The sequence below is a fragment of the Schistosoma mansoni genome, chromosome W (assembly GCF_000237925.1).
Source record: "Schistosoma mansoni strain Puerto Rico chromosome W, complete genome".
NCBI classification, from domain to species: domain Eukaryota; kingdom Metazoa; phylum Platyhelminthes; class Trematoda; order Strigeidida; family Schistosomatidae; genus Schistosoma; species Schistosoma mansoni.
In genome coordinates this window covers 14,052,166-14,158,435 of record NC_031502.1, presented here as the reverse complement: position 1 = coordinate 14,158,435, position 106,270 = coordinate 14,052,166, and the positions used below count along the sequence as shown (strand labels likewise).

Sequence of the window (106,270 nt, the reverse complement as noted above, 5' to 3'; positions counted from 1 at the left end):
CATATTTAAAAGCTAGAGTATAGACTGCACCATACTTTATTCATCACAAGTTTTAACTGTCCATACTCAGTGGGTTCAGAGTAGGAACCAATAATATGTCACAAATCACATACTAAGTGGTGAACAAGCAGAGCATATATTTATCTTGGCTCGCTGGCTAGTCACATTTCACTTCCCACAGCCTTATAGCAAGTTCACGTTAGACACTTCTCCTCTGGTGGGTTGTCTTAGCAGTTCTATGTTTATTGAATCCGGATCCAGCCAAATACATTTTCCCTTTCAGCCTTATCTGAGCCCTTGTTTCTTTTTGAAATGTTTAACTTGACGATTCTTGATAACCAGTCCAGATAATCCTGTTAATTATGAAATATCCTCCATTGTGCACAGATTTCGGGGGAAATAAGAAATATATACAAATGTCACACGTGGAAACGAACATTATGTTAAAATTTATAACTGTCACATCCACCCTTTGAGCCAAATGTGAGGGTTCAGACCAGTATGCTAGGCCAACAGAGGGTAGCTTCTGAACCACTCACAATCAGTTCCAGAACTTAGCAGTTAAGACGTCTACAAATCTTAGTATATTACTCTTTGAACAAATCCTGGATATTGTTTTCTAGCCAATGTAACTACTCAACAGGAGCATTTGAATTTGTATAAATACATGAAGGGCCATCAAAGGTAACCTATCCTCCATTTGTTCTGCAAGTACGGGTTCGTTGGAGAAAATTACATCTGACTTGGGGATTTAAAAGGTATTTTCAACAGATCTTTTGAGTTGACGTGTTAAAATGTTACCCGTTATGTCCTCTTTAAGATCCAATTTTGAATAGAGGATTTTTTCACTGACCATGTCAAAGTTTATTATTTTTCCTTCTGATAGAGATTTGCTGATGAAACTAACTGGATGCCAATTATTTCGCTATCTACACTATTCCCGGAACATAATAGTTAGATTATGTGGCTAAGATATTGAACCAAAATCATTTTGTACTGAAGAGGTGTAAAGCTATGAAAGCCCCCCAATGCCCTGGTACGGCCGAGAGTGGGAAGAGTCCGCTCTCCCTCTCGAAATGCTCTCACATGGCCACGCGAATATATAGCTTCTGCCAGGGAAGTCCTACTCACTACCTTCTCGTGGCGGGAGTGTTGTTTACGAAACTGAGAGGACGAAAAGCGAATGTCAGGCGCTTTAACCAGGTTGGTGGACATGAAAAGTTCACCTAGGGGAGTTGGAAAACCCTGATTCCAAACCAATGGTGCACATGGGCTCCAGGATCCTGAAGGAACGAATGGCGTATGAACCTAGTGTTGGTCACCGGCTACCATGGGACTGCATCTCCTTACGATGCTCCACTGCCTTGTGGACTAGACCTTCAGGTCAAAGGCCACGGGTGTGGCCCCCTAAGAAAACCACCTGCTTCGGTTTAGGCACCCGGGCAGTAACACAGCCCTCACACAAATCAAATGAGATTTGTGAGGCGCATATATATCTGCTGCCCCTTTGTACCAATATTTATGTGCTTAAATAAAAAATAAAATAAATAAAAAAGCTATGAAAATAGGTTTAATGACCCAAGTATTCTTCCCAAGTATATATTTTTTAACGAAACCGTCTGTCCCTGTAGGAAACAAGGCACCAAGGAAAACTAAAATTTGATAGCTGATCTAACATTATTGAAACCACCAAAGAGCTCTTATTTGTCGATGCTTTCGTCACACACGATTATTGTGTTATCTATGAATTGACAGCAATAATCCAGCTTATTCAGGATTTCTTTAAAAGGTCTATCTTCTAGTTTGGCAATGAAAGTATTACCAAGGATCCACCTCATTGATGATTCAATCGCTATACTATATATTTGTCTGTAAAACGTATTGCCAAACACTAGGTAAATATTCACAGTACATCTCAACAAAAGCTCATTCCTTTCCCTTATTAAAATCTTTATCTACATTCTCCTGTCTAGCAGTTGTTCACATACGTAATAGATGGTTTCTGACAATGAAATTTTAGTGGGCAAATTTCAAATGATTCAAATGGTTGTAGACGGAATTGAAGGACATTTCGCCTAAAGAGCTTCCGTATCTAGTAGCAGTGGATCGCCAATACCTCCAGGCAGGAACCTAGGTATATTACCAATAATAAGAAAAAAAGAAATTGGTAAATCATAAGATGTTATCCTTTGTCCTCAAGAATAGGTCAAGTTTCCTCTTAAAGGACTCCTGGGAAGTCGTTTGAACTAGCTCAGTAGGCAGAGGATTCCAGCGTTCGACAACCCTTAAGGAGTAGAAGTTGTGTCTACAGTCCGTTCTGCTAAGTTGGGTCTCCAGTTTCTGGGTGTAACCCCTTAGGTTTGTATCGGACTAAGCTTAAGTGGGTGTTGAAGAGGATGTCCAGAAGTGTTAATGATACTGTAAGTCATAAAAAGATCACCTCTGAGACGCCTATGCTCTAACGGGTAAAGGTTAAGTTATTGGAGGTGCTCTTCATAAGGTTTGAATTTGAGTCCCCGAACTGATTTCGTGACTCGCCGTTGGATACGCTCCAGAGTGTTCTTACCTTTTGGGAGTGAGGGATGAAGTACTGTGCTTCCATAACCTAAACGGGGACGAATGAAACTGTTGAAGATTATGTGGAAAGTTCTACCGTCAAACTAGTCAAAAATGCGCTTCAATGTTAGCAGTGCAAGGTTTCCTCAACAGGCATTTTTGTCACAGTTAGCGTTCGATTTCAAGTCGTAGGGTACCAGCACTCTCAGATCCTTTCCAACTTGGGATACTTCTGGAGAGGAGTTTCCTTAGTTGCAACTGCAGTCTGCATTATATCTCAGATGGACTACATTGCACTTTGAAGTGTTGAAAGTAAGTCCGTTGTCGTCTGCCCAACTTTGTAGTCGAACCAAATATATCCTCTTGGTTGCGTATTTTTCTCCAAAGTTTCACATCATCAGCAAAAAGTAAGAAGTCTGATGGTACCTGCTGTGAAAGATCGCTTAAATAAATCAAGTAAAGCAGAGGTCCTAGCATTGAGTCCTGAGGAACCCGACTAGGACATTTCATAGTCTGAGAGAAAGTGAAGTTAACCCTAACCTTAAAATGTTCATCATTTAGATATGAAGTGAGCCGATCAATTAAGAGTGATTTTATACCTAATCGTTTAAGCTTATTGATAAGACATATACAGCTGACCCTATCAAAAGTTTTTGAGGAATCAGGGTAAATGATGTCAACCTTCCCCTTGCGATCAAGGATGATTGTCCATTTGTCCACCGCAGTCAGCAGAATGATTATACAATAATGATCATTCGTGAAACCATGCTGTTGGGGTGAGAAGAACCTTAGGGATAATAGGTAGTCGTGTATGCCGTCGCATATCAGGGACCCCATAATTTTAGAAGGTACAGAGGGAAGAGCCATTGGTCGGTAGCTGGAGGGTTCACTGCGTCAACCTCCTTTGAAAATTGGTGTGGTGTGAACTAGCTTCCAAATTTCCGGTAGTCCGCCTCGACTTAGAGAGTGTGAGAACATCACGCTAAGTGGTGTTGCCAGGATTGAAGCTGCTTCCCTTCAGTATAACAGAATGAACCATATCTGGACCGGGAGAAGTGTCTTTTCTTAAGTGCTGAGGTTTCCGAAACACCGAGTCAACGCTCAGGCCCACTTCGGAAAGTCCTGTGCAGTTGCAGATGAAGCTTTCATCAATATCGTTAGTGTGAGTCCGTTGAAATGTCCGAGAGTACTGTTCAGCCAGAAGGTTAGCAGCATCCCCGTCGTTATTAGTCGGACCATTAGGACCTAACAGTTGGGAAACTCCAGTTCTGGTTAATCGAAGAGAGACTGTATGACGGAATCGGCTTTTCGAATTGGAGACAAATCGGTCGATAAGCTTGGTCTGGTACTGAAGCCTCTCTTATTGCCTTTGTGCAAATGCTCCTTATATGTTTGTGTTGCCTGTACGCACCGCTGTTACCAGTTCGTTTGTATTCAGCCAAACAGTGACTTTTGCGGCTTAGCAAAAGAAGAGTGTGGTTCTTGATGGTTGTGGGTTGCTTGTAGATTTTGGGTACCGTTTGAGGAACAGATTGCCTTGTAGAACATAAGGGCGTGTGCAGTGAGAAATCCCGATGAGCATTCAAATCAAGTTGAGGGTGAATATTCCAATCCACCTGTGGTAGATAGTCCTGTAAAGCTTACACATTTAATCGCTTGAAATTGCAGCGCCTGTTGTTGGTGGAATATCTTAGCTCAGTTTTGCTGACAAAACTGTAGGATATAATGGCGTGATCGCTTTTCCCCAGGGGAGCCCGAATTTAGAGGTTGTCGTCTAGGAATTCTTCGTCTTTAAACACTCAATCTAAGCGCGATGTACTAGGAAATTCAAGTTTCTTGTCTAATTCTACCCAGAGCATCTTGTCAGTTTTTATCCTGCAATTTGAGGGGAAGGTCAGGGTTGTTTTTAAGGTTCTTGAATATGAGTGAGTAATTACGAACCGATATGGATTTCCCAGGTTTTTCAGTGCCTGCATGTTCGGAAACTTGTCTTTTAGAGGTCGAAGCGCGTTTACGATTCCTATGCTCTTTGATAACCAGACGGACATTCTTGGGGGTAGACTGTGCGCCTAAGTCACCAGTTGATTTCTGTACAATACTTGGTACGTTCATCTTAGACGGTGACGTCTTGTCCTTTTCAACTACGGTAATGTGGGTCCAATCACCAACAGAGTTTTTGGGAACCACCGTTGCGCTCAAGGGCTATGTGCTGGGAGACCCAAGTTTGCTGTGGGAGTCTATTACCGTCGATGTTATGATGGTGCGAAGTTTCATCACCAGTGCTATTACCTGCTCCATCGATAGTAGACCTGTTGATATCCCTCTTCTTGTTTACACTGAGCGTCCTTGTTTGTCTACCCGTCGTATGATTGCCATTTACTAAGCTTCCAGACAACTTGTTCCGCAGACCTGTCTGTAGAGCAACGATGTTAATCAGCAAAACTACAGCATCCGTGTTGCGCATAACACATACCGACAAATGATTCAAGTTTCTGAGTCTGTTGTAGGCAGTTGCTATGAGATCTGTGCACGCTTCGTTGAACCAACTATTGCAGTTGTCGCACTTCATGCCAGATGTATCATCGAAACGGCATCTAGGTCGTTTGCATGAATTTTTCATGCCTATATTGATATAAACTGCCTTAAAAATACAAGCAGAAAGCCTTAACCGTTAAAAGAAACACAGTACACTAAAACGGGCAAAGTGGATAAAAACGGGTTGCGATAAGCTGAAACTAGCCTTTCAACCGCTTGAAATTGCAGCGCCTGTTGTTGGTGGAATATCTTAGCTCAGTTTTGCTGACAAAACTGTAGGATATAATGGCGTGATCGCTTTTTCCCAGGGGAGCCCGAATTTAGAGGTTGTCGACTAGGAATTCTTCGTCTTTAAACACTCAGTCTAAGCGCGATGGAGTCTGACTGTTTCTCCAACGAGTTTCTGACTTCACATTTTCGGACGAACCCAGATCCCCAATGATGTTGAAGGACCGAGGTTCAGTTGAGTTTTCACCTACAACATACATATGTTCTGCAGAATTGACTTTGAAAAGATTGAAGTCCACTAGAATTAAGATATAGTAGAGTCCCAGATGAGTAGAGCGGTTAATCCTTCCAGCATACGGTTGTCATACTCGATGTTAGCAGTGAGCTTCCTGTAGATGACCCCAACTAGTCACCTTGAGGTGGTAGACAATCTTACTGAGCACTATACGGATTCATCAAGATTGAGAAACTCTTGGTTGTGCAGTTGGTGTACCTCCAGGCAAGATCGCAAGTATAAGGCTACTCCACCCGCAATTCCTGTTTTTCTGTTATTGTAAAACAAAGAAATTCCGGGTATTGCTAGCTGCTGGTCCGCAAAATCAGGAGATATCCAAGTTCCAGATGGGCGTTATTAGCATTACTGAGTTCACGCAACTCAACTATTTTTTTTCGGCGAACTCGCAGCGTTCATGTATAAGCAGTTTATGCTTTCAATTTGGAATGCGTAAGCTGCCCTGTCCTGTTTATCTGTATGAGCTTTATGTGAACGAACAAGTAGCCCACCTATACAAGGTTTACGAGTTGGCAGTCCCTGTCCTTTACACGTATTTTTATGACCAGAACAATCCATAAATGGGATAGTCAGCTCCAACTCACCTTTTTGCTTGATCCTGGCATCATGTTGCCTATCCGGTTGCATATGGATTCCAGTTGGCAGCCGGCGTCTGTTAGTGCGAAAGGCTTCCAAAGTTGAAGCCGCCATATGAGTGGATGGGAAGGTTATTTCATAAGCCGAGGCCTAGAATCTCCGTCCTTGTTGGTTAGTTTCACAACTTGTTGAGTCAATATGCTTTTGAGTTTTAGGGACTGCTTGATGAATTTCCGTTTCCGTTCTCATAATGATGTCAAATCAAATACCTCCGATTTAATGTGTTCTCACAATGATATTAAATCAAATGACTCCGATGGAACATGTTCACAAAATGTTTCCCCATCAAATTCATCAAACAAAGTATGCTGTCGTAATATCTCAAAATCTCATGCATCTTATGCCTCTAAAATGTCGACCACATCCCATGTAAATCATCTTCGACAAAAACATGCAGGTGTATTCCAAAACAAACTGGGCTGTTGTAAGTTCACCAAAGTTTTCTTGTCGTTAAAGCAAAATGCAAAACCTGTCTTCAGACCAAAACGACCAGTACCTTATGCTGCTCTGTCAGTCGTTGACCAGGAACTTGACAGGTTGGAAGCACTGGGTGTCATTCAGCCAGTAAATTATTCACCGTGGGCTGCTCCCATAGTAGTTGTGAGAAAGGCAAATGGGACTGTTCGCATATGTGCTGATTTTTCCACTGGTCTAAATGATGCTTTAGAGGATCACACTTATCCACTTCCCATACAGGAAGATTTATTTATCAAACTAAATGGAGGGAAGTATTTTGCTAAGATTGACCTTGCTGACGCATATCTCCAAATAGCAGTTGATCCAGTCTCCCAACCACTACTGACGATTAACACTCACAGAGGTCTTTATCAATATAAACGTTTGCCTTTTGGTGTGAAACCAGCACCAGCTATTTTTCAACAAATTATGGACACTATGTTGGCAAATTTGCCAGGAGTCGCTGTCTATCTGGATGATGTTATCGTTACAGGTTCCAGTAAGTCCGATTTATTTGGTCGACTTGATGCTGTTTTGACCAAAATATCAGAGTATGGATTTTATCTAAAAGAAGAGAAGTGTAAATTTTTCATGGACTCGGTAAAATATCTTGGGTTCGTTTTCGACAAAAATGGACGACGCCCAGATCCAGAAAACGTACGAGCTATCCAAAATATGCCTCCACCATCTAACGTCGCAACTCTACGCTCGTTCCTTGGTCTTATCAGTTATCACAGTAACTTTTTACCACAATTGCATCGCCTCCGAGCACCCATGAACCATCTATTATCCAAAAATGTAAAATGGAACTGGTCCACTGAGTGTCAAAAGAGTTTTGACAAAGTAAAGTCACTATTAATATCGGACCTACTTCTTACGTATTTTGATCCCTCACTGGAAATCGTTGTTGCCGCAGATGCTTCTGATTATGGTGTCGGAGCTGTTATATCTCACAGGTTTCAAGACGGCACAGAGAAAGCTATAGCCCATGCCTCCAGAACGTTGACTTCGGCAGAACGCAAGTACAGCCAAATTGAGAAAGAAGGATTGGCACTAGTTTTTGCAGTTAAGAAGTTTCACAAAATGCTGCATGGTAGAAAATTTACCTTATTTACTGATCATAAACCCCTATTATCGATCTTTGGATCTAAGAAAGGTATACCAGTTTATACTGCGAATCGCCTCCAACGATGGGCTACAATGTTGTTGGAATATGATTTCACTATCAAATACAAATCTACCTCTGACTTTGGTCATGCTGATGCACTATCGCGCTTAATAAGAAATCATAAGCTTGAAAATGAAGATACTGTCATTGCTTCTATATCAGTGGAAGAAGATGTAAGCAGCATGTTGCTCAATTCAACGCGAATTCTTCCAGTGACAGCTGCTCGAATCGCTGATCACACTCTCCGTGATCCTATCTTAAGGCAACTAGCTACATTTATCCGGCGTGGTTGGCCCCCACGTATAACATCTCATGAACTAAAACAGTATTATCAACGACGCCAATCTTTATCCATCGTAAATGATTGTATTATGTTCGCTGATCGCGTAGTAATTCCAAGTAACCTACGCCCACTCGTTCTGAAACAACTGCACACAGCTCATCCAGGTATTGGAAGAATGAAAGCTATTGCTCGAAGTTATGTATACTGGCCTAACATTGATGAACACATCGAAGATTTAGTGCGTGCGTGCAGAAAATGTGCTGCAGCCTCGAAATGTCCACGGAAAGCTGAACTCAATTCTTGGCCATCGCCGAAAGAACCTTGGTCGCGTATACACATTGATTTCGCCGGCCCATTTCAAGGTACATATTTCCTCATTTGTGTCGACGCCTACTCAAAGTGGCCAGAGATTCTACCCATGAAGCAAATCACGTCGCAAGAGACTATTATCGAGTTACGGCAGTTATTCTCTCGTTTCGGAGTCCCAGATATTCTCGTGTCAGATAATGGCACTCAGTTTACTTCTTCCATTTTCTCCGACTTCTGCAACAGGTTTGGGGTCAAACATGTTCGTTCACCTCCATACCATCCACAATCAAATGGTCAAGCAGAAAGGTTTGTGGATACCTTCAAAAGAGCGCTACTGAAGGCAAGGGGGGAAGGGAAGATAAAGGAAATTCTTGATGATTTTCTGTTAGTCTACAGAACGACTCCAAATCCATCAGCGCCGAATAAATTGTCTCCAGCAGAAATTATGTTTGGTAGAAAAGTTAAAACTGCTCTCGATGCCATAAAACCAAAGCAAAATGGTGTAGGAAGAAGAAACCAGAAGATGGAATCTCAATTTAATCGTCACCATGGGGCGAAAAGTCGAATCTTCCGAGATAATCAAAAAGTATATGTCCGTGATTTCCGATACTCACCTCCACAATGGACCAGTGGACGCATACTTGGGAGACGAGGGAATGTAATGTATGTGGTGGAGGTTGAAGGCCAAAAGTGGATACGTCACGCTAACCACATACTGGAAAATTCTGGTACTCCTCAGAAAACCGAGAAAATGTGCTCATTGTGGGAAGTCTTCCTGGACAGTTTCGACATAGGAAGTCCAGCAACTAAGAAAACTGTACAACTGGAACAACATCCTATTAGGAGATCACAACGGAAACGCAGAAGGCCCGATATACTGCAGGTGGACCCGAAGAAAAGAGCATATACTTCTGAGGGGAGATATCAGTGATGATATCTTAGCTACTGTTTGTAATTAGTGTCTAACCGTTTTTCTTTTTTGTTTATTTCAGTTAACCCAATTGGTCACGACCACAACGCAATCCAGTTTTCCTTTATGCACTCAGTCAATGGCAGTGATGACATAACTTTTTTTTTTGTCAAGGGGGAAGATGATGTGATCCGCAAAACTAGAAGCCTGAACAAATTACGGAAGCTATTTTCGGGGACGTTAATTCATTTAATTCAAAGCTTGTAAAACTGTAACATTTACTTTTGCCACTAGCCTATTCTACAGATCATAAGCTTTCGTTTGATGTATAATTCATTGCCATAGCATTTTCTGTTCTAAAGTTATTGTCATTTAGACGTAATCTTTTGTACCCTATTTTCTACTAAAATCCCCCAGTTTTGGACACGATTGTATTTTTTTAAATTATTGTACGTTGTGGTCCGCTTAGTCATCTATTTATTCATGTAACTTTTCACCCTAATCTGAATTGGGAATTCGAGTGCTAGATCGGGTTGGAATAAAGTGATTAGTGTTCCATCTGTCTTTGTCTTCTCTCTCTCTCTCTCGTACTTGCCAGCCAATCAGGGACAGAATAGTTTTCGTCTCTCCACCCCTATTTCGAACTCACGCATATTGGCCTCAAGGTTAAGCCAGTCAGTCTATCGTGTCAAGGTCTTAATCTACATTATACTCGGCACTAAGTGGGTAGACGGATTCAAGGACGTAACACAGTTGCTATGAGATCTGTGCACGCTTCGTTGAACCAACTATTGCAGTTGTCGCACTTCATGCCAGATGTAACATCGAAACGGCATCTAGGTCGTTTGCATGAATTTTTCATGCCTATATTGATATAAACTGCCTTAAAAATACAAGCAGAAAGCCTTAACCGTTAAAAGAAACACAGTACACTAAAACGGGAAAAGTGGATAAAAACGGGTTGCGATAAGCTGAAACTAGCCTTTACGTGAAAAACTTAAAAAAACCAAATAGTAAGCTGAGGCAGAACCACAGTTAACTATTAAGTCTGGAAACCATAGCAAAACTAAAAATAAACGATCCGGAACTATGAAACTTCAAGGAAAAGTCTAGCTCTATCATCAAATTTCCCTTTCTCCGATTCGTCTACAATCTGCGATGTTTCAACGGGTAACAACCGTCCTTTCATTCCCAAAGCCTGTCGACGACGTATGTTTCAACAACTACACGGACTTTCACACCCTGACATCAAGGCTACAACCAAACTCATCACTGAACGCTTTGTCTGGCCCAAAATGAACTCGGATATAAAACGATGGACTCGAAGCTGTATACAGTGTCAACGCAACAAAGTTCAAAGACACAGTCAGCCGTATTAAAAATTCCTACTAACTGACAAACGCTTTCAATATATTCATTTAGACATAATTGTCCCCGTGCCACCATCAAACTCTTTCACGCATATTCTTACAACGGTTGACAGGTTTACTAGATGGGCGATAGCATGCCCTAAAAAAGATACATCTTCAGAAACAGTAGCAGCCGTATTTCTTGATCGATGGATATCAAACTACGGAATACTTTCAATCGTTATTAAAGACTGTGGTCCCCAGTTTCGATCCATCCTATTCCAGGAATTTACCAAACTTATGGGAGTGGACCACATCAAAACAACAGCCTACAGTCCAGTAGCTAATGGTCTGGTCGAAAGATTTCACCCCCGATCACAAAGCTTTCTGATGACACAGGCTGGTACATAGAAGAGGAGTGACGCACTACTACTCGTACTCCTAGGAATTCGTTCAACTATGAAGGAAGATATAGGTTGCAAATCAGCTGAACTAGTTTATGGTACAACCCTAACATTACCAAGTCAACTAGTCGATCAAGAATCAACAATATCTAGTGATCTAAATCGTTTTGTTAGTCATCTATTGCAAACGATTCATAACATCAAACCAGTACCTCTGCGTGGACATAACAATCGCGTACAATTCGATAAACACCTGGAAACGTGTATATTCGTTTTTATTCGAGTCGATGCCATTAAAAGGCCATTGAAACAACCGTACAAAGGACCTTACCAAGTAATTAAAGGAACAAATAAACGTTTCATCATCAACACGTGTGGAAAGAAGGAGACTATCTCTATAGATAAAATAAATCAGCCTTCTACGAAGTTCAACAAGACAAAAAGATAACACTGCAGATAAACAACCCCTGCCACTAATCACTACGAGATCAGAGGGGGATGAAAAACGGAACACTTAACCTACTTGTTTAACACATAAAACATAGAGAAGCCCCATCGTCATGTCCATTTCGCTGTTCAGCAAAATCAAAATAAACTTTCATTGGTATGTATTACACTGTTATATCCACTCAATTTCCCAATAAAAACTATTTTCCTTCATAGTGTATATAATTAATCACATTTTTCCACAATTACTCGTTTTGTAACATTTAAAAAATTTTGTTACGATAACAGACGAGTCAATTCCAGTTAATCATGTAATAACTGTTCATTAAAATAAACAATTCGATTTTTTATCAGAAGGGGGTTTTGTGGATATTTCAACTATGAAAATTCGATTTTTATTTTTGTGAGTTTATCAACATGACGAGTTAGTTGAGACACTAGAACTTTATGGATGGGTCCAACAGGTCCGACAACCGACTAGAAGGAATAATATACTTGATTTACTATTTACAATCAACATAGATTCTATCTCAGTGCATATCAGTCATGAGTTTTTTAAGAGTGATCACAGAGTAGTATTGTGTATCATTCATTCTTTCGACGCCATACAATTGAATTCTAAAGCTGGAATGATGTACAAGAGTAGACATTTTGATCAACAAACCTGGAAACGGACTGAAAGTCTTATTCGTTGTTTACCATGGGAAACTTATTTTACCACAAATAATATTGACATTGCGATCTCTGATCTATACCACAACTTCATACACTGCCTCGACTGCACTGCTCCAATTATTAGCCATGTGGCTTATAACGCCAATAGGGGCCAGAATAATTTTAAAACTTTTAAAAGAAAGCTGAGGAAATTAAAACACCGTTACCACAAGCATAATGACTTGTATGCACTACAGAGTATACTCAAGTTAATTGACAAGAGTGCTTCATCTAAACGTAAGTATTTTATGAATATAGAAAATAAAGCCCTAGGTAATAAGAACCCAGAATTATCAATACTTCGGCCTTTTAAATCGCGTGTGAAGTCAAATTCTCTTGGCGTGACCAAATTCTTCATAGTTAACGGAAGAATTATTGATGACCCCGATATTATTTGCGAACAATTCAGTCAGCATTTCTCGCAGTGCTATAACACTAGAACTGAAAGCTGTATCAGTACATTTCCAATGCTGACATGCAGACACCTGTCGAAAATTGATTTCGTACCCTCCAATATCAAGCAGGCCATAACTGCCTTGAAAAAAGTCCTATGACGGTGGACCTGACGGGATTCCCTCATCATTTGTGAAATATGGTAGTAGAGAATTCCCATTATTTTGTTTGAAACTTTTCAACCTATCTATGGAATATGGAGCCTATCCATCTGTATGGAAAACATCTCTTATCACCCCCAGATTCAAAACCGGATCACGCAGTGATATTGTTAACTACAGACCAATTAATTTGACATCCGTGGTGTCAAGAACTATGGAAAAAATAATCCACAAACAGCTATTATCATTTTTGCTTTCGGCTAATCTGATTAGCCCATCCCAATACGGGTTTATGACCAAACGCTCATGCTTCACATCGCACCTGGAATTTTTTGACCAAATTACCCAGAGAAGAGATGTTGGTCAATCAGTGATAATTCTGTACTTCGACTTTAGTAAGGCCTTCGACAGCGTCTCACACAAACTTCTTCTTATAAAACTCTCTTCATATGGAATACATAATCCCCTTTTATCTTGGCTCAAGTCATTTTTAGAAGAACGTAGCCAAATTGTCCGCTTTGGATCTTGCTACTCCAAACCTGTGAATGTAACCAGTGGGGTTATACAAGGAAGTGTAATTGGTCCATTACTATTTCTCCTTTTTATCAATGACGTTTGCTCCCTCTTTCAATATGGTAAACCTTTTCTTTTTGCCGATGATCTAAAAGTGGTTTATTCATTCTCATCTCCCACAAAAGAAAGCTATATTTCAACAGTAATCCAAGAAGAAATAAACAAGTTGTACGAATGGACTATTTCGTGGAATTTGCCACTTATTGTTGACAAAAGTGGATTTATTAACATTGGCCGTTGCCTTAACTTAAATCTGGCTATACACAAATATACACTGAAACTTCTCAACATTGTTCGTGACTTGGGTTTAAGATACAGCGACAGTTTGAACTTTTCGGAACACATTGCATCTCAAGTATCCAAAGCTAGAAAGCTCATCGGATTCATAATGATTAATTTCAATAATACCGAATCGAGATTATTATTATACAGAAAATGTATCTTACCAATTCTTGAATATGGTATTTTAGTTTACAGTAATTGCAGGCATAATGACCTGATTAAAATTGAAGGTGTTCAAAGAAGGTTCACCAAAGCTGTTTTGGGGTATTCTGACAACAAAGACTATCACCAAAGATGTCAACAACTCAAACTAGAACCTCTCTGGATCAGGCGTATCAAACTAAACCTTATCTTTCTCTACCGGCTTCTTAACGGTATTTCTTACTCTTCGCTATCTACCCCATCATACTCTATGATACCGTCCTACAATCTACGCAATAAGGAAAATATTCTAGCGATTCCAAAAACCCACACAAATTTACGCCAGAATTTTTTCGTTATTCGCTACTCAACCATCTGGAATAGACTACCAATGAACCTCCGATGCAGTGAAACTATAATCCGGTTCCGAAGTCTTCTTGATGATTTTCCTTCCGAAAGTGGATTGTGTCACCTATTGAATATTGACGTGCTTAACAACGATTTATACAAAAATGGTCCGTCATCTATCTAACTGACTGAAAAGCAAAGTGAAACCTTCGAAACTTTTCATGTCTACTCTATTTCACTTTTATTCATCTTAATATATGAAGTCTGTTTATGTTCGTATTTATAATTATTACTGTTATTAATATCATTATTGGTCTTTCGACCTATTAGATATTCATTTCATCTCTTCTTGTCCTTCTAAACATATTTTATCCAAAGTCTACAATTAAAAACAAAAAACCCTATGTTACACTTAAACAAATAATTTTTTTTAAAAAATATTCACAACATATATATAACATATAGAAATTTATGTTTAATTATTCTTTGCAATTAATTATGACTATGATAGCATCATTCTAAATTATTATTATTGCACTAATGTTTATACTAATACCCGGTTTCACTCTGTATACTGTCACATAATTCTACACGTATTTATCCGTAAGGGTTTATTATTGTTGTTATTATTATTATTTTTAAATTATTCGTTTATCTCAAAAGTCTATATCCATTACACTATTATGATCATGGTTGGACCCTTTCACTATGTGTTCATTTCTTTTCTCTCTTTTTTTTCCTTCTAAATAAATATTATTCTTAAGATTACGAAGCTTTGGATTAAGACAATAACTTGTGTTACGCTGAATTCAATTTATCAGACTCGTTTTATCTTCACTATGTATATACACCTCATACATATTGATTATCTTTTGCATTTAATTGAGACTTTCATAGCATCACCCAAAACTATGACTGTACACGCACAAACACTTATTCTAACGTCATATCTTACCGCTATAATAAGTTGTTTACTTATTAATTTATTCTATTTTATTTTATTTTTATTACTCGTTTTTGCTATACATACATAGTTGTTTATTCTTGTTCTGCGTTAAGATATTTACGTCTTCCGCGTCTCCTTTATTTCTATTTCCTTAGTTTTTTCCTTTCCTCCTTCAAAATCAATTCAAAATTCTTGCCGATTACGCAGAACCTGATTTATTATTACTATTCTATTATTAATATTTTATTTTTCCTTCCTTTCTCAAACATGGCAAATGTAATGCTAACATTATTGAAAATTGTGTATTATTGCATTTTTGAAGAAACTCGAAATGGTTTCTTCACAGCACTTATGTACCCATAAGATATTTGTGAATAATAATAATAATAATAATAATAATAATAATAATAATTTTGCACTTTATTATTATTAGCAAGAAGACTGACCGTATTTTCATTCTTTTTATTGTGCTTGAGTACATTCATGTAACTCTGTACATTAAATCATTGCGTATCACTAACATGTACTATACTCCGGCTTTTTTTGTTTGTCACAACCCAGTATTACCTCTGGATACTTTAGAAGAGCTATGTAGAGATAGGCATAAGTCATATATTTTGTAAATAGCTCTTGATATTGTTTGCATTTATTTTGTTATTTTTCACAATCTGTACATTTATCACAAAATGATCGTACATGTTGTTTAAGCGTATGACCTTGAATACACACTTTTCCGTTCTGTACAACTCATTGCATGGCACATGTTGATAATCACTATTAGATACAACACTGTACAAACGTCTCTTGTTCTCCATTGCTTGTGGTTACGATAACTGAACTCTGAGACATACATCATCTACGTTTATTGACTGCGGCGACATTTCCATTATATCCTACGTTTTCCCATATTACTGGAGGCATATCAACCTCACTAAAATTATTAATTATCTATAACTGTGGATTCTGGCGCCAAACGAAACAGGACACGCACCAACCTGCTGACTAAAGTAACGTCCCTTCACATTTATTTGAGTTTATAACTTATAATTGATATATCGTAACATTAATATTTGGACGTAATAATGTCATTGCTATTTTTTAATTAATATACTTTTTGGTCCACCATAACGACATACCGGACGAAAAACACTGACATAACAACATATATAAACGGAAAATATTGTTTTCAATTAAATGTTCTATAATGTATCCAAGCCTTGTACAACTTTCACCACACCTGTTTGTACTTTTCACATAATATGTTTATTAATGTAGTCTATTCCACTGTTATCATTGATTCATAAACTGCCTTGATTGGTTCAACAATTCCGCATGTACATATCAATATTACTGTATATTATGTTAAACCCTGATGAGAATCTAAATGAAAACATTATTGTTCGCCTATATATGTTGTCCTAATTCACAAACATTAGACGTTTGGGCTTGAGATGCGGTCTGAAATGAGGAGTTCGTTTATCATTTAGATTAAGATACACCTTAATTCTTGAGTACAGCACACTCCGTAGATACTAACTACCTGGAGCTGTACTAAAAAGTCAAAAAGCGGGAGTGAAGAAGTCAAGCCCATGAAAAAGATATTGAGTCAAGGCACTGCAATTAAATTCGATCTCCCGGCGGGCCAATTAACCCTTAACCATGACAGCAACATAGTTAGAATAATCAATAAGTGAACCACATGAGATAATGCAAATACTCATATGATTGTAAATCCCTAGTACATATGATCTATATCGAATGATTTGAGGCCTACTCGAGTTAGACGGGAATGGTGAGACGAACCCGCTAACCTAGAAGTCATATCTCGCAATCAGCACCTACGTGGATTACCACTTCGTCGTATCAAGGTACTATAGCTGCTTTGATTACTGTATAACACAAAGGATGCTATTATCGAAATATATTGGTAAGGATGGGTATATAGTGTGACCGCCGCCCCATGGGCTAGTCCATAGCGTACGATTAACTGATGTGCGCTGGTCGTCCTTGACCTTGTCGGAGATCGATGAATTGTTAGACATTCAGCGACTTGACTGCCGGATGACTTGACTAGGGAACAGTGACATTTCACTGGCTCTATGTGATAAAAACACTTGTATAAACCAAGTAAATATAACCTTTATTTTTACTTATTATCACGATCAGAATAGAAATTGAGGGTGACTTTGTGGGAAGATGCATTTGGACTGTTGGCAGAAGTATCTTACGTATAATTGCTGGTGTCGCTAATCGCCACAGTCAGTGGATTGCAAAATGACTTGGGACTTGATCATTTGAGAGTACGTGATTTGATGCTTTAAGCTCGTGGTGTATTCAGCGTTACTAACATACTCAGCATTAGCACTGAATATTTAGCTAGTCCATTTTCAGTTTACTGATGAAATAAGGTGCTTCACTCTCAAGAAGACTATGTACAAGCATACAATGTCCACTCATTCTTGTAGCAATTGTCAGTTTCATACGCTGACATTCTGTAGAAACAAAAACTCTTAAGCAAATACATCTTGCATCTGTAGCTCCTAGCAAATATAAATTATCCATCAGCCGATAGCTATATCATTTAGCTTCTTATCTGGCATCTCCCCAATGGATATAAACACATCGGTCCTATTGATAAGTGTTTTTACCTAGGGATCAAAGTGTTATTGGATGCAATTTCACTATTTACAGTTACCAGATAGCAAGCTCTGGAAATACTGTTTTAATAAAGAAGTTTTATATTAAACGATTGAGCATTACAAAGCGTTATTTAAATGTGACAAGCACAAATAGTCAGCACTAAATTATGACCATCTGGCCAATGTAACTTAGACGCGATCAAACAAGGACCAATTATCACTAGATCCAGTCATTTGAGATTTTCTTTCAAAAAGCTTATGAAATATCTTCTACCACTGAAGTTTGTGAATCACATAATAATGATGCTTAGAGTTATCATGTTCATGGATTTTCACTTGGCCCTACTAATATACAAGTGAGTTCACCGTCCATTGGACGAATGACGGAAATCGTGCTTCTGATCCAGATGTTTAGTCACTGTTAATCTAGGTACCTCTCTAGACGATAATTTTTACTTCTAATAGACTTTTGATTCGGTTCATGCTCACAAACTTTTAAAATGCTAATACTCTCATTCAAATCAGCTCTAATAAATCACAATAAACTCAATCTTCCCAAATTATCTGTAGCATTTTGAACTATGTATACTTATCTTCTAAACGAGAGAAGTTTAACCCATAAATAACAACCGAGACCGGATAACGTTTGATAATGCTTCCCCATGTACAAGTAACGCACATGAGTGCGTGCAGAAAAATGTTGCAATAAATAAACCAGATAGTGGGAGTACAAAACCTGTTAGAAACAGTTCAGACTGAAAGTGTGGATGGCGAACTTCTAATATCTGAAAGGTTATGCCAGGTTGTTACTAATATATACTGCTCCCTGTTTTTTCACTCATGCACCATTACAGCAGTAAGCCAATTCACATTAAACTTACACAATGTATACAGAAATTTCAATAATAAAGTAAATTAAAGATCATGGGATAATTGCCACTTAGCATTGTATTAATAACGCAGGGCTTCAAGTGTCATGAACAAAACTTCTGACATATTTTGGCGCCCGAATACTAACCTAACAGATCAATGCTTCGTAGATTAAGCCTAAAGTAGCAAGAACACGTCTACTGTTTCACAAAGTACAAGTGTTTGATTGAACTCGTTCCTACAACATGCTCACTTCAGACAAACTCGTCCAACCCTCCCCATCAAGCTATCTTACTTGTCTGTGTCATCCATAATCCAAACTGATAGAAAGTCCTGCTCCGGTTGCCTTAAAAGTCATAGATTCAGTTACTTTATTTCAGAGCACAAGGATGAGATAAAGATATAAGAACACACAGAAATGACGAAAAATTTGTATAAAGAAAAGCATTTTGGAATTTCAGCTTTAAAATACAAGTTATACTAAAGTAGCGGAAAATTAAACTGGGGTGTCCTTGGTCTGTCTACCAAATAGTATAGAAGTGGCGACTTATCTTGATCTAGTTTAAGACCTTTATACGACAGACTATCTATTTCACTATCGAGGCTGTACGTGCGTGAGCCAGAATTGAGACTAATGACCCTGACCAGAGAGACGAAAACTATTCTGCCAACTGATCAGTTGGCAAGCGAGAGAATGAAAGAGGTGAGCCAACTGGAAGCCTAATTTTTTTTCTGGTTACCTGTTCAAATAAGTGTAAAGAGGTATCTGAATAAATAGATGAATAACATGACCACAACGTACAAACAATTAGAAAGAAAGAGTTGTGTCCAATCTAAACATTAGGTTAGGAAAATAGAGTACTAAAGTTGCGTTTAGCTTGTAATAGCCTTGGAATAGAAAAGAGCATGGCGACGAGCCATGCATCGAAAGGAAGCCTATGGCTTGTAGGATAACCTATGGAAAAAGATCGAATAATAGTATCTTTTAGACTTTGAACTACGGGGAATAATGTCCCTCCCCAAAGGATACCGTTGACCATCATGGCTTCTTTATTTCTCTGTTCATATCAGGAAGGAATCGAGAAAATGATCCTAAAAGAATTCTCGCCTTGTAAACTCAAACGCTTTTGCCAACATTTCAGGCTAATGATTATTTCTGGCTCATTTATTTGTCGTTACTGTACTGTTCGCCCTTTCCTGATTCGTTACGCGGTTTTTGATTTTTACCCATTTGTGCAAGTCCTCCGAAACACGTAAACTGGAATTTAATCGATTATTTTGTTTGATTTTAGACCTATGATTTTTGTCAATTCACCTATTCACCTATTCTACCTTGTGTACTTTGATTGGCCCATCACGATTCGGTTACTTAACCTTAGAGATCTTAAGTCGAAGCCAAATCTATATTTATCGTGACTCTCGCTTGGTTGGGCGTCATGTGTACTATTGGAAACTGAATCCAGGCTTATCGGTAAAATAATATCTCCTATATAAAGAAGAAAATATTACAGTCACTGCACCTGCTTCGACAGGCCAGGTGATTTCAGCAATAATCTGACGTCGATCTGTTGACTCTTATTATTCTTCATTCTTTTTTCGTCTACCGTTCTATTATATAGCGTATAGACGTTTCAGGTTGGTAGATTATTTCCAGTGAAGGTTCACGTTCGTTTTACAGCCACTATACTCACTATTTAGGCCTCCAGAAATTGTGGGATTTACTCTGTTTATGCTCATTGTTCCCAGTTTGTGAACTCTGTTGCCATTTCTTTTAATTAGCTTAGAAAGGTAATTGAACAGCCATTTGTAGAAGTGCTGCGGCAACTTCCCAACAATATCGTGTGCAACTGAAACATGGATAAATAAACTAACTGTCGTCAGTTTTCAGTATTCTGGGATAACATATAAGTTGTACATAATTTTAACCGCTATACTTTCTTAGTATTATCCCGAAGAACGTCAAATGCTGAAGTGGAATATTCCCGGAATAATTAAAAAAAACTAACGTTGTGGAGTAGCAACCTTAATTTTGTCTTACAGTCGATAGCATCTGAAGTTGCAGTAGTGACGGTTTCTCGTTCCACTTTACTTAATTTCACACAGCAATTGATTTTCCCACCACGCCTTTTGTGAATATGTTTTAAGTGGTAGTGATGGAACGCTTCGATTCATATTAGGCCATATACACTGGTATCTAAGTTATTTTATCGTTGAGGCCAAATGAGCATGCAAGGTGCAGTTTATTATTTCGACGCTTATCCTTTTTAGTAGTAGCCTGAAAAGTCATGGCTGACCGTTAAATAAGTTACAAATCTGTATTAATACATATAAGGGTTGATTAGATCCCAATTTCATGTAACTATGTCGGTCATTCTTTAGTTCATTTTACTTCTCAAAAGTCTCTTGTAACGATGCGATCAGCATCAAATCTGACCCGCTGGTTTTTAAAGACCTCATATGGTTTAAACAATGTGCCCACAACTTTACTGTGACAACTTTCAATGTGATGAATTTAGGGAGTGGATTGACAACTGGACTTCTGGTATCGAATTCCTCTGTGCGTAGTCATTCCTAGACATTTCAGATTTCTCTTCTGAAAGACTTTCCATTCTAATAAACAGCCGTTTTTAATTCTAACTTCAACCTTCTTTTTATTATTTGAACCAACCCCACCTTGTTACATATTACAACTCACTGCCCCCTGGTACTGCATTCTATTATCTAAAAGCTTTAACGTATTTTCAACCTAGCGACAGGAGCTAGTATGAGTGTAATTTACTAATTTATCATACCCTTGTTTTACCTTAAATTGTTAGCATTGTTTAGCGTTTATATCAAAGAGCATTGCAGCTCTTTTGTTTTGCTTTCTTCGACATCACGCTATCAAAATACAGCTATATAGCTTCTTGAACACGAAACATACATGACATATGCGTTTTTTCAAGGTGAAACTTCATACTTAGCTTTCTTTAGGTTTACTTTATAACAACTATAAACGTAGAAAGTTGCGCTGCATAAATAGTTAGCACGACCCGAATTTCGACACAGTAATGACGGGTTTGAGCCTGGTGCGCAACGTAGACACGATGCCATTTTCAAAGGATATTATAAAAAGCGCAGTCAGTGAAATACTGAAACATAAACCTGACCATTAACTCAGTTGGACATCTAAGCGAATGTACGTTCTCATTTTCACTGATTTCATTGTTTTAAAAACTGTATTTGAGAAGCATACTGTAAGCCAACAAATGGTGCATCTTGTAGATATTGCCTGCAAAAATGATGCGTGCCTGCCGCTGCAGAAATGCATAATGATGGCAATAATAAAAATGATAATGAGAGGTTCATGGCATATATATCAGGAAAAATATGCTCAATAATGTGACAGATGTTCTGAAATTCTCTTAAAAAGAGATTCAGCTTGTCATATTTCGTTAATTAATTACACTGACGTCGTTTTAGTATACACAACAAGTGCATTGATCATAACTCCGTTTATGCCGCACGATTTGATCGAAGTAGAAAGTTTTTTCACATGTGATGTGTTTGATATATTCGTATGCTCGGTTGGACTGTGTTAGAGAATCTAAAAAGCTTATTCCCTCTCATCTCTCAAGATTAACAACCATAGCAATTTTTTATTTAAACATTTGAACGTGCGCTAAACGTCTTCTCTTGCAATCACACTGGCTACTACAAATCATCAAAATACTCAACCTTGAAAAGAATTACTAAAAAGCATTTCACTTCAAATGAATTCTCATTAAATGTAACGATGTACATGGCTTCACAAAGTTCTCAAAATGTTACGCTGCTTAAGGTCACAATCATATTTTCGAGCGACTAAAATTGAAAAACGTGTCGTGTGGTATAGTAACTAAGCATGATAAAAACTCTGCGTGTGGATGTATATTTGTTTCTGATTGGGTGTGATATGTATGGTAAAACATGTAGGCTAACATAATGTTTGTTACGCCATTAGGGTTTTAAATAATATATTTCAACCAGGACAGGTACATGCCATTTTTACAAGCATGGTCTACAGTATGGATGTCTGAATTCTGGTGTGCGTTCAGGAAGCCTCAAAGGTCGGAAATCAACTGAACACCGAATGAACAGTCCAGTATACACAGACTACATTAATCGTATCATTTTCTCGTTTTCGATGCACAATTCGGTATAGATTCACTTAATCATCAGAACGTTTAGAGATACAAGATAGAAACCATTGTCTAGGATCAATTTCTTCGTAGTGGTGACCACTGAAGGTTTTTATGTTAAAACTGACGATGCCGACTTAGGCAATAACTTGTCCTTTCAGTCAGTATCGCTCAGAAATGTCGCAAATTTATTCACTCTACTTCTAATTCAAAATTATTGGAAAAGAGTGGTTCAAAACATACATTCGGGTGACGTATGTATACTTTAATATTGTTTTAATAAGTTGGACTCATAAGGGTTCAACAAATACATTACGTAGCACCTAATCCATCGGTTTAAAGCCGGCCATACTGAGGGGGGCAACTAGGGTTAGAGTATGTCAGCTTTAAAGGACAGGTCAGACGTAATATTGAGAACAGTCATTATTCGTATGCTTAAACCTTTTACAATTATCTTTCTTTGCCGTTTAACAATTTAGACTGTAGCGTAGACTTCTAAATTTGCCCATAATGAGGTGCCCGGAAAGGAAATTTGTTAGAAGTGGGTTAATACAGTGAAATCAGCTGACATTGCAAGTTGTATACATCTAGCGATTTCGTAATTTATGTCGGCCGTTGCTTAGTGCTACTTATTCAAGTTTCCATATGGACCAGACAGGCAAGATGAACGTGCGTCCGCGTTTTTTCGAAAAACAAAATCAATGGATAGTTGGTGGTGAATACGAGTTTTGTGCATAATCTGCAACCTTCTCGTCCCACCGAACTGTTTGATTCTTCGTTACTTGATATAGAAGCAACCAAATACCAATCCAAAAGTTTCAACAAGGCATTACAAATACGAAGACCAATTATAAACCAAGCAAATAGACCGAAGCATCAATTAATATCGAAGAGCCATATTGAAAATTTCACGCACGTGTTTTTATCTCAATATATTTAATAATAATAATAATTTATTCTCAAATAACAGATTGTTACATGAGGCATGCCGGTTTACAGGCAAGATCAAATTGTTAAAGAAGTTACAATTTTCACTGTTGAAAATTACTCAGCTGGGTTGATATTTCATAAGATATGAATGTAAATGGATTTTATAAGGAACATGTCAATATCACACTTGGCGCACTTTATGGAGGTAGCGTTGCAGCATACAACTGATGGTCGAGAATAGATACATGCGAAGTTGGGGGCTTTTAGAAGTTTCGAACTTATATCCCTCCAGAATATCGGAAGCATTAATAACGGTGTAGGATGAAGTCACCCGTGCCATTTCTGTTTTCGGTGGAGTATCTGCAGGAGGCTGAAAAAGGTGTAAGAAAAAAGAAGGACGAAAAGCAGAGCACACAATATTCATGGAGGAATAGTTAAGGTATAACCATTTAGTCTATTTGCCTATTACTGAAGTATTTATTAGGTAAGAACATACTAATGTGTTAAAGAAAAATAAGTGTGGGCAAGGTATGAGTGGACAAGGAACTGTATAAATGAAGGTAGTTCAGAAGGAAGTATGGAATTGTGTAATTATAAAATGAAGTGCTGAGAACAGTATTCCGATACAAATGGCTGTCTCCCTTTTTTTCGAAGCTGTTTGAACTCTCTTTTTTTTTGTTTACAGATTTTATAGGGTATAGAGTGGGCTTCGCTTTTAGCCAATTGTCTAGTTTACTTGTATTAGGATTACTTGGTAGGAAGTGGAACCAATTCAGCTTTTTTTAACATGATTCAAAGTGGTATTTTGCATGAATAATTTCTCATCAATACCGTTGGTTCGTGACATCCCACTTGACATAAGGAGCCGTAATTTAATATTTCGGGGCCTAAAGCACACATTTTCTTGTTTTAAGAACATTGTTAGCTTAAAGTAATCTTTCTACTGCTGCGTTTATCATGATCAAACTGTTGTCGTTGGGATTCTATCCAGACTCCTGATAACCCTGAAATAATTTGCCTTTTATAGATAAAGTCAAAACACAGTCATTGGCTTGAGTACTATCCCACTCATTATGATTACAGAATGAGTTAAACAAAAATGCCTGAATTAATAAATCCATTAGGCCATAGAGGCTAAAGGATTGTTCCTCAGTGTATACGCTCAAAGCTAGTACACATCAAAGAAATACATTGCTAAAGAACAGAAATTCAGTTACTGACTAAAGGATGAATTTATTTATTTATTTATTTAACCACATACATATTGGCACAAAAGGGCACCAGATACATATGCGCCACACAAAATAATGAGAATGGGAGGAGAAAGGGGGATGATGCGTATACATAAGGAAGAAAAAAGGATGAAAAAAAAAAGAGAAGAGTAATGATGGGGGAACTGAAATGTACAACCAGAAGGACTCTCTCAGTCAAGAAAGTTATAATCACTCTTTATGAAGAAAGTAAAAGAAGGTTGCAGCAGGATCGCCACTGGCTTCTATTCTGAGCCATATCTGACAACGTCTCTAGCCACTGTGTTGCACCGTCTCTCGGGCCCCAGTCAGAGAGTCGTGAAGGACCAACAGAAGCTAGCCCTTTGCAGCTTTCTTTCATACCACGACACCATGTCATACACTGACCTCCTCTCCGCTTTTTCCAACCACTCCCAGAGTAGGCAAATAATGCACGAAGTGGAATTCTCTGGGACGACATTCGTAGAACACGTCCAGGCCACCGAAGTCGGTGTTTCAAGATGGTGACACCAATTGAATTATCGTCTCTGCGCCCGAACACATGATGCCGAACCTCTGCATTACTAACATGGTGTTGCCACTGAATGTCAGCAATCCTTCGGACACAACGATGATCGCACACAGAGAGTCGTCTAACATCCTCAACTCGGGGAGGCCAGGTTTCACAAGCATAGAGCAAAACTGCTCTCACCGACGCGTTGTAGATCCGACCTTTTACAGCCAGACTAACATCACGAGGGTGCCAAAGATGGCCCAGATTGGCATAAGCTGCTCTGGCTTTCATTATACGTGCATCCATCTCATCACTCACGCCACCACCAGCACTTATGTAGCTACCTAGATACACGAACTTCTCAACTACTTCAATCTGCTCACCATCCAGGGTGAGTACAGGATGAGAATCCTGCCAGTCTTGTAGGAGTACTGTGCACTTGGAGGGTGCAAAGCACATGCCGTACCTGCGAACACTGACTGCCAACTGATTAAGTGCAGATTGCATGGCTTGAGCATTATCGCACAGTAAGACAATATCATCCGCATACTCAAGGTCGAGAAGTCGTTCTCCAGGTAGCAGACCCACACCACCATTACTTACATCCATCAGAGCTGTTTCCAGAATGTCATCGATGGCAAAGTTGAAAAGGAATGGTGAGATTGGGCAACCCTGCCTAACCCCACTGCTCGAATGGAACAAGGGAGAAAGGTGGTTGTATGCCCTCACTCTGCCTGAGGTGTTCGTATATAGGGCCTTTAAGATGTTAATGAACTTCTCAGGCACACCCTTCTTCAATAGACAATCCCAGAGAACAGTCCTGTCCAACGAGTCGAAGGCAGCCCTGATATCAAGAAACACTACGATTGTTGGCCTGCGATAAGTATGACGGTGTTCTAACATTTGGCGGAGGGTGAAGATATGATCAACGCATCCTCGACCAGAAAGAAAACCAGCCTGCTCCTCTCGAGTCAATCGTTCTCGGGTTTTAAACAACCTACGAAGAATGATAGAAGCCAATAGTTTGGACGCAATCGGAAGTAGACTTATCCCCCGATAGTTATTACAGGAACAACGTGAACCCTTTTTAAAGATAGGTACGACTATTGACTCATTCCATGATGTTGGAACACTTTCTTGCTCCCAAACCTTTGCAAACAACATAGTCAATTCCTTAGTCAGAAAGTCACCACCATCTTTAAAAAGAGCCGGAGGTAAGTCATCTGGGCCCGGTGATTTGTAACGTTTCAAGAGTTGGAGTTCCTTGCGGACTTCCGCCTCGTTTGGTGGATCAGTCGTCACCGGCCATGGGGGGCAGGACAAACTGGTTGATGTTGCCGGAGCAGCAGGCCAGTTGAACTGCCCTTCGAAAAATTCCGCCCATCGTCCAAGACGTCGAGGGATGTTAGTGATTGGCATCCCGTCATCCTCGTAGATTGTTTCACTCACACCAGACTTCTTGCTGCCAGTGGCTCGGATGAGTTGGAAGAGCTTCCGGCAGTTACCAGATGCAGCTGCTGCTTCCATCTCATTAGCACGCTCCGACCACCAGGCTTCTCGTTCCTTACGCAAGCTTTGCCCGATTTCATTACGTAACAGCCTTCGTTTGTGGTCAAACTCACGGTCACCCGGAGTAGACCGACGGGCTTCCATCAGTTGTAAGGAGCCAGAAGAAACCCAGTGCTTATAAGCGGGACGTTTCGCGAAGCCGCAAGCGACTTTACTCGCCATTTTCATGGCGTCATGAAGATACAACCAATGCTCATCTATACTTTTCGGTGGGATGGTAGCTAGCCTAGAGGCTAGCTCCGCTCGATACTTACTTATAACAGAAGTTGCAGCCAGTTTACTAACATCAACTCGTTGTGGCGGTGAATTCTTCGGCCACTGAAAAGGAAGGTGAGATTGGCGCAGACCAAGGCATGATCAGACTCCAGATAGGTACTCCAAAAGAAGCGGCAGTCTTGTATACAACCACGCCAGCGATAGCTGATCGCGATGTGATCAATCTGATCAACAGGTTGTAGTCTGTGCACAGTTGCAGCAAACGGTCCGCGTCATCTGTCCTGTGACCAACAAGTCCCCATCGGCCACCTAAACGACTCTCTTCTGTGCCTAGACGCCCGACCTGCTCATTCAAGTCTCCGGCTAATACTACAATATCTGTCGAACGCGCTTTCTGGAGAAGAACAGTTAACTAGTGGTAGAATTCATCCTTGATTGCATCCGGGCTGCAATCTGTTGGGTCATAGGCGGAGATGACAAAAAGACACCGTTTCTCACGCCGGTTTCTTCTCATTTTGATTGAGCTTTCTAATCTAACAGCACATAACCGACTGTTGATGGGGATCCAATCGATTAGTGCTTCCTCAGCTCCAGCGCTTAGGGAGACGCAAACACCAGCAAGACCAAACGAAGATGCCACAGAGTCCCTGGATAAGCGCACGTAAAACAAGCTTTTCGAGGCGACAGATGGAGAGCGAATTTGTAGTACTTCACTAGAGTCTTGAATACGGGTCTCGGATAGACAACAAACACCAACATTAAGACTTTCTAAAGACAAAGCCAGCCCCATCTGTTGTCTGATCTGCATTAGTGTGAGAACGTTGAAGGAAGCCAGCTTGAACGGCGTACGTGGTTTCGGAAAGACTGATTCAGTATTCGTATTCGGTGCAAGCATTCACTTTCGACCAGATAGCGGCTAGAGATCGTTTAGATAGAACATGGGCGAGCTGCTGCATAAGTTGAAAAGTAAGGGTACACAAATTGAGAATAAAAGGGAGTGAATTAGCGAGATGGTAAATACTAATAATGATAATAATAATAACAATGATAAAAGTAATAATAGTGATAATAATAACAATGTTAATTGTCTTGTTTCCAGTGGGAGCGAGAGTAATATTGTCAGTCGAATGTGTCATTTCATTTATTTGTGTGTGGGCTGTGATACTGCCCGGGTGCTCGAACCGAAGCAGTGGTTTTCTTAGGGGGCCACACCCGGAGCCTTCGACCTAAAGGTCTGATCCATACGGCAGTGGAGCATCGTAAGGAGATGCAGTCCCATGGTAGCCGGTGACCAACGGCTTATTCATACGCCATTTGTTCTCTCAGGATACTGGAGCTCATGTGCACCATTGGTTTGGAATCAGGGTTTTCCAACTCCTCTAGGTGGACTTTCCGTGTCCACCAACCCGGTTAAAGTGCCCGACATTCGCTCCTCGTCCTCTCACTTTCGTAAACAACACCCCCGCCACGAGAAGGCAGTGAGTAGGACTTCCCTGGCAGAGGCTATATACGCGTGGCCATGTGAGAGCATTTTGAGAGGGAGAGCGGACTCTTCCCACTCTCGGCCGTACCAGGGCATTTGGGGGCAAAAGATGAATGGCCCTCACCAAACAAGCGATCTAACTCTGGCAGCTAGCAGTTAAGCAGCCCGACGAATAAAACACAAATTGGCATGTCATTGGCTGGCCGACCAAAACTTTGAGAGATTTAATTCGCATGATAATGGTTTTTCCATAACCAGAAGGTTATGGCAAGTGGAAGACATATCTCTAGTGATCTAGATTCTTAATAATTATACAATAGGAATATATATCGTTATAATCCATGAATTAGTTGTTCGTCTTGACACACAGTCAGCCATTTCTGTACAGTCAATACGATTAGACTGCAAAGCACTTAATTAATAAATCATTAGTAAAATGAACCACCACTCGTCAAAGGACAGAGGTATTTCTGCCCCAAAAAGAACCTCTTAGAGTCCTTTTTGCATTTCCGAAAGCATTCACCTCCAAGTAGAATAATCATACTAGAGAAACAAATGTATTAGCCACCAAGTTTAAAGATCTATTTGTTAAGGGCCTCCTAATTCTTTAAAATCAAATAAATAACTTGAGACATTTTGGAATGTGTGATGTTTGTTCTAACATATGATTTCTTTGTTCTTGGTTACCCAAAGAAAAAAATTCTAGATATAATACGTTCGTTCGTGCTTATCTTGTTCTTCCAGCACTAACTAGCACTATTTCGGAAATTCCTAGTTGGTATACTAATTCGAACACCTCTAATGTCGCCAACAGGATCAAGTCTTGGACAGTTGGATTTTAATTCGAGTGGGGATGGCTTTGAAGACTACATGGAGTGCTCCAAAATCCAGCGAATGAGCAGAAACTATATTAAAGACGACAAATTTATAGCTTATTTCCTGAAGTTCACAGGCAAAGAAGCCTAAAACCTGCTAGAGAATCGGTCTTTCCCACTGTCATATGAATCTCTCAAGGAGATATCACTAAGTCATGTGAAATGTGCAGAGAAGTATCAAAGTTTCACAAAATGATAAGACTAAGTGATCAGAATGTTAAAGACTTGATACTTGAACTACAGGGACAGGCCGCGAAGTGCAATTTTGAGAGACCGACTGGAGACTCAACTTCTTGATCGGATAATTGCCGGGATAAATATCCAACGTTTAGAAAGAACATCAATTCAGAAGCTCAAATTTCATCTCAAGTAATTAAAACAGCATGTAATAACTATAAGGCAGCAAATTAGCTCGATTTTCAGTCAGTAAAAATTTATAATACTTTGCTTTGTCATAGTGATGAACTACACTCTCACGGTTTCCCAGGTTTGCGTGTGTCAGATAGTGGTCGCTAATCTCGCGGAGATGTGAAAAGTGATTCAACAAAGAATTTCACAGCACATTACAGAGGTGAGCACAGGTTTGTTAAATGTTTATCCTTGCGGTGAATTTCACTTACGTAATTCCTGTAACTTTTGTCATGATTGATGCTTTAAGTGTAATAAAGTGGAATACATGAAATCCGTCTTTAGAGATACTGTTTGTTTCGCCACCAGTGATGATGAACCCTGTAGTTCTAATTTTATAAAGTTGCGTGTATTTAATAATCATTTATCTTGGTAGGATCAAAAGACCCACTTCGGAACTGCAGGCGAGTAAGTATCACCCCTGTCAACTCAAGCATGATGAAGACAGTGACTGGGGTTCAAATAGTTGGTCACCCGAGGGGAAGGGACTGTGCAATCTCTGAAAACTATACTTCTTCAGAATGAGGTCTTGTGCTTTACATCTGTTAGCTTTTATGGATGAGGTTACCAACAACCGTGACTATGGGCTACCAATGATTGTCATATACCCTGAACACAAGAAAGTCTTCGACAACGTATTTCTAAATTCCATTAGTTAACAAACTCCAGTCATTTTAAATCACAAACTCTCTACCGAGATATATTCAATCTTTATAGCACATATGCATCGAATAACTAAGACTAACTCTGCAAAATCACCTCAACCAATAATCAGTGTTGTGTAAGATTGTATTTTGGTTTCGCTGTTTTTCAAGATCTACACCGATTGCATATGCCAGTGCTCCAACGCAGATAAAACCTACCTTTAGGCTGATGACCTACGAGGTACCTGTAGAACTGACATTTGTAATGTACAAGGTATCACACATAGATCCAGAATGAACTTAGAGAGGTGGAAAACTGATTTAAGTATTGGAGTACATAAGTCAGCACAGGGAAATGAGGCTGACTATGTATACGAGGTCCGACAATGAAAAATATCTCTCCAAAGTTCATTTACAACTCAGTCACTCACACTGTCTAAACTTTTGAGAACTTATTTGCGCCAAAGTATCTGAATCATTCTTATGTTTTGTTCTTTCATGATGACAGTGGAATCTTCATTAACAGATAATATATAAGATCCACCAATCAATGCTGTTCATTCCTATTTTCTGATTTATTTCCACGTGACAAGTAAAAGTATAACAGTGTTTCGCTTGTTAAAGGGTCTAAAATGATCCTCCCACTAATTAACTAACGACGTAAACCCTACTGTGAAGAGAGAACTGAGTATGATTTTATTCTTTGAAGGAAGCAACTGCGCAAAGCAATTCGCTCTTCATAGGTTTAAGATGGTATGCATGAAAAACCGGACACATAATCTACCCCGAATGGAGTGAGTAGCCTCCTGCTGGTCACTTATCAGCCAGCTATTATTCCCATACATTTTGCCACCCAACTATGAACCTTATCCCGTTATTTGCCAACTCACGCTTTTCTATTTATTAGTTCTCTCCTACCTATCAGTGTTTCGTTTGAATACCCGTACTCTACCCTGTGGTAAGATACAATGCTGTGTTGATAACTTCTCCTACTTCATATCCTTTAGTCACCTAGTATGCTTGTAACACAAAGTAATGCCTTCACCGGAGTGTGGAACGTAGAGCTCGGTGTGTGAAGCAATCATGATGTGACCATCTATTCAGAGAAGCCTGCTGTCAAACAGAAGTAAGAGTGAGGCTGACGACCAGCAAGTACCTAAACAGAGAGAGATAGTTTCTTGGTCCACACACGTTTCTAGAATGTAATGCTTCGTGTCTCAAGCTTTTCATGCTTTAATCAGGACAATCATTCAGTTGTACTGAGGTTATCCATAAATGCTTTCTACTTCTCAAACTAATGCTTTCAACGTTGTTTTAGCATTGTTATTCAACCAAGACAACATATTTCATACGAACTCAGGAGCTTACTCTGGGGTAAAAGGGTTCGAATTTGACATTGTAATTATCATCCTGAAAAATGAGTATATATTTGGGACTGTACAGCTTTGAAAATGAATTTGCCGAAGAGAGAACTCTCTGGTGAACCAATCTTTCTTACTGGACATGTATCTCGTGACCTGGACCTAAGGAACCCATGCTGGGAGGTCGAGATGAGATTATTTGTAAGTAGGTGTTTGACTACCGCCGACTTAACTACGTTTTCCATCACTCTAGACACTACTGAGGTTATGTTTATGGGCTAGTGATTTTCAACACTTGCTTGGGATCCTGTCTTCATTTTGGGGATGACGTGTGTAGTTTTCCAAGCAGTAGGTAAACACGCTGTAGAGGGTGATATCGCAAATAGTTTGAGAAGTAAAACACGCAGATCATCACCTCCACTTTCTGGCATCCTAGCCAAAACTCCATCTGGACAATCAGTGTAGGAGCTTTTCGGTATAATAATCGCCTTTGGAATAGTCTGTACATTGAGGTCTACATCAGTAACATCACCGAAAAGTACTAGGATTGATTCTGATTCATTTAGTGGTTTTCCGTTGGTTAATGAGTAACAAAGGTGATCATTAAATAGTTTTGTAACATGTTTAGAATCTTCATATACTTGTTTGTCTTTAGTAAATATGTTTCCTTCTTTCGAGTTTGGACGTTTAGGTTTACTTGGAAGGAGTTTGATAGGTGTGGAGGAGTAATTATTAAGTTTGATAACACGTTTTATCTGTGCGACTGTTTTGGTGTACGTATTACCTCTGCCTCGACATACATTTCCGTCATCGTGACTAAAGAGTAAGAGTCATTAAGTTTGTGGAATCGGGTATAATATCTTTGAAGACGTCTTTGCGTAAAGACCGGTATACGCAGATCTTTAGAAAACTTTGGTCTCCAATATTCTAAAGGTCAGAATTTGTTAAAGATATTTCTGGCGTTGTGATAGAATATATTAGTGTGTTCGTATTGTCTAAAGTAAAGAAGATTCCCCAATCAGTGCTCCTTAGGTAATTTCGGAAGCTTTTCAGACCGACCTTGTGAAAGTTTCTATAAAGTGTCACAGTCTTACGTTTGCTGGTTGAGGTCTTCATATTGAAGCTGCATATGACTATGTTATGACCGCTACCTGGAAACGTTTCTCCAATATGCACAATATCAGGGGTTTAGGCCACTGGTAGAGACCAAGTCCAAGATGCTTTGATTTCCGGTAGGGCCGCTGACATACTGAGCCCACTATTCAAGCTCTGAAGATTTAACAAATGATTCATAACCTTTCTGAGCCCTAACTGGAGACCAGGAAATTTCAGACATGTTGAAGTCATCACAAATAAGCTTGTTTGTAAATGGAAAGGATGATGCTAGTGCGAATACCTCTGACAATATCGCTATTTCACCTATTGATGCGTCAGGTTGATGGTAGACACAGCAAGGAAACGGAGTTCAACGGCTTTAAAACGACGCATATCCAATCCTACAGTTTGATTAGTTCAGGCATATCACATAATGGTGAGTTTAAGCTAGAGAGAATGAAAATTGACTTGATGCGCTTTACGAACGAAAAGTTTGGTCCTAACATGATTTTCATTTCACGAACTTTTGTTGTGTCCTCAAGTAACAAAAGTGCCATTTTTGTTCCAAAGAATCTATCCTGAGCCCTGCACTCGGTAGATTACTTTTGTTTTTGAGTTTTGACCGAGTGAACAGTCAACTGTGGTTTTGTCTCAGTCTACTATTTGGTTTTTCAATCTTTCACGCCACAGCTAGTTTTAGTTTATATTAACCTTTTGTACCACCCGTTTTTATCCATTTTTGCCCGTTTTTTAGAGTGACTATGTGTCACGTGTAACATGGAGGCTGACGTTTTGCCGAGCAGTATCATTGTCCTTTTGACAGGTCTGACGGATAAGTTGTCATCAAACCTCAAAAAAGGCAGTCCTGAAATGGGTAGACAAACAAAGATGTGCGGTGAAAAAAGACGAGGGATCTAGATAACGCCGATATCGACAGATCATGTAATGACACTAGTGAGGACGTGCTAAAACGCCACACCATCATAATATCGACTGTGCTAGACTCCTTCAGCAGACTTGGGTCTCCCAGTACAGTATCCTTGAATGCAACAGTAGTCCCTAAAAGCTGTAGGTGATTAGACCACAGTTAACAAATAAAAAAAGAACCGAGCGTAACCGCCTAAAATGCTGAACTTTCCAAGTATTGTAGTGCAACCAACTGGTGATTTGCTCGTACAGTCTACTTCCAAGAATGTCCAACCGGTCAGCGAAAATCACCGGAACGTTAAACAGGCTTCAACCACCAAAAATCAAGGCCCTGGGTCCTAAAGACAGCCCTGACTTTCCCCTCAGTTTTCAGGGCAAACATGACAGAATGCTCTGGGAAGAGTTAAACAAGAAGCTCTAACTTCCCAAAATAGAACCTTCGATGGTCACATGGCTCACTCGAGGAAAAGACTCCAGGCATCAAAAGCACCCAATATTACTTCATGTGACACTCACTAACGCTACTGACGTAGAGGATATCTTACTAGCTAGTCATTAACTGGAATCCGATGAGAATGTAATAATACTGTCCGACATACCGTATTCTCACGAGGTACATCTCTAAGGAATCTCGCGAGTTTTTCCACGGAAGAAATATCATTGTGAATGGTGAGCCGGAAAACATGGACCCTGGTCAAGCAAACTCTGATATTCGGAAACGGAAATTCATCAAGCAGTCCCTAAAACTCAAAAGCATATTGACTCAACAAGTTGTGAAACTAACCAACAAGGACGGAGATTCTAGGCCTCGGCTTATGAAATAACCTTCCCATCCACTCATATGGCGGCTTCAACTTTGGAAGCCTTTCGCACTAACAGACGCCGGCTGCCAACTGGAATCCATATGCAACCGGATAGGCAACATGATGCCAGGATCAAGCAAAAAGGTGAGTTGGAGCTGACTATCCCACTTATGGATTGTTCTGGTCATAAAAAAACGTGTAAAGGACAGGGACTGCCAACTCGTAAACCTTGTATAGGTGGGCTACTTGTTCGTTCACATAAAGCTCATACAGATAAACAGGACAGGGCAGCTTACGCATTCCAAATTGAAAGCATAAACTGCTTATACATGAACGCTGCGAGTTCGCCGAAAAAAAATAGTTGAGTTGCGTGAACTCAGTAATGCTAATAACGCCCATCTGGAACTTGGATATCTCCTGATTTTGCGGACCAGCAGCTAGCAATACCCGGAATTTCTTTGTTTTACAATAACAGAAAAACAGGAATTGCGGGTGGAGTAGCCTTATACTTGCGATCTTGCCTGGAGGTACACCAACTGCACAACCAAGAGTTTCTCAATCTTGATGAATCCGTATAGTGCTCAGTAAGATTGTCTACCACCTCAAGGTGACTAGTTGGGGTCATCTACAGGAAGCTCACTGCTAACATCGAGTATGACAACCGTATGCTGGAAGGATTAACCGCTCTACTCATCTGGGACTCTACTATATCTTAATTCTAGTGGACTTCAATCTTTTCAAAGTCAATTCTGCAGAACATATGTATGTTGTAGGTGAAAACTCAACTGAACCTCGGTCCTTCAACATCATTGGGGATCTGGGTTCGTCCGAAAATGTGAAGTCAGAAACTCGTTGGAGAAACAGTCAGACTCCATCGCGCTTAGACTGAGTGTTTAAAGACGAAGAATTCCTAGACGACAACCTCTAAATTCGGGCTCCCCTGGGGAAAAGCGATCACGCCATTATATCCTACAGTTTTGTCAGCAAAACTGAGCTAAGATATTCCACCAACAACAGGCGCTGCAATTTCAAGCGGTTGAAAGGCTAGTTTCAGCTTATCGCAACCCGTTTTTATCCACTTTGCCCGTTTTAGTGTACTGTGTTTCTTTTAACGGTTAAGGCTTTCTGCTTGTATTTTTAAGGCAGTTTATATCAATATAGGCATGAAAAATTCATGCAAACGACCTAGATGCCGTTTCGATGATACATCTGGCATGAAGTGCGACAACTGCAATAGTTGGTTCAACGAAGCGTGCACAGATCTCATAGCAACTGCCTACAACAGACTCAGAAACTTGAATCATTTGTCGGTATGTGTTATGCGCAACACGGATGCTGTAGTTTTGCTGATTAACATCGTTGCTCTACAGACAGGTCTGCGGAACAAGTTGTCTGGAAGCTTAGTAAATGGCAATCATACGACGGGTAGACAAACAAGGACGCTCAGTGTAAACAAGAAGAGGGATATCAACAGGTCTACTATCGATGGAGCAGGTAATAGCACTGGTGATGAAACTTCGCACCATCATAACATCGACGGTAATAGACTCCCACAGCAAACTTGGGTCTCCCAGCACATAGCCCTTGAGCGCAACGGTGGTTCCCAAAAACTCTGTTGGTGATTGGACCCACATTACCGTAGTTGAAAAGGACAAGACGTCACCGTCTAAGATGAACGTACCAAGTATTGTACAGAAATCAACTGGTGACTTAGGCGCACAGTCTACCCCCAAGAATGTCCGTCTGGTTATCAAAGAGCATAGGAATCGTAAACGCGCTTCGACCTCTAAAAGACAAGTTTCCGAACATGCAGGCACTGAAAAACCTGGGAAATCCATATCGGTTCGTAATTACTCACTCATATTCAAGAACCTTAAAAACAACCCTGACCTTCCCCTCAAATTGCAGGATAAAAACTGACAAGATGCTCTGGGTAGAATTAGACAAGAAACTTGAATTTCCTAGTACATCGCGCTTAGATTGAGTGTTTAAAGACGAAGAATTCCTAGACGACAACCTCTAAATTCGGGCTCCCCTGGGGAAAAGCGATCACGCCATTATATCCTACAGTTTTGTCAGCAAAACTGAGCTAAGATATTCCACCAACAACAGGCGCTGCAATTTCAAGCGATTAAATGTGTAAGCTTTACAGGACTATCTACCACAGGTGGATTGGAATATTCACCCTCAACTTGATTTGAATGCTCATCGGGATTTCTCACTGCACACGCCCTTATGTTCTACAAGGCAATCTGTTCCTCAAACGGTACCCAAAATCTACAAGCAACCCACAACCATCAAGAACCACACTCTTCTTTTGCTAAGCCGCAAAAGTCACTGTTTGGCTGAATACAAACGAACTGGTAACAGCGGTGCGTACAGGCAACACAAACATATAAGGAGCATTTGCACAAAGGCAATAAGAGAGGCTTCAGTACCAGACCAAGCTTATCGACCGATTTGTCTCCAATTCGAAAAGCCGATTCCGTCATACAGTCTCTCTTCGATTAACCAGAACTGGAGTTTCCCAACTGTTAGGTCCTAATGGTCCGACTAATAACGACGGGGATGCTGCTAACCTTCTGGCTGAACAGTACTCTCGGACATTTCAACGGACCCACACTAACGATATTGATGAAAGCTTCATCTGCAACTGCACAGGACTTTCCGAAGTGGGCCTGAGCGTTGACTCGGTGTTTCGGAAACCTCAGCACTTAAGAAAAGACACTTCTCCCGGTCCAGATATGGTTCATTCTGTTATACTGAAGGGAAGCAGCTTCAATCCTGGCAACACCACTTAGCGTGATGTTCTCACACTCTCTAAGTCGAGGCGGACTACCGGAAATTTGGAAGCTAGTTCACACCACACCAATTTTCAAAGGAGGTTGACGCAGTGAACCCTCCAGCTACCGACCAGTGGCTCTTCCCTCTGTACCTTCTAAAATTATGGGGTCCCTGATATGCGACGGCATACACGACTACCTATTATCCCTAAGGTTCTTCTCACCCCAACAGCATGGTTTCACGAATGATCATTATTGTATAATCATTCTGCTGACTGCGGTGGACAAATGGACAATCATCCTTGATCGCAAGGGGAAGGTTGACATCATTTACCCTGATTCCTCAAAAACTTTTGATAGGGTCAGCTGTATATGTCTTATCAATAAGCTTAAACGATTAGGTATAAAATCACTCTTAATTGATCGGCTCACTTCATATCTAAATGATGAACATTTTAAGGTTAGGGTTAACTTCACTTTCTCTCAGACTATGAAATGTCCTAGTCGGGTTCCTCAGGACTCAATGCTAGGACCTCTGCTTTACTTGATTTATTTAAGCGATCTTTCACAGCAGGTACCATCAGACTTCTTACTTTTTGCTGATGATGTGAAACTTTGGAGAAAAATACGCAACCAAGAGGATATATTTGGTTCGACTACAAAGTTGGGCAGACGACAACGGACTTACTTTCAACACTTCAAAGTGCAATGTAGTCCATCTGAGATATAATGCAGACTGCAGTTGCAACTAAGGAAACTCCTCTCCAGAAGTATCCCAAGTTGGAAAGGATCTGAGAGTGCTGGTACCCTACGACTTGAAATCGAACGCTAACTGTGACAAAAATGCCTGTTGAGGAAACCTTGCACTGCTAACATTGAAGCGCATTTTTGACTAGTTTGACGGTAGAACTTTCCACATAATCTTCAACAGTTTCATTCGTCCCCGTTTAGGTTATGGAAGCACAGTACTTCATCCCTCACTCCCAAAAGGTAAGAACACTCTGGAGCGTATCCAACGGCGAGTCACGAAATCAGTTCGGGGACTCAAATTCAAACCTTATGAAGAGCACCTCCAATAACTTAACCTTTACCCGTTAGAGCATAGGCGTCTCAGAGGTGATCTTTTTATGACTTACAGTATCATTAACACTTCTGGACATCCTCTTCAACACCCACTTAAGCTTAGTCCGATACAAACCTAAGGGGTTACACCCAGAAACTGGAGACCCAACTTAGCAGAACGGACTGTAGACACAACTTCTACTCCTTAAGGGTTGTCGAACGCTGGAATCCTCTGCCTACTGAGCTAGTTCAAACGACTTCCCAGGAGTCCTTTAAGAGGAAACTTGACCTATTCTTGAGGACAAAGGATAACATCTTATGATTTACCAATTTCTTTTTTTCTTATTATTGGTAATATACCTAGGTTCCTGCCTGGAGGTATTGGCGATCCACTGCTACTAGATACGGAAGCTCTTTAGGCGAAATGTCCTTCAATTCCGTCTACAACCATTTGGACCATTTAACCTCTGCCCGTAATGGTGGGATTTGAAGTGTTGGACCTTGGAAGTATCTTAAGGTACCATGTACGAATGGGTCCAACTTGGCACTTTGGAATTGTCACAAGGTAAATTGTGACAGTTACCAGGTGCCAAACCGGTCAATTCGCTAGGCATCATAGCATCTACATACTAGCATTGTATACATATCATGGTAAGGTATAATTGTTCTGCTCCATCACTCATTCTGGTTTGTCCGTGAACTTACCAGTTCCTGGTTTTTACTTATTTGGTCCTCAATTAGCCTGCACCTAATAATCCCTGCAACTACATTCCTATAATTGTCGTGAGTTACTCGCATCAGCATTGAGTATAGTAATACTTCGATCAAAGTATTGCTGTCGATCTGACTAGCTTGGTGAATCCGGGTGTTGTTTGTGGTGCGAATAAGTAAACTGTGGTGTCTATAGATTGTCAACAATAATTTGATAAACATTTTTAAAGGAAGGTCCACTAACCTAGTCGTTCATTTTATCCCTAAATTTGGGTAGTAGTATAACGTCGTATACTACGTCACACCAACATATTTTATTCCACTTTCTGGACAAGCCAATTTACCTACCCATCATGGGTCATGTTTTGACCTTGTTAATTACTCACTTGCTAGCCCTGATTATTTTTTACATGAGCATATGTGTGTGTAAACTTATCCAATTTATCACATGTGTCATTTTTTATCTGACTATAAATATTGATTAAAGCTTGATTGAAGCGAGTCGGCTCACCCGCCATCTTCAGTGCGCGTTATTTTCGCCTGCTCGCTGATATTTGCTCATGTGCTTATAACTTTTTGGCCTGCGTCATTTCCCAACAAAACTGTAGTTGCCGCTTCTCTTTGCCTTCTGATTTTATGCACCGTTATAATACAAATCTGAACGGTGCTACTTAGTTCATTACGATCGACAGACAGTGAAACATATTCACTTGTGAATAAGGCGGTACCTAAGGTGAGATAACGTTAACTACACTAAAATAAAACATTTAAGATGATTTGCATCTGGTTTCTTGAGTTTTAACCATTTCTAGTCAGAGACTGCAGTAATCTCCTGCTTACATGCTAATAAAGATGGAAAAATTATTGAAAGTGAATGGACCACATATAACGATTGGAAGAAACTACTGATCTTTGAATTCGACTAATCCCAATTTTCTCTTTCAGAAACATGAACACTACGAGGCTGATAGGACAGCAGTGACACAAAAACCAAACCCAGTACATATGTCCTAAAGTTTTTAATCTGTAGAGCGATACGTCGGGACGGTCTTCAGGAAAAGTGAAGTAATCTCCAAACTTATTACGTTTATTGCCTTTACATAACCAGGGTATTGATAGCTTATTATAATATGACCAATTCAAGTCAATGTATGAGTTTCAGAGGACCTCAAGTAGTATATCGACGAAGATTGCGCGGGAATTTTGTGCTGAACAAAAGATTATGGTAACACAAAGTACCAGCAAGAATCGTTATTCGACATGAAGCTACCACGTCTCTAATAACTACCCGAATGACTGCTACGTCTGGACGCCTGAGCTCTGGGTTCTCCAATTGGCAGTACGACAATTTAATTGGTAGTAGAACTTATACTTGATTACACCTAAGCTGCGATCCATAACCATGTAAGCAAAGATTACGAAGATGAATTTCCTACGTCAGTTCCTTTAGGCTTTGATAGAACCTAACAGGACACTAGCAATGGTTAATGAGGATCTAACCGACTAGTGTTGTCGCTTCTCTAAGCTTCAGAACGAAACCAGCGCTAGCGAGTTTAAAAGCTGATGCCACGACGTCCTAATATAAGAGCACTTAGGACAAACGTTTTTAATCGATAGATGAACAGTTTCTTATAAACACCAGACATCAGTAACTGGACATCTCAGAAAATGCAAACTCATCTAATGTATGTGAAAGCACGAACTTCAAAGGAAGTAAGTTTAAAAATCCCAAATATCGCATTTAGCATTTCTTGGTATCATTCGACGACCAATCGCTCAGAGACTTAAGATAAAATATGAAACGGGAGAAGCATAATCTCTATAAATTGTGAGCAGAAGCATGTAAGGTGAGTAAATTAAAGACGTCATTGAGGATCATGATTGTTTCAATGTTAGGATTTTTATGCTATTCCGGACTTCAAATCAAGGCTATCTCCCGAGCATCTGATCGGTAAACAGGTGTGCGAAGATCCAATCCTATGTAAGGTAGTTATCAGAGTAAGTTAGCACGTCGTTGCTGCAAGCTGCTTCAACTAGCTGAACCACTGGCAGGAAGAATCCTGGTGTTAGGAAAACATTCTATGAGGTAATTTGGTGGTGTTTTAACCGGTAATCCCTAAAGTAGCCTAGAATGCTAGACAGAGTATCTGCCTGCCCATTGCCAACATCTGCATGCAATCGTAGAAGTTATACAACTCAAGACGTTATTAAGTATAGCTCAGAAATGAAACTAATCGCGATCTTGTTTTAGTTTTTCACAATATTTTCCATGAAAGATATGGCTGTAAAGTAGGAGAAATTTACCTGGGCTATATTTCTAAACTTCTACTAATTAACTACCACTCTTGTTGACTTCACTATTATGCTTTCCACAATATTACTTCGATGTGCTCAATAGATTAAATATGTCCATATATACACCAAATACTGGAAATCCAATAAAAGATTTACCAACAAATATACGATATTTTAATACGCAGAAAATGCCATAACACTTAGGGAAACAATGGTAACTATAGATATCACAGACGACACCAGGATTTTACGGAGCGAAGAGGTGAATCATTGGTCTGATGCTGAAAACAAATTTTAAAAAGTGGGACAAGTATAGTGAAAGTAAGGAAAAGCTTGATGTAACCAATAAGGTATATCAACAAATTATCCTTACTATATCTGGAACAATATTTTATTCTGAATTCTGATCTGATTTTAGTTAATATTTTCTAAGGTTACAATACCACAACAACTCATTTTGACAAATGAAAATATTTGGTACATTTAATTCTTGTAAAGACAAATGTAGATAGAGGAATGTACGACTAATTCTACTCAGTTACAAACGTAGTCGTCAGGGTTCTGACACTGCGGCAAAACGCTATAGTTGTGGATTCCGAGCAAACAGTGGCCTTAAGCGAAGAATCTCGAATGAAAAAGTTGTGATTAATCTGAAATGTGGTACTATTGAAGAAAGTAGTACATATGATGAGGTACACGAATTTCGAACAGTAAGGTGCTCTACGGTAGATGACACCTCGACATGGTGGTCGGGTTTGCCTATCGTGATGAACTAATCGAGCTGGAACAATCGTTCCTTAAGGTCCTACAATGCCAGGCAGGTCGGTTGAAGAGCGGTAAGACTAAAAGCAGCAAACCCAAGGCCGTAAGTTGTACTGCTGACTGTACAGAGATGTGACAGCAGTAAGGTGTTTCCTTCATACCAGCATAACAGCGGTGCTGCCTTCCCATAAGGAGGGGTGGTGTTAGAGAATGTCGACCCTAAAAATGCACACCGCCTTATCCGGCGGTAAGGTCCCAACAGGTACGGAGCTAACAGACCTTGAGTACTGCGGTCACGCCCTCGGGTCAGTAAGACCACTTCTAATTCAATTTGTTTTTCAGGTACTTCTAGAAAAACCCACGGTGTGGGCAACCGGGAAGTAATAACTGCCCTCATACCTCTAACAGCGCTCAAGATCACTGTATTCATAATCGATTTCCTTCAATTCCTATCATTCCTACTACCTTGGCTTTCAACACTAAACCTCGCCAAAACGGAGAGCCGACGAGATACACTCTCTGTGTATCTGGAGACCCGATGGCTAGTTCTCGTAGACTTACAGGTGTAGGCATAGCACTTCGTACAAGAGCAGAACAAACACTATTAGAGTGGGTCCCCGTTAATAGTCGCCTATGTGCTGATCAGTTAGATGGCTCCGTAAGAACTCGGAATAGGGTTACACGTCGTTGCCTTTACGTCGTGTTTGCCTACGCCCCCACTGACAGCAGCCCGGATGAAGTGAAAGGTGACTTTTACAGAAAGCTCTCTGAGCTTCTTCGAAAAGCTAAACTCTTAGCTGGTGACTCTGACCATGCTCTAATGACAGCACGCATTCGCTTGCGCCTCACTGGACACAGAAAAACCATACTAAGAAGTCCTATTAGACTTGAACTGAGGGACGAGAAAGCTAAAAAAAGATTCCAGGAACAACTGAGTTCACATTTAGACAGTTCTGTATACGAGGCTGACCCAGATGTTGCTTGGAAAGTTATACGAACAAACCGAAGGATTACAAAACACCAATGGGTTTCTTCTAAGTTTATTGCACTGATGGATTCTCGTAAACTCATCCCATCAGGCTCTGAACAGGATAAAGAGCGAAAGCAAATCAGATCTAAGTCACAATCACTGATTGTCCCAATACATAGGAAAGGGGTCAAAATCATCCTGTAGTAACCATAGAGGGCTTCAGACCTGGTCGTGGTTGTATCGTCCATATATCCACTATCCGTCAGGTTTTAGAACACATGCATGCTTATCGGCGTCAGACAATGAGTTTTTCTTGACTTGAAAACAGCATTTGACTCTACACTGGGAGGTTCTGTGGCAGTGCCTGACATTGAAAGGCGTACCTCAGAAGCACATAAACCTTGTGAAGGCTCTTTACTCGAACACTACCAGTGCAGTCACAGCTTATGACGAGGTTGTCCACCATCCCTATTTCTGTTTAACTTCATCATAGACATACTGCTGGAAATAACGCTCTTGTCGACTGAATTTTCAGGAACTGATCTACCAGAAGGTCCACTTATCGACTTAGAATACGCAGATGACATGGTCCTGTTTGGTGAAGACGCTGACAAAATGCAGTTTTTTGTTGGCACTGAGTAACAATGCAAGGACGTTTGGGATGCGTTTCTCCCACTCTAAATGTAAATTGTTACTCCAGGACTGGCCTGCGTCAGTCAACAACTGGGCTAAGCATATGGAGTGAAGTAGTCGAACGTGCCGACAACTTCACTTATCTTGAAAGTCTGGTCAGCCCTAATGGGTTCGTGTCTGACGAAATCTCAGCACGAATTCCAAAAGCTCGTTTGGTTTTTGCCAACTTACGTCACATATGGTGAAGACGAGATATCCGTTCATCAATTAAGGGATGAGTATACTGTGCAGCAGTTCGCTCTGTTCTATTTTACAGCTGCGAAACGTGGCCATTAACAGTAGAAGATACTCTTAAACTACTAGTGTTTCACCACAGATGTCTTAGAAATATTGCTCGCATCTGCTGGGATCACCGGGTAAGTAATAGTGAGATTAGACACAGAGTATCAGGGAATGGTGGTAAATCAGTTGATGAGGTTGTGAATCTTCATCAACCGAGATAGTTAGGCCACATGTTACGTATGCTTGAACACCGATTACCACGACGCGCTACGCTGACTAGTATTGCCGATGGTCGGAAGGAAGTTAAAGGCGACCAAACCAAAATGTGGCATCAGTCCATAAAGTCGCTAACTTGTAGTCTGAGCCATGTTGGTAGATGCAGACTACTTGGTTGGGGTCCACGTGACTATCGTAACCAATGGTTGGAGACTCTGGGTGACATGGCTCAGAATCGATCACAATGGCTTAGGTGTATACACGTTTTGTCTTCCCTTAAACTATTAGATTAAAATTGCTTCATATCTGTCTTCCTTCCTGTACTATATCCTTATATACAATCTTTCGTTCATATATTACCACTATTAAGTTAACTACTATGAATTCGGTATTCATCTTGTTTTGATAATGAGGTATGGCAACTTGAACCGATGCATATATATGCCTGGTCCTACATTGTAGCTGACTGAGATAACACCGTCAGAGAGAGTCAAAAAGAAATTGTCTATAAGTCACAGGATGAAATAGGTCACGAAGGTACTAACATTTCAATCCCAAAATGGATGAATGGAACACAAACAACTACACATCAAGAAGGAGTAATATACTATAACACATGAAGTAAGAAAAGATAGGGAAACACCTAACAATACTACACAATTGACATACAGGCAGGGAGTTCATACACTTCAATGAAATTTTAAAACTCACTGTTCTTATCACATTTCGTCTGATGTAGTTCAAAAGCCTTTACCACTAAATTTCGAAATCATCAAATGTTAGATTTCTACCGATAGGCTTACTGATCTAATTGTATCTACTTTCTCAGAAAAACTACTGTTAACGAATAAACCTAGGGAAAGTTTGTCTTCAGTTATTCGCTAAAAGACTTAACTCAAAGGATGACCAATAATTTGCTTAATATGACTAACAAAGCAATAAATTTGGTTACGATCGGCAACTGATTTGTGTATTGAATTTAACGACGAAAAAGTCAATCTTTCCAGACCAACGGTACCGTTTTTGCCTGATAGTGAATGATGAGGTCTCAAAAAATAGGACATATATGCATTAAAGCAGTAAACAACAGGGAGCATTGCGTTATACTTACCAAATACCATCGCGCATTAAATCAAAAGCTTTATTGATATCTTTTAATTGAAAATGATGAGTGATGAATTCATCAACCCTGATCGTTCCTGATAAATAGTCTTCAACTAGTTTGGGCACTGAGTCACGAGACTTCCAACCTAATAGGAATGTTGGTAAGACAAATGAATATGTGCATTAACAATCGGATATAGATATAGATAAGACAGTAATTGTTGCTGATGTTTGCGAAAGCAAATAACTTTATTATATTTAGAACAGACTATCATAACAATAAATAAACAACTGAATAAAATTTATAGTTTATTTAAGCTGCAAAATCGTTGTCAAGCTAACAGATGTAGACTACCTGGTTGAGCTCTGCGTGATTATTGTAACTAATGGTTAGAGGCTGAGTGACAAAGCTCAAAATCGTTCGCCATAGTGCAGATGCATCCGTTGTTCTTTGTCATCTCACAGACCCTAGGCTTTTAAATTCTTCATAGTTTCTCTTCATTTTACCAATTTGGGTGTTCTTGAATTGTGTGTTTGATACCTGACCATTTTGACTTACCATCAATAATATCACTGCCCCCTCTAACAATCTCATCTCGCTCTGCTAATGGGGTATGGCAACTTGGACAGTAGTGCATACGTACCAGGTTCTACGTTGCGATTGACTGACTTTCTTGGTTAATTAGAAGAAATCTGCAAGAGCTAGCACCTGGAATACGTCGAACAAAGCCGAGTGAAGACGGTAACAATAAAGACATTTAACAATTGCCACTCCTTATTAACAGCTCAATTGACATCTCACCAAGAAACTTAATGTAACCCGCTCTTTGACAATAACAAGAAAAATACATTCGGTAAGTTATTCGCAGTAACATAGCATCACTATACTTCTCCTAAATTTCTTCAGCTTTTCAACAATTGTTAGTAAACACTGAGCAATATTCAGGTATTTACGTATTTATACGCGAACTTAATATAAAATGGACAACAAAAAACTGTTCAGTCATTGTATATTAATCAGTTTTATGAAAATCACATTAAGTCGGTTTGGCACAACAAAAACGAAACAGTTTGCAAGATTTCACAAGGCAGCGATCATACTCTATTACCCAGTCATTGCAACAATGGATGGTAATCTTCATACACAGATATTTAGAGTGAATAGACCTGATTCAGTGATTATCGAATGTGTTGTTTACAAATATTAGTGTCGTGCGTCTTTTGCCAATTAAAAATTAAGTTAGTCTATACCATTTAGTATTTGTTTTTAATTAATGATCCTGGATGTCCGGTTAAAAGTCATAATAATTTTGGGGTAAGATTTTCCAACACCAATTTCTCTTGCTGAAAAGCAGGATTCTTATAAGTATATTCATAAAAGGGCTGACAGGTCTATAAAACACTTTTTTACATATTCGCTGTTAAGTTTTAGAGCCTATACTAAGATTTTAACTCTAGTAGAGCACCTAAGCTTGACTAGATCAATGACATATAGTGTTGAAAGAATCCTACTGATCATATTGTTTGTAGGAAACGTCAGACCCGGGTGTTTGTCATCACTTGTCAACAAGATGATCATAAGTGTTAGGATAATGACACTCCCCAGGGAAAACTAACATTAAAGTAGTTTGAGTATAGTTGACACCAAAATGAGAACCTCCCAAGTTGATCCATAGGCCTGCCCCCAAATGCCCTGGTACGGCCGAGAGTGGGAAGAGTCCGCTCTCCCTCTCAAAATGCTCTCACATGGCCACGCGTATATAGCCTCTGCCAGGGAAGTCCTATTCACTGCCTTCTCGTGGCGGGGGTGTTGTTTACGAAAGTGAGAGGACGAGGAGCGAATGTCGGGCGCTTTAACCGGGTTGGTGGACACGGAAAGTCCACCTAGAGGAGTTGGAAAACCCTGATTCCAAACCAATGGTGCACATGAGCTCCAGTATCCTGAGAGAACAAATGGCGTATGAATAAGCCGTTGGTCACCGGCTACCATGGGACTGCATCTCCTTACGATGCTCCACTGCCGTATGGATCAGACCTTTAGGCCGAAGGCTCGGGGTGTAGCCCCCTAAGAAAACCACCTGTTTCAGTTTGGGCACCTGGGCAGTATCACAGCCCTCACACAAATCAAATGAGATTTGTGCGGTGCATATGTATTTGGTGCCCCCTTTGTACCGATATTTATGTGTTCAAATAAATAAATAAATACGATCCATATGCCTTGATCAAATTAAGAACTAAATAAAACAAAACTTGGTTGCTATTTAGTGGCTGATTAGTAAAGTTTATCTATGGGGAAAGTGAAGATGGTGATGGTTTAATAACAGATATCTTACTTAATTTTCAGGTATTTCTATCGCACTCAGAGTTAGTCACGAATCAAAGCATTTTTGACAACAAAAGCTTTACTGATTTAATTTCCTAGAAGTGCTTGAATCAATTCATTTTAGCACTGAGGTTAGATGCACTACGATAACACTAGTTTTCTTAAAACGATAAGCGAAATAACAGACTACGAACTAATGACTTATATTGCACTGTCTTTATATCGGTTATTGTTGGAATGACATATTTTCAGTTTTATAGAATAAATAATAATGCTTACATACAGATTATCGACACAAAACAAACACGTCATAAGCGATTGGGAAAAGTCGGTTTTGTCGGTCACCCAATTTCCAATGAAACAAGACTTAATTATTACGGTTAATTCTTGTCAATCATATCAGCCTGATTTCTGAAGCGAAAATAAGGTGGGGCGGATTTAAACACGTGAATAAATGGCTGGAGCTCGAACGCTCAAACAACTGAACCTAAGTAATTGATAATAATTCAGTTCACGAAAACTGTGTATGTCAAGAGATATAAAAATGCACTTTACATGGAAGTCTCATATCAGAATACAACGTAAGAAAATCCCAACACGAAAGTCCGTTCTACTGTGAGACTATTTGTGAATCCCACATTGCACCATTTTTCCCAGATAATTTTAGAGGTTACATGCGGTTGTAAATGTCACAAAATGATGATCATTACAACTAACCTCCAAAAGCACAACCCTTCCATGTACGGCCAGTTACAAGTTGGAATGGTCGAGTTGAAATTTCTGCCCCAGCCTCTGCTACACCAATTACAACTGAAACACCCCAGCCCTTGTGACATGATTCTAAAGCTTGACGCATAGTAGCTACATTCCCGACACATTCAAAAGTATAATCACAACCTCCATCAGTTATTTCAACAATAACCTGTGATATAAAAATGACGACAAAGATTAAGTGAAAATAAGCATTTGACTAAATTTCAAACAAGTAACCTCAATAATAAACTGAAATCGTTTTCTAACAAACTGGGTTTTCAAACCTAAGAATTTATGTCTCCACTTTTGCAGTTTAAGAGATATTGTTGGTCTAAGAAATCTCACCGATCATCATGATTAACATAAGAAATCTACTTATTATTACGGTATATAGTACTGTCTTATGGTATTACTTAGTGATGCAATACTTGATTTCATCAGAAACTGTCTAGTCGTCCAATATTACCAAACAATGTGAATGAGAAATTGACACAGGTCATCCAAGTCCTAGCCAGGTTGGAAAGGTTATATTTAGCATCCAGAGGGGTGCAACACAACCTAACAGGTTAACTCCAGAGGTCTTTAAGGATAGTGGTAGTTTTAACAGCTAAGTTGTCTGAGACACTAGCTAAACTTTGGAAACTTGACGCAACCTCACCAAAATGGTTTCGGTCAATGACCATGTGCCAGTATACAAGGACCATAGCCTCATCGAAATAACAGATGAATCAATTCGACTAATATATCTCAAATATTACTTTATAAAATCATTCGACTACTTGGAGCTCATTACCAGCAAAACCAGGCTAGCCCCAAGCCAATCGCGGACGTATCGATAGATTACTCACCATGTCCCAGATTTTCGAACAAACAATGACCTACAAGTGTTGTTTTTGACGTGAGGGTACCACTATTAACCGCAAACGGTGGTCGTCAGAACTGCTCGCTATCTCCCATTCTCTACAGATCCCTTACTAAGAAACTCACTCTCTTCACCAAATTAATGAGAGATGGCTTGTTTGCCAGGTGACTGACTTATCAAACTGAGGTACACAGATGACAAAGTCCTACTTGGTGGAGGCAGTGACACGACAGTTTCTTTATCGCGTTGACTTACAATGCAAGAATGTTCGGAATATATTTCTCTACCTCTAGATGGATAACGCTGGTTTAGAACTTGTCTTCGCCGTCACCTAGACTGACCACGAGAATTAAGGTAGTTGACTGTTTTACTTATCTTGAGAGTTTCATCACTCCTAGTGGGTTGATGATGAACCTAAGTTCCGTTTCGAGGTGTTCATGAATTAACGTAAACAAACTATATTACAGAATGAATTCCACAGTGAAGATAAGTGAGCTGTGAAACTCAAAGCTTTGATTACTGAGAATGAGCGCTAACAAAACAAGTGCTATGAAACAATCGTACTTTTTTACTCGTATGGGTGATACAACGAAAAATAGGTAAAATAAAACTTAAGAATTATTTATTGTAGTTTGGTGTATATGAAGTGATTTGGAATAACTTATGCAGGAAAATTTTGAAGTGGGACACGGATCCAGCCGGTAATCAAAATAGCTTTTCATGGCTAGCGAAAAATACTAGATGAGAACAAAATAGAATATATCTCACTACTATTCAGAAAACATGTGCGGTTGCATGCCTAAAAATGCCTAACGAACCTGTTGTATTGGCTTGGAATGCTTAGCAGGATTTATGCATTCTGTAGCTCCAAAAGACAGAGCTAAACCAAACTTGTTTTCATTAATATCTATTCCAATAATTCTTCTAGCACCAGCTTTTTTGCATCCCATTATAACTGCTAATCCAACTGCTCCAAGACCCCAAACAGCACATATGCTGTCTTTCTCAACTTCTGAATATTAACATCATAAAGCGAGTTGTAAAAGCATTGTTACTAGCAGTATTAAAGACAGCTCCATAACCCGTGCTTATGCCACAACCCAAAAGGCCAACTTTATTCAGTGGGGCATTTTTATCAATTTTCGCCAAGCTAATTTCAGGTAGCACTGTGTATTCACTAAAAGTGCTACAGCCCATGAAGTGATGCACCTGTCGACCACGACATTTGAAACGAACAGATCTATCAGGCATGAGGCCTTTTCCTTGCGTTTCCCTACAAAGCATTGAGTTAACTGAAATTTTTACCTTATCTTCGAGCATAAATTTGTTTCCTTAGATAGACAAAATTTGCATTGATTACATTGTGGAATGTATAATGGAATAACGTGGTCTCCTGGAACAACAGACGATACACCTTCCCCAACACTTTCTACAACGCCTGCACCTTCATGTCCAAGAATGACAGGAAAAACTCCCTCAGGATCATGACCACCCAAAGTATATGCATCTGTATGACAAACTCCGGAAGAATAAATCTTGATCCTCACTTCCCCACTTGATGGAGGAGCAACTTCAACCTCTTCAATCACTAGTGGTTTACTTGGTTCCCAAGCAACAGCGGCTTTACAGATAATAGGCTATAACGCCATTAGATGGAAATGAAATCTACCTCGTTTACACTGCTTGTATACATCACTAATCAGTCAAATTGCAAGATGGAACGTACCTACAGTAGAAATGTACGGACAAATTAAAAAAAGATAAGCGGAACAAGAACAGCTAACTAAGAATTGTCAAGTTAATTACTAGAATAAACTATGAGATCAACACCTTATGATACGAAATTTATAGTGACCACCTCGCACAGAAACCCGTTATGTTGATTCAGGCTATTTCATATCAACGCTGAATCGAATGTTCGTGTGAATAAATGAAACTATTACATTATGATAGTAGGATAATTGATAGCTTTCGTGAATGCATAACTGTCTAGTTATCTACATAATTTTAGCATCTCTTGATTGACTCCATATATATATATATATATATATATATATATATATATATATATATTCTTAGCTTTTTTGTACTCATTATTTGCTTTTGTAACGGAATCAAAGTGATTTGAGAATATATCCATCGACGCAGACATATAAGTTGCAAATCGGGAATGATCAAACGCACCTAACCTTACTCGTCAACGAGTAATCCCAAATGTCAACATATTTCATAATAAACAACGATATGGCTGAGTTAGAAATTGAGATAAGTGTACAGCCTTGATTGTTCACACACATAGGACGATTAAGTATAGAATCAACGAGGAAATTCCTCAATTCTTTCAAAAATACTTGAAGAATTTCACCACCTAGGCTGATAGTTCATTTCTTATCACTCTATGGTGAGTCAAATGAAAGGAGAGGTTGGTTAGCAACACGGAATGGCTGGACTTCTGATTAAGATATGGATTTTGGTATTCTTGAACCGATGTCAGTTCGTGGTGAAGAACTAATTCCAACTCCCAATACTATTTGGCAACGATTTCGTAGCATTGTCCATTATGGAGGTTGCTGAGCTGTTGCAGGTCAACGCCCGTATGTTGATGCCATTGGTGCGTTACCTCGATAACTTGTAAGGTTGGTCATAAGCGGTGAAATTAGGTCTTTGAGTGGTGGGTGCAGTTATGATATCTGGTCACGTTCATCCTTCAAATAATGAAAGTGATGTCACTTTAATCATGCATGACATAGGGCAAATATTTAATGACACTACAACAGACGGACCATCTACCTAATGAGATAATTTCGCGATATCCTTTTTACTCAGTATACATACACCATATGTCGTATTGGTATGTAGAAAGGATGGGATTTTCCTGATGTATTTCTTCGTCAAATGTTTGTACACGCACATTTGCAAATGGATGTAAACCCAGCGCATCATGACGAGGAACTTGCCTTCAGGATATAAGCAGTACTAGTGATTAAAATTCGTCCGAAGACCGTACATCTTATTACTCGCCGTCACAACTTAGGCATGGAGGATCATCTGTATATTTCATTTCAAATAACTTTACGTTTTAGGTCTAAATACTGCAACTACCAGTGGGATTCTGAGTATATTCTGTAGACGGTGAGCAAAAGATCACTCCGATCAAAACCGTTCACAGCTCTCATACAAAGAAGAGTTTATTTCTGTCGAACCTTCGAGGCAGCAGTCGACGTAAAATAGATGACTGTATCGGAGACTGGCTTCGCTCAGTTACGTCCCGATGTTTAGTGTGGGGAATAGTGTAACTTCGTGTGCTATGTTAAACCCATATATATATATATATATTCTGTAGCATGTTATATATTGACGTTCATTTGGGAGCAGGAGCGACCTGAAACAACAACAGGACAGTCGGGACCGGTAAGTGCCTCTGAAGTTAGAACAAGGCGCACTAGCACATAGAATTGAAATACGCGGTTGAAGTACAAAAAGGGAAACTCATTACAAAATAGTATTACTCGTTGTTCTGTAGATTCAGATCACATACGGCTTGTTCCTCTTCTTCCAGTGCGTTTTCTCTTTGTTGCCCTCCAATAAGAAAAACAAACTCGCATTAGTAACGTCTCATATGATGATTTTTAATACCATCACACTATCCCCTCTCTCCATGAGACACTTTCCCCAGTGCCTGGTTGTGGACATTGGTATGCTACCCCTCCTTCTGGTGGCACTTCATAATGGCTGATAGCAGTCGGGGGTTGACAAACTGGGTATCTAAGTGCACCGTTGTTCTGTCTGGTTTCAATTGATTGTAGTGTGCTGTTATAACATTGTCTTCAGACCATTGGAGGTTAGGTAGGACGAATCTAGTGGAGGACCGAATAAACACAATTTCATAAGGCACTTGCCAAGGCTAGTGGAAATTACTATATGTTCCTACTGGGGCCAGAGGGCGATGCAGCCAAACACGATCTCCGGGTTTATATACGGTCCCGTTCGCTTGTTGGTTGTACATATCCTTTCGCTGTTTGCTGGCCTTTTGTAGGTTGGTTTTAACTAGGTTATATGCGTTTGCTAGACGGCTGTGAAGGTTACAGATGTATGGTACATGGTCCTGAGCTTCGCATGGCAAAAGAGGCATCTGTATCTCAACAAGTAAGCCTAATTCATGTCCAAAGAGTAAAGTCGCGGGTGAAAATCCCGTGGACCCGTACACCGACGAGCGGTAAGATAAAAGGCATTGAGGCGCCCGAGTTCTCGGTGCACCTGCTCCATAATATTCTCAACTTGTACACGTTGTATTATCAACAGTGGCTGTTTTGACTCACTATAAATAACGTGTTCACATACAATCTCAGAGTGCTCCACTTGGCGCAAAAACTGCGCGTCGCTGAGGAATCATCCTTTAACTCTGCCATAGATGGTTTATCATTTCCATGTAGTTGCCCTTGGTAAATGAACTGCAAATCAAGGTCTGCTGCTTGAATAGGCGGCCAGTCAATCTCGGAGGCTATGCTAAGGACAGCACTAATGGTACAAGGAGAATAAGGTATACGAGACAGAGAATCGGCGTTTGTGTGTCGGCTTCCTGGTCATTATTCGCAAGTAAAATCGAACTCCTGCAATCTCCCCTGCCAGCGCGCTACATGACCTTCTGGTTTGCAAATCGAACGAAGTCACTGTAGTGCATGATGGTCAGTGCGTACACGAAAAGGGCGCAATAGGAAGTAGTGATGAAAATGTTGCAAAAATTTCACCAAAGCCAGCATCTGGCTTAGAATACCTTGTTTCTCTCTTATCTAACCATCCACTAGCGTACGCTATGACCCTCTCCTGTCCATCTTGTGTTGTTTGAGATAGGACTACTCCAGTAGCTGACGATCTAGCATCAGTAATAAGTCTAAACTTACCTCCTTTAGCCGAAGTATCCGGAAAAGCTAGTATGGGTGGAGCAGCAAGACATGACTTCAAGGTGCTAAATACCTGTTGACATTCTGTGGTCCACAAAAATTTCCGTCCTTTATGCGTCCGGCGATGTGGAGGTGTCACCAGGGATGCGAAATCGCAAACGAAACGTCTATAGTAAGAAGAGAGCCACAGGAAGCTGCGAACATCAGCAGATTTCAGCTGTTGCCAGTTAACTATGGCGCTCGTTTTTTCCTTATCTGTTACTACCCCATCTTCCGTAATGCGATATCCTAAAAAGAGTATTTCTTTTCGCAAGAGTCGACATTTGGACGGTTCTACCTTTAAGTTATGCTGCTTGATACGTTGTAGGACTGCCCTCAAGTTGGCGTTGTGCTGTTCAGGCGTGCTGCCATACACAGCAATTTCACCAAAGTAGATCAGGCACTTGTGTGGTACGAGGCTATGTAGAACTGTCTGCATCAGTCGTTGGGAGGTGGATGGGGCATTAGTTAACCCGAAAGGCATTATTTGAGATTCCTAAAGACCATTCGGTACAACGACTGCAGTCTTCTTTCTATCTTGGTGTCGTAATTCCACTTGCCAGTACCGGTATGCTAGGTCTTAAGTCGAAAACCACGGTGATGAAGATGATACAATAATCTTTTTCTCTAGCTTCTCCTTTATCATTGATTCTAACCGAGTCTCATAGTTTACTGGTGGTTGACGTAATGGCATATGGTCACCTGTTAGAATGGAGTGTTGTACCGTGGTCGTCCGATTTCCGGAGATATCCTCCGAGAAAACAGGACTAAATTGTTAAAGTAGGGAAACGGTTTACAGACGGACGTTCTCCGTTATTTTTTCATTAGTTTGTACTTGGTGTATGACTTCAGACACCCCTACATGAGTTGCCGATTTAGTTGCGTTCTTAGGGTGATGTGTCGGTATGGTTACTTCCCCGATTTGTGTTTCTGCCTTGGCTACATGTATAGCGACGTTGTATTTTGACATGAAGTCGACTCCAAGTATTACATCCCACGTGACTGTGGGGCATACCACGAATTCGTGTGGGAATGAGTGTTTGCTTGCCGTTACATCCGACCACACCTTCGAGTGCACCTCCAGAAGGTCACCACCAGCTAGTTTTAGTGCTAAGGAACATGGCTTTTGCCTGTTCTTATGACTAAATATGCATAAAATTCCTTCTCTCACAATGGATACTGAAGCTCCTGTATCCAGTAGAATAGTGGTTTGTAGTCCCTGTAAACCACCAGTTATAGTTATCGAATATACAGATTTAGAATAATATGAAGACAAATGGCAAAACCTAGTCTCACCTTGCTTCCAGGATTTATTAGGCCCACATTTCGGGGCCCTCCGACAAAAGCATTGGCAATAAAAGCATTCCAACTTCCGGTTGTGCTGACTAGTTCGTAACGGTTGTCTATTAGGCCGACATTTGACCACGGAAATAATTTGAGTAGATTCAGATTGATGTGGCACATCAGACTGTTCAATAGCTGTCGATGTCAAATAGAGTGTATTTAAAGTGTTTCATAGCTTGTCCGCGGCTACAGCCTGAAAGACTGTGGTTTTCAGATCCTGCACACTATTTGGTGGCATGTATAAAAGGTGCTGTCGTAGTGCACCCGGCAAAGGCCCTTCTGTAAGTCGTGCGCGTATTGGTTCTTCCAGGACAGAGACGTCTAAGCTAGGGGAGGCTAGAATTGCTGCTTGCTGCAAAGAGTGAAGGCACTCGACGGGCTCTTCACTCATTTTCTGGTGACGTGATAGAGACTGGATAGTCCCTAGTAAGGCGTCCACTGTTAACGAAAAACAGTCGTCCAAAATTTTTCAATTTTGAACAGCTGAATTCTTGTAGCGTTGGCTGTAGCCCTTTGTGCTGCTTCATCGTCTAAGCGCGATAGGAAGTAGTCGAAATGTTCCGTAGTTGGGAGTTTACGTAAATACGTCATTATTCTGATCTTCCAAATAGAGTAGTCTAGTGGAACTCCAAGTAGTGATGGTCGGTGGGGGATTCAACCGCCTGCTGGCTTGCTTGGAATGACCGGTAGTTCACCATAGTTTTCATCGCGTTTTGTCAAAGACGCCTCCATCACCACTTGTAGTACGTTTTATATTGACGTTCACTTGGGAGCAGGAGCGACATGAAACAACAACAAAACGATCGGGACCGGTAAGTGCCTCCGAAGCGCGAACATGGTGTGCTGGCACAACAGATAGGCACGATAAAAAGTCAGAGCCTTTCAAAGGCGCCCGCTGTTTCGTTTTAATGACCTTGAACGGCCTGACAAGAGGCGGTTATTCCGTATTTGAGTTGTTGAGGGTCTTTCGGGTATCCGTTGTGTTGCATGAATATCATGTTTTCTCATATTTGGGTCGTGGTTTGCTGCAGCAAATTCACGAAATCAATGCGACATGCGTTAATCTAGCTTTCTCTGTTTTGTAGTGTACAGTTTGTCCATATTGTTGGTTCGTAACTTGGCCTGGGATACCAATTACCCTACTGAGCCTCACTATCTTTGTTTAAAATTTTTTAGTGTCCAAAAACAGCGTATTGAGAATAACTCAACTGTTAAAGATACTCTGAGTTTGTGTTAATCGTTGTTTTCTCTAAGACTTAAGACGAAATGTAGAGTAACCGGTAAGTCTTAAATGTTCGTAGTACTTCAACTATCAAAGTATTATCGCAAGAAGTAACTTTTTTTAGTAATTAATAAGTGCTGTTTGTAGTGATTCATGTTCTAGAGACATTTCAGTCGACCTAAGCGATGCGTTTCGACGTATATTACTGAACAGGCGTTTCGGAAGCTGGATTAAATTTGATGGTGCGTTAAAGGAATTCCGAAAAGTGTGGAAGAATAATTCTATCCCTTCTCAGACTACCTATAGTCGTTACATTTACGGCGAAAGTAAACTTCTGAAGGACATGAGGTTTCAATACATGTTTGTGGTGTTTCATTGCACATTTGTTCATAGACGTAAACCACGAGGTCTGACAGTGAATAAAAACCGTAAGAACCTTGACTAACATGTGATGTTTAAGGTCTAAGCTTCGAAACTTCCAATCAAGGTTCCGTGTAAAATTAAAAGGTGAGAAATATGTCATAAAATCATATAAGATGCTTCACAATCATCCTTGTAGTAGTTCATGGATGATTTGTGATCCATGGAGCAGAAGATTGTCCTCAGAAGGAAAAAAACTAAAGCCGGTGATACTACAATCAGTATCAGAAGATGAATTAATAGAAAGTATTAAAGATCGAACTGGTATGCAGGTTACTGTTGCTGATGTGAAGAGTATGAAAGCTCAACTCTCCACAGGTAATTGTCTAAAAGTGTATTTTAGGTTTTTGTACACCACTGAAGGTCTTTGATATATTGCGGCGAAACGGTGAACTAAGAGAGTATTAAGAAAATAGATGTTTCACCAGAATCCGGCTTAGTACTTATGATAAATTTTTATAACAAATATCCAGAAGTAATTTGTATTGATTCTACTTACAACAGCAAAAATAGAAAGTATCCGTTTTTAAATTCTACTTTGTAGATATTCGTTATTCCAGTTGGTAATAACGAACAGTTTCGTACGGGTGCGTCCTGTTCTGTTCGCATGGACGCAAAAACATCTTACAGATTAGGAAGTCACGCGATAAATTTACCGTTTTTGGACGACGTTTATTATCAAAGTAGTATTAGTACTGAACTAGACTATAATTACACATACTAACAAAATTTATGATGCAAAAAACTGTACAGTTGTGATATTTATATTTAGATAATCCATTAGACGAATAAACGTGGCAGTAGTTAACATAAAACACAGTTATCGTCTATTTGTAAATTGTTTCTCTACATAATTTTCCATATTTAGAAATTCCCCAAGTTATTCGCCTGCACGGACTTGATTATTCGAAAGGTTCAATCAGTTGACAGAAGTCATAAGTTCTATAACAGAAAACGTAAGGATAGCTCCCTAGCTCACTCAATGCAATTCTGAAAAAAAACAAATGAATAGTGAAACAAACGATCAAACTCCGTTATCAGTGTAAAATTCAGTAAGTAAATGAAACAGCAGCTAACATAATGTACCTATGAGTGTCTTACTTGCTGCAAACAGTACTCTTTATTTTCTAACCCTCCTAGAATTTCATCCAGTTATTTGATGTTAACAAACTGCAGGCACCAAATAAACGGGTTCAGAAACTTTAATCAGTGATATGAAATCTGAGAAAAAAGCAGTCACAACGTTTATAATACTATTAGCAATTCACTGTTTACATAGAATAATGAAATAACTGGTGAGCACAATTTAGATATTACTCATCAACATGCATTAAAACTTTGTTTATGATTTGGTCAGTGACTTCGGATTCTGTTAACAGAAATTTATTTGTTAACCCTTTAACAGACACGTCATAAACTAGTATTAACTACGACATATTTTGGTTACCATACTCAGGACAAACATGCATCGGTTAACTTATGTGGAATATTTGACTAATTTGTGTGGCAGTTACAGTAATGTTATACTCAATTCCTGTATATGTTCAGAAAGGGGGAAGAAGATGCTATCAACGTCAATTTTCGGTCATATAATATTCCTTTCTCAGATACCTTATATAATATGTCAGTTCAGTCGAAAACGATGACAGTTATAATCGATAGAACTATATATATATATATATATATTAGCAAGTTACATAATATTCATAGGCATTTTAATGCTCAATTGCTTCGATCTACATTTTATAAACAACTACCAACACCCATGTTCAGCTCTACCATAATTAGGGAAGTGAGTCATGTGTAAATGAAATTAGAGTTCATTTTGCCTGAAACTCTGATTTCGGTCTATTTTTGACTTGATAAATGGTGAATTTCACTTGCTTGCGTTTGCATTGTCACAAATTAGGCTTACTAAACATACATCTAGGGTGTGAGCATTAAGTACGCCAAGTTACTAAAAGATTGGAATAAACGTTATGTAACCAGCACAAACATTACGAAAATTGACGTGTGACGGCAGAAGTGCTGTGGATAGCTGATAAATAACGACATTCAAAATTCTCGACATGTTACATGTGAGCGAGAACCCATGGCATGACTTTTCGACCATGCCCAACAGATGTATTTTTGAAATTGAAAGATGCGGTCCAAGTACAAAAAGGGAAACTCATTACAAAATAGTTTTACTCGTTGTTCTGCAGGTTCAGATAGCGTGGGGCTTGTTCCTCTTCTTCCAGTTTGTTCGCTCTTTGTTGACCTCCAATACTGAAAACAAACTCGCATTATTAACGTTGCATGTGACGACTTTTTATACCGTTACAATTCTAGCTTCCGGACAGGTCGACCTATTCATTCTTAAACCACATTTTGACCTTGCTGCTTATTGGCTTATTAACACTGACTGTTTCTATATAAGCGTATGTTTGTGCGCATCGTACTCTATTCACCACAAATTCGTGGAATGTTTTTACCTGGCTATAAATATTGACCAATGTTTGGTTAGATCGAGTTGTCTCACTTACCACCTGCAGCGGTAAATATATCGCTGAAATCAATAGTTCTGTAAGTTCTCGGCATTGGACGCTGACAACATTAGTTTTAGTGGACTCACCTAGTTGAAGGCATTTGGTCATGCATCTACACCAGATCACGAGTGAGAACTCCGCGTTCAACTTCTCCTGCGATCACTAGCCAGTTCAGGTCAATTACTTCTCGATATATTGATAGTCTATCAAATATATCTTCCAACCTCCTCGCTTCTGACTTTTGATTTCACTGGGTGGGTGCGACTCAATTATAGGTGTTACTGGTTAACTGTTATCAAACTACAATACCTGTGGAATCTTCAATCACCACTATAGGAGATTTACGTGCCATCTTCACTTCAATCTGCTGCTCCCTTCTCTTTGTATCGTCTCACTGATTGCCTTTTGAAATCAATGAGTGCATGAAATGTATATATTCAAAATCTATCCTCGTAATTGATTTATTTATTCCCGTTGTTCACCAAGTCAGATCAAGCAGCAATCATTTCAACAGGAATCCGAAACGACCTAACGGGAGTCGGATTAAAGGACACAAAACTAGCATTTGACATCTAATGTTTTGAAAATCTGCAACTACACAAGTGACTCATCAAAGGCGATGTTGTCAGGAAACCTCATTCCCATTTGCATTGACCTTAATTAGCGTCTAAAGATCACCAATGCGGCGATCGACATGGATGGTAGAGGTCAACGAGATTTCAACAGTTTAGGCGTGATCGCAGGCATGACACGCGTATTCATTCTGGATAACGCTATTTTTCATAACACCTTACCATTCAATGATCCCAAAAACCAGTCAAACTAGAGGTCAGGAATAAAGGAATTCAAACGTTTATTTGGAAGATCGTCTACCTGTCGAGAAGCAAATGATCGAAGCTGACTAGCCATTGTTAGGGATATGAAGCATAGCGTACCCAAAGGGGATATGGTGAGGATGTTTGGCCGAGCACCTTTAACTAGGGCCTGTTAGGTAGAACTATTTAGGTTAGCAGCAATGTCGAAGGCTTGCAAAACTCTTATTTTGATGATATTTTTGCCTTTACACCCCCGTAACTTACATTCAGTTTACACCTCGCTTTTAATACAGAGCGTGGATAATCCTATGTTGATAAACAGTTCTACAGACATCACAGGTAACTGGCCAAAATAAGTGTTCTCAATCGGCAACAGGATAATACTAGTACGAACACATTGAAGTAGTGCAGAGCGGAATTACTGCTACATGCGCTTGTCCATAAGTGTCATTGAAAAGAGATGTTTTTTTCATAGATTTGTATAACTTTATCATGTTAAGTTATTTAAATACAAACTGTTAGCCTACTTACAGTGCATTTCTAGGTCTCAATCATTGCTTTAACGCATCCTGAATGATCTTCAAAGACTGAGATACCATATATTGAAAAAGAAAAAAATCCTTCCTCACCATATTTTTCAATCACTGAACAGATTTCCAGGTCAAGTCGGAGTCAATTTGAGTTTTCCACGGTGAACGACGTAGGTATGAGTGAGTAGCTCCAAAATGTATTTCGATGTCATGAGTCCCCGTCCCTTTATCGGAATACTATAAGTGATGCTCGTTTACCTTCAAACTACAATCCTTAGTTCATACAACCCCTTCTACACACACTAGTCACTGTGACCATTAAAGAACTCAATGTCTTTGGTCTGTTAACCGAGCTTGATACAGGCGAACCCACGGAACCCGATGAGATTTCCACTAGGCTACTAAATGTGTTAACAAATCTTGCCGCAAATCCCTCAAGCATATGTTTTAATTTATTTGGAGCCCTGGGTCGATTACCAAAAGACTGAAAGAATGCTACAGTACGTCCTGCCTTCAAAATAGGTACGCAACATTAACTTGGGAACTATCAACCCGTAAGCTTAACTAGCATGATTGTTGAAATTTTCCAAAGGATTACTCCGAAAAAGTTGTCTAAGTATCTAGACGAAAGCTGGATTTAGAACAGGTTACTCATGTTTCACAAACGTATTAGTAGCCCGTGAAAGCTGGTGCGCTATTAAAGATAAAAAGTTGTCCGTATATGTAGCCTAGAGTGACTTCAGTAAAGCCTTTGACAAAGATCCTCACAACCGTCTGTCATACAAGTTAAGTAACATCGGGGTTAGAAGCATTTTATTAATGTGGATAAAAGGCTTCCTAGCTGGGTGCCGATAAATAGTACGGATAAACCCAAAGTTGACTTGCTGGGAAACTCTGCTTAGCGGAGTGCCTCAGGGTACAGTTTTGTGGCAATACTGTCTTCATAATCTTGATACGATAACTTTTCACTTAAAGTACTCATTCTGGTTGTATGTTTAACTGGATAGCATGTAATGTCACACTTGTAGCGGTGAACAAATCAAAATCATTAGCTCTTTTGGTCTTCCATAGTTGGTGCCGACTGCATTAGTTTTAATGAACTCAACTGATTGAAGGCGCTTGGTCATGCATCCGCACGAGTGAGTATGCCGTGCTCCACTTCTCTTACAATTCTGGCTATCTCGGATTAATCACTTCTGGATATATCGATATTCTATCAAATATATCTTCGAGCTTCTGACTTCTGATTTCATTGGGTTGGCTACTTGTCAAGCCGTTGACAAACTCCGAATACTTGTGGCACTTTTACTCTTGTATGTAAATGACCTTTCGAGCCTCCTATCAACATCGGTTTTGTTATGTGCTGACGATGTTAAAATATAGGGTGACAAAAAATAGAGGTCATAGTTTGGAGCTTCAAAATGACCTGGAGAAATTATCTGAAAAGTCTAGAATTTTACAGTTCCCGATAAATACTCATAAGTGCATTGCAGTGCATATTGGTCAACAAGGTACAGATATATACACGATGAATGACAGTGAGCTACCTGTAGTCCAGGCACATAATTACTTGGGAGTCATTTTTAGCCAAGACTTAAAAGCTACTGTACACTGCTGTGCGATGGACGCCACAGGTTCTAGAACCGTGTAGTCAACACTTGGGGTCTTTCGTCATGTCGATGTTAAGGCCAGTCCAACTCTGTATACATTATTCCTGCATCCTAAATTCCATTATTGCATACAAGCAGTTAGGCCTTGCTTAAAAAGAGACAGCAAACTGCTGGAAAAGGTTCAAAGGACCGCTACTACGCTGATTTCCGGAGTATCAAAGTTCCTGTGTGATTCTCGACTAACTAAACTAAACCTATTTTCATTGTTGTGTCGAAGAACCAGAGGTGACTTGGTCACAGTTTTTAAAATACTTGATGGTGAATTTACACCTAATACACCCTCATTTTTCTTGTCTTCCGAAACGGAGAATTTACGGGGACGCTCCAAAAATGTTCACAAGCCCAGAACAAAATACTTGTCAGCTGACTGTCGAATCGTCAACGAATAGAACTCACTACCTCAGCACGTGTTTGAAGTTGGATCTGTCGACCTTTTCAGAAGAAAGTTCGATCTACTGAGAGATTACCTTTGCTAGGACCAACACAGGTCACTTAGCCTCCTGTCCTTTTGAAACTGAAAACTGGAAGAAGTGATGGACTTTCTGTTTCTTGAGAATCACACCTGGATAGTGAGAGAGCTATCTCGGTGACATAAAGGTGTGCTTCTTGTAATGTTCCTTCCGAGCCTTATTGATAAAATAAATCAGTTGATGATAGTGAAATGATCACAGAGTAACACTGAGGGTAGTCACCCTCAAAACCTAAGGTAAATGTTGTGTCTTGTTGTAGAAAACCCTAAAAGTGGCTCTGTTACTATCGCCTTTGGTAGCGGGTTCCACAAATTATAGATTCTTACCACGACAAAGCGTGAACATAATTTCGCATTTAGTGTGGAAATGATTTAGCGATATACTGTGGCCAGGGGTATTGTGAAGGACGTGATACATTTGGACCATATTCCCCTCACATTTTTGTACTTTACAGGTTTACTAGTTGGAGCTTTCTGACAATCTAAATGTTATTTGCATCTCATTCCTAGAATCCGTTTAGTTCCGCCCCTTGGAGAACTTGACAAAAGGAAAACATTCCCCTTCAAGAGTGAAGATGCTGGTATTTCTCAGGCGGTTTCTTAGGCACTGAAGGTGGTTTTAAATACTTCTGTAATCAAGATGACTGACGAACCCGAAGACAGAGTTTACTATGTTGGTTTAATAATGCCAAAGATAAGAGACACTTGGAGTACCAAAAAAAAGTGAAATTGAGTTCTATTATAGTGGCGGAAAGTGTGATGCTGGAATCACCCCCAAAGTAAGGTGCAGATAGTTTATCGTCAGTGCTTGCTATTACCGATGTACATTTGTTAAAATAGCTGTAGATGTTTCTATTGGTCCAGTCATATACCCTAAGTCTTTTGAAGAGACAAGATAGCATTTGAACCTAAAGTCTATTGCATAGTCATAAGATCATCTGCGTTAAGCACTGTTTTCGAGGCTGTGAAGGACGGTCAAATTAGTATCTTGTGATTAATTTTGTTACCATTTGCACTTATTATCAATTCTCACAATTTGTAACATTACCATTATTGCCTGTAAAATTGTCGTTTAAAAAACATGGCTGTAAGATCCAAACTAAGTTTGGCTGAAGAATAACTGTCTGGATGAGAAGAGATGCGTGGACCTCAATTGAAGTCAGAACAAGGCGATTGGGGAAAAACAGTTCTAAATTTCATCATAAATACAAATGTACAATTTTATTTAAACAAATATTACCACTCAGTTATTCGACCAACAATTGTTCCCACAATAGTCGATCTAAATTACATAAAATAGACAAGATAAGAAAATTACCGAACGCACCAAAAATAAGTGCTATTCTACCTTTCTGGATGGATCAAGTAAAAATCCGTTCAAAAGACAATCGTTTGTTGCTTTATAAAACAAAGTGTTTCTAACTCTGGAAAAAGGCTTCAATTCACAACCAAAATGCACGATCCCAGTCAACTCAAGCAACACAATCAAAGAGGGAACAATCAATATGGCTGCCGCCAAGATTAAATATAAACTAAAACAACATAGATACAGTTCAGAAAGAAACAGAAACTCAGTGAAAGCGAAAGAGAAAGGTGAGAAAACTATTATGAAATGAAGCAATACAATCTCGAATAGCATCAAAAAGACTAACAAAATGTACAAGTAAAGAAACCTATGAGAAAAAGCTGCAAATGTATGCATGGAGGGATTTTCACACACAAAACCTTCAGAATGGATCCTACAATGGACTTTGGCTTTCCGTTTCGGTTTGTGAACATACATAACATGACCGATTGGCTGTCGCTCACAAAAACTCTGCTGTACACATAGATTGTTCTAGTTTCTGGATAAACGAACCTAATAATTCTTCGCAAGCTGAATTCCCTCCTTATCACTTTTGGTTTATTGACCCTGACTGTTTTTATATGATTGTATGTGTTGGTTGCTCATCCTTTTCATCAAATGTCTGTAACTTAGTTTTGGTCTGACTATGGGTATTGAGTTACTCTTGATTTGGTTCACATTCCTTCTCCGACCTCTTTCGCTTCTCCCTCTAGTTTTTGCGTTCTCCCTTTCGTTTCCCTAGTTATCTGATCAAATCAGTGAAAGCACGAAATATACGTATTCAAAAACCGTCCCCGTATTCGACTCTTTTCTTTATTTCGTTGTTCAATAGTGCGGCTCCAGTCAATGAGTACATCCGAAGATAGAAATATTTCGATGATAATCAGCATATAATGCAACAGGAGTCAGATACAGGGTCACTATAAGTGGAAAAGGAGAGGGAAGGTTGTAGCAGATTTTTGTAATTAGTTTTGTTACTATTTGCAAGACAAATCTATTTTAACTGTCCCACACAAGGCCAAAATAATGAACAGATCGTGAACAAATACCTCATTTGCCATTTAAAAAAGGGGCCAAACGGAGTGAAAAGAACTCTAACGGCTAGTAACTTTTCTCGAAATTAAACCTAAAACCATTTTACTGGCCAAACATTTAAGCCATCTGGCTTAAGTTGAAATAGGTTGACAAGTTTAACTCGAAGAAACATGGGTTAGCATGGTGAAAGATTGGGCAAAGTTTATTAGAATGAGATGTATTGACATACGTTTATGAGGAGAATACGATTGGTATAACGGAAACAATCATTATTGTAACCAATTGTACCAGTGATTGTTTTACTGTACCTGTTTGTTTAAGTGTACAAAAACACACTTTCTTCCGTTGTCTGTGACCTTGCACGAACTCGCATACGCTTGGTAGTTCCGCTCGTAAACTTTGATACGATCCCGTTATTCTTTCGATACCACGAGATCGCCAACAAATATTTCTTATTACAATCGTCAACAGCCTTCTGGTCTTTTGCTTACGGAGGGATCCAACCTAATATCTGTAGTGGCGATCATATTCAATTGCAACTCGACGCCAGATACTTAGGTATAAGAAGATGACAATTATTGGTATGTAATAGGATCTGAGTATTGTGGACAACTCTTAAATAGTACTGCCTAATTTTACGCTTATGGATCTCACAAGCCATTCAGAGAGAAACTGCTAGGGACCAGAGCCCCTTTTATATGTTGACTCTGCATAGTGTCTTTCAGCCCACGTAATGTACGTGATCATGATCAGCCATGATTTTTCACCCTCATCAATAGAATAGAGTCATATTGTTTGATACTGAATAAAAGAAGAGACCTAGGGTTTATAGCCGTTTCTAGGTTGATTGATGGAGAAGCATGTGCTCGTTGTTCTGCTTAGGATTCACGTGATTTTATCACCTATTCTTGAGCACAAGTAGAATCAGGTTTAGATGTTTCCTTCGAAACCGACTGAACTGATTTTACGGGGAATAGTCCATGCTTGCTTGTGGAATTATGATCTACTTCGTTACTAGTACTGCTCCAATAATAGACCTAATTCTAAAATTTTAGGTTTGTTATGTTGTAACTGCCCAATCTATAAGATCTTACTTGTAAGTCACATCATTGTCTACACTGACTCGTCTTGTCGTAATCATCACCAATATATGATGGAGAAGATATGTAAGCTGGAGATAACAATATATTTAATATGAATAGAAGCTACACAAGGGTGATCATGCCTGTAAGGCCGAGCCATGCCATTCAATGGATTTGAATTAATTGAATTATTTCCTCCCGCCTTTTCCGTCGTTGAGTTTTTCTGAGCGTTAAATATTGAATATCTATCTCCTTAGATGTTTCATGTTCAGCTTTGAGGGTTGTGATTTTAGGGCCCAATGCCACTACATGCTCACAGCTTTCGCTACTTGCGGTTTAGCATCCAAGCAAAAGCAACTCATTTGTTTATTATTAAGTCTGTTAGAACACTGGGTGGGAGGACATGACACCGGCAAGGAAAGGTGGCTTCATTTAAAGGCTTTCCCAAGGGGTCTATCATTTATTCTATGAATAATGTTGGTTGGACTTTCTCGATATTCGTGTGCCTGTAGTAAACGGAGTGGAACTGTTAATTTACTCCGTATTAAAATTAAATCCTACAGGGAGCATAAAGTCGTTATGTTGAATATGGTAGTATTAAGTGGTATTCTGTGACTACATATATCGTGTTTATATATGTATTGTTGCAAATAGTGTCCAATAGAATTATTGATTCCGTTCACCAGTGAAATTAATTATGGCTTTTGCTGTTCAGCAGTACTGCTAAATTTGAGTAACCGAGGCTTGAGATCAACAATAACGAATTTTGTATCTTGAGTGGTTGTTTGTTCTGTTCTATGGTCGCGAGGGTACAGGGGAGTTTTGAATGCATCATTTTCCATTCTCATTATTTGATTTGCATAAGCCGAACTTAAGGGTTATATACCTCTATTTGTGTGAGGGGGTTCATTTTCAGTTTATTTCATGCAAGTTGAAGGCGAGTTTTTATCGGCGGTTAATTACACTTGAGGAAATGCTGCAGATGTCTGCACCAGATAACGAACAGTCATCACTGGTGGTGTATTACTAGCAACGCGTCTAAATAAGTCACTGATATTATAACAGTGGTAGTAGATCTGAAGTTCGTACAGCTGGAAAGTTTCCCCCATTTCTTCGATGGTTTGATGAGTGCTACATGGTAGTGTTGAATGTTTCATTTCAGTCCCGAACTTATGACATATTTCCTTATTCTATTAGGAATTTCTGGCACGACAGGAATATAAAAAATATTTTCAGAGAGCTCTAGAAGTTCAAAGTGAAATCAGTAATGAAATGTGCTTTAAACTTCAACGCATATCTACCCAACGAGCGGGAAATGCCCCTAAGTGAAGGATACAGTTTACGTTATTGACATCAAAATTATTTATTTTAATCCTGGTAAAAACTTGGTTCTTTTCATTGCTCACGAAGGATCAAACCGAAAAGAATGCTTTATGGAAATACAGTCTAGACGTAAATACCACGGAACTTGTAGTACGCTAGATTCAACAGTTTGAAGGTCAATTGGGAGGTATTTCAAGGTGCGTATTTTGACCCCTACCGCGGTGCCTTTTGATTTTAAGTTATTAGTTCGTCGGTTGGTTAGATTGTTACTGTTAATTGAGCTGTAACAGTTAGTCCGAAGCTTATCGAGCAGGGAATTTATGCTAGTCTCATTGGGGAATTACCCTAACAGCGATTCCAGTTAACAGTTTGAGTTGCACATTACGCTCGTGTAGCGAGTTACACTATTTGTTTCTGGTTTCGATTTCCGGATTGTCTTAATCCGAGGCTTTCGTTACTTCTGAACGCTGTTTTTTGCCTTCCTTAATAAGTGTAAGGGCGTTGTGTGCTTTGCTGAGTCAGCTGGTCATCTTTCCTCTTCTCTACCTACTCTTCTCACGCTACTCTGTGTTCTCCCCCAGTATACAAAGTCTCTTCTGGCCAAACTCAAACCACTACAACTTGCGGCTGTTGTTGTAAGTTATCCAAACAGATGATGCTAAGGCTCTGTCCTCAGTGGTTTTTTTTTCTATTTTCTTACATCGTATCCCTTGCCTCTGGCCACAAATGCCCTGGTACGGCCGAGAGTGGGGAGAGTTAGCTCTCCCTCTCGAAATGCTCTCACATGGCCACGCGTATATAGCCTCTGCCAAGGAAGTCCTACTCACTGCCTTCTCATGGCGGGGGTGTTGTTTACGAAAGTGAGAGAACGAAAAGCAAATATCCGGCGCATTAACCAGGTTGGTGGACACGGAAAGTCCACCTAGAGGAGTTGGAAAACCCTGATTCTAAACCAATGGTGCACATGGGTTTCGGTATCCTGAGGGAACAAATGGCGTATGGATTAATCGTTGGTCACCGGCTACCATGGGACTGCATCTCTTGACGTTGCTCCACTGCCTTGTGGATTAGACCTTTAGGTCGAAGGCTTGGGATGTGGCCCCCTAAGAAAACCACCTGTTTCAGTTTGGGCACCTGGGCAGTATCACAGTCCCTACACAAATCAAATGAGATTTGTGTGGCGCATATATATCTGGTGCCCCTCTGTACCAATATTTATGTTTAAATAAAATAAAAAAATCTAGTTTCTGGTCACGTACCTGTAAAAACTCATGGTTCCTCATACTTTCGAACTGGATTCGGGTTTTTAAGACCTAATTTTTGATTTCTATTCTTATGTCTGTGGTCTACATTGTTGTCGGTTCTAGTTGTTATTCATCACTCACCACATTTGCTCTTGGTCTGTTTTCAAGATTCAATCAATATATTTGGCATAACTTCAGCCTAAACGTTAAGCTAATGATCATTGGACCTTTCTCTCTAATAGAAATTATTTGTTTGATCTAAGCACCATTCCAAAGCCCGAATCGCGGCTACAGATGCTACTTTAATGTGGATGTGCAGCTTGTGTATGTTAATTATCCAGTTGATCTGTGTTGGCTTGGCCACCTGCTTCTTTAGCTCTTGCATCGTCAGACAGGTCTTTTAAAAAGTAATAAAACTAGAGGTAGCAACTCGGCTTCCGAAAACGAAGTTATGCCTATGACTTTTCTCTTAGTTTACCAGCACCTGCAATGATTATGCCTTACCACAACAAAAGTAGGGGATTAGAAAAGGTCGATCATAAAAATGGTGATCCTTCCTTGCAATTATGTTTTAACAACTGATTATTCCCAGGAAGTACAAACTTTGAACATAATGTCTATCTCAAAGACTCGGTATCACAACGATAAATACAAATGCCCTGGTACAGCTGAGAGTGGGGAGAGTTAGCTCTCCCTCTCGAAATGCTCTCAAGTTACCACGTGCATACAACCACTGCCAGGGAAGTCCTACTCACTACCTTCTCGTGGCGGGTGTTGTTTATGAAATTCAGAGGACGAAAAGCGAATGTCCGGCGCTCTAACCGGGTTGGTGGACACGGAAAGTCCACCTAGAGGAGTTGGAAAACCCTGATTCTAAACCAATGGTGCACATGGGTTTCAGTATCCTAAAGAGACAAATGGCGTATGGACCAATCGTTGGTCACCGGCTACCATGGGACTGCATCTCTTGACGTTGCTCCACTGCCTTGTGGATTAGATCTTTAGGCCAAAGGGTCCGGGTGTGGTTTCCCAAGAAAACCGCCTACTTAGGTCTGGGCGCCCCGTCAGTATTCCAGACCTCACAAATCGAGTGGTTTATGTGGCGCATATCTATTTGGTGCCTTTTTGTAGCCGTGTTTATGTGCTTAAATAAATAAATACAAATCGACAAGATTTCCATCAACTGTGTTTAAAGAGGCTTGATCGCAAACTGTCACTCTCGAAGTCTATGTTTGAACCTCAATCATTCTTTAGTGAAAGCATTCATTTCTATGATTTTCCCGGCGTAATAATCATAACAGGCGAATCCTTGAGATACATGGAGATGACAAAGCTGGAAATCTATACGAGGAAAAATTAGCTGTTCTATGTAAAAATTGTTCATTCTGAAGAAGGTTGTTATTATATCCCATCAGTTTTATACACTGTAGTATCCGCCTCCTGTTTTAATCAGATTACGAAAGACCAATGGATTTTAGAAACCCAAAGCAAATTGTTAATTGCTGGAAAGCTCATCCCTTCAGGCTCAAGGAACCATGGAGAGCGACCATAACTTAAGCCTAGACTAAAATAAAGTGCATGCATTGACCGTGACCATTAGTGGACAATAAAAGCAAAAAAGGGACAGCGGGTGTAAGCAACCAAACACCTATCCTAACACACACAAACAGGTCTTGTTAAATCAGTCACCAGTAAGATTATTCCGGAAAAACAACTATTGTACACTCAGTTCAGGTGAGCAGATCCAAGTGTCTGAGATGTTTGTAATATTGACTGCAGTGAAAATATGTTGAAAGAAAGCTTAAGGCGACCGAACCAAGGCATCGCATCTGTCCATGAAGTTATTGGCAGCTGATCTAAGCTAAACTGATAGGTGTAAACCACCTGGTTGAGGTTCGCGTTATAAACACATTCAGTGGTTCAGGTTGTTGGGTAATGGGATTCAGAATCAATCAAGGTGGTTTAGATGCACTCACCTTTCCTCTCGATCTTAAGTTTCAGTAGTTCTTCATATATACTCATTCCTTTGGGAACCATATTCCTAGTGTTTAGTCTTTCTCACTACCAGTGTCATTACAGTTATTCTTATTCGTTTGCTATTCGATTCGTCAATCGTATATCTCGATTTGATATGGGGAACTTAGCTAATCTCCACGTGTTATATTCTACAATAATCATAACTAACTTAAAACGCGAACGTAAGTCACGATGAATAGTCTTACTCAAGCTCTGGGATATACTTATTTCCTTCGTTTTTTTATGCCTGTTAGATTGGAATTTCGATCATACGATCAGTTACCTTAGTTACTGACAATAAATAAAAATATATCAACTGGCTACTTGTTATGATTGGTAAAGTCGAAAATCTTGCTGCAAATAAGCTTCTGCATGGATTCAGGTTAAAAAGAGTAAGTCTTTTTTATTGTGTTGAGTATCCTTTTAGTCTTTCGAAGTGTCAGAGCTTCGATTACTAGCTGCTGAGCTTGAGCACCAGAAGTCGGGTGCAAAATACTTGCACTTGGCACGAGATGATCCAAACAAAACATTCAGGTCAGGTTAGATGTTACTTAATTTATTGTAGATCAGTGTTCAACTTAGGACTGTTCCACACGACGATTCTGGTGTTTTTCATGTTTTAGAACATACTGTTCTTTGCGGATCCCAAAAGTATCCTTGCCGTGATCCGTTCATGAAGATGACCCATAGAAGTCAAGCTACATTCATGAATGCTCTTACTGGTAAATTATATGCGAATGGCAACTCACTTTTTCTAGCCAGCGATTGGACTATGTACCCATTCAGCACAATGAATGATACCGATTTCCAGAATCTTTTAAAGGTCTATCTAGATGCTGTTTTCCGACCTAAAATCGAAGAGCTTGATTTTATGTAGGTTTGGGTGACTTTTAATTCTGAGTTTTAGGCAAGAAGGATGGCGTTTAGAACCAGAAAACCTTAAAGATTTGACATCAAATCTGGTTTTGAAGGGCGTAGTCTTCAATGAAATGAAGGGTGTATTTGTGAGTTTCTTGAATTTTCTTTTTGTCCGTATACAGTAGTTTCTAAAAACCTGTCAACTTAGCCTCTAAACTCACTACGCATTATTAACTTCATGTGATACTTGAATTTTATTCTTTTTCAATAAGATGTTAATCCGACTCATTTCAGATGCTTGAGTACTAGATTTGTAAATGTAGTACTATTTAACTTCTTAAACGTTAGTTGGAAAAATAGGGCTCGATCCAGCATCCTGTTGACCACAGCCTAACTTCAACAGATTCATTTATTCTTGCTAGTTTTAGTTACATCAATTCATTTTATTAACTTGGTTGTCGAAATCTCTCCCGAAACGTAAATTCCATATAGGCTTTATACATCTGCTTATCGCACATAGTTTGGGATTACTAATAAAAAACTAACCAGTTTGCTGAAAAATGTGTCTGTACACTTATTTAATGTCTGTTTCCTTGTCATACTACGCTTCATCTATTTTAAAGTTACATTAATGCTTGTTATGAGTAACATTTGAAGTTGGCATGTTTACCTTCTCCGCTTCGATTCTCATCATGCTGCCTGTCTGAGCAAACGAGTGCCTGAAATAAATTCGTCCAACTTAGTTCGTATTTGGCTTTTTATTACCACCGTCGCCCAAACAAGGTTAACCTAGGTGGAATATACAAAATCAAACGAAGGATTTATGTTCATGGCTCATTCGTCGTTCGTTCGTCACAGCGTCAGATTTCGAACAATAAACCGTCGTTTCGTCGAGTTCATAAATGAGGCTTACAAATTCGACTCATTTCCCCGTTTTTGTTTTCAGTTGCACAACAAATGTTATTTCTTTTCAGTCTAACTCACTGAATCGTTTTGCTCAAACTATCCAAAACAATTTGTTTCCGCAAACTTACGGTTTTGTTAGTGCAGGGAGTCCAGAACGTATTCCAACACTAACGTACGAGTATCTGAAGGAGTTTCACAATAAGTATTACCATCCGAGCAACTCATGGTAAGTATTCAGTAAGTTGTGTAGTTCAGTGTCAATATTTTTTCTTGCTGGGGAGGTTTCAGTTTGCTTGCCGTTACTATCTTGCTTAAATTTTTTCACTGGTCTATATTCAAATAAAAAAATTAAGAAATGATTACAGGTATCAAATTTATAGTTAAGTTTTCATAGCAGTTGAGTCAGCATTAAAATTTTGTTCAAAGTGGCGTCACTAACTCTTATTAGTTACAGTATCATTTTTGAGTTGGTGTGTCTTGCCTAGCAGGTCATTGTAATTCCTATCTACTCACTGACGGATTGCAGCCCAGACCCGATTGAGGATAAGTTTCACAACCAATTAAATCACACCAGTAAAGCGCGTTTGACATATTGTGCTGCTATCTGGGTTATTGAATGCTGAAGTCGAGCTTCTAGGCACAGAGTAGAGTCGATTGGGTGGCTAATAAAAACATAATAATCGCAAGTTGGATAATGGCGATTGCCTCATGCTGTTCTTTGCAATCCACAATCTGTTTATGTTCAGCCTAGTTCCCCGCACAATTGTTGCTACTATCCCAACTTGGGCCATTCCTTTGCAACTCATTCCTGAGGTCAGATTGATCACATTGCGACCAGCCACTTCTGGTATGCTCGTTTACAAGGCTGTCACTACTTTCGGAGTATATATCTAGATTCTGATCACACCCTGATTTGCCTTGATATTATCTTGCGCTCGTGTTGTCAGCAACGTAATCGTTGTGATTGAATCGATGCAACCGAATCGGCTGCAACTTGTGTTTCATTCAAGTATCCCTGTCAGGCTCAAGTCTAGCTATCACCAGTCAACCGAAAAGTGTAAATGGGGACTGGCTGCATATGCTTGATAATGGCAAGTGAGGTCACTCGCGGCTTTGCGAAACGTCTTGCTTATAAGCATAGAGTTTCTATAAGCTCCATACGACCTCTTAGAGCACATCGATCTACTCTAGTGGATCACAAGCTTGATGCAATATGTAGACCTGTACCTCGAAGAATTTCTTATAGCATGCCTGAGAACCAAGTAACTTAGTGATCAACGCACGGTAATGAGTTGAAAGCACCAGGTGCATCTAGTAACTCCCAGGTCACTAGCAAAAAAATATCCGGTGTCAGTGAAACAGTTCGTGAGGTTGATGATACGCCAATCAGTAGTAACCTTCAAACGCAAGTTTCCATCTAGGTCGGAGATGTAATGATTATATATTCACTTTTCTTTGAATGCTACAGCATCAAACTTACTGACAGTAGTTGTTGAATTTCATGACAGGAGCCCCTTCAATTCGTTGGACAGGACTATGGCTTGAAAGTGTTAGTAGAACAAAGTTGTATCTAAAAATTCTTTTCACATATTAAAGAGCTCTACTCAAAAACACCTCAGTCACACTGAAGCCATTCAACTACTTCTCCCTTATTGTTGCAATCCAGAAGTGGAGTGAGACGGTTTCTCAATCTCCTTATTTCTCTCCAACTCTGCCACCGACATTCTGGAAACTGTTCCGAAGTACGTGATAATGGTGTGGATCTTTATCCCAGGAAAAGGATTTTCGACTTCGAGTATGCGGGTAACGTCGTCTTACTGCACGATGATATGCTATGCAAATACTATTTAGTTAACCGGCAGTGTCCTGAAGGACTGGATGTATTTTGTATCTTTCGAATGGAAATTACTTTTAACAGACTGTCGCAGCGCATATATATCTGGTGCCCCTCTGTACCAATATTTATGTGTTTAAATAAATGAATAAAATAGTGTAAATCAGAGCGTTTTATGTCAATTATTGTTCTCTGTGGTGCTATTGTGGTGTCGGTCTCTCTGTATTAAGTTGAATTCACAACAGTTTGATGAAAGTAGCCCTCTGCTAATTAAAGATGTTCATCGACCATATACAAAGATTGTTGTCTTTGAAGGATTTCTTACATCTTATGCCTATATCGCGTTAGAAATGGCGAGCTTCGTCAATGTGTGTCCGGTCGCAATGATGATAATTCAGTTGGTGTTACAATCCGTCCACCCACCTGTGTGTTAAAATTATCCACTGTAATCATTACATCTAAACATAACTGGAAGAAACCCACTGTTTAATTAGTTTGAGCTACAATTAGTGAGAGCCCAGGCAAACTATGACGAGACGATTTCGGGAATCCCTGTCCTTGCAGACTCTTATATAGGTAAAAAGCGCAAGAAAGGCCATTGACTGAAATCTATTCGAGGTGTCTTTTACTTTGGAAATTAGTGGTAAGTCTACATCATCAAGAAAATTTGTGGAGTCTCTAGATACACGAAAGGTGAATCATGTTGGCTTCCTAAATTGGCTGGATCAGATAAAGTGAACATTCTCGCCTCGATCTTGTATATGGGTTTTGAAGATACTGTATATGCCAGAAGCACGAGTTTCTAGCTCCTTGTCTTATGAAGCCTGTTATTCTGTTTTATGCAGTTCGGAAGTTAGGGGTTTATTTATGGATAGTTTTTGCTGTTTAGGTCCTTAGTTTTCAGGCCTTATAACTTACACCGAAATTTCATGGAGGGTAGATGAGATGTGCTATTTGTAAGTTAAATCTTTTTTAACCTCAGTTTATCATACTCAACTTAGGGCCTGACGCAAACGAGTTAGCCAAAGTCTCCATACATATTGAGACATCAAGGAACATATTTTCCAGCCAATTTAATTCGATTAGATCCCCATGATGCGAAAGTTCGACCATGGAGTTAGTGGATTACGTACTATATGGCAGTAAAATTATTCTGTTAATACTTCCGATTGTCGTCTGCTGTGTAATGATTGTCATTTCAGTAGCTTACTGGTTTTGATATTCCCTAGCCTAATAAGTGTTCTCTCTCAGGGCTGAAGTGCATGAATAGTGGAATTACTGACTATATAATCCTTCAAACAGCTTTAATGCCTAGAAAATAACCGGTTACTCTAATTATACGTCCATGATTTTAATATGATTGGGCAGTAGTTAGTACATGAGTATTTGCTTATTTGCTGAATCAGAGTCGGTTCATGTCATTCAAATTAAAGATCCCCACCTAGCAGCCCATGTATTAATTATACTTTACCTTTTGGATTTGTACAAGCAGTAAAAAGTTAAATTGCAGTACTATTATGATTTTGAATATGTTGTACTCTTCAAAACAACTGTTGTCACATTAACACGCTTTATGATCTTCACTGTTAGTCAGGGCGTATGCATTTTGATGATCGATTAAGTACTTAATGATCTAATAGGTTAGGATTTATTGGTTTGGTAATTCTTCACACGAAAAGCATATTCGTCGTTATCACTCTAGTTTTCTCATTCGGAGTCTCGTATTTGTTAGTCTCGTGAGATGTTTACCGGAAGAATGGCCAAAACTAATTTCGATACTTCACATGTGATTTTTTCTACTTTCAGTTTCTATACTTATGGTAATGTAAACCTGGAACAATGTCTTGAGTATCTTGATTCAGAGTATCTTCAACATTATAATTTTTCACTTGAAAACAACTCAGTACCATTAGAATGTATGTGGGATAAACCCGTAAGTTCCTCCACTTTTTGGTTTCGTTTACTGGTCTGCTGTAAACTTTCATGTTGATGAATTCGATTTAAAATTCTAAGCTTTTGTCAATATTGTGATATGAAACATAAAAGAGCGTTATGAGTGTTATGGAGGAGGTTTTCTGTGACGTGATTTTAGGAAATTTTCACTTGTCAAAACCAATGAATGGAATACTAATCGATGGATAGACGCAATGATATGTCGTGGAGGAGTGTTGGCTTCTCATGAGACCGTATAATTGACTTAGGCCCCCGAATGATTAGAAATAAAAAACAGGACCATTAACCAGATGAATGGATCTTCATATAATAGAATAACATATTTGTATGCGAAATATGGACACAAAATAAACATAATAAAATGCCATATGCGATAAGAGAAAATTAGCTTTTAGGTCACTCATTCTCCAATCGATTATGACTTGACTGTTACGTCTAATCTTTTGACATTGTATCAATAAGACTATATTTATTCAGAATATTTTAATCTTATTTCTTTTGAAAATTAATCACTTTCTTTAGTTGGAATGTATATGGACAACATTCATACTGTAAATTATGCCTTAGTACTGCAAAGATTGAAAAAAAATTATGCTTAATTTCCTCCAAACCTTCTCATATAACGGCTGCATTATATCCTCTTATAAGATATGCTCACTGCTTTCATGCTGTCAAAATACTTCCATATATGTATGATATCGGAAGATTGTACAACTAAGAGTCTGTAGAAGTAATCAGAGACCGTTCGGGTTCTAAACTGATGACGACCCTCCTGTCTCTTCTAAATGTCTCCTTCATGAACAATAATATCTCTTTTACGACTGAATAGGACCTTGGTTATATTTTTGGTCAAACGGTATGGCTTAGTATGTTATTCTTGCTTGTTTGTTGTTTGACTTCATGGAACAATGGTTTAGCTACTCAAGCCCTCAACTTTCATTTATTAGAAATCAGGTTTGAACTACGCTTCATCTTTGGTCCAGGTTTCCGGGTATTATCACTAACATCCACATAAAAGGTGATTCAGCTGAATACATGAACCTGTACGTAGTTACCCTTTTATATTAACGAATTATATATGATTTCCCATTTTCTACACTATCCTTGGATATTTCAGCAAATTTCAGGTCAGTCTTTGTTCTTCCTTGTTTTTCGGCTTCCTCCAGAGTTGGGTTACTCATTAAGTTTTAGTTATACTGTGTTTGTATGATTTAATCGATTTGATCAATGTGTTTATCCGATAACCTAATTAATACATTTGGTCTTGTAAATTACTTTTTGTAGAGATTAGTTCAGTTGACATGTGAACCAGATCCAATGAATCCCCACCCAGATCGTGAATGTTGTGTATCTCTTAGCTTCCGTTTGGTTGAGTAAGTTTACATTATTTACACTTGGACTAACAATAAACTGAAGCTCTGGAGATGAGCTAATTTATAATAATTTAAGTAGAGAGTTTTCAGCAACTCAGAATCGAATGAGTCCCTATCATCCATTGGATACCAAGAAATGAGTTATCGGATAGTTAAAAATCCGAGTAAAATTAAAAACAAAATTAGGGTTTATATTGGTTGAGACTGTCGTTATATTTCTTCTCGACTTTGTATCTACATGAAATGTTCCTGGTTTCCTCAAATAAGTACAGTTTCATTCATATTAATTAAATATTCAGTACCATCGCTAAATTAACTACTATGAATCCGGGGTTCATCTTCTTGTACTAACGTGGTATGGCAACTTGGACCGATGCATATATGTGCCTGGTCCTACGTTGTAGCTGACTGACTCAGTACCATAACGTTTGAGCTTTCACATTTGAAAGCTTTGTTTTTAACTTATGTATTACGTAAATTAACTTAGTTTTCAGATGACATTATTGGTATTTATTTTCCTCTTCAATGTGATTGATAACTAGTTTCGTCAAGTCTTCTTGTCTTGTTTCTATTAGTTCACCCAAAGTTTAATGGAATTAAAATATGAACAGTGAGTTGAAACACTATTATTGTAGGATGGATATTTCTTTAAACTGTATGATCTTTTCACATACGCCAACAAGCCCACCAATTTACTAATTTTCTTCTCAAACTCGAACATATACACATTGCCATGTCATTTAACCTAGCGATTACAATATCGACAAGATCCGATTAGCTTTAAAAATCTGTAACTAATTGTTCACTTTGGTGGCAGCCTAAGTAGTTCACCAATGACTGTGATCTACAGTAAATGGTATTTGTATGTCTTTAAAAAGGAATATTTATGTTTTTTTGGATTGCAGATAGACTTTACTGATGAGTCTGGCCAAACTTGAAACATAGGCTCAGGACTGTCTACTAGTAATCTCTAAAAAACCATATACCATAATGTTTCCATATTCAGATCGCTACTGAAAATATCAATGAGTTTGTTTTCCGTTACTACTCACATATGAAGCATACAGCTGTTATCTTATTATCGTTTGAAATTTAAGTTCCTTTAAAAACGTACTTATTCTGAGTGAATAAACTAGTTTACTTGCATTCAAACCGACTAGTTAGTTAATAATCTTCTCTATAACTATCAGATCCTGCAGTATTAACTATTATTTTAGTCATACAACTAGTAAAAGCTCAATAAAAATAATTGAGGAACCTGTCTAGCTTTCCGTTAGCTTTGTTGGCGTGAATGAAAGGAGCTGACAAAAATATGTTTTCGGGGTTTACAAACTGCTATGTCATCAAATTACAGTCATTTCGTAATTTGTACTCAAAATTCAGTTTGAGATAGGCTTACATTAAACAAAATGTGTAAAGTTTATTCAAAATCCGAACCTGACTCTTATAAAATTGAAAAATATATGTTAGGTTTTTTAACGGTTTCAAAAATAACAATTTTTCTCATGTGGACGACCTATTATGCTAGTTTGGTTTCGTGAACTAGCGTATAAACATGTGGATAATAATTTAATGGGGATGTTTAACAGTCATTTAGTCATTTGCAACATGAGATCAGACACATATGTGAATTGCTCCAAGTTAGTACACCACATTTGCACAGTTATGTAACTTTATCAAGACCAATAACGGCGCAATGATTGTAACAGTAGTGGTATTATTATTATTATTTATTTATTTATTTAAACACATAAATATTGGTACAAGAAAGCACCAGATACATATGCGCCGCACAAATCTCATTTGATTTGTGTGGGGACTGTGATACTGCCCAGGTGCCCAAACTGAAACAGGTGGTTTTCTTAGGAGACCACATCCGGAGCCTTTGACCTAAAGGTTTAATCCACAAGGCAGTGGAGCATCGTGAGGAGATGCAGTCCCATGGTAGCCGGTGACCAACGATTAATTCATACGCCATTTGTTCCCTCAGGATACCGAAACCCATGTGCACCATTGGTTTGGAATCAGGGTTTTCCAACTCCTCTAGGTGGACTTTCCGTGTCCACCAACCTGGTTAATGCGCCGGACATTCGCTTTTCGTCCTCTCAATTTCGTAAACAACACCTCCGTCGGGAGAAGGTAGTGAGTAGGACTTCCCTGGCAGGGGTTATACACGCGTGGCCATGTGAGAGCATTTCGAGAGGGAGAGCGGACTCTCCCCACTCTCGGCCGTACCAGGGCATTTGGGGGCAAAATATTAGGTATAAACGATATGATTGGAGAGGAAATTCTAGGTTCGTGAAATAAAAAGGAAAGCATGAAAGTATTTTGAAATTAGGGATCGAAAGGAAGAATATGAGTGAGTGCATCTACCCTTCTTCCATCGATCCTTAGCCGTTTCACACAACCTGTTCACCCATGAGTTTCAATAGTCGAATGAACCCCAACTAGGTAGTCTGAAATCACTGTAAGGTTAAACATCCAATCGTTTCCCAGTTGTTAAATGGTGTATACCATGAGTTTGATGACAATTAATTCCTATTCTGCTTTTATTTCAGTATTTACGATGTTTACAAAAATTTTGTGCTTGGAATAGTTTGTAATTTGTTGCTAAATGGTGATAATGCACCCTTATATCGTGGTTTAATTGAGTCAGGATATGGCCTAGACTGGATCGGCCGTGTCAACGGAATCGATCGCGAAACTCGCACTACAAGTTTTCATGTTGGGGTACAAGGTGTTCGAGCAAATGATCTGGAGAACTTTCCCCATATAATCAGTGATATATTATCCGAAGTCGTTCGGTAAGATTTATCATCCGTTTAGAAATTTCTATTTATTTGCTTGTCATTTTAGAAAAAAACTTGTTTGTTGTAAATGAACGACTTTTTTTATCAGTATTATTAATTTTTTAGTTCGTTGGGAAGATGAATTTTTGACCAAAGTAATGCATACTTGAGTAGTAAATTATGTCAGCTTCATTGTTTAGTAACGTTTTTGCCCTGTCACCCTATCCTGACCATATACACAGCACAAAAAGTAGCTATGATAACATCCATTACTAAGCTAATATGTATATGCTAAATGTGACATTTGAAATCATTGCTCTGTTCTCTCCATCAATATTTTCGAAATTACAGTCTCATGTATTTGCCTATCATAATGTTTAGGTAATCTCAAAAAGATATCCAACATCTGTGAAAATAGATACACAAGACTGGTCATCTTTGAGAGTAACGTCGCTTGCAGCTTCGCGAAACGTCCCGCTTATAAGCACTGGGTTTCTACAGGCTCCTTACAACTTATTGAAGCTCGTCTACTCCGAGTGGCCGTGAGTTTGACCACAAAGGAAGGCCGTTATGTAATGAAATTGGGTAAATCTTGCGTAAGGACCGAGAAGCCTCGTGGTCGGAGCGTGCTAATGAGTTAAAAGCAGCAGCTGCATCTGGTAACTACCGGAAGCTCTTTCAACTCATCCGAGCCACTGGCAACAAGAAGTCTGGTGTGAGCGAAACAATCTGTGTAGATGATGGGATGCGAATCACTAACATCTATCGACGACTTTGACGGCGGGCAGAGTTTTCCTAGGAGGAGTTCAACTGGTCTGCTGCCCCGGCAACATCGATCAGACTGTCCTATCCTCTATGGCCTATGACGACTGGTCCACAAGGAACCCCAACTCTTGAAACGCTACAAATCACCGGGCCCAGATGACCTACCTCTGGCCCTTTTCAAAGATGGTGATGACCTTTTGTTTAAGGAACTGACTACGTTGTTTTCAAAGGTCTGGCAGTTAGAGAGTGTTCCAACGTCGTGGAATGAGTCGATTGTGGTGTACCCACCTTTCAAAAGGGTTCACGTCGTTCTTGTCAGTCAGTCAGTCAGCTACAACGTAGCACCAGGCACATACATGCATCAGTCCAAGTTGCCATACCTCATTATCAAAACAAGATGAATACCGAATTCATAGTAGTTAACTTAATAGTGGTAATATATGAACGAAAGATTGTATATAAGGATATAGTACAGGAAGGAAGACAAAATGTGTATACACCTAAGCCATCGTGATCGATTCTGAGCCATGTTACCTAGAGTCTCCAACCATTGGTTACGATAGTCACGTGGACCCCAACCAAGTAGTCTGCATCTACCAACATGGCTCAGACTACAAGTTAGCGACTTTATGGACTGATGCCACATTTTGGTTTGGTCGCCTTTAACTTCCTTCCGACCATCGGCAATACTAGTCAGCGTAGCGCGTCGTGGTAATCGGTGTTCAAGCATACGTAACATGTGGCCTAACTATCTCGGTTGATGAAGATTCACAACCTCATCAACTGATTTACCACCATTCCCTGATACTCTGTGTCTAATCTCACTATTACTTACCCGGTGATCCCAGCAGATGCGAGCAATATTTCTAAGACATCTGTGGTGAAACACTAGTAGTTTAAGAGTATCTTCTACTGTTAATGGCCACGTTTCGCAGCTGTAAAATAGAACAGAGCGAACTGCTGCACAGTATACTCATCCCTTAATTGATGAACGGATATCTCGTCTTCACCATATGTGACGTAAGTTGGCAAAAACCAAACGAGCTTTTGGAATTCGTGCTGAGATTTCGTCAGACACGAACCCATTAGGGCTGATCAGACTTTCAAGATAAGTGAAGTTGTCGACGCGTTCGTTTTTGTAACAACTATCAAGGGATAAGTCTACTTCTTATTATGTCCAAACTATTGACTTCTGTCACACTTCGTAGATTGTCCAAAACCCTAGAAAGATTGGCTTGCGAGGAGCAGGCTGGATTTCGTTCTGATCGAGAATGTATTGATGATATATTCACCCTCCGCCAAATATTAGAACACCGTTATACTTATCACAGGCTAACAATCGCAGTGTTTCTTGGAATCAAGGCTGCCTTCGATTCATTGGACGTGACTGTTCTCTGGAATTGTCTGTTGAAGAAAGGTGGGTCTGAGAAGTTTAGTAACATCTTGAAAGCCCTATATACAGACACTTTAGGCAGAGTGAGGGCATACAACCACCACCAGCAGTGGGGGTTCGGCAGGATTACTTAATCTCACTATTCCTCTTCAACTTTGCTATCTATGACGTTCTGGAAACAGCTCTCATAGATGTAGGTGTTGGTGGTGTGGATCTGTTGTCTGGAGAAAGACTTTTCGACCTTGAGTATGCGGATGATATTGTCTTCCAGTGCTATGATACCCAAGTTATGCAATCCGCATTTAATCAGTTGACAATTAGTGTCCGCAGGTATGGTATGTGCTCCGCACCTTTGAAGTGCAAAATAATTTTATAAGACTGGCAAGGCCATGATCCAGCACTCACCCTGGGTAGTAAGAAGATAGAAGTAGTCGAGAAGTTCGTGTATCTGGGTGTCTGCATAAGCGCTGGTGGTGGCGTGAGTGATGAGATCAATTAACGTATAGTGAGAGCCAGAGTGGCTTATGCCAATCTGGGCCATATTTAGCGCCTTCGTGATGTTAGTCTGGCTGTAAAAGGTCGGGTCTACAACGCGTCGGTGAGAGCAGTTTCGCTCTATACTTGTGAAACCTGGCGTCTTCGAGTTGAAGATATTAGACGACTCTCTGTGTTTGATCATCGTTGTTTCCGAAGGATTGCTGACATCCAGTGACAACACCTTGTTAGTAATGCAGAGGTTCGACATTGTGTGTTTGGGCACAGCGGTGATAATTCAATTAGTGTCACTATCTTGAAACATCGACTTCGGTGGATTGGACATATTCCACGAATGTCGTCCTAGATAATTCCACGTTGTGCATTATTCGTCGACTCTGGGACTGGTTAGAAAAGGCGGAGAGGTGGTCTGTGTTTGACATGATGTTGTGGTATGAAAGGACGTTGTACAGGACTGGCTTCTGTTGGTCCTTCATGACTCCCTGGTTAGGTCCTAGAGATGGTGCAACACAGTGGCTAGAGACGTTAACAGATATGGCTCGGAATGAAAGTCATTAGCGATTCTGTCGTAACTTTCTTCTACATTCTTCATAAAAGTGAGAGAAATGTCTTTGAGTGGTAGGATTCTTTCTAGTTGTTTCTCATAACTGAACCGTCTCCCATTATTATTATTATTATTATTATTGTTATTATTGTTATTATTATTATTATTATTTCACTCTCATACACTAATTTCTGTTCGTTGTTGTTTTTTTATTATACCCGCTTTACATTTTCTGTCTTTTCACAACCTCATTTTTATTGTATGCCACATGTGTATTTTGGTGTCCCCTAATAGTAATGTTTATATGTTCGAATAAATTAAAGAAACTACTCACGAAAAATTACTGCCCTTCACTACCAACGACATAGTACCTACAGTCCAGCGCTGACAACCTACGAACTACTCCTTACCGCCTACTTATGACTTTTGACCTGGGATTTACGATCTGTTACCTACAACGCATTACTTAATGCTTACGATGTTTTAGATACAACCTAATCCTTGCGGATTACGACTTGCGACCTGATAGCTACTATTTTTGACCTGCCCCCAAATGCCCTGGTACGGCCGAGAGTGGGGAGAGTCCGCTCTCCCTCTCGAAATGCTCTCACATGGCCACGCGTGTATAACCCCTGCCAGGGAAGTCCTACTCACTACCTTCTCCCGACGGAGGTGTTGTCTACGAAATTGAGAGGACGAAAAGCGAATGTCCGGCGCATTAACCAGGTTGGTGGACACGGAAAGTCCACCTAGAGGAGTTGGAAAACCCTGATTCCAAACCAATGGTGCACATGGGTTTCGGTATCCTGAGGGAACAAATGGCGTATGAATTAATCGTTGGTCACCGGCTACCATGGGACTGCATCTCCTCACGATGCTCCACTGCCTTGTGGATTAAACCTTTAGGTCAAAGGCTCCGGATGTGGTCTCCTAAGAAAACCACCTGTTTCAGTTTGGGCACCTGGGCAGTATCACAGTCCCCACACAAATCAAATGAGATTTGTGCGGCGCATATGTATCTGGTGCTTTCTTGTACCAATATTTATGTGTTTAAATAAAAATAAAATAAAAATAATGTTTTTTTTTGACCTACTGCCTTTAAATACTGTTTACTACATACGATGTGCTACCTACGACCTTCTACGTACGACTTAGTAATTACTGCTTACTGCTTACTTACTAGAACCTAATGCTTTTTACCCATAACCTGCTACGTACCTGCTACTAGTTTGGTATTCATCTTAGTTCATCAATTTGTAGCGCTCAACATATAATCCAGGTTTTACATTCTTTATACATAACTGGCTGCTTATATGTATATATTGATGTGCCTAAAATTGATATTAAAGCATTATTACTAACTGAAGTTATAGGTAGTCGATCAATCAGTTTTAGATAAGAAGATATAGATGATCCTGTCGCAGTCAGGATTAGGTCGAGAATGAAATAAATTCATTTAAAAAGGCAGAAGTATGAGTGAAATCTGCATAGGTGTGGCATCAGTATATCCATCACCAATCCCTCATTGAATTTGTTTCCTAAAGATTGTGCAATACAGTGGTTTGTAATAGGCCAAAATGGAAACCTGTCATTTTCTCCTACATTCTCCATGAAAGTGAGATGGGTGCCGTAGACTGAGAGAAATGTTTTTCGGCTGTATTTTAATCTGAATTGTATCTTTTATTAAAGACAAGTTGTATATCTTCATCTATTGAAGTTGTCACACGCATGTAATTTAATTTTTTTTCAAAATCTTTCAGTGAAGCTCTGCTTCAATCTCGCCATCGGTTCTTAATGGCATTTTTAATGTATAGGACTGTTATTGCTTCGAAAACTAGAAACCGATGTGTAGGGTCACATTCTTAAATTTCAATTCCCGGTTTCATAAAATCTCAGTTTAGGTTGTAAGGGTCTTCACAAACACCCAAATAAGTGTTGTCCATCAAAAAACGCTTACAGACTAACCATAGGTTGGGGAGATGTCATTCTAGAAGACTGATAAACTTTAACAGGAAAGATTATACAATGCTGTCGTTGAATTTTATGACAAGATCAGCTTATGATGTTTAGCACGGCTACTTTACACACTTAACTAACTCTTATTTCTCACACCCTATCAAAGTGCCAATGATTAAACATTATTTTTTTACTCATATAGGGATGGTTTTCCAGTGGAATCTGTTGAGGCTACTCTTCATCAGTACGAACTAGAAATTCGTCATGAGTCTGCTCGCTTTGGTTTAAATCTAATCCTGAACCTATCCAATGCTGTTAATCATGGTGTTGATTTAAACGAGTTCCTGAAAATTGGAGCTAATGTGGATCGATTTCGGCAGGAATGGAACACGGATCCGACTATACTTCAAAGTTTTGTTCAGCAATTCTTTCTAGTATGTGTAATGTGTTTACTGTATTCATTCATACCGTCTTTCATCTCGTTTAATCTCATGCGAAAATCTTACCTAAGGTCTCTTGGATGTTGTTTGCACTGGAAAATTGTAAGTGTAGGGATATTTGCCTAATCCCAACAGTCATTTGCTCGGAGGTGCCCTCTATGTCGTCCTATGTAATATTTTTTACTGCCTACGTTATTATATGTTGAATTATTATTGGCCATATTATTTCGATATGAGGAAACCTAATACTTCTGTTGATATATGTCTTGCAGCCATTGTCCTTTTAAGTAACGTGTGGATGAAATGATGTAATAGTAGTGTGAAGCCGGACCTATTATTTTTATTGTAGGTTAAACAATCTTTAAAAGATGAAAAAGTTTCAGAGCTCATGGCTTTTCAACCATGACACTGGCGCGAAAAGTGAAATTATTTTGTACTATGACTTGATTACTCTGTATTTTGAAATGTTACGGGTCGTTTAACAAAAAAATATGATAACTATCGTCCGTGTGGTCCATAAGTGCTTCACACGGTATTTTTTCGGTGATCTCATTAAAGGAAGTTATTGACTTTTTAATTTTCATCAATATTGTTTTAGTGATTACTTTTTGCATGTATCGTAATCGGGTGTTAATATCACATATAGGATAACAAACATAAACTGATAACTGTAATGCGTCCTGATCCAAACTGGAGGTCCATAGAAGCCAAGAAGGATGAAGAAAATTTGGATCGTTTGACAAAGGACATAACACCGTTGGAAAGGGAAAAATTAGCACTAAAGGGTAAGACATAAGTTTTTCAGCTTGCTGATTATTGTTACCCCAGTGCTTCAGGCACTGTGATATAACAGTTAAAAATGGCCATTTAAAATGATGAGAAAGTTCTTTCTTCAAGTCTCTGGTAAAGTGTTGTTTCATGGAGGCCTTTCAATCCAGTTTTTGTCGATTTCTCTTGTTATTTTATCTATTCATTCCAATATCTGTCTAAATTTATCACTTTTTGTTATAACTTGTGCCCGCCTATTAGAGAGCCGTGATTTGTCGATCGGATCAATGTCGCATAAAATCCATGCGAGCAGTCTAGAGTACTTATCGGTCCTACTTTCCGCCTAGCCCAACCAGTTAAGTCCAGAACACCAATAACAGCCTCTGCAATATGAGTCATGTTTCAAACATACTGAGTTTATGTATCAAACAGACAGACCACATCGTACCATAAAATAAAAAATAACATTTGTACAAGATTCAGCCAAATGTGGCTGTGAATGTGGGAGGCAGTAATTAATAGACTGGGTATAACTCAAGAACGGCAAATCGAATAGTAATAGTCTATGGGTCAAAATAAAGCTTATAATAAGAGGGATACGAATATGAATAGTTTAGTTAGTTAACAACTATTCAATAGAAATATACACATGGTATGGGTCCATAATTAGTCCTCATAAGATACCATTCATAATTCTCCTCGGGATATAACACTTTTCATTGAGGTATTTGTTGTCCTGTGATCCAATCTTTCCCGTTGACAAGTACTATCTGTATAACTTTTATGCCCTAACTAGTAGTATGACCAAATGTTCCCCTACCAGGTAAATGGCAACAAACCGCTATACTATTTGTGCTCAGTGGTATATATATAGTAAATTAACCATCAGTTCATTGATTAATACCTACTGGGCGATACAGTCTTATTTTTATTAGTTCGTGTAAATAAACCTTTTTTTTACCAGTATAGATACCTTTTTAACACAGTTACTTCACTTTTTCAAAAAAATGCAACTTATTCATCATAGGTTCGACACTGTGTATAACTGAGTAACAAATGTAGACTAAAGTTACGCTCTATATTCAACAAAAATTACATTACTAACTTGGATATGTGTCTTTAAGTTGAGTGCATGAATAAGAGTGTACAATAATTTTGAACTAACAACTTATTGTCCTTTAGTAATAGAAAGTTGTAAAAATTGTAGAATTTTGTAGTTTTATACCATAGGTCGACCTTAGAACACTACTGTAAACTAGTAAGCACTAAACAATCAATTCGTCTCAATATAGTACTTCAATTTCTGTACAACACTTTGATCCTACTTATTATTCTTATTTGAAAAATAGCTCATCAACTCCTTGAAAAACAAAATCAAGAAGAAGATGTTTCATGTTTACCGTGCCTCGACATTTTTGACGTACCTTTGGAATGCCGACCAGAACCGTTTACACTCACTCAAAGTAAGGGATTAATCAATTTATATTCTATTCAATATCCAGGAAATTTGAACATAAAATTGTTGCTTTGCAATTTTGTGGCAGATAACATAGTTCTGTGTAGTGAAAACGCTGATATAATTCAATCTACTGGTCACTTTGACTAACAATCCAAACATATTTAGGACTCGTTTCTTCCCCTTTAAGTGCAAAATACTGGTTCAAGACTGATCTGCGTCACACTGTGGGTCGGTTACAAGGAACGAAGTTGTTGACTGCATCGATCAGTTCACTTAAAATGGTGGTCTCACTACCTTTGACTACTTGGTGTCTGACGAAATCGGCTCATTCAGCTTTTGCCAACTTACGTCACTTGTGACGCAGAAGAGATGTCCGTCTTCCAACAAGAGAGTACACACATTGTGCAGGGGTTCACTCTGCATTACTTTTGTAAAATTTGGTCTACGGAAGTAGAAGACATGAAGAGACTGCAGTTTCTTGATCATAGGTGTTTCCGAAACAATACTTGCGTACTGTGAAACAACTTTGCGAGAAGTACTAATGCTAAAGGTAGGAAAATAGCCGAATATAATAAATCAGTTTACTCGTCATCCATTTAACTTCAGAAAATGAAGTCATACTTCCTAGTCTATTGGAATGTTTGGGATATTAAATAACTTTAAAGGTGTAAATAAAATCTCCAGTGATGTTTATTACCAACCTCAGTATTATAAATATTCAATTTCCTTGTCTCATGAATTTTGGGTTCTGCGTATGATATTTGGAAAGTATCTAGCTAGCTCTTGGGTTTATATTCAAGACCATCAGTCCTAATCTAGGTTTCTTTTTCAGGTCTTTTGATGTAGGTATTCAAGACGTGTTGATCAGCCCTTATATTCCGGTAGCACTCGAAGATAAATCCAAATTTTACTCGTGTTGCTTCAGACTTTTCAGTTACTATTTTTAAACAAATTTCACTATGAATGTGTGATCTTTTTACAGTATAATCACTACTTCAATTTGTAGTAGTCCGAATTTATGACTAATTACGAGTTTGCTCTTTTTCAACTAAAACATTCACTGCTCCTACTATTATTTCATTAGCGGATAAAATACATGAAATTTCGTTATTTAATGTGATGTTTGTGTATAAAAAATGTATTTCCTGTCCTCATAAAATTTTCTGTCTTTTTGTAATGTTTAGCTTCTGATTTTCCTGTCCAGTTGAACGAAGCAGCAACTAATGGTTTATTTTATTTCCATGCTTTGGCTGATTTAAAGGATTTGCCTTATGAGCTATTATCTTACGTCCCACTGTTTTGTTCGTTGTTTACCAGGTATATTCTGTTGCCTAAAGTATTATATCAATATGTGCAAGTTTTTTTGCTTGAACTTTAGTGTATAAACCTTCACTGCGGTAAAACCTTTGAAAAATCTGTTTAGCCTAAAACTCACTAGTTGAAAGTTTCTACTGAAACCCTGACTTGTTTTGGATCACTTAGTTATGAGCCTAACAACGACTACAATGAAGACGTTAAAAATCAATTCTATGATAGGCTGCAGTCAATCGTTAAGAAATGCCCAACAAAGGACCACATTCTTACATAAACGCATATACAAAGCCACATAGACTTCATCATATCACACTACACAGAACCAAATCGACCATAGCTGCATCAATATAAAGTTCAGAAGGACGATGGAGGACGTGAGAACAAAGAGAGGAGCTGATATAGCCTCAGATCATCACTTTCTGGTCACCAAGATGGAACTGAGAGTCAGAAAGCACTGAACAACGGAGAGCACAACATCACAAAAGTTTAATGCGGCCTTTCTTTGAGATACTGACAGAATCAACGAATTCAAGACAGTCCTCAGCAAAAAGTTCCAGACCTTTCACCATCTACTCAATGGAGAGGGAACTACCATGGAGAACAACTGAAAAAGGATCAAGGAGGCAATCACTTGAACATGTTATGAAGTTCTGGGCCACAAAAAGCACCATCACACTGAATGGATCACTGTTGGTACACTGGATAAGATTGAAGAAAGGAGGAACAAGAAGACAGCAATCAATATCAGCCGAACAAGAATAAAGAAAGCCAAGGCACAAGCTGAATACGCAGAAGCAAACAAGCAAGTGAAGAGGAGAATCAGAGCCGACAAACGTAAATATGTAAAAGATCTAGTAGTGACGGCGGAAAAGGCTGCAAGAGAAGGAAACGTGAGACAATTGTATGATACAACATAGAAGCTTGCTGGAAATTATCGTAAATTGGAACGACCAGTGAAAAGCAAGGAAGGCAAAGTAATCACGAACATTGAAGAACAGCGAAACAGGTGGGTAGAGCACTTTAGGGAACTCTTGAATCGATCAGCCCCATTGAACCCACCCAACATCGAAGTAGCACCCACGGACCTCCCAATCAATGTTGACCCGCCAACAATTGAAAAGATTACCATGACCATCAGACAAATCAAGAGTGGTAAAGCAGCGGGAGCAGATAACATTCCAACAGAAGCAATGGTAGCGGACGTATCAGTAACTGCAAAGATACTCCACATTCTCTTCAGCAAGATTTGGGATGAAGAACAATTACCAACAGACTGAAAAGAGGGACACCTGATCAAGATACTAAAGAAAGGCGATCTCAGCAGGTGTGAGAATTACAGAGGTATCACTCTTCTCTCAATACCAGGAAAAGTCTTCAACAGGGTGTTGCTAACACAAAATGAAAGACTCAGACGCCCAACTTCGTGACCAACAGGCTGGATTCCGTAAGGATCGATCGTGTACCGACCAAATCGCAACACTATGGACCAATGTGGAACAATCAATTGATTGGAATTCATCACTCTACATCAATTTCATTGACTACGAGAAAGCATTTGATAGCGTAGACAGGTCAACACTATGGAGGCTTCTTTGACACTACGGCGTGCCTGAGAAGGTAGTCAATATCATACGGAATTCCTATGATGGATTAGTCTGCAAAATCGTGCATGGAGGACAACTGACAGACACGTTCAAGGAAAAGACCGGTGTCAGGCAAGGTTGCTTACTCTCTTTCTCCTGGTGATCGATTGGATCATGAAGGCGTCAACATCAGGAGAGAAGCACGGGATACAATGGACAGCTAAGATGTAGCTGGACGATCTAGACTTCGCGGATAATCTGGCTCTTCTATCGCACACACAACAACAAACACAGGAGAAGGCGACCAGTGTAGCAACAGTAAGTCTCAACATACACAAAGAGAAAAGCAAGACTCTCCGATACAACGCAACGTGCATCAATCGAATCAAGCTTGACGGAGATGCTTTGGAATATGTAAAAACCCTTACATATCTGGGCAGCATCATTGATGAACACGGTGTTTCTGATGCAGATGTGAAAGCGCGGATCGGCAAAGCAAGAGCAGCATATCTACAATTATAGAAAATCTGGAAACCAAAACAACTTTCAACCAACATCAAGATGAGAATTTTTGATACGAATGTCAAGACAGTTCTACTGTATGAGGCGGACACTTGGAGGACTACGAAAGCCATCATTCAGAAAATACAGGTGTTTATTAATAGTTGTCTACGCAAAATAATTCGAATTCGTTGGCCAGGCACTATCAGCAACAACCTACTGTGGGAGAGAACAAACCAGATTTCAGCGGAGAAAGAAGCGCTGGAAGTGGATAGGACACTCATTAAGGATAGCACCCAACTGCGTCACAAGACAAGCCCTCCCTTGGAATCCTGAAGGCCAAAGAAGAAGAGGAAGACCAAAGAACACATTACGCCGAGAAATGGAGACAGATATGAGAAGAATGAACAACAGCTGGATAGAACTAGAACGGAAGGTCCAGGACAGAGTGGGTTGGAGAAGGCTGGTCGGCGACCTATGCTCCATTGGGGGTGACAGGTATAAGTAAGTAATTAAGTAAGTAAGCTTTTCATTTAACTGAGATTGTCTCTAAATTGTTGTATTATCAAAGTTTTATAGTCTTCTGTACATAATCTGCTTTTTAGATTGGGAGCGGATGGAATGTCTTACTCAGAAATGGACCAAGCATTGGAGCTACATACAGGTGGTTTCGTTGCTTCTCCTTTTGTTACACCTAAAATACCATCTTGTTTAAAAACTGACTTTTCGTCTGCATCTCGACAAATTCATTTGTCCAGTTATTGTCTTGAATCTAAAATACCTAATTTCTTTGAACTTTGGTCAAAACTTTTCCGCTCCCCAGATTGGTCGGATCAGGAGCGTTTATCAACTGTGATTCAAATGTCAGCTGCAGGTGAATGGTCAGCTAATGCAATTTCAGATTCAGGTAAATAATAGCGTTATAAATCCTTCAATTTAGATTGTAAAATATTTCTTTTAGTTTTTTTATTGTGATTAACATTAATGAAAACGATAAGTTATTACGGTGCTAAGCTTCAGTGTGACCACAATTACATGTACTCTTGGGAAGTTGCAGATTATTTGCGAACATACCGACACAGCAGTTAGAAGTTTTATAAATACCAAGAAAGTCAATTTTGACGATAAATATGCAATCTTTCTATTCCGATTATTCATCAAGGTTGAAATGATCTAGCTCAAATATTTATGTTTGTAAAGCCTGATGAAACAGCACTAAAAATAAATATTTTCATGTATTTTCCAGTTATAAGTCGTTTTTGCTTATTTATTGTCATTTTCCTATAATTAAATGTGATTGATCTTGATTATTCAGGATTAATTAAAAGCTTTTCATGCAAGTTCTCAGTCAATGGATTACATATATTATTCTTGAACACAGTCAGTCAGAAGCAACATAAAACCTGATGCATCGGTCCAAGTTGCCACATCACATCAACACTATAATTTAGGTTATAGACCAACAATTGACAATCTGTCGATACGGGATTAACAAAAGGTATTTCTAACAAGTTTTCGTAGTTGAATTAATTCCCGCTTCCTTCTTTCTCACTCATAATTGTCCAAAGAGTTGTCTACAGTCTTTTTAAAAAAATGAGTATTTCTTTTTTTTTTAATGATGACTTAAGTTCAAATTCAGCTTACTTTCGTGTTATTCTTCGCCGTATGCAGAGCTGCAGAATTTACCGGGTTTTAAAAGTTATTTAGAGAACGACAATATTTTACAATGATCAATATTGTATTGATATTTTTATAGCTACCGTTATTCTAGTACATATATTTTTTATAAGCCCACCAGTTCGCGATGTGTCGCGCAGCTGCCAGTCTTTCGTCAACTCTGCTTACTCGTGAACTCTGGTCAGGGATGGAGCAAGCTAGAATCATGCAACATATTGCTAGCGAAATCGGACTAAAAAGTGACAAACGAAGTGATGTTCTTTCAAACATTATTGAACGTATGAAGGCTATTTGGAGTTATATTACTTCACATAGAAGACTAAAGTAAGTTCATGTATAAGTTGCAGAATAGTAATTTTCATTTAAGTCTTCTGTATTGTAGAAATCCTTTGTTTGAGAGATCAATAGTTATGTGAATTATCAATCATGAATGGTTATAATATGTTCTGGAATTAAATTTATTTTTTGTCCAAACTTTACTTTGACCCTGGATTATTATGAAACGTGATGCATACATACATCAATTTATAAATAATAACCTGTACTTGTCCATTTTTATTGGATCTAATTGTCTAATAAAATCCAGTTTTATATCATAATGTTAATTTACACTTAAAGAGATTTCTCAGGTTCTGTCCACTTCATACGAGTGAAATAAGGGTTTCGTGATTTTAGATTGTCTGTCAAACTATCTTAGCTACCATAATTTCCTTCCTATTGTTTGCCCACTGAGTATTTTAACACTGAAGGCCAAATTAATTGTCGTTTGCCAGGAAGATAATATTTTATCTCATTCAATTACTGTAATCCTAAGGACATTGAATTTACTATGTTATAAATACTAGTGTTTGAAATAATTAATCTCGTGAACTATATTAAATTCTTCCGGTTTGTTTTTGCTTCAATGTGAACATTATTTTGAGTTCGTACATACTGTAGACGAAAACCAATATGAATAATATATTTTCAAATTACTGTTTCCCATTGTATTGAAATATGTTACACGTTTATACATCAGTGTCTTTTGGTATCCTTTTGTCGAATTTTAGATTCAGTCTTCATGGAGAAGCTGATGGTTTAATGTCAGGATTAAAGCATCTTGATGGATTTTTAAATGATTTGTCACAATCACCAAATGTATCGACCAGCTTACCGATTAAAGACTCTCAAAATCCAGATGTTTTCCCAAATATTTCTCGTAATACGTTTTTTGCAATGCCGTATACAGTGCACTATGCTGCTAAGGCTATTGAAGCTCCAAGTTATGATGCTGAAGATTATGCAAGGTAGGAAAGAACTAGCAGTTTTAAGTCGATTGTTTTTCTTTAAATGTTCATACCAAAATTCAGTAGTCACCTTATCTCACAGTTCTTTTCCCTCTGTTTTTTTAGTTATCGTGTCTTGGCTCATTTACTGTCGTTTAAGTACTTACATCGGGAAATAAGGTGAGTTTTGCATACTGTCGGTTATGTTAAAGCACATACTTCCTCATTTTTACGAAGTACTTGGGTTCCTTAGGAGGCTATTGTATCACTAGAGTTTAAAAATGTGGAAACAGTTTTAGACGTTTTTATATATTTCCCAAAATTTCTTATTCGAATGGATTCACATGTTTACGTGTTTCATGAATAGGAGATTGGCTTAGGAATGTATTCAAATTGAAATCTGCCATCTGTTATATCGATTGCGCGCGTTCTTTCCCAGTTGATATATAACGTTATGAGACCGCCTATCAGAGAGCAGCGAATTTATTGGTCGCCCCATGATACACAAAAGCCGTATGAGCAGTCTTGAGCACTACTCGGTCCTGCTTTCTGCCTAACCCAGCCAGTTAAGTCCAGAACACCAATAACAGCCTCGTACCATAAAATAGAAAATAACATCTGTACAAGATTTGGTCAAATGTGGCTGTGAATAGAGGGAACAGTAATTAATGGACTAGGGATAACTCAAGAATGGTAAATCGTATAATAATTGTCTATAGGTCAAAATAAAGCTTATAATAAGAGGGACACGAGTATAAATAGTTTAGTTACTTAACAGTTATACAATAAGAAATATACATATCATATTGGTCCACAAATAGTTCTCAAAGTTATCATTCATAAATCTCCACGGGATATAACACCATCCTACTAGAATTAGTATAGCCTAGCGCCTGATTACAATCAATAGAAACAATATATGCATTCTCCATGTTTCATTTTACTCATATTTGTGTATTTACTTCATTCCTACTTCATTGTTGCATAATTGTTTCTGTTGTATAAACTAAGAATAATGGAATTTTCAATAGAATCAGTCATTCAGTCACAAGCAAATGTCTATCAGCATAACAACATGAAATTGTGAGTATGAATGCCAAACTAGTAATATAGTATCATCGATAATAAATAGTAAGTGTTACGCATATAAAGAACGTAATTCGACAAGAAAGAATTAAAGGGTATGTGTGATGAAGTACTGAAACGCAAAATTTAGAGGTGGACTCTGAGACACCTATAAACGTTTCCTGCCACCGATTATGTTTATCGCAAGGACCTAAGATGGGTGGTAGTCTGCATCTACTAACATCGCTCACACCAACTGTGAGTAACTTCATAGACTGAAACCACATTTTGGTTTGGTTGATCCTAACTTTCTCCCAACCTACTTAGGCACTGGCAAACATCGTCCGTCGAAGTAGGCATTGTTTATGTATATATGACACGTGTCCTAACTACCTCAGTCGATTAAGATTACCTCATCAACTGATTTTCTATCTATGCTCAATCTCATTGATCACTCTATCATTCCACGAAACGCGAACAATGTTTCGAAGACACCCATATTAAAAATAAGTAGCTTACCTATCCCTTCTAGTTTCATAGACTATGTTTCATGGGGACAGAGTAATGCAGAATAAACTGTTGCTCAGTTTACTTACCCTTTTGTTGGAAGACGGGCATCTCGCTTACACAAGCGGATTTTTTTGAATCCGTACAGATGATGAAACTTCCAAGATAATTAAAATGGTTGATGTACTTATCTGCACTTCCTATGATCGATCTAGCCTATAGAGATCAGTTCTGAAGCTAATATTGCATTTAGAGGGAGAAAAACGCAATGCAAACATGTATTGTTACTCAAGGGGATCAAAATACTGCAACGAGAATAGTGAAAAATGAACATAAGAAACTTTGGTGTGATAAACGCCAAATTGAAATTTTGAGAGAAACAGATTTCAGTAAAGGTGGTTTTATGATTTATTTGGGAACCTAGTGTCTCCTACGATTTCACCCATCACTCTAGTCCCCTGAGTTAAGAATTTATAGTGGTCCCATCTTCTTACTAATGCTTAACTTTTTTGTTTGATGTCTGAACACTGGTGTAGTGTTACTGATCACCATTACCTTTTCCATAATTTCTGCTTTCATCTCTTACCACTGCTCACGACCGTTGGTAGGCTTTTTGTCAGTGTACACTTAAGTTTGAACTGGGACTCCGACTGATTCATTTAATTGTTTCTAAGGCTAGTTTAGCCTATCTACTTGAGGATCAAAGTTGACTGTTACGATTTCTACATCTAGGCGTTTGATTCTTTTATAGATCGCGTAGCTTCTTTTCATCTGATTTGAAGTTAGTGGGACATGAAACACTGCGAATAGGCAATAGCGTGCGTCCTTACCCTTTCGAGTTATTACTGTTCTGTTTAGTCGAACAGTATGCAAGTAACTGTCTACCAAAGTACACTCCGGGAAAGTCTGTTTTATTTCTAAACTTCGACTACACCAGCAACTCCACATAATTATCCACCAAGTCGGCTAACATACAAAGCATAAACCATCCTAGTCCCTCTTTATGAACTAGATAAGATTAAGTGAATTATGACTCTTGGACCTTGCATATGAGTTTCGGAAACACGGCTTATGTCAGTGGCATGCGGTTCTGAAGTCCTAGTCAATATACCCTACTGTATGGCTTGAATATTAAAAACTCAAACATGAAGTTTGGAGATAGTAAGACCTAATAGATCAGGTGCTCTAACCTCAAATGGGTCGTCATGGTAGCAACTTTTGACCACCACATCAGCCTCACAGTTACAGAAGTAGTTTCAACAGATCATATCTGTAATCCGCTGACACCGAAATGGATGTTTGCTTTTACTTTATTCTATCAATTATGCTGTGAAATATTTGTCGCACAGTTGGGTTACTAGTCTAACTTTTTTCTTGCGGTTTTACTTCAGAATTGTTCAATTTCCCATGAAAAGCTTTTTGTTATCAAGTGATGTGACAATTCTTTCGAATTGGGGTCATTTTCCTTTGTTTATTGTAATGTTAATGTCAACTAGTTTATTTTCAGACATTTCGGTTTACTTCCTTCTTTTTTCATTGATTGAATGTTTACTGGATTTTATAGGGAAAAAGGCGGTGCTTATGGTGGGGGAGCGATTGCCAAACCGGAAGCTCTCTTGTTTTACTCCTATCGGTAAGCCATATTTCGTTGGTCATTGAGTAATTTTATTCTTCCAATTTTATGTCAATTACTGTACTGTCATAGAGTTTTTCAGGTTTTATTAATCCGAAATACAAAGTGATTTGGATATTCTCACTGATTTCAGAAATTCTCTGTGAATCGGCAAAAGAGTTATCGGATATTCATACTGATTAGTTTTGATAGATCCGTTCAATGAAACATCTGTTTAGGAATTTCGTTATGAGAATAAAAGGTTTCTGGTAGGGCAAACTAACTTCTCTTTAGATGGAGAAGATAAATAAATTCATTTGTCCTCAGTCTCAACAGTTTTGTTTAAGCAACTATAATTTATGGACGAACCTATCAGATTTGAGAAAACGGGTCTCGAAGTTTAGCGCGAAATTCATCTACTCATTTGGCTAAATACTATTTCGGCATTATATCTGATATCATTTCGCGATGAAAACCCTAAATTTAATTCCCAACCCTAAACATCAACTGTAAATCGTAATTCTAATTCCTCATACTGTAGTGTGGTCTACTTATATCCATATAAGTAGTACATGGCAATGGTTAGACATAGAATGTATTTTGGCAGAAGACCGATAAGGAAAGAACTGAAATGAAGCGCAATTGGTAGGAAAATGCACAAACAATGAAATTAGAGAAGATGGATTGACATTTACAGAAGGAACGGTGAAGATTGAGACAATCGATTGTTATTTTGCAAATTAACTGTTTACTGTATGGTTGTCAGATTTTAGTGAGATAGTCTGTAATTTTCGTGTCAAATACATTCGATTGTCCCCAACCGGTGTTCTTTTCACTACAATACTACTTTATAAACCTTATTTAGTCCTAGTCAGTAGGTGGACATTTTCAAGTTCATTTTAGCTTTGCTTTATAGTCTCACCGTTTTGTTTTATGTTTTGATTTACCTTCAGGTAACTTATGACCGTATTCAGTATTTCGGTTTGCTCGGTCCATAAACATTTAGTTACTATGTTAGTGTGTAGGTTTATGTTAGTTAGTTAAAAGAGGATGGCAAACAGACAAGCGCTTCAAACAAAGCTTTTTTTCTTCACGCATCTGTTATTCGAGCTGGCGTGAGACTTCATTATTTTTTACTATTGTCACATGTTTTCGTGATTTTATGGTTACTTATTCCGTGCAAGTACTACTGTTAGCTTGATTTGGTTACCATACTTATGTATAATGTATGAATTTAATTTTATTTTAAAAGTATTATTCACGATAATTGTATTTTTTAATCGTTCTCATTGAAAAATCAATTTGTGTACTGTATTTTTTAAGTGATCCTTATCCTCTCAAAACGCTAAGTAGTTTTGAAAATGCAATAAAATGGGCCAGCTCCAGAGAATTTCAAGATCAAGATATTAAAGAAGCTAAACTTTCTGTTTTCCAAGCAGTAAGTAGTTATTTCACTATTATCAGGATTAACCTGTGAGATTGTTGGCAGTTACTATATTCTGCATAACTTTCATGCTCTACACATGCAGGATTAAGTTTTATTTAGGAACTAATCGTCTTTCACTTCTAGACTCTTAACATACCTAGTCATTTAAGATTTGAACAAGTAAAAAAGAAGTATTGTAAATGAGGCTGTATTCGAAAGTTCGTATATATCGTTACTATTAAAATAAAATAAATACTCACTTATTAGTTCATTCAGATATTATAAAAATCCATAAGGATGTCAGTTTGAGGATTTTTACTAGTTACTTTAGATAATGGTTGGTTAAAAGGCGTCCAGCAAATTTATTGGCTTCTGGAGAGAACTAGAGAATGGTTCAATTATTCTGTTGCCTCAGAGACATTGATCAAACTCTCCTTACCTCTTTTACCGGCAAATCTACATCCACGAAATGAAATGAAGTTTTGTACGAAACCACAACTTCTGAAGCGTTGAATGTCACCAATTCCAGGCTGCTTACCCTTGAAATTTACCAATGGTTGAAGTGAATTCTTAGTCAGGAAACACCTTGCACTGTTTGAGAAGATTTGACGTACAGAAGCGTTCAATTACCCTAAAATGAAGTAATCATCCTATTCGTCTGCGCGAAACCTATATGATTCTGCTTCTAATCGTACCCCAAATATGGGCCTTTGTCATAGTTCACAGATTGTGAAAAACTCGTGAATAGCAGTCTGGTGGTCGGCTATTTATCCTTAAACACCATCAAACTTATTATCTAGGTCAACAAATTATTTTACTCCTTGATATAAAGTTCGTCTTCTATTCCTTGGACAAACTGTGGTCTGGAATTTAGTTCTCCTGCTAATGGCACCATGAAAACAGTCTTGGGAGATAGTTGGGAAATTCATGCATCTAGTTAGTCGTGGAGCAGTTAATCTACATATAATGAAATACTAGAGTGGCTTATCCCAAAATAACATGCAGTAAATCTAGTACAGTGAGACACTATGTATAAAGTCAAGTCATAGGGCCCCTTGGTCGTTTACGGTAATCTGTCCAATCAGTCATGTTCTCCCTTTTAGTTTGACGTATGATTTGTCAACAAGTTTTAAGACTACCGATCAACATTTGATCGAGATTTGCACTATCTTTCATCATTTTTCGAAGAATTAATAATCCTAGTGAATCCTCATGACTGTTTTTATCATTACTATTATATTGAAATTTTATGCTATCCTCCTACTGAGTTAGTACTAGTAAATTACACTTTTCTTTTATTTTTTTTTCTCATCCATTTTGTGTAAATTTAGTTAGACTATCCTGTTTCAGCGGGTTCCCGCGGTCTAACCTATTTTTTGAATGGGATCAGTGATGATTTGAGACAGTCACATAGAAACCAGGTTTTCTCTGTTGATGCATCAAGAATAAAGAATGTCGCTGGGAAAATTGTACAAAAATTATCTGATACATCAGATTTTCATAATGTGGGTCATGTGGTCATAGGCCCAGACAGTAGTCCCGATTGGATTCAAGATACTTCCGGTCAGGATTCCAAAAATGTATGGGAACGTGTAACAATGATGGTTTAGATCTACTACTACATTTGTAATGCAACTCATCAATTTAATTTGGTGTTGCCTTTACAAAACTTATGTATGAGATCACTTTATAAAATGACTCTGAATTTCATACATTGTGCTGAAAGAAATATGTCACTAGTTTTCTCTGTATTCTGTTAACATTATACCTTCTCTCGTATATAAAGTTTACAATTGTATAGAATTTTCATGTTAATAGTCACACTTCCCATTGTTCATATTTGATATTAATTGAAGGTAATTTTCCAGGTTTTAAAATGTATGTAATAGTCATTATTGATGGCGAAAGGAATTCTCAAAGTAGTTGCTCTGTTGATTAAAAGTAAGATGCAGTTTAAATATGTTCATTATTAGTTTAAGCCATGCGGAATGGGATCTTTCGAAATTAGTATATAGTCTAGATGTTGTTTCAAAAATCTCTTATATTGTTTACTTCATCCAACTAAATGTATGCAATTTTCCGTCTATAAATGTTAAGTAACGGTCTTTATGTTTCGTTAAATATTTTAATGTCATTACCATAGTGCAAAAATTTACCACACGAATTGGTCAAGTTCAGGATGAGTCATATTTATCATTTAAACTAATCAGAAATCTCTTGATTCTCGTTTTTGCATGTTTATAATCAAGTTGACTGACACTTAAGCTAAGGTTTGAAAAAAGTTCATAAACTAGCTCATTAGTTTAGGACTTTTTTCTAATTGTTTGTTAAACATTAATTCAGGTACAACTGGGAACCAAAGAAATCTACATCGCACAACTAAAGAAACAATACTGTAGAGAAATAAACGAGGGTAAAGAAGTACAATCTAATGAATAAATAAAGAGTGATAGTATTTAATAGGAAATAAAGTTCATTTGATAAAACAATTGAAGTTGAGTAGCCTGTGTATCATCATATTGGCATCCTCACACTCGAAAAGTCTTTCTCCAAGATACAGATCTACACCACCACTACGTGCTTCCTTCAGGGCACAATGCCATCGACTGCAGAGTTGGTGAAGAATCAGGAGATTGAGAAGCCGTCTTATTCCATTCCTGGTTTGAAGCAATAAGCGATAGGTGACTGTCTGCTTTCACTACGATTGAAATATTTTTGATTAGAGTTCTTCAATATGTAAAAAAGTTCCAGATACATGTTTTTTCTACCAACATTCCCAACTCACAGTCCCACCCAAAGAATTGAAGGCCTTGTTACGTGGGAATAATACAGCATCGGTCAGTTTAAAGCTCTATGAAATGAAGGTTATTCAAACTTGAATATAACTCGGTCGAGTTGGTGAAAATTGATATTATCAGAAAAGGTTTTTTGTGGAGATTTAGTATTTTTATAGTTGAAAGAGTGAGTCGATTGAAGCTAGACCACCAGGTTTTCTTTGGTGGTCTAGTTTCAATTGACTCATGCTTTCAACTATAAAAACTGATATATTTTAGTTACTAATTAACTGATAGCTTCTTTCCAACTAGCTTTCGTTAGCATTTAGACAAGTGGTTTGCACTTAACCTCGTAAAAACTCCACCATTCAAATGTTAGTTCTTCATATTGTTGCTACATCTAAAATTGTTTACGATCCTGATATCTGTGATGATAAGGTAATTATGGAGCACCAAACATTTCTACAGCTTATCAAATAAAACAGAGATATCTAGTTTATACGAATATTCGTCAAGGTTAGAACGAATAGTTTGACAATAATTGGGCGCCGAGTATAGAGAATTCATTATATGTGAAAAAATTATATTTGAAATAGTCTCAGCGATTGAAATTTAAATAATTCCAACATTTCGTCCAGCTAACTTGTCTGGACTTCTTCAGGGAAATAATCAAAATCATCAAAGAAATATATAGTGTTTTTAACAATCATATCAAAATCTCTACTACTTTTTAATCCAATCATATTTGGAGGTCGAAGTTTTTGTAAACAGGATAATATGAGTCAGTTGAATGAGAATCAAGTGAAAAGTTCAACGATGTGAATTAAAGGAAACTGGATAAATTGTGTGTATGTATGTGTAAGATGAGTTATTAATGAATGATATTCAGTGTTGATAAGTTTCTATGTGAAGTAAAAATAGGAATAAAAGTGCAAAATGAAGGTTGAAAAGTTTTTCCGAAACATCGAAATTGCAAATAAAATGAGAATCATCAAGTACATAATTGTAATGCTAAACATAACTCTAGATCCACAAAATATTGTCTTTTTGTAGATTGTCTGCCTTTTCAATCTTTATTTAGTGATTAGTCCATTTTGAGGGGTTTGATTTTACATCTTCAATGTTACAAGTCTCAGATATAGGAATAACTTAACACTAAAGTAAATTTTTCCCATAAGAAAAATACGATGCACCTGCTCAATTTAGGATTAAGGGAGAGCTAATATAAATGTCTTGAAGTTACGGGACAAGGAAATGACATGATATAGGTTAATATTTTTTGTATAAATTCATTGTGAACTTTGTTCTGTGTGACATTTTAAGGTCAATATTTTCTTGTAGGAATTCAGCGTAAACTTTATTGTATATGAGAAGTGTGAAATTTCGTTCAGAGCGACAATTTTATTCCCTGTATTCATTGTGTGCCTTTACAGTACGTATTCACCCACCCATGTGATACCATTAAGTGTGTGTAAAAATTAATATGTAGGTGATTGTATTTTAATCTAATGGTTGTGTGATTTTTGGACTTGTTTGGAGACGTGTTATTGGGGAGTTAATAAATCTTCATTACGCCGGTCTTTCGTGTCCTCGCTTTGCGTCGTGAGAACTGTAGTGGTTCACATTTCCCAGTATAGGAAGTAGAATCGAGGAATTACAGTTGTCACCGATCGTCAAATAAAAGCAGTAAAGCTGAGGAATCAACAGGGTCGATACGTACATAACGGTGACGACACCCCAGACAACAGTCGGATATCCAGCTACAACGGTGTTGGCTCCAGGATAAAAAAATGTCTATAATTAGTAATTTCAGCACAGAATAGAAAAGCACATTTCAACTGTCTCAACTGGGCTGATACGACTAACTCATCTTGAACTTATTGCTGTTTAAATGTCTTGTGTTCTCTGAAGTGGAACGCTGATAAGAAATTTCAAAGCATAGCTTTAATAGTATAGTTGTTATGATTAAGTTAAGAAATTAGTCTGAATGGTTGATTGATAGAAAAACTAGGTAACCTCAATACTAAGATGACAAGTTTTTTAAATGTATATTTAACCATAAACCACAAAGAGAAAAAAAACGAAAGGATAAGCTATCATTTTGAGACAATGACATATATCCTGATTACCTCACTAGTTCAAAAGCATTTGGATACATCTTTATGATTCGAAAACATCTATGCTTAAATAAATAAGATTCAGGGACCCAGGCATATTACTCAAAATATGATCAATTGTCATTGAGTTAAATTTCAAGATACGTACATCAAATTTGTTTTGAAGATGATTCACATCGATCCAAAGGCTCTTCAACAGATGGTTTAAGAGTCTTGTCTTTGTTAACCTATTCAACTGAAGATACATTTAAGTAAAAAAATGACTCAGATACCTTAATATTTCACAAGTTCAAAATGTATTATATTAAATGGATTTTGAGCAGTCATTTTAACATCTTGCTGTGTTCTATAGTCTCTGTCCAGAGTGATTTGTGAGAATACTACGAATGACAACTGAGAAGCTGATACTTGTCACACCCTTTTTATTTTCTCCTTAATCACAACTATGACCACGATCTATAAGGTTTTCACAACTGAATGTAAACAGTCAGCTAAAATTTAACAATTGCACCTCGAATATATTTAGTACTTCATACAGCTTGTGTTAATAATTAACGTATAAAAGGTTACCCAGGTTAACTGTGAATATTTTGGACATTTTATATGTGAAGATGGTCATGTTAGAAAACTTATAGGTTGTTCAAGACAAACTAAGTACTATAAGAAGAAAGAAAAACATATTTCATGTGGTCTATAAGAAGAATCGTCAGTACACATGGATGTTAGCCTTTTTCAGTCAGACTTATATGAGGTCAATTTTTTCAACACTGCTTACTAATTGTAATCAAGCTTTCTGCTCATATAAAATGCTCTTCAATTGTTGAGGAACTCGATAGTAATTTGTTTTGATAATGTCAACTTTGGTTAGTCGAGTTCAAATGAAACTAGCAATCTAATTATGTAACATGTCCCTACGGGAACCAATAAATGATGCTGAAGCACATATATATATATATATATATATATATGGATTGCCTCGGTATTGTATTTAGTCGCAAGCATTATAAACAAAAATGGATGGGGAGGGGTAGCAGTGGAATCCGGGACACGTGTTTCGTCTTATCTGGTACGCGTCAGCCGAATGTACCCGCATTCCGTCAGTAGTGGAAAATTCTTCTATCTTTGTTATGGGATGTCCTTGTGTGTGGCTGCCATCGTTAACATTGACGATTAAAGGATTAACAAGATCTAAAATTATTTGTTTAGTTTATTACTCACTTTAACAACCTTAAGAGTTTTGTTAAGTGTTGGTACTTTGCATAATCGAGTGCGGAAAAGTAGAGATTATCTTCTGTTGAGTAGA

The 106,270-nt window shown here is 38.7% G+C and overlaps 2 protein-coding genes across 2 annotated transcripts; one reads left to right on the top strand and one right to left on the bottom strand.

The window, feature by feature from the left end:
• Positions 1-41,859: 41,859 nt before the first annotated feature.
• Positions 41,860-51,303, bottom strand: Smp_044440 (putative alcohol dehydrogenase; the record flags this gene model as incomplete). The annotated part of the gene is made up of 7 exons (XM_018788644.1): positions 41,860-41,986; positions 45,680-45,818; positions 48,713-48,917; positions 50,429-50,622; positions 50,666-50,883; positions 50,916-51,247; positions 51,280-51,303. The coding sequence occupies 7 exons, from the start codon at positions 51,301-51,303 to the stop codon at positions 41,953-41,955; spliced, it is 1,146 nt and encodes a 381-aa protein (XP_018654166.1). The 3' UTR covers positions 41,860-41,952.
• Positions 51,304-71,845: 20,542 nt separating this feature from the next.
• Smp_146140 (eupitrilysin (M16 family)) lies at positions 71,846-101,934 on the top strand. The gene is made up of 20 exons (XM_018788643.1): positions 71,846-71,985; positions 72,021-72,127; positions 72,164-72,315; positions 72,352-72,466; positions 72,501-72,597; positions 73,426-73,583; positions 76,998-77,124; positions 77,667-77,695; positions 81,076-81,321; positions 86,662-86,893; positions 87,546-87,684; positions 89,017-89,130; positions 90,311-90,443; positions 93,130-93,431; positions 94,315-94,525; positions 95,251-95,487; positions 95,593-95,646; positions 98,603-98,671; positions 99,974-100,088; positions 101,408-101,934. Exons 1-20 carry the CDS (start codon positions 71,923-71,925, stop codon positions 101,684-101,686), a joined length of 2,979 nt encoding a protein of 992 aa, XP_018654165.1. The 5' UTR covers positions 71,846-71,922; the 3' UTR covers positions 101,687-101,934.
• The last annotated feature ends 4,336 nt before the right edge of the window (positions 101,935-106,270 follow it).

What these genes read in the sequence shown, in the direction of transcription:
- Smp_146140 (XM_018788643.1), top strand. Translation starts at nt 71,923, where the DNA reads ATGATTGGTAAAGTCGAAAATCTTGCTGCAAATAAGCTTCTGCATGGA. An exon ending in ATGAAATGAAGGGTGTATTT is followed by an intron (nt 72,598 to 73,425) that starts GTGAGTTTCTTG and finishes ATTTCTTTTCAG; the next exon opens with TCTAACTCACTGAATCGTTT. An exon ending in ACCGTTTACACTCACTCAAA is followed by an intron (nt 89,131 to 90,310) that starts GTAAGGGATTAA and finishes TGTAATGTTTAG; the next exon opens with CTTCTGATTTTCCTGTCCAG.